Raw genomic sequence first — 143,621 nt, forward strand, 5'->3', positions numbered from 1 at the left:
TTCTAGACACTTGCATGAACTCAACAATACACACCAGCATCTCAAACAGAGGTGAGGGCCAAGGACTGAATGGTGCACACCTGCTAATCAGACCCTGCTCATCCACGTTTGATTACTTGCTCTGCAAATCTGAGACAAGGATATTGGTGAATCTGGGCAAAACATGGTGAATTTTGGAGGAGGTGATCACTTAGGCTCCGTGGCAAAACCCAAGCCAGGAAGTGTTTCTGCAGGACCATGACACATAAATCTGTCAGCTTTTGTTTTTGTGAGGTACAGGAGTTTCCCTGCAGCACACTGCTAATTAGTTCTATGTGGGCCTTTCATTGTTTGTTTGGGATTTTTTTCCTTAGCAGCTGTGGTGCTCAGGCTATGTTGATGTGATTGATGAAGATGATGGGTTGCATCCAGACCTCACCCAAGCAAGGATCAGCCCCTACTTAGGCCAGGAAGCTCTGGCAGAATAAACCCCATGTTAGGACTTTTTGTGGTCTGTGAAAATCTTTGCAGCCTGAAAGACCAAGTGGCTGTAAATTTTATGTATTTTTTCTTTAGAAAATGTCTTGACTTTGGAGATCCTCCTGAATCTTTGAACGCCATGACCTGTCTTGCTATCATTTAAGCCTGAAAGTTTTTATTTCTTTTGTTTGGAGGAAGATTTGAGACAAACTAGCAAAAGTAAGTGATGTTCTGCAGAGCTGTAGGGATGCAGTTTATCCCAGAGTGGTCCCATTCACCACTCTCTCTCTCTCTGATAGTATGGATGTTACTGGAGTCTTGCTCACAGCTCACCTTCAAAACCCTCTTGGAACTGTATCAGTGGTGAGGATGAAGGGATGGTGAGCTTGAAGGCCAAAAAGGAAAGTATTACTGCAGCTGAAAGTTTCTCCCATCTTGCTGTTAGGTCATGTAGCACAGAGAGCCCATTTCCTCATAGCAAATCCTAGACTAGGAGCAGCACAATCTAAGCCAGCTCTAACAAGCTTTACCAAGCTAGTTCAGCCAGAAGCAGTTGTGGTTGGGTTAGTCCTGGACCACAGCACACACTGCTGCTGCCTGAGATGCTGACCTGATTATAAACCTGGGTCTGGACAGCACTGAGCAAATGGAATTGGGTCTTATGGGGAGAGGACTATGTAATCTCTTCTTCTGAAGACATTTCAGTACTTTTGTAGAGAAATAAAGGCTTTTTAAAAAAAAAAAAAAAAATTAAAATCCCTGAGAGAAAAACAAAACAAAACAAAACCCCCCAAAACAAAACCCCCAAACCAAACCACTTTGCCGGCGGATCTGAAAGTTCGATGATTCTCTGTTCTTATGGGTACAGCAGGAAGAACAGCCAGGTACTGCAGAGAGGACATCTGGGGCAGAGCTTGAAACAGCAGCACCCTCCTTTGGCAGCAGAAAATAATGCAAGTAATTCCTTCTAGCCTTGTTTTTGGCATCCTAATTGGTGTGATGCTTTATACACTTTGCTTTAGAGCTAGATTGTACACAGGACTCATCTTTATCATTGCCTAGAACTGCATTTCATAAAAGTCATTCCTCCAGCGATCCTGCCATCTCTGGACAAGACATGAACCAAAATACTACACAGCAGCAGAGTATTTGTTAAACACAACTGACAAATTTATTAAAACTAGGCAAAAGGCACAATGAATTGCATTCTTCAAGTATTTGCATAGATGCACAGGGAGCATTATTGTAAACCATTAATATGTGGTTGTGAGATGTACTTTGGTGTGTGTTCTCCCAAGTAACATTATCTTTTAAAAAAAAGAAAAATAACATTTTACCATCTTTTTCTCCTCCTGCAGTTCCTCTATTCTTACTCACTTAACTTGCACACATATTAAAAAAACATTAAAAGGATTTGTTTAAAAACTACCTTTTGGAGACTTTATGATATTCCAGTAAGGACGTTTTCCAGTAGGATCTGGGCATATCCAGTTGTTCTCTGAGCTTAGTGTGTCTGGGGGAATCTTTTGAATTTTTTTTTTTTTTTAAAAGCTTGATCCCATATTCACATGAAGTGCTGTCAGAATATTCTTAGTGATGTTGGTCATTTGCTAAAGCTCAGGGGCTGTAGCAGAAGTGTGCTGCCGTCTTCGGTGAGGGCTCAGATACAAGATCAAGTTCTTGTGGTCCAATCTGTATTACTACAGTGTACATACAGCATGTGCCCAGCTTAATGCACCACCTGTGAGCAGTAAAACATGGCACCACACAGCCACATTACCTGCACACCCCAAGAGACACCAAACTTGGGGTTGTTTGAATATAGATTGCTTATATGTAATACAATCCAACTATAGGAAGAAAGCTGAAGTCTTTCACTTGCCATCTCTGATTTCAGAGAGAAGTATTTTAGGTTAGTTTGTTTCCCAGGCATACAGAAGGTTAAAAGAGGCCCCAAACAATCAAGGTAAGGAATAATCAGCTAGAAATTCAAGATACAGCCTGTGTACTGTTTTCTTGTGGAGAAAGAGGTAGTAAAGTTGTGAAAACTAGTGTGGTTTAAGTTATCCTACACTGCTACACAGAACTGCAAATGTAATGAGTGCTCAGGGTTTAATCAGGCATTTTTCAATCTCTTTAGGGAAAGAGAACTATCAGACAAGACTTCTTTATGCCAATAATAGTTTCTCACATGTGCAGCAGCAATCACATTGTGTGAGGATTTGTCTCCAATAAAATCAGACAACAGAGCTGTTGTAACCATAGCTCCAGCATTCCTTGTGTTCTCCTAGGAAATAATTTCAAGTTAAAAAACAAACAAACAAACAACAAAAAAATTGGCATAATAAAAGGCTGTCATTTAAAATCCTGAGGAAAAAAACCAAAGTACAAAAGCCCAAACCATTAGGAGAAAAGAAACGAATTCATAAGGGAGGATCCTTGGGGTCAGAACCATCAGCTGCTCAAAGTGCACACAGACAGCTTTCTCCATCCACATCGTGGAAAAAAAACCTTGGAGTAAATGAGCTGTCCTAGAAAAGCACCATGTGTTGCATCAAGATTTCTGCAGTTTTACCACCTGGGCAATTTTAAGGTAGGTTTTTCACCGGTATGAGGAACAGAGGGCCCATGCTGAGTTACTGCTCAGCACAGACCAAAGCCTGAGGAGATATGTGCAAAAGTGTCTACTGATTATCCATGGTACCGTATGCTGGAGAGGAGGTTTCAGCACTGGCTTTTGCTGAGCTTTCTCATGACCTTTTGCTCTCTATCTTGGCCAGAGTTTCCCTGTCGTACCTTGACTGTGTCCCAGTGACATGGATGAGAGTGCACAGGCCACTGTGCACAGGGGATGCTGTCAGGTCTTACAGCACTGAGGCAAGACGAGTGAGTGCTGGAGGACAGACAGCTTGCAATGCTCTTGCTGAAAATGGTTATATGGGGAAAATCACTCTGTTAAATCTACTCAAAATCCACAATGACCCACAAATTATATTAGCCAGGAATATTTCCATGTTTTGCTCCCCGTTGTGGCCCCACTTACCACCCACTGTAAACTGAGAATGAGCTGAAGAAAGTTATCAAGAGCTGCCTTCTGCTCTCCCAAGAGGCAGCAGTTTCTGTATAGCACCAACATATGCTCCTGCAGCTGCGCTGGATGGGTTGAGGAAGCCAAAAGGGTTGGGTCTTACATGAAAGCCCATCCGGGCCAGCACTTGTACTTAATGCTTGTTCTTCCTCATAACCCTTAAATAACTGATGAAAACCACGTGAAACCCCCCATTGTCCCATCCCTGCACTGGATATTGCACAACACTATTTCAATACCGTATAACCAAGTCATCCCTACATGGAGAAGGCCATCACAGAGCACGCTGAGGCCAGCTTGGCACGTACCACCATGATCCCTGGGCACACTCCTGCCAAGCCTGACCACAGCTTCTTGAGTCACATAGGAAACAGGTGAGGTTAAAGGAGAGGAACCAAAATGCTGTCTGTGGCAATGAATGTTTTTTTGGGGTGATGAAGGCAGTCCAGTCCCCTGTGAAGGACAGAGCAGGTCAGGAACAGGCTGCTTCATGAGTGCCCACGGGAGCCTGGATGTCCCACTTTGAAGATGTTTGCTGCTCCAGCTGTCCTGACACCAGTGTTCTGGGTGAGAAGGAAAACAGGGAAAAGAGAGAGGAGTGAGCACTGATGAAAGAGCAAAGCTGCCCTCTCACTGTCCTGGAGCTGACTTTAGAGCCAGCCAGAGGAAGCCTGTCCTTGTTCACATGCTTTCACACCCAAATCCATCACACAGGAAACTCTCCCACCAGGGGCACGGTGAAGCTCATGCAGTTCTCTCTCTTTCACAGCTAGCCTCAAGTATAGTTCAGGTTGGAAGCAGCACCTGGGGCATGTGGAGTAGGAGTGTTTTGTATCAAGGAGTCCAGTTTGCAGGGAGCTGAACTGAGCAACTGAAATTCCTGACCTAATCAAGGGCAATTTTGGGAAACACTCCCTGCAGAGAAAGCATCTCCTTAGCCATGGCTAGAGAGAATTTCTGTTTCTTACTAGTGTCTTCAACAACTACATGGACTTCCTTGGTTTTCTGCTAACCATTCTGAGTCACTCACACACACCTTGACTCCCCCACTGCTCAGCGTCACTCACACAAATGGCTTCTCTGAGGAAGTGCTCAGGGAGTAAAGGACTGGATTCACTGTTTTGCTTAATAAGGAACAGGTTAAAACAGAGATGTCTCTAACAAAGGTAACCAACCAAACAGCCTCTCCATTTCCACCCATCAGGGCTGTGCATGAAGGTGTCTGCAGTCTGAGTTACTCCCTTCTGAACATGGTTTCCCAAGGGAGTGGGACTGCACTCAGAGCCTACCTCTGCAGCAGGCTGGAGCTGTCCTGGAGTTCTGTGGTGTGCAGGAGGCAGTGAGGTGGCAGAGCTGTTCCCTGGCCAGGCTCTGGGTCTAGCTGGGATGGGATCAGCTGGCAGAGCTCTTTGGGGTGGCCGGGGCCTAGAAATATCCTACGCAGGAAGAAAACAGTTTTGAATTCTTAGCCTGAACAGACACTCAGCCTGAGAACAGAGATAAACTTTGCATTCACTTTACATGACCTGAACTCCTGGTTACAGCCACAGGCCCTTCAGACCTCTTGGCTGGTTTTCTTTTTTTTTAGGTCTGAGACATCAGCCTGGGTATGCAGCTGCACACCTCGAGGTCTCTGGTTTGGAGTTAGCCCCAGGAATACTACAATCTAATGGCTGATTTACAAAGAACAGAAGAAACATTACAGACTGGGCAGAAGTCCCCATCACAACTCAGTCCATAGCCTCCATGCCTGAGACAAAGGATTGAAGGGAGACAGCTAAAACCATGCTTGCAAAGACCTCTCCCTCTATGAATCAAGGAGGGAGCACAGGTGGCTGCCATGATGGCTAATTGTATTACACAGGTGATTAGTGGTTTTTGGCATCTATGAGTTTTTCACCCATCAAGGGTCATGAAAACCAGATGGCCTGAGGCTGCTGGGCAGCTGGCTTCAGGACAACCAAACAGGGCAAAAGGGTTACCTTGCTCTGCCTCCTAAATGGAGCTATGTGCTGAAAGCACATTGTGTGCTGGTTGCTAGAGGATCCAGAAGTTTTAAGCCTTGAATTTTGCAAGTAATTGGGAGGCTATTTTCCAGAGCCTTTCAGTGAGCCCCATTACTGATGCACCTGGAAGCAAGTTCCACATGCATACACTCACTGTGTGATTGCCCATACAAATGCCTGTAAGCCCTATAGACATCTACACATGAGCCTATACAAACACATACATGCAGCCCTGAAGCAGTGGCTTATGGCTTTGTTTGTGCACACAGCTGTCCCTTGTAGGATACTCAGAGCATTACATTTTCCACTTGTCTAACGAGTTTCAGTGCAAAGCATGCCCTTGGGGAGAAGTTACCCACACAAGAACTAACTGCCTGCTGTTGCTTAGTCCCTGTGCTAAGTCTCTGGCTTACAGGCGCTGCTCTAATAAACACAGCTGCACTCACAGCTTGGAGGGCACCCAAAAACCCTTCAGTGTCCTTAGACTATGCATAAATGTGACTCTCCACGACTGCATCAGCTGATGCTGGAGGATCTATTGCTCTCCAAGGACCTTGCCCTCTGACTGCAGGAAGGACAAGGCAGACTAAAATCCACCACTGACCGCTGGGTCCAAAGAGCTCCTACAGGGATTGCAGGAGACCACATCTGGCAGATACTGCAAGCATCTAGGAAGGACACTGACACTAGCAAGCAGTGACATTATTTCCCCTGTACATCTTGTAGCCCTCCTCCAAGCCAGAAGTGGTAAGGTTTCTGTTGAAAATCCTAGAAAAATTGTTCCATCTAGTAGGTCTGACTGAGATAAAGAGATTGGATGGTCAGGGAGGGAACACAATGGAGATTGTGGGGAACTTGTCAACAACCAGCTGGGAAGGATACCTATTCCTTATTGACTACAGTCAGCTTCCTCCTTTTGTTTTAGTTTTCTTTCCTGCTGAAATGCCAGCTGTTCACAGGAACAATGGACCTAGAAACAAATCCCATTCGCTAAAATATTTTGGGTTTGTTTTCAATTATATCCTTCAGAGAGAGGCTGCCTTGGAGCTAGCCTCCTGCTATCCTCTGTAATTCAACTCTTTGAGTCTTTGCTGGCCCTAACCTAATGGAGCTGGTAAAGAAATATTTTAAGTCAGTGTGAGTGATTTGCCACCTTTTCCATAAGAATATGGGGTCTGTACTAAACTCTGAACAAAATTACCAGCATAAGTAAACCAACACCCTTTCCTCATAACTCTCAGCCTCATGGCTAGGATTTTGGGTTAAGTTTTCTGTGCAATATGCTAAAGGTCCTACTTCTGTTCCACATCAACGTTTGTCTGAGGCTCCCAAGGCTTTAGCCCAGAAATAGCCAAATGTAAGGTAGCTGGGGGATCATCCCAAGGAATTAAGATCTTGCACTCAGTACTGAACATCAGACCTAGCACTGACTGGCAATGTCAGAAAGGGATAAAGTACATGCAAATAGCAGGAGGAGCTATGCTGGGCTTGCTTAGGGAAAAATTTGTACAGTCCTTTAGTTCCTGGGAATTATCTATTTGATTTGCAAATGAAAATGCTTAGGAGACCTTGGAAAAGTGAATGCTGCTTTGTGATCCAAGCTGACTTTAAGTCCAGGTCAGAGCAATCAGGGGACCTCAATTAAGAGTAATTGTGCATACTAGTGTCCAGCACTGTCATTGTCAGCTATGCTACAAAGCAAGGAGGACCACTGGTAATTGTCCTGTGGCAAGATGGAGCACACACTGCATGGTAATTCCTGCACTCCCACCAGTGTTAAGAGAGGCTTCACCAGCCTCATTCAGAACAAACCTCCCATCAAACCCCATCTGGGCAGCAGTGCAACTCCTTACCTGAGAGGCAGGGGGTTTGGGAGCAGGAGGGGCTGGCCTGCTCGGGGGTGGCCGCCGGGCAATGTCCTTCACGGGTGCTGGCAGTGCTGGTCCAGCAGGCTGCCCCACACCACTGCTGGAGCCAGTGGAGAAGGTGGATGGCTGCTTTCTGTTCATTTGGGGCCCTGGAGGTTGCTGAGGAGGAGGTTTTGATGGGATTTCAGGGAAGCCAATCACCTGTGCAGAAGACCCACAAGCCCCTGGAGTTATGCATTTCCACTTTAAACCACCTCTTTACTCTTAAGATACACTTTTGAGAACCTCCATGAGGTCTATGAGCCACATAGGAGAAATATTGCCTCCAACACCAGTATGTGCTGCATATGTCTAGTAGGTATTGATTAGATAGGCTGGGAAAATTTGGGATCATGAGGCAAAAATGGAAATCAAAAGAACAGAGTAGTTCTGGCATTAGAGTTGTAAGTGAAACTTGCAAATAAACCCAGGGTTCGCAAGTTCCACAGTTTTGAGAGTGGGATCACCAGGAGAGACAAGTGGCTACACAGGCTTAGTTGAATCCCAGATCCTGCCTTTAAGGAAACTGCTAAAAACAGATACTGCCTTCACCCTCCAATGACTTCTAGCCATGGATGATGTTTGTCTATTTTTCCAACCCCTACGTGAAACCATTCCCTTATTGCAGTATGAAAGGGAACCAGATCCCACATCTCAGGGCAGCTGCATCTCATCCCAGGCAGGTGGAAGGTGACCTTGCCCCTACCTTCCTCTGCTGCTGGGGAGTTTTCAACTTGAAGGCAGGGTTTGCATGCCCATTTCCAGATGTGTCACTGGCAACAAGAAAAAAGAAAAGAGTGTGTTATTTCCTTGATGTTTTCTTCTTTTGCTCCTCTGTATTTTCCACTGTATTTTGACTGAAGTAAAAAAATGAGAAGCAAATACTGACTATACCCACAAACCCATTTAGTCATATCCCTCACAGCCTTTGCAATTTCTCATCAGTCCTGATGCTGAAAGGGGTGGATGTAAGCAGACAAGGCACTGACAATTTACCTGAATTGTGGGGTCTTCTTTAGAGAACAGATGGCAAATTTATTCCAGCACTTGAAATAATAGAATAAAAACAGAATTCCAATGAGAAGGAGAATTGGAGCCAGGATTGCAAGAGTTATCACAACTGCTGAAGGACCTGAGGGTAAGAAATAAGAGTTAGTTAAATGGAAAACTCTCTGCTCCCAGACTAATTCAATTCCTTCTGAAGTGCCACCATAGTAGACTTGGTCCCACTCACCTTCAGGCACGGGAGGACCACTGTCCAAGCTTCCTCCCCTACCCCGCTTGTTGCAAAATGGGGGGGCCCACCCCTGGTTGCAGTGGCAGTTCTTGTTGTTATTGCAGACCTGGAGAAGGAAGACTCAGAGATTTTAGTGCCAGCTCCTAAAAAAACTGCAAGCTAAAAAAAAAAAAACATTAAGCCCTTGCTGGATAAAAAATAATGAAGAAGGCCAAGTGCAGTATGAACCTGGTATCAGGTAGCATGGTATCAGCACTGAGCTGAATGACCACCCACAGCTGAATGGAGGGCAGCCCCTCCTGCTTCAGCCTGAAATGGAGAGGAAAAGGAAGACACCTACTCCATTGCCATGGCACTTCTTGTTACAGCTTTCAGAATCAAAGATGCTGGATGTGTTCTGACAGCGTCCCTCAAAGCAAACCTGCAGAGAAAGGATCCAAAAAAAAAAAAATAGCATTAGCTCTTTGGGTTATGTACCGTATTACTGCCTTTTGTGACCTGCAGGGTCCTAGACAACTTGGCAGTACAAGTAATACCCTGGGCAAAACAACAGGCCATGAGGTTAACCTAGCTCCCAAGCAAACATGCAATTGCTGCCCTACATCCCAGCTGACAAGAATCAGAGCTCAGAAGCTGACAGCTTGGTCATGTCCATGTGGCAAGTCCCTGAAGGAGCTCTTGCACACATTGAATTTTAATTCCATGTCTCACCTCTAAGCAACACAACCACAACCAACTAACAAATCTCAAATACAGCACTGGCACTGAACTTCATCTGGCAAAGACTTAAGCTATAGCCTTCTTCCATTGCTTCTCAGTAGCCTTTAAGAATTTATTTTTATGACAAACATAAAAATCCCCTAGAAAGGCATTAGACAATAAGAAATTAATGGTTTGATAATCACAAAGCACTTTTCCAGCACTTTTCTGAACTTCCCCCAAACCATTACAGACTATACCTACATGATGGCTCCCACATTTTGTTCCAGTCAGCACCAGGCCAGGATCCAGCATCTCCTTTTCTTCACTCTCAGATCTGTACACATGGGTCCCCCGGCACCTCAGCTGCATCCTCTGTGTGCGGATGGTTGTGTCAATGGCCACCGCGTTGGACTGCAGGGGTTTGGAAGCAGAGCTCTGGCACTGGATCTTCCCACATTTAGCATCTCTGATTTCAAAGGAAAGGCTAAAGTGATTATTCTGCCTTGCTGAATGTTTTGCAGGCATCACCTCTACACATAAATAAAAGCAGCAGTGTTGAGTCATTGTTCAACAACAGAAGAGGCAAGCACCTGCCAAGAGCTAGCCCAAGCAACAGTGTCTGATGGGTACTGGTGGTACCATTTCACTGTCCCCAGAGGTAGGCAAAAATCACTGAGAAGAGTGAGATTTTTTTCTTTCATTAAAGAGCTATATTTAACTTATGGATTTGAAAATCCCCTCTTCTTTTGCTTTGAAAAAAATACCAGCTAGAAGTTTGAAAATGCAAAAGGCAAGGAAAATGGTAAACTTCAAGCTTCGGTCACAAGGCCTCTAAGTCTAGCAAGGATGCAGCTGGTTTCCCAGGAGGCAAAGGGAATGAAACCAAAGCATGGATCAGTTTTATCTACTGGCCCATATTTTTTAAATATAGAAAAACATCTTCTCCAAGGAGCAACTCTTGGCTGCTTTCTACCTCATCTCACATTTCTTGTAGTTGCCGTAGATGTCCTTCCCGCAGTTCCCATAGATGTCTCCAGCAGCATTAACCTTCTCAAAGCAGGCATCTGGTGCTGGCCTTGCTCCTGCATGGAAAAGACTCATATGGCTGATTCCTGTGGAGCCTGGCAGCCCATGTCACCCCACACCAAGCCCTCAGTTGTTGGTTTGTTTTATTTTTTCTGGGATGGTTTGAGCATGGGAAATTTTGGTGCCTCCTCCAAGTGAGCAAGGCAGACTTTGCCCCTGATAACTGGTCAGCCTGCCTTTCATAGGGTGAGTAAGAGTAGGATGCCACATAACATTGCCTGCTCAAAAGGCCAAGATGTTTCACTGCAAGTAGTGTCCTTACCAGGACCCCAGAGCTGCACACACTGCTCTTGGTAGGTGAGGCACATGCCACTGTAGCAATAGGCCCTTCCTCCATCACAGGAAGCCCCATCAATTAGGTAAGAGTTGAGAGGGCAAAACGGTGACTCGCCAGTGCAGTACTCTGGGAGGTCACAGAGTCCTGATCTTTCCCTGCAGAGAGTTCCTGGAGACATCAGCTAAAAAGACAGAAAGGGAAAAAAAAAAACTGAATTACTGCTTGGCTCCTCTGCGGTTTTATGTCTGTACAATGTCTCCCTGTAGATAAGATAAAAATATTGCATGTCTCGCTTCATCCTCCTTGTCTTAAGCTTTTTGAGGTCAGCAGTGATCCAAGTGACACTGTAACTTCATTAACAGGGTGACCTCTGTAGAAGCAACTTAGCGGCTGGATCCCTTCTCTGGGCAGCAATGAGATCATGCACAGAAAGGCTGCCAAATCTCAAGGGGACAACAATCCATCTCCCTCTACCCTAGGGTAGGATTTGATTTACCTAAACCATTTCTGACAGATGTTTGTCTAATCTGCTTTCAAAACCCTCCCTGTCTGGAAAGTTTGTTTCAGTGTTTCCCCATCACTTCTGCTGGAGACATTCTTCTGATTTGTGGCTTGTATTTCTCCTTTGCTTACAATTTTACCCAGTTCACTTCTGTTCTGTCCACCATGGACATGGAGAAGAGAAAGGCATACACAGTCACATCCAGGAGGTTTTCTAAGTCTCTTGTAAAATGAGTAAGGCTGGATTGATTCCTAGAAAATTGTTTTCCACATGCTCAGGGTAAGTCTGTAAGAGTGCATGGTCAATGGGCAAACACAAAAATGACTTTAAGAGAAACTTTTGCCTGTGTTCATTTTTGAGTAAATTTGTTGTCAGAGCTTGAGATCTTTGGCTCCAAAATCAGAAACACATTTTAACCAGCCTCTACAAGGAAAGCTGAGATTTAAAAGATGTCAGCACATGTATACAATCCTTTTTGCTAGTATTTCCTCATCAAGCACCTGGGTTAAAGGAATTCAACTGCATCCCAGAAAAGAGGGTTCAGAGCAGAGACAGCATCCAGCCTAATCCCCACAGGAAGTGTTTGCTTTAAGAGTTCTGTTTAGATTGCTTCTAGAACCAAAGAAGAGAAACATTCATGCTGATTCATCCCATCTCAGTGTTTGAGAGAGGCATGTGACTTCATTCCAGCAACATTCACATCTCATCTTGTTATCACAAAGTCAATTAAATTAGCCAGCTTAGTGGAAGGACCTCACTAGTCTGATGGCACCTGTAGCTTTTGCACCTAAAAATCAGACCATGCTCGCAGGTGAGGAGCTGAACTCCATGTCTGGCTGTGTTTGCTCCCTTTCCCCCTCCATTTCTCAGCCTCACACTCATATCACCATTATTCTCTCCCCTCCCTTAGGAAAACCCAAAGACCCCACCTTGCACTGATGGCAGCAGCTGCCATGGGCACACTCAGCACCCAGCTTCAGGGAGCAGGTGCTGGCATCACAGCAGGGGTTTTTGCACTCCTGGAAGACAGTGAGATGAAGCAGTTTAGCAGGCAGACACTCAAGACAAGAACATGCAAGAGCATTGAAGTGTGAGGCTAATGCTAATCTTGTACATGGTTAATTACATGCAAACCATGTGCCAGCCTTCCTTCCACTGTATACTTGTGATACTCAGTGTGTGCAGTGTGTACTGCATCACTGCATCCTTGCTGGACTGACTGGATGCTATAGGTTGTGTTCACTGCACCTGGTGAGTCTGGGCTGCTGGTGCCAGCTGCCTTTTGTTGAAGAATTGAGAAAAGTTCCATCCTTACCAAGAATGGAGCCATAGGTAAAGTGACTTTCTATATATGAACTGCAACATCTGTGATATTTTTTTCTTTTTCAACTGAAGATTTCATCACCTCTCTTCAGACATAGATTACACCATCCCTGGGATGCATGGTACTACACACTGTGAATTTAATTAGACATGATACTTTATAACCTCAATTTACATTGCATATACACTAATGTACAGGGAAGGTCTGCATCTGTCCTGCACAATCAATAGCTGTTTACAGATCACATCACTAAACCTGCAAAATACATAACAAAATCTCTCTGTCCCACTAAACCCCAAATGGTTGGATCTGAACAATTGTTACCTCCACCTCTCCACAGTCACACTCCTCTCCCTCTTCCAAGTAGCCATTTCCACATTTCTTCCCACCGTACATTTTTTTAGTATCCGGCATATTGGACAGACACATCCCTCCACCAGACTGCAGATACTTCTCCAGCTCTTTTCTATTGCACTGGTTGAACACCTTGGGGAATGGGTGCCTGGATATGGACAGCGTAGAAAAACATCAACACACACCTGGGCAATGGCTTAGAGAACCAGAAAGAGCACAAATCCTGACCAGTGCCAGAGGACACAGGTCTCTCTCTGAAGCCTATGAAATTGTGCTAAAGTAGATCACAATTTTCTATGCCTGTTCAAAATCAGATCCATCAGGATTACGTTTGAAGAGAAGGTGAGATTGCACTGCAAGACTGTCTAGCCTTAAAAAAAAACAAACCCAAATGCTACAGAAACAAAATGTGTTGAGTTAGTTTTGACTTTGACAGCTGATAAGTGTGTCCATCAATACTTAAGCTGTGCTGCTTGAACGAGCTGGAGAATACTGCACTTGGACTGTGAATAACTACTTGTGAGTCTAACTGCTAAAAATAATAGTTCCTTTTCCCCATCTACTGCCTCATTGCAAAGGATGTGAGTAGTTTCTATTACGTGAATTATTAGTTTCTGTTGCTACAGTGCCAGAACCTAGGCACTCTGCATGTGACTGTGCGTGTGTGCATTCATGTTGTGTGTTCTGCTTGCATGCCACAATGTTTTCACTTCTCACCTAAATGTTTTTCCTTATTTGGAGGAAATCACAAGCATAAAAGAAGATATCTATGGAGAAAATTTTGTTGAAACCTCCTAAATCCCAAGAATGAAGGTTTGAGGAAACAGGGAATGCAGATTTAAGTGAATAGGATTGTCTGACGTTTTTACGTGACTGAAATATAGAAGTTGTTGTGGTTCCTCATCCAAAATGAGCTCTGGAATCCCTGTGGGTTTCCACCCTTGATTCCCCTTTGTCTCAAAGGCAGCTATTTCTTCACTTTTAAACACAGGCTTCCTGTGGATCACTGAAACCAAGCAGTATTAAGACAATATGCAGTCTATCTGTTTTCATGTCTTCTAACTTAGAAACACAGCCCTCTTGCTGTGCTTTTTAATAAAGCCCAGCTCTTTCCTGAAGCAATTCTTTTCCCTCTCATTACCACATTATAACACACATCAGCTTTTACACAAGATGCTTTAAAAACCCTGTCAACCCCCTACACATCTCATATGTAACACAGAAATAAACCCCACGTAAAAAGCTCTACATGCCACAGTCATACATGTTCTGGTCATGCTTCATGCCTCTGTACTTGCTGGCAATAGGCAGTCCAGGTTTTGCAGCATTGAAAATGTAGCCAATTGCAACCAATAAACAAGCCAGGGTTTTCCCAGCAGTGTTTTCTCTATGAACACACTGGCTCCAGAAGGTGGCAACAGACCCACCTTCAGTCTGCATTTCTGGCACTTACTCCACCAAGACTCTTGTGAAAAAGAAGAATTTCTCTGTGAGACCCTGCAAGATGAACTCACCCAGTTGCAGAAGCCATGATGCAGCCTCCATCTGCTGCAGGGGTAGTACAGCAGCCAGCTGAATCATGATTCATGCCAAAATTGTGTCCCATCTCATGGGCAATGGTAGCAGCAACACCAATGGCATTATCAGAGTGATCCTGTGCAAGGTCAAAGATGTATGTCAGCATTTTACCTGTGCCTGCCTTGTGCAACTCTTAATGGAGTAAGCAGCACTTATCATTACTATACATAGACAACATCTGCTGAAGGTGTTCCTGCCCATTAGCAGGTGAGCTAAATGCCCTCACAGGAAATATTTCCTTCCTGGGCTTTAGGAGGCATCTACCCTCTGTATTCACTGCTGGCAAGAAATACCATATTAAGTACTAGCAATTACTTACCATGTTTACTCCTCCTGACTGGAAATCAGAGCACATGGCCATCACAGGAGCCAAGCCTACTGTGGTACCTTGGAAGGGCACACCCCTAAAGACAACCCAGAAAGACCATGAAATGCCATTGAGGAACTTGAGAAAGCAAGGCAAAGAAACAATTCTCGCAGCCCACAGCTTTATACATCTATGCAGTGTCAGGTGAATAAATTTTCTTTAGTAGTATCTTCAAGAACACTATAGCAGAGCTATGAAGCCTTAAGACATATTTTTCTTGGACTTAATACTTTGGTTTATGGACCAGCCAGCCAATCCTATTTTTCATAATGGTCTGGTGCCAAAAAGTGCTCCTGCTGAGCTTTGCAAAAAGCATAGAAATGACCATTTCTGGATCCTTAATTTGGTCCTGTCTGTGAATACTTATTTTACCTTAAGCCTGATATTTGCCAGTTTAGGATCAGGGACTTGACAGAGTATTAGGTAACACCTCTCAGGTGCAGCTATGCTTGGCTCCTGTCTGGCAAGCTGGAATTCTGCACCAGTCCTGCTGGCAAATCTGAAATGGGGGAGCCTTGGAAATTGTGCTCAGGACATGACCATGTGAACATGAAGTATAGTAATGTTAAAGAGGAAAAGCACCCTCAACCAAAGAAGGAAGAAGGCAAATATATGTCTGCATTTCAGCCCTAAAAGTTTCTCCCCTGACTCACTACTATTCACTTGTAGATTAATTACCATGGAAGAGGTAAGGAGGTCTGAGAAATGCTGCAAATTTTTCTTGCAGTGACACCTGCACTGCTGGCCATAGCTACTGGCCCTAAGGTGATGAGCAGGATGAGCCACAGACCATTAGGTAGTTCCCAGCACCGTGTCCCCTGTGTCTCAGTGGGATGAGTTAGGAGCAGATGCCTTCCACAAAGGGCTTAGTTCCCCTTTGCAGGTCTTCCTTAGGGTTCACATTTTCTTGCCATTGCACATGTAGCTGTGACAGATCATGTGCAGCTGCTTGTGATATGCAATTTGATGTGTGTGCATTCAGACTGCTGCAGAGCCTGGGACCTCCACTTTTCTTAATGTACTTGTGCTCTGGGTGCCAGACCTTAATGCTGGCTGAGTGGCCACTACATAAACCTGCCACTCTGAATCTTAGAATGATTTAGTCTTAACATGCTGATTTCCTACCCACCCTACCTACTTGTCAGGAACAACTTACTTCAGGAGAAATAAACTTACGTGATTAGCTGAGCATTATCGTGCTTCCTGTACGTCCGCTCCTTACTGCTCCAGGCCAGAAAGGACTTCAGGGTGGAGTAGGGATTCTCACTTACATCACATTTATTCCAGTTACTCCAGATCTCCAACCCCACCAAGGCAATCCTGATATTCAGAGATCTGTAAAACTAAGATACAGGAAGGAAAGGAGATGACAAAATGAGCACAACTGATTAATTTTACTGTGTTTTAAGTCCTGAATAGAAACCCTGCTAAATGCTACTGCATATACACATATCCAGAGAAGATGGAAATTCACTGCCACTTGGCACCACAGCTCTGCAGAGAGAGAAATGAGAACCACCCACAAACCTAAACTCAACTGAAACAGAGACATTGAATTTTCATTTTAAAATAAATGACAAAGAGATAATCTAGAGGAAAAAAGACTGGAGACTGACATCATCTCTAACTCTAGATATGTCAAAATTCCTGAAAAGAAGAAGGAAATAATCTGCTGCCCACATTAAATACAAACAGAACAAGTCTTCATGGGCAGCAGGGTAAAGTGAGTGGTGGAAGGATTTTAAAGGGAGGAGTATGAAGGGAGTAGATGTGAAAAGTAGTAATCTTTACTTCAGCAACACTGGGTACCACTGCAAGGATCACCTTTGAAGGCTCCTTCCAGCTCCACTTCCCAAGATTTCTAGCATGTGATGTGATTACCTTAGTCCCTTGTCAAAAAGCAGTACGTAGGTGCCATGGTTACTACAGGAAGTATTAAAACACAGATGTACAGCTTGGCTCCAAAGTAAGAACTTGGTATTTTTCCACCTCATCCCTGATATCCAACAACAGAATTGCTTGGCAGATGCCCTCCATTCCCCAAGCCCCTGAGAAGAACTGCCGAAACATTCTCTCTCCCAGGAAGGCAGTTTTCCTCTGTGACAATTAATTCCCATAATTCAGGATTTGCTCTTTGCTTTCCTCAGTTCACACACACTTGATCTCACCTTATCTACGTAATTAGCAGCCTCCACTAATTTGAGCCTTGTTGCTTCGATGTTGAAGTGATGCTTCTGAAACTGAACAAAATGAACATATCAGGCAGCACAAAGGTAACTAGAAAGAGGTGAAATGTGTTAAAACAAGTCACATTGCTCTGGGAACAGGGAGGTAACTATGAAGTGAAGCCCAAAAGCCTTCCTTCACTATACTTCTGATTATAAGCCCACCTGTACATATACATTCAACATTCATCCCTGGCATCCCACTGCAGCAATGTCACTCATGCAGTGGCAGTTACACAGTGGAGCAACCCAAACTTATCAGTCCCCAAAGTGAGGGGCTGACAAAGAACTGACAAATGTGCCAGGTTCAATATATATATATGGTAACATGACTTTGTGTCCAAGGTCAAGGCTGCTGCAGCACTCATCACATCTCACTCATCCAACAAAGTTGCCTACCAAAACCACTTGGCAATGAACAGGTTCATTTTAGCAAACTGATTCAAGGAATCAACGTTGCAAAATGTTTAGATTTTTGTTTAACAGATGGCAAAACCTGGGAGTATTCTTCTAGCAAGGGAGACAGTAAAGTAAGGGCAGTCAGCAGTGACCCTGCCAGGGTGCCTACCCCAGCTTGTCTAATTGAATGGTGAACAACATATGGCAGTTCCTGGCTGTAATATGTTCTCTCAGAGCTTCCCTCCTCTCCTGCTGCCTAATAGAGAAACCAAAATAGGTTCTGCTTCTTTAGTTTTGTTCGGAAGAAATTATAGCCCAGAGCACTACGTGGCTTTCACTATTGGAGTTTCAAGTTGTAAATTATGAATAAGAGCAGCTTGACTCCAGTTTGTGCTGGAGATTAAATGATCAGCAAAACACTATACAGTCTGCACTGCCAGTGAGTACATCTGCTGTGCTGTCCAAGCTGGGGAGGGGGGAGGGATTGCTGATTTCACTGGGTCTCTTCCAGCCCTATTCTGTGATGTGGAGCCTTAAAAATGTCTGTTTATGTATCTGCTACCAGCTCAGAGCAGAGGATAATTGCAGTTATCTTCTCCAGAGATTAGGTGTACTGCAGAGTTAGAAGCACATCATTCTTGGAAACCCACAAGTCACCCTAGGTCAAAGGCAGTTTCTCCTATCAATAACCAGGGCTGACCACTGGTAACTTGGGCAGCCAGAACTGACCTCCAACCCCAGACCTTCATCCAAATCATAGCCTGCATCTTTCCCCTGGCCAACAGTGTCTGACAGTGGTGGCAGAAGGATGATGGCTGTTAGGACTCTGTCTGCTGGTGAGGGTAGGACCTAAGGGTAGGCAAGGGAGAACCTGAGCACCAGCTGCTCTTCTCAGCCAGGAGGTGCTGCAGGTGGGATGCTTGCTCTGGGTCGAGCACTCAGTTGCTATAAACATGATTCCATTTCTTACCTCTGCATAATCAGCCACAAGCAGAAGCTCCACATACTTGGTAGCCTGCAGAGTCTCCCGTTTCACCTGCAGCAGCAGCAACACAGGTTATATCCTCAACATCCCCCAAGAAACTCTTGGCAAAATGTATGGTCAGGTACTTTTTCCCCTTTTTGATTTTCACAGGCCGTTCACCCCACTCCTTCACACACAGGGACCTCCAGATACTATTGACTTTCAGTCACCAAGTGTCACAAGTCAGCTCAGCTACAGCAAGTGCCCACGTGCTGCCTATCCTCAGCCAGCCCATTTGTTCACATATTGGATGCACAAATCTGTGCAGGAACAGCTACAGCCTGGATTCCTCACACCACACAGCAGTCCCAAACACTTATTTATTTCCCTGTTGAAGCCATTATTTGACAATCAGTTTGCTAAAACCCATCTTGATTATTTACTGCATTTCACTTTTTGAGGTATGCTCCCAGAGAACAGCAGTCCCCTGCCTCTTAGAAAAGGTAGGAAATTTGGGGCATGGTGCATGGGCCCAGTCTGGGCTCTGCTCACCCGCTGATGAGGTGGTTTCATCCCAGTTGTGAAGTCCCTGAGCCAGTCTTCAGCTGCATCCCCAGTGCCCTGGTAGCCACAGGCTCCTCCCTGCAACCTCAGGTTGTCCAGCCTATAGATTAAGTGCTGGTCTGGGCTGTCAGGAACTGGTTCTAAGATATAGCTGGAATTGCTGTTCAGCATGATAAGTCCTCTGTTGAAGCAGGAAGCAATAAGGGGGAAAGTTAATTACTATCACAGCAACCAGAGACAAATTCTTCTACTGCTACTGAGCTCCCATCTGATCCTGGCAAGGCAGTCACCAGGCCATTCAGTTCATTAAGAGAAAAGGAAGGGATTATTTTTAGTTGACAGAGGGGAATCCTGAGCTTGCTTATATCACAATCTATTCAGTGGGCCTCACACATTCAATGAAGGGGCTATTGGTGCCTGTGCTGCCACAGTGCTAATATGAGAAGTACTGCTTTATGGAAGTCTAGCTTTTTGTTTGGGAACTGTGGACACTTTTCAACCAATTAAAGAAATTTGTCTTTAACAGAACTGGCCTAAAAAATGCAATGATTTTGTTTGTCCACAGGAAAAAAACTCCACACAGTTCTCTCTGGGACACACACAGCATATGGTTCTGGGTTTCTCAATAAGCATGCTACAGGCAGGACATCTGTGTTTGATGTCCACTAGAAGATACATGGCTTGATGGGCAGCACGCCTCCTGGTGAGGCTCAGAGTAAAAGCAGCTATGTGCTCAGCTCCTGTGCCTTCCCAGCAAGTAGAAAACCATGCTGAGACATTACCAGCAGAAGCTGACAGCTCAAGGGTGCAGGAACCCTACTGCCTGCGCATACCCAGACTTCTCTATCTCCTCAGCAGCTGGAAGGCAGAGCCCAGGAAAACATAGGCATGCAGAAGCAAAGACCACCTGTGCCTACTTTTGCTTTTGGATTGTTTCTTGCAAGCCACAGGTGGCTGCACTCTCCTGTTTATCTTGCTGGGCTCTTTGGCCTGTGCTACATCCACTTTAGATGTCTCAGGTTTGCTTTGGCACAGGCTGTTTCCTGGCTGGAGCTGCTCCCATCAGCACAGCTTCCAATCATTGCTCACGAGCAGATGACCACTAATATCAGTAAAGCCCATGTGGTGTTTTGGAAACAAACTCTGAGCTGGTGCAAATGAATGAAGCTCCTTGGTCACAATGAGCTGCTTCATTTACTCCTCTTGAGGACACAAAACATCTTTTCCTGCCAAAGACTCCGTTACTACCCAAGTGAAGGTTTTAAATGCATAACACACACACCCCTGACACCACCCAGGAAGCGTGCAGAGAGTGAAGCTGATAGCTCAGGAGGAAGTTCAGACCTGAAGACATTGCTTTAAAAATGCACACAAAATCTTGCTAACTGAGAGGAGGAGAGTGCTGTGCTGGGGCATGGCAGGTCCTGTGCCCATCTCTGTAAGGGATGCAGCCTTTAGCCATCTATAAGTCTTTTTCTCAAGTGGACTTGAGCTAAACTCACTTATTGCATGAGTCCACCTTGCCAGCACAAAGGAGGAAGAAGTCTGGGAGCTGGCTGAGAGGCCACAGTTACTAATGATGCCCAAATGTCTGCACTGCCCCCAGCATCTTTCCTTTTATGCCCAGGACTCTTGGTGGGGTGACATTTGAGAAGAGTTCTGTCTGCCCAGAAAGAAGCACAGCAAGGGGGCTGCTGGGTAGCAGAGCTCAAGTGCCAGCAGGCTGAGGAGCCCAGCAGAAGCATTCCCACAGCTCTGGCACCACCAGGCACTTACCGCAGCCCTCGGCAGGCGCTGAGCATGACGCTGGAGTGCTCCTGGCCCCGCACGACCCCGTGGTAGAAGCAGTGCTCCTGGAAGGCAGAGGGGAACGGGGCTGGCAATGCAGTTTTGGGCTGGCCATGTGCTGTATTTAGGCATTGCTGAATCCCACATGAGCAGGGCTGATACTCCAGCAATTGTTCTCTTTCCACAGCGCTTGGCAGTTGACTCTCAGAGCTAAATCTCTGTGAGGCTGCATGGAAATTTGGCCTTTCAGCTGCCATGCACAGCCTGTGCAAGTGCATCAAACAGCTCCTTGTTGCTGGTAAAAATTAAGAGCTTTGAATCCCCAAGGAAGCAACTCAGATGGCTGCAGCACTAAGGCGAATCCAAAGCTCTCCTGCCTGTAATGGGAGCTGCCTATCGATGGCAGCAGGCCCTGGGTCAGGCCCCAAAGGATGTGCCTTCAGCCCCAGAGAGGATGATGCCACAGGCAGTGGGGAAGTCCCCTGTCTGGGGGCTCCTGGAAAGACAAAGGCAGCCTCTGGCAGGGACAAGGAGGCTTTGGGGCAAAAACACCAACATATTCATCACATCATTTCCCCTCACCCTGGGGCAGCATTAGGAAAGATGATCTCATGGGGTTTTTATATGTTATTTTTGCATCACAACCAATGCAGATCTTTGTGCCACTGCAGCAGAGTCAGTCATAGCCTGTGTGAGAGCAGGAATTTTACTGAACAGGAGCCAGCTTACATGGGCTGGGTTTCCCAAAGGGCAGGAATGTCCCCAGCATGGAGTACCAGTGGCAAAACTAAAAGCAAAAGGATGAATGGCAGGAGAAATAACTGTTTCCCCAGCACCCAGAGAGAGGGGAGTGACACTGACAGCTGATCATGGCTCTCACAACAGCACCTGGGTAAAACAGAAAGACAGTTTTGCCATTTTTGGGAGGTGGTGACACCACCTCACTGCATGACCCCAGGTCAGGAAGCCAGACTGCCCTCCCTTAGAGCTGTGAGGACCTGTGGCCTCAAAGACAGGCTCTGGAGAAAGAAACCCTCCTGCATCTCTAATCCCCCTGCCTGGTGTTCTCCCCTGCATGTGGTGGAAGGGAAAGCACCCTCTGCACTCACCGTGTGGGCCAGAGGGATGGTCTGGGTCTGTCCAGTCTGGCTGTAATGAGTCTCCGTGTAGCCTGGGGCAAAGAGGTTTCTGCAGACATGGTAGAAGGAAAGAAAGGGAAAAAAAAAAAAAGACAGTAAGACTTTTCTTTAGACCCAGATTTCTGCTGCTTAGGTGTGCTAGAAAATTGGCTAGATCCAGGTTTTTCTGAAGTCAGCATTCCTGTTGCAGTGAACCACTGTTGCAGACTCAGGATGGTCACTGTTTGCTACTGGTAGCGTGAAACTAACTGCAACAGAGAGAGGGAGGGCAGGAAACAAGTTATTTGTGGGACACCAGCTGTGCTGCATCTCTGCTCTGAACCAGCACTTTCCATCTGTGAAGCACTTGTTAACATGCTGTCCCCAGGGATGTGGCAGCTAGTGGCTGCCTGGTGGCACAGGAGCCATCAGAGCTGCTGCAGGACTGGTGCTGCCGGCTGTGCGTCCCTGTGCAGACAGTGTGCTGTGATGACAGAGAGTCACAAGGTGGAAGCACAGCTGACCTTGCCACATCCATCTATCTGCTCCTCATGGAGCACATTCACTTCTGAAAGGGTGGAGCAAACCATCTTCCTAAGTGCTGTTTCGAGCCATTTATAACATTAAAATAATAAAGGAGAGCCTGTCCCTGAGTTCAGTTAGATGCTGAGATCCAGCTCCAACAGCTGCAAGAGAATAACTCCATTTTTATGAGAGAACTTTAAAAAAACCAGACCAAAACAAGAAACAAAGCAACAACAACAAAAGCAACAAAACCCCCACATAAGCCAAACAAACAAACACCAACCAACAAAAAAAACCCCCAGAAACCGAGTATCAGCATTGTTTACTGGGTACAAGTCTCTGCAGTTTCCTTCACTCCTGCAAGTTATGCCCCAGATGTCCTGGCATTAGACAAAAAGCATCAGGTTCAGTGTAGCTAGCACAGGCCAGTTCAGGACACATCAAGGCACTGGTGTGAATAATCAGCTCCAATCCAGACTCTTTCCAGTGTGCAAACCTGACTACAATTAAACCTGCACTTCAACTTCAGCCCAGAAGCCAGTTCTCATATTTTTCCTAGGAAAATGCTGATTCCCCAATTTGAATTTTTTTATGCCATCCTCATACAGACAATATTCTCCCTGTCTTCAGCCCAGGATCAGACCAAGTCTATAAAAGGAGCTCCTGTGCACTGAATAGTAAGCATTTTGACTTTGTTCCAGAGGAAACAGCCTTCCCCTTCTTTTTAAACATCTGCATTTGCAAAACAGTGATGCAAAAAAGTACAGTAAGTCAAAAATCTGGGCCAAACCAAGAAGGTCACATCCTGTGTCTATCTGAGCAGCCATAAAATGTAGCTTTAAAACACTTTTTAAAAACAATGGCCTCATTTCAAAAACTTTGGAGAAGGATCACAGAACACATCCCATCTATGAAACACACTTCTGCAGCCACTCCACAGTGCTGTCAGGCCACCAAAGTGCCACACTTGCCATGCCGGGAGGATGCCACATGCATCCTGGGCAGTGGGATGCCAGCAACACTGCAGTTGTAGCTCATTCTTTCTGTATCCCTCTTTAATTAATTTCATGCAGCAGGTTTTTGAACTATTATCTGCAAGAAAGAAAAAGTTTTCTTCTTGATTTCTTTAGGCTAGATGAAGAAATCTGTATCAGAAGCAAAACTACGGATTTTTTAATCTGCCTTGGATTTTGCTATGTGACAGTCAGATCTAATCTAACCTGAAAGCCTCCCTGTTTAAATAAGGGATTGGGTGCTTGGGATGTCTAATTAAATTAGGCCAGAGCAACAGGAAACACAACCTTTTATCAGTGTTTGAAAGCACTTCCCTCATCTCGCATCCAAAGGCTCAGACACCTGAACAAGTACTGATGGCTTAGCGTCAGACAAACACCCATGCTGCTGTTGGATTTGATAGCATTTGATGTTGAGAATACAACAACTTTTATCTCCACCTTCAAAGTTCACTGCAGCCCATGAAAGCTCATTTTGTTTCTTTCTGATGTGTTAATTCTCTTCACTTGATCCTGTCAGTGATCAGAAGATGAGATTGCTACATTCTGTAAACTGAAGATAGGGACAGAAGCGCCATCCCACAGGAAAAAAAAAAAGAAAACAACAAACCAACCGAACAACTCCATCTCCCTGACTGCTACAGCCTGCTCAGCATGAGGCTGCATGAAGTTTATCAACAGATTGCATTAACTTGCAGGAAATTGCCTTTAGCAATGTGCCTTGGCAGGTATCTGGTCAGTGTAAGCCTGTCATCTTGAGAGTGTACAGTAGACCAGTGTGCATCTGCCTAGTGCTGCTAAAGCCAGACTTAGACACCAGCCCATGGATTTCCAGTAGCTGAGGCTTGCACAGCCTGCTTGTTCCATTCTCAAACAAGCATGCTTATGTTTTCTTCCTGCTCCTTTATTCTTGGAAAGCACTCACTATGAATAGCCATTTTATCTCTTCTCCAGCACTGGCCATAAAACTTCTCAGTGCTTTGATGCCTGCCCAGCCCCATGGTGCTGCTGCCCAGTCTCAGCACTAAGTTGGGCCATGCTGAGCACCAGAGCCCAGCACACCAGGTTTCAGGGCAGAGGATGATGCTACACATGTGCACATCTCTTCCTACCTGCAGACTGAGGCTCTAGCCCCTTCTAGAGTGGATTACAAAGATGAGAGGTCTGCCTGTATTTTGAGGGGCACTCAGCTGCTGAGCTGAAAGCATGAACCATCTGACTGAGCAGTGCCATGTGTGACTTTCAAGCCTCTCTCCATCAGTTGACTCCTATCTTACATTGCAGGTTCTCTATAAAATGTCCAGATTCTTATTCTGAGCTTGCACCAGTGCTGTTTTGAAGACTCTTCCCTGCCTTAAGAGGGGAGCCCTGAGGCTCTTGCAGCACTGCTGAGAAAGGCTATCACAGTGCATTGCTTGGTGTGTGGTGGGGAGAGCAGTGAGGAAAGAGGAAAAACAACAGCACATCTTGCAACACCCTTGGGGTGCTGTATCACTTTGAGCCTGTGAAAGTTCATTTCCAGCCCAACTGACTTCCTCACCCAGCATCAAGCTTTCCACCTAACCGTAAATAAATACAAAAGAATCCTTCTTTTCATCTCAGAGTGCACCATAGTTATCTGCCAGTCTTGTCTCTCCTCTCTATATGTACCAGTTGTTGGATAAACAAGAGAGATTTGAGACACATGTACCCCAAAACCTTATCTGCCACCATTTTTGGACAGTGTCACTGCCAGGCTGAACAGCTGATTCCAGGGAAGCTCAGCCCTGCAAAGTGCTGAAGGTCCTGCTTCACCATTTCCAGAAAAGCACAGAGCTCACCTCCTTGATGGAGAAGGAAAGCCTGGAAAAAACAGCACAATTCCATCCTTTCTTGACTGTTATATTATATGCCTCAGTGACTACCTCTCCAGCAGCTAGAGATGAAGCTGCTAAATTTTGGATGCAAAATAAGGTCATTTAAAGGCTTCTGAAATCCATTCAGGCAGCTGACAAGATTGCAAGCACACATCATCTTCCTAAAAGGCAGCATGGAGCCCTTCATTAGAGGAGCTATCAGCATAAAGAATTGATTATGTCAGAGAAAAGCCATTTTGGGGTGGGAGGACTCTCCCTTGCTAGATCTCAATCACAGCTGCAGCCATGAGGGGCTGCTTGAGGCCAGGGTAAGTTACACACCAGTGTAACTCCAGAGAAGCCCTCACACCTTTCCAACAGTGGCCAGCTTTCAGCAAGATCAGTTGTTCCCTAATATCCAGCTCAGCATCTAGCTCAGGGTGGGACAGCCTGCTCTTGGCAGGATTTGCTCCCCAGAAAGCCTTGGGAGCTGAGTTCAATACAAGTGAGGAAGCCAAATGAAGGAAGAGTGGCTCAGTGCCATAATGTACAGATGGCTTGAGACTGTTTCTGCTGATGACCAGTGTGGAGTGATCTTGGTCCTGCTCCAGCCTGTCAATGATATCATTGTTTGAACCCAAACCCTCCTCCCCACACTGCTGTGCTGCTCTCTGGAAGGCCTGGGCTGTGCAGAGCTGACATCACAGGGCAGCATGGTTCTGTTTGGCCACATTGAGCTGCTGTGCCAGGGAGGTTGCATGCTTCACACGAGCTGATGGCATTCAGTGGGAGAGGCAGGCTGAGGACATGAGGCAAAATCAAGCTGTCTTAGTGGGCAGCTGCCCCTGTGGCACTTGGGGACAGTGTAAGTGACCTCCAGCTCATCTGGGCACTGTAGAGGTGTGGAAAAGCAGCTGAGGGGACAGGGGCTGCACAGCACATCCAAACACTCCCCAAAACAGCAGAAGAAAAGCTGGGGCCTTTCTAACACAACCAGGTTCATCTGAGGGAGTGCACATTTGCCAGCTGCTCGGGAGAGCCTCACCTCTATTTTCCTGATAAATGGGAGCAGTTTTCTCTCACCTGTTAGCACAAATCAGAGGGCTCAGAGCCTTCCATCCCAGGTGACCACTGTGAACACGCTCAGCTCCACCAGCCAGACATCACTCATGGGCACTGGGAGGGCCCTGGTGGCATTCTAGCGCTGTTGTTAATTGCAGCAAGGATATTCTTTCATAATTTGGTCCCATGAGCTACTTTCTTTGGGTTCATTTTACAGAGGGGCTAGACTGCATGGACAGCTGCCAGTTTGAAAACACCCATAAGTATCTAAGAGACAGATATTTCTAATTTCCTCACGAAGCCCAAATGCTAAATGGTCCATGAAGTTCTTGTGAGAAACAGATTCTTAATTTTTCAGTCATGGGACCAAAAAAAATGAAGTCTGCAATCTCTTACATCTCTTTTATCTGTCTCTTTCCTCAAATCACAATAAATCTATCCAGACAGGCTGCCAGCATCTTGGGGTGGAGGGAATTGACTCTCCCAAGAAAGTTTAGACATCAGTTTTCCATCTACAATTTGTGGCCCCACTCCATTGTTTCTCAACAGGATCCAAGTAGGGTAAGAAGGAGAATGTGATCCCTTACCTCCCAGTCACTAAAGTCAGAAATGATTATCAAAACCTGATGTGACCCCCTCCCATCTTGAACACCACCAACACATGATCCATGGCAACACAAACAGGCAGGCTTGCTTTCCATATCCACCACTAGTGGGAAATCAGAAATTTCACCTCTCTGGAATCCTCCAGCCAAAACTTGTCACTTCATAAAATCAGTGAAATCCAAACTATTTTTTTTTCTTGATGAGTTTCATCCAGACAAAGTCTGGAGCTGTTAAGCTGCCTTCCTCAAGAGCTTTTGCTGATATGTCTGAGAACATGTTTATTGTGTGAACAGCAGCACTTTGGAAAGAAAAAGTAACTTCTCAGCTATTGAGGTGGCACTAAACTAGCTGTTGGTAACACCTGGGAAAATATCACAGGCTAAAGACTCTCCATCTCCTTTTGCCACCCACATCATCTGTCACAGTCACTGTGTAAATCATGTTACAGGACCCAAGCAACATTTGTCACACAGCCCCTTGGCTTACCAATGGGAGCCTGGAGAGGAAAAAGGAAATAAAATAAATGGGAAACTGGCTGATAATGAGTCAGGGACCAGAAGATTTAATGGATTCCATTTCCTCATCTCTTCCTCCCTGCCCCATACAAAGAAGCCACTTGAATATCCCAAAGGAATCAGGAGGCTGAGAAGCAGCTATGACTTTCCAATCTTGTTTTCCTGATGACTCTAAGAGACAGTAGAACAGGATAAACTCAATTTCCCTCCTTCACATAACCCTTACCCCTTCCCCATGCAGGAAGCCCATTAGACACTGATGATGTGTAGCCCATCAGCGCAATAATCTCATACATCCTTCCTGCTCGAGGGTGGGCAGCAACCTCCCCTCCTCCTCACTCAGTTGGTAGAAGAGGCCCTAGAAATGAGCAAAAGCAGGAAACAGTGAAATACAAGTGACACAGATCTCTTATCAGACTCTTATCAGAGTATCAAAAAGGGCTGGAGTGCCTACCCAGGTGGGACCAGAAGCCTGGAAATGATGCTGCTCCCTATCAGATTCAACTGCCTAAAAATAACTGTCTTGATTGCTCCCAAGGTCAGGCCAGATGAGCTTTGGATTTTCTTTGCAGTGTCCTCAGCCAGCTGCTGCACATCTCCACTGGTGTCCTGCCACCAAGTGTCCCACACCATCATGGCTGCTGCAGGCAGTGGCAGTCAAAACATGCAGCCAGTGCAAGCAGCCAAGTTCTGAACTGCCCATGGGATACCCCCACAGGCAGAGATGTCTCCTGGAGAAGGTGACTTCTCCTGGAGAAGCTTCCACTGCCCCTTGCAGCTGAGTGGACCTTCCCAAGTCCACTCTCCCCATGAGAGGCAGAAAGAGGAAGATGAGAAGAGGGAAGAAAACCTTGTTGACACTTTTCCTGCACTCAGGTGAGAAGACAAATTCCATGCAGGCTCCCGCTGTGCAAACATGAGCTCTCCTCTTCACTACAAAGAAAAGGCTCACCAGGCAATACTGCCACACACATTCAGAGTGTCTCAGCATCCCCTCCCTGCCTGGCTCAAAGCTGCTTTTTATTAACAAATGCAAATGCCTTTTTAAAAAGTCACTTTTCATCCAAGGTTTGCAACTCAGATTCTTCCGCTCCTAAGCCCCAGCCAAATCTAAAGCTGCTTTATAGGCATCTCTCCATATTATTTGTTGTTTGTGCAGCTTTGAGCTTTTCAATCCTGCAGCTGCAGGACATGGGTTTGAGTCATTTAAAACAAGCTTAAGTCATTTAGGAGATAGACTTTTATCATTACTCAGAAACGTTAACCAGTGTCACAGACTCTGCTTGGAACTACAGCGTGGTTCCGCCTTATCAAACTCCTGAGCAGGAAATAATGCAACACTATGCTAACTGCTAATGCAATAATTGTGTTCATAGATATGTGAAACCCCAACTCAGATGTGTGCTAAGCTTAGTACAAAACACAAAGCTGTGCACAGCTCTGAAGAAAGACATGCAATAACTTCCGTGCTGCACCTCTGCGGGGGAACGCAATGTCCTTTTTCTATGGAGCATGAAATCAGGCTTGGTGTGAACATTACTTCCACAGACTGAAAACAGCACATTTCTTGCAAGCTAGTGCATCCCTAACAAAGACATGCAGATGATGACTCTTCTTCTCCCCCTTTCAAAGCAAGCTCATTCTCATCAGCTTTGTGTCTCCATAGAGAGAGTGGTGGGTGTGTAACAAGGCTGCCTAATTCACTGAGAACATCATTTGCAACAGCTTCCCTAGCTTGGCATACCTCCTTTCTAGCTTTGGGAACCACTGGGTAGATCATATCCTGACCAGACTTGAATTATGCCAATCATTTCATGCTTATTTTGAGTGGTGGAAGTCGGAGATGTGACTGTGAGGGTACAATAGGAACCAGCACCTCTGCACTGAGCCCAGGACAGAGGGGAAGCAGAGAGCACCAATCTCAGTGGCAAAGCTGGTCTCCAGAGGATACTCTAAAGTGTATCAATTAAATGACCCAGAACACTGAGGCTTATTTTCATTTTAAAAGCCCCAAATATCTTCCTTAAAGTTGCAGTTCTATTATACCCCCTTTCATGTGAACTTGAAACCAGGAACAGCCAGGTTTCAGATGGCTTTGGATGGACACTTCCCACTTGGGAAATTTCACCTTCTCTCCCACTGAGTGCCCAACAAACCCTTCAGAGAAGTCATTGACGCTGCAACTACTCAGTAACCTAAACCTCATCTAGAATCTCAGTCTTCTCTATAAGATAAGCACCAGCAGTGGTGAGCTCCTGGATGCTAGGGAGCAGCCCCAGGCTGGGAACCTGAGCAAGCAGGCTGGACTCTTCCTCACTGCATGTTTTAACAAGGAGATCAGTTTGTCTTCATGTAGAAGTACCCTATGGATGTTAATAATTACAGCATGCACAGGGCTCCTAGGGACATCATAGTTTTGTTTGCTTCATGATCTCTCTTTTAATTTGTCTCTAAACTACTTCTGCACCTTCACAAGTCTCTGAAAAGGGGTGGCTCTCCAGAGCTTCTCATCTAATCAAGTTCAGATTTGCACTTGGGGATTGTACCACCACCTTTCTTGAACAAGGACTTGAGGGCAGGCAAGACTTCCATGTGAAGCACTGCTGTCTATGAATCTCTTGCATTTTCCACCAAAAAACTAAACTAAACTAAACTAAAATCAAAATCTCCAAACCACTTGCTGCATTGCATCAGTCCTGGTAAGGAGATCCTTCCCACAGTGGAAGTGTGAGAGCACACTTAAGCCTGTGTGTATACATCTCGATGCATGAAAACGTGTTTCAGGAAATAAACACAATGGAAGGCTTCTACTATTGTAATTCTGTTTACTAACACCAGCAATGAGCTTGTGCTGGAAATAGCACAGCTCCTGCAAGGCACCTGGAGGTTATGTCATCATGCTTGGAGCACAAATGGATTAATTCAGCAAGGATCCTTGATCCTGCCAGCTTCCACTGTGCCAGAAATAAATTCACTTTTGCATAGCAACTATGGAATAGGCAAGACCTGACAGTCCTTCCAACAGGAAGGAGACCCCCAACAGTATTAGCAGTTATGTAGCTTCCAGGTTCAGCTCAAAGTCTGGCTTTGCTAACCACTGCCATCAGCAATGCCTGTTTTTCCTGCATTAGGCAGGACTGAGATAGCAGTGCTTATGCTGTCTGGGCTCATCTACCACTCCCCATTTTTCCAGTTAACAAATGCCAAAACACACAGAATTTATAGCTGGTTCTGTTTAGCTCTACGCAGGTGCATGAACGCCTGGGAAATGTGTCCAGCTTTTGCACTCCCCATAGCTTACGTAGCCTGTGACAGAAAACACCTCCCTAGGATATACTCATCTTTCATCAGATTTCAGTCTTCAATGCAGACTGTGCCAAGAAAAATCTGTTTTCCCCTCAAAATGGCCCTGAATGTCACTTAGTTGCATGCACTGACATCTAAATATTAAGATCTTCTGACACTTTACTCTTTCGGGAGGAAAAGTGAGGCCCCAAACTCTGCTGTTGGGATGTCTGATTCCAGCAGACAAACATCTGGTTGTGTTTCCATAGACTTATCTTCAGATCCATTTAAAAACGAATAAAACAGCAGAGGTGCATGGGGACTGCCCAAAGAGAAGCTTCATGCAGCTAAGCTTCCAGCTGCTGTTCCCCCCACTGGAAACTAATGTACTCAAAGGGCAGGGAGCCTCTGGAGCAGTCTGCAGACCGAGTCCTTCTACCTGCCTTTATCTCCTGCAGCTTCAGCTAAATTCAGTGCACATCATGCCCTGTTATACCACACAGCATTGCTGTATCATGGCTGAGAGGAGGCTACATTTCAGTTAATGCAAAAGCTTCTTTTTTTTTCAAGTCTACTTTAGCACAAAGGACACTAATGGAATTGAAACTGTCAGACCATTTCTCCTAGGAAACAGAGCAGGACCTCTTTGCATCACAGCAAATGAAGTTCTCATTAGAGTCACACTGACTCTAAAGCATCGAGCCATTTGGGAAATAAAGCACTTCATATCAGCAACATTTTCTAGTTAGGAGTAAGAATTATGATGCAAAAATAAGTATACAGACCGAGGGGCAGGTCACCATCTGCTTTTTGCTGACAAAGCTGTTACAGTCAGTGCTACTTGGCTGATTAACATCAGTGGGAACTCAGACCTGGAATAACCTTGAAATCCAGAAAAGGACTTCCTCATCCTGTCATTATTAAAACCCTGTTGAAGTCAGAGGAGGTTTTCCTGTTGACTTCACTGTAATCCTAATTCATTATTTTAGTGTGACCACAATTAAGACAGAAGCACACTTACCCATTTTTCTCCAGTTCTAAGATGAGCTCCTGGCCTTCTGCCTCTACTGTAACTTCAGCTCTGAATGGATGCTGCGTGCAAAAGAGACAGTGCCTGTTACTAATACATCATCATAATTATGAACACATCCAGAAACACAAACCATTCCCCTGGAAACTGCAGTTGACCTTAAACCACTCCTCACTTTCCTCCTACCTTCAGACCTGGAGTGCTGGCAAAGGGAAGAAACGGGCCACAGTGGCTCCCAGCTCCAGGCAGGCTGCCGCATGTCTTTGGCACAGTCGTGCATCTCGGTGGACACCGATCAGGGTCTGTGCCCAGATGTCACAAATCAGAGCCAGGAAGCAGTACAACAGGCATGCTGGAGGGATGCTGTAACTGAGCTAATGGTCCTGGTGTCTCAGGAGGGATAAATGGGCTCAGACAAAGCAACAAGTCCTGCTGCTGGACAGGTGCTTAGAGGTGCAGCTGGGTGGGAGGGATGCACTGCGCTCCCTTCTCTACGCTGTGCTCAAGATCACATCACAGCACATCTCAACTTGCCCCAGAGGTTTACATGTCAAATATATGAGCTAGTTAATCCACCTTTTCTTTGTTATTGTAACAGCAAAATACATTTTCAGAAGCCTATTTCAGGGCACAAGGAATCATGCCTCTTCCAAAGATTTTCACATAGTTCCATTACTCACAGAAAATGACAATAAAAGGCATGCAATGGAGTCCCTTAAACACCTTAGGCTGTAGCTGTTGTTCAGATAGTGTTTCACAGCTGCTCTTGTATTAGTCCCAGCCTGCCAAGGCACTGGGAACCATGACAGCAGCTTTCTAATGTGTTTCAGCACAAGGACACAGCCCTGCTTTGCAGTCTGCCTACAGCCAGTTCCCCAAGGCCTACTTGTGTTAACAGAAGGGACTCCCATTTCTTAGTGCAATGGCAAATGCATACATTAAACTCAACATTTAAGGAAAAAAAATTAAAAACAATGAAAACAAACAAAACCCCACTGGAGACCAAAAGTGTAGAACACGCTTCCTAGAGGACCAGTTAAAAGGTCTCCAGTTTTACCTCCCTCAAAGCAAGACCACTAGCTAAGACCAGCTGGGGATTTCTGAGTCTGAGTGCTTTCATATATAGGAAATGGATGAATAAACTTCCCAGAAGAGAAATTATCCATCTGATAAGAACAGACTTCTCTATTCAGCTGAAAGAAAAAAAACAAAACAGCAAGCCATAAAAACTGGTGAGATGATTAACTCAAACCATTTCCTAATTCAGTGCTGGAAGAGATTTTGCAGAAGAGATCAACTGAAAGCACAATAAAGCAAAGTTGGCTGAGTAGGATGTTCTGGTGAAAGATGTCAGCCCAGTGATACACTTGCTTGCCACTTCAATTCCAAGCTCAGCGACAGACTTCTCATTTCACCAGCTCCCTGCTCATATTCTGGGGTTTGTTCACCTTTCTTTTCCATTTCTAGGACATTGCACTAGGCCCACACCAATGATGCAAAAGAAGTTAACACACTTCGTACGGTGGCTAATTCCACAGGGCTGAGTTTGGTTTACTGAAGCACAGGTGCTCAGTGCATTTCAGAGTGGGTCTGTTGCTCTGCTAACTAACATTTAAGCAGTGGTGGTTACCTCACCTGTATCTTGGGGAGATCCAAGGATCTCCACCATCATAAAGTCTCTTCACAAAGCTTGTGCAAGCATCATTAGTATCAGTAACACTTTCCCTCTCCTTCAATAATGCCACAACTTCAGAGTCCATCAATTGCTGTGTAAGTGAAATATTCCAGCTGTACATTAGCTTTGCTAGCACTGGTTTTAAAGCAAACAGGAATTTGCCTGAAACGAACCTAGTACAACCCCCAAGACCCAGCAAATCTGTATAAAGGGAAAGGCTGTCCAGATGAATTTGTAGCACTACCAATAAGATAAAGAATCAAAACTTCCATGCAGTATTCCAAAGATATTTTAAAATAGAATTAAGACCATGGGAGAGTCATTGTAGTGCCTTTATTTTTAATATGACAGAATAAAAACTTTATAAAGTCCCATCATATAGAGAAGAGCTAAACCCCAAACTAACACTGTTTTTGGGGAGATGCCATGATTTGCCTTTAGTATAACACTGCAGCTTCCCTTTTTCTGGTTCACAATGTAAATAACAGCATCTGGATTTTCCTCTTTCATTTGATTATGAAACTGATAACTTCTTGATTGTGGTAATGCAAATCCTGGGAAGCTGAGCTGCGGTTTGTAGTTGATGTTCCAGCCTGACACCCCAGCACTTCTCAGAATGGCTGCAGATTACTTCATCTGTCCACAGAAAAAGTGGGGGTAAGACCTGTATTGATACGTATGGTGTGCAAGACACAGTCAGACCTGAGCTGAGGGTGACTTTTCTTAGTGAAGCACCCTCGCAGCTCGGAACCATCCATCCTCCAAAAGCTGATGCCTCTACTCTGCTCCTCCCTACGTGCTACTGATTGCATCGCAGCGCTCCTCTTTCAGCCATCGGGATCAGGCAGACCCGATCCAGGTTTGAAGGCACGGCAGAGAGCGAACGATCACAAGCCTCTGCACAGAGTGACCGCAAGCCACCCGACGCGGTCTCAGGCTCAGTGCCCGAGATGCGCCAGGCAGTTTTCCCAGCCCTTCTCGGCACCCGGCGGCGTCGCAGCAGCTGCCCGTGCTGCACATGGGCTTTCCGCGGCTTGTCACAGATCTCAGCTTAAAAAAACGCCCCAAAAGGCGCACGGCGAGGTGCTGCCCTGACCGTGACATCGTTCCTCCCCTGGAAACGACACGGAGCTTTGAAAGCAAAACACGAGCCGGGCGTGACCTACCTTCTCGTTGCTGGGGCTCCCCGGGGCTGCCCAGCGCGGCACCAGCACCTCGGGCTGCGGCTCCGAGCCGGCGACGACCCCTCCCGCTAGGGAAACACGAGAGGACCGCTCATTACCCACCCCCAGGAGCTCCACAACACGGGGCTGGGGCGGGTGGAGAGAGCCCTGCGCTGGCTGTAGGAGAAGCAGGCGGATTCCCCCCCACCAAACCATCCACCCGTTCTGCCTCCCTCCCTCCCCGGGGGCTCATGCAGCCAGCTATGTGCAGGGTGGAGGGCGGCCGGCGCAGCCCTCCCCGAGCCGGGCACCCGGCACTCACGGGGCGGCCGCAGCAGCAGCGAGAGGGCGATGCCGCACAGCAGCCCCCGGCCCCGCATGGCTCCGGGCAGCACACGGCGCTCCGCCGCCGCCCCGCCGTATATAAAACCGACCGGCGCGACTTTCTCCTCCCACCGCCGGCCCGAGATCCGCTCCTGCAGCCCCCTGCCTGGGGGAGGGGGTGGATGGGGGTGTCTCCTCCTCTTCTTCCTCCACCCCACGCTGGGCAGCACCTCACAAATGCCCCTCGCGTCTGTCCTAGGCGTGGGGATGTGGGGCTGGGCTGTCCTCCCAGGCCCCTAAGCATCTCCATGGGGAACCCTGTGAATAAACCTCTTCCCCTCTCCCCACGCCCTAGCTCTTTTGCACGGAAATCTACTGTACCTTAAAAGCTAGTGAAGAGGAGGGGACCTGGTGGAAGGCAGCAGCAAAATCGTTGTGAAGAGGCTCCTGTAGCATCTGTGCTGTAGCTTTAGTTGTTTATTATATTTGCATGTAATCCCATCAAACCTTTCATGGTTCCAGAGGCATCCTGAATCCCTGTGCTCCTGGAAAATGCATTGCCCCTGCACAACTGTGGGGATATAGGGTGAGTTTATTGTGTCTATATAAATAGGCAGAAGCAAGAATCTGTCCACTGCCTCTTTAAGGCTTGGGAAGGGCATGGGAGCACCCACATCTCGTATTTCCTGTGCTGCCCTTCAGTGATGTTCACTCACTCTGTGGCCATAAAGCTCCCAGAGAAGCATCCCTGTCTTCTCCTGCATCCTTCAGCACTAACACAAGGCTGTGGTCCACACACCACCTCTTTGCTAATCCTCTGCTCTTCACAGATACGAGCACCCAAAGGACTGCCAGATGCAGTCCCTCACTGCAGGGTTAGCCACTGTGGCTCAAGGTTGCATCAGGAGAGTCCAAGTTACTAGGGCCATGCTCACCAGTTGCAAACATCGGAGCTCTGTGGTGCCGTAGATGCTTCCTGCACATGCTAAGCCCATGAAAACCAACTGCCTTCCCCTCTGTCAGATTATTTCTGCTGTGACTCTCGGTTAGCTCAGCTGTAACCACACCAGCATTTTTATGACAAGCATTTTTATGGGGTCAACTCAGAGTGGCAGGAAAAAGCATTGCCTCTTAAGCATACTCTTTAGACAGCCATTGATCCACATTATCAACACAACCCTTTCCATTCATCTCTGTACTTAAAGTGGCTGCGTAGGTGAACCACCAGGAAATCAGCTTAAGAAATGTGGAGGATTTTCACCTGGCTGTGTTTCAGAGTGTATCAGTAAATTAGGCTGACAGGAAATTAATGCTTCATTCAGGATAAAGGTTTGATAGATAATAATAATAATGATATTGTCTCTTGCCCCGAGGTTTGTTTATGCTATTGAAACCACTGAGCTCTTGCTTACTGAAAGTCTTTGCTAACCCAAGCCAGTGTGCCCAAAGGAAAAATGGCTGTTTTGGTTTATGATTTTCATATATGTCTCCTCTCTCCCTCAGCACTTCACAGACTGAACCTTTGTGATCTTGTGAAAGTCAGTTAATTCCTGATATCACCGTAGCAGAAGAAAGCTAGGACATCCTGGGAACAGCAAGAGAGAATCATCAGGGTGAGCAGACGATGAGCGACATTTTAGCTGACCCACAGACAGGTCACAACTTTTTGTCACACAACTAAATCGTGGTATTTCCCAGAATAAAAATCCAGAAACCAGATTCCAGCCCTCTCCTAATCATGTGGAGTATCTTGAAGAGAAACCTTGAAATTTTTGTGAACTCTCCCATTTATTTGTAGCTGCCTGTAATATAGAAGAAAACAATGGCACAATTGTTGATGCCTTTATTATAAATAAGTAAAAATGCAAGCCAAATTTAGACACAGATTTAGCTATTTGCTTTCATCCCTGCATAAAATTTCCTTCTACACAAAGGGAAAAAAAATACTTTGATGAGGAACATGTATATTTGCATGGAAAGATTGCCACAAACTTTCACAGCACAACAAATCTTTCCAGGGACTGCTCCATATATTTCTCTAAAAGAATATCAGCTCAAAAAGAAAAAAAAAAAAAAGGCATTAGATGGACTAAAGGAGCCTTATTTAAAGATTGCTAAAACGCTTAGGCCAATAACTATCTGCTTCTGATTTCTGTCACCACCCAAATACCATAAAAATGAAATACGTGCAATATTTGCATTTCTTAAGTAGTGGTATTTTTATCTTTGGAATTTGGTAATATGAGAATTGATATCTTAATTTATAATCACCAGAAACTCCCTCTATAAAAATATAGCCACGGACTGTGCAGTGGTTATATATAGTTTAATCTATATTTGTATGATATATCACTTACAGTACTCAGACATGGCTGCATGGAAAGATTCAGGGTATTCTGCCCTTATTAACAGTGCTCAGATGCTGTAACGCTACCTGCCTCTGGCACAGGATGAGTCAGATCCTGCCCTTACCCATCCCTTCAAAAAGCTCTCACTGGAGTCAGCGGGACGTTTGCCTGATTCACAAAGAAAGGTCAAGCTTTCGGTTATCTGGGAATTACACAGACTCAGACTCATTTCCTCCAGGATCCCAACTGCTCGAGTAAAAGTATCAATTGGGAATTTGGGAGTCTGTGCTCTGTTCCCTTATCAGTTACATCCGCTGTGATGAAGGGATGGACACACCTGCAGCCTCCATGCAGCACCAGAGCATGGTCAGTATATGAGATCGATCAGTAGGCTTGAAAATTAGGTGCTTCAGTTTCCCAAGGGCAAAGCTGATGAGAATGCTTTTGCAGGGGGGTTTCAGCACTTACTCAACAGTTGGCAAGATGAATTAACACTGTTGTTGTTAGGTGGAAAGTAAAAGATGGAGAGATGGGAGAAATCCTATCATATTCATAGTAAATTAGGAGTTAGACACCTAGAAGGAAATAGCTAGATCCACAGAGGACAATGCCTGCTCAGGAAACAGATTTATGCAGAGAATGACTTGGACATATATCAGACTAAAAGCTCAGTAATAGTTCATTGGAACTCTTGCTTCAGAAATAGGAGCTGTTGTTGAACGAACTCCTCTGAAAAGACTCCTGATGACACTAGAGAAAATGCTACTGAGAATCCAAGTCTTAACAGGAGAAGGTAGAAGACTTTTTGTCCTGCCTAGCCTCTGCTTTACAGACACTCGTACTGATAAAAGAAATTTTCCATCTTTGGCTGACTTGAGTGGGATGTGAAAACTTCCATTTTTCAGAATATTTTTCTCTCTCAGGTGATCAAAGGAGGAAGGCTGTGAACGAGCAAAGGGTACTGGCAATTTAACCTCTTTATTCTGAGTCTTAACAGTTGAGAACAGTTTTGCCTGGCCCAGAATATTCTGTTTAGCTTTGGTTTTCCACCACCCATGCAGGACAGCAGGAATACTTAGAAGAGCTCTAGAGCAGCTGTCCAGCCAAAGAGGGAGAAGTGCTGTAAGATGATCAGGTACAAGACAAGGGCTTGTCCTGATGTGCCATTACTGAAATCATATCAAAGCACTCTCTATGATTTTTTTGAAGGGTGGGTCACTGCTGCTGCTTTTGCTTCATTCCTACAGGCAAGTGAACTTAACAACAGGAGACTCTATATGCAAAATACTGCATCTTTTTAACTGTATTTGTACACATAAAACACTGTTGTGCTCCCCTCCACACTTGCCTGCAAGCTTCTCCAACACAACAGCGAGAGAAGGGGAACAGGTATAATGGTGTAAGGGCTTTTAATAACATTCAGTCCATAAAAACATGCGTAATTTGGAAGAAAAAAAGCAGTTTCTGCAAATGGATAGCCTCAGGCAGTGATGCACTGGGTAGCACTACTGTCTTTAGACTTCTACAGCAGCAGGAGAAAAATAAACTTTGTTTGGAAAAATCTGCATCCAATTTGTTTTTCAGGCTAAGGAGCATGCAAGGCAAATTTTAGTTTAGATTAAGGTAAACATCAGAGAAAGAAGAAAATAATTGTAAGAGAGTAGAATATGTCTCTCATGTTTCCAGCACTCTGCCCTGCCATGAAGCAGGGCACCAAGGGACTGGCCCTGCCTATGACCCACTTCACACATTGCAAGAAGAGAAATAACAGCACAGCTAGTTGGCACGTCAGGAATCTGCATTTAGGAGATAAGTTTGAAGGTGGCTTGACAATGACCTAGAAATGGGAGCTAAAGCCCCCCCGCCCCCCATCACAAGATAATTCCCCTGTGTGGGCTGCCAGTGCATGCTGGAGTGATTCAGAGGAAGCTGGGTTTGAATGAGTTGCTTATATAATTTTCACTTTTGATGTAGACAGGACATAATAGTCTCAAAATGAGCTCGGCTGAGGGCTGGGTCCAGTGCTGTAGACCTGCAGACACAGATCCCATATGACCGATTCAGGATTTCAGCTCTAGCTGGAAGGGAAGAAGGGATCAGCCCTATATTTTGTTTGCTCATTAATACATTTAGGATGTGTTAAAGCTGTCTTCTCTTCTCCTGGCCTTACTGGTACTAAACAGAATAAGTATCTACTGAGGATATCATACTGTGTTTTCTTACATGAACAGCATAGGTCCCATTAGCTGCACAGCAAGTGCTGAATCCCACTGAAGCTCATACTGAGCTGTCAGCACTGAGTTCACAAGAACAAAGTAAAACCAAGAAGCCCTGAGGCATCTCCCTTCAAATGATACTGGACACCCCCATATAGGAAGAAGGCAAGCAATAATTCTAGGTTCTGGTGCATTAAAAAATGTTTTACATCCTACTCCATAGTGTATAAAAAAGAAAAATAGAAGAAGAGGAAAGTTAGGTCTAGAGAATAATCCCACAAACAGCTGTTTTATACCTCGAAACACACTTGTGTAGGAATTAGTACATTTGCCCACATACATTCCTGCAGGCCAGATCAGCTTTCAGTGAGAAGATAATTTAGAAATGAACAGGCTTTTTCTACTATTTATAAGACTTTCCTCTTCATGATTCCTCTGTATTGCAGATGCAAGGGGCTGTTTATAACAGTTGCAACATGCAGGGTGGACAGGATTTATTCATGCTTTTGTGTTCTTTAAAACAAGAGGTTTCAATCTTGGACTTGGAAAATGTTATGAGCCTACAGAAGCAGAAAAGCATAAAAATGTTGGTATGAGAGTGAAAAGTTAACGTGCAATGAACCCAGAGGCTGTCTACTCTACACTGATTTAGGACTATCTTTTGAGGCATATGGAAGTTTCATTTCTACCTGTCTTTGTCAGTAACACTTGTCTTGACGGATATAGGGGGCCTAGGGCTCAAGTTTGACAGGATGCTCAGGGCCCAACAGTTCCAGTGTGACAACCCATAAAATACAAGATGTCCTACATGAGACGGGCAGCCTAGCATCCTCTGAACCATTCCTCAGCATCCTCTCACAGCCTAGGATGGATGGACTTCTCCATCCACGGCTTTCAGCTTTTCCCACATTCCTGTGGTAGCTGAATTCACATAATTATACATATACACATATATATGCCAGTAGCCTAAATTGTCTGAAAAACTGACTTCAGCTCATCATTCCAGCCATGATGCAGCTCAGCTGCACAGTTAGCCTGTGAGTTAGATGAATTAGGATCTACCTGTCCCCACTCAGTTCAACATCCACAGCTTAAAATGAAGCACTGGAGGTATATTGTTCAGGTGAGTTTATTCAAATACAACAACAGCAACATAACAAGATTCACAGAAGAAAATGACTCTCTGTTCCACAAAACAGGGGAGAAGGGGGGAAAGAAAGTAACATAAACCACACATTTTGGCCAAAAGATTTTGAATTTCATTACTCTCTGAGTTCAGCACAGAGACTCCCTGTTAAAAACCTTTGCTACATCTCAGAGAATTTGGTATTGTCTGAAGAATTCTTTGCAGCACTAACTACACTCAGGGATGAAGTCATAGACCACTAGTGTAAGTCACAGGGCCAGAGCTCATATGGTTTCCTCTCTTTGGGTGCTACTATGCCTCACCACACCTTCTGGACAATCCCGTTTTGATTAATGGCACGGGCTTCAGACCAATTTATTACTAAAACTGATGTAAATTGTCAATCTGTTATATAGCAGTTATGCCACACCCAAAAGACTACAGTTAAAAATTAACCAAATTAAACTTAAACCTACCCCATGAAAGGAAAAATATAAAGCACTGCAGAATAACTGACTTCACTCTCCAGGCCTTAAGAGTATTTCACTGCAGTAAGAATTACATGACAGTCATAAACAAGAACTATTTTACTCACTAAAGCTCCTAAAGTAATACTTACAAAATTATGGCAAATGCTATCAAAGGGCCTGTTTTGGCATTAAAAAGATGTTCTTAAACACACCTCTCCTCAGGAAAGCACATTATCACATACTTAAATCTGAATTCCTGTGTAAATGGTCTCCTGAGACAGAGCCCAAACAATGCCCTGAGGAAGCTGGTGAAACTCCTGAGGCAGCTGGTGAAACTCCTGAGGCTTTTGACCTCCCCAGATCTATATGTGATCTCCCAAAATGCAAACAGATCATCAGACTTCCAAATGACCTCTCTAGATCTCTCAAGCTACAAGGATCTTCCACTGAACACAGTGAAGTCAGTGTAGAAGAAAGCATTAATAGCATTCTACAATATTTTCCTGGGTTTTAAATTGGTTCTAAAACTACAATTCTTGCAACAACTTTACTTCTTCCTCATCACTGTCAGTTACATTGACTAGGTGGATGCTGGAGGGAGATGAAGTGATTGACAAAACCTCTTCCAATACTTCAACATCCAGCTGCGGTAGGGGGCTGGAATACTGATCTGCGTTGCAGCTGCTGTGACATGGAACTGGTTCAAGGTTCTCATGTATATTTTCTTTTGGGTACTCCTTGAAAGGATAGTCTCTGCCTAAAGGTGAAAACATCGCCTCCTGTCTTTGGTATCTGTCTTCATAAAAGCCAAGGCATTCAGGCACTGGGCTGGAGAAGTTCCCAAAGCCAAATGGAGGCCGGCTGAATGGACATGTGCTGCAATGAAAGAGATTGAAAGTTGGCTTTCAGAAATGCAGATTGCCTGGACTTCCATTCAGCTAAGAAAAACAGAAAGACACTAATGGTCTATGCTAGTCAGCTCACCCTGTCAAAACACCCAAAACATGCAGACTTTAAAACCATGCCTAAATTAAATTGGGACCATAACCAGAGATATGGAATCTGTGCACATGTACCTCTCCATGACAGATACAGGCACGGCAAACACAAAAGTATTTACCAATGAAATAATACCATGGATAAACCAGCATCTATCAGCCTGCAGGATGATGACCAACATAGTCAGAATAATAAAACAAATTATCAAAAATCAGTTTGTGTTATTTCTGTGACAGAGCTGGTGTAAAATGCTCTTATTTCTTCTCTGAGTGAACTCTTGCATCTGTTACTCTGCTACTGAATAGGAGGAGGGAATCCTTGTGCCCCATATGTGGCTGTCAATGTTACTGTTTAAAGAATATGCAGGAATGAATTTTAAAAAAGCAACTACATAGTAGGTTGCAGGAAGCTGCCGTGTCAGATGTAACTGGTGTCAGAAATTGGAATTTTTATTCTGATGCAGAATGTCAGGTATTGTACTTTACAGTGGTATAGCAATTGATTACATTGTTAAGAAAACAAAGTATGGTAAGAAGTAACAGAACTTTACAGTGCAGACACTATAAAGACATTGATACAATGTCCATTGAGGTTTCCAGGAGATTGTTTAAAATTTTAGTGCATAAATCTGCATACATTCATTTGCATTGTCAGTGCCACTCAGAACATATTCTGAGTTTTGCATATATTCTGAGATTCTGGTATGCAAGAAACAAGTTTGTAAGATTACGGACTTATAAATCACTGGATTAGAAAGGTCCTGGCATTAGCAGAGCTGGCAGCCTTCAGTCCATTGACATGTGTGGACTCAGAACAGTCTTTTATGGTACAAAACACTCCTTTTCCTCAGGGGCTTCAAAAACTATCTCATTTCAGAGATCAAGGGCTAAGCAAAGTTGATGTTTAGCAGTGTGGGGAATATGTGTCCTGTGACCTCAAAATTCGAAATATCTTGTATTGCACTTAGCAGCTCATAAAGTTCTTCTGAGTGTGATGGGTCATCATCAGCCTAATTTATGACCACGTAGTATTATTGCCACAGGAACATATTTGTTGTTGCTATTGGTAGGAATGAGCAGTGTATAAAAGGGCAGACTTTAAGTCTTAATAGCCATAACAATTTGCTATGTTTGATACTGCACAGCCATGAATGAAAAGATGATGCCTTACAATGAATAAGCATCAGCAGGCTATCAGATGACTTGTTTTTGAGCAGCACATCTGCTGCTGGGAGGGCACTGATGCTTTCTGTGCATGCATAGCTTAGGAAATACCCAAGGGACAGTATGCGTAGCTTGTAAATTCTTTGATTAGGTGATCTCTGATTGACTGCCCAGAGACTGCAGAGGAACTTATGTAAGAATTCTGAAGACATTTCTCACCAGGCTGAGAAATACTGGTAGTTATGACAGCTGCAATCATAGTAGCCAGGAGACATTTCCCACACCTACTTTAATTCTGTCCAATAGTTTTCAAAATATATTTACACCATCTCTACCCAAGGCTTTTCTGCAGAGATCGACTGCACTTAGATGCATAAAGTGGAGAGAAAATACTTCTGTGGGCTTGGGAGTGCCAATTACTGCAACAGTACTATGCAGCCCTCAGTAACTGGGCATATATTACGAGCAGCCTCAGGTCAGCAGGTCCCACCACACAGCAGCTATAGGAAGGTTAGAGCACCTCTCCTGAATGCTTCATCTGCTTTCTGTAAGTCAAAAGACTCTCTGCCTTTTATAATTTGTTCTTACTGGTATTGAAATGAAGGGTTTCATTACCTTGAAGGGAAATAGTGAGGTCCAGGCACAATGTAAGGGTGGTAGAATGGAAACCGAGGAGGTACTCCAAACAGGCTGGCTGGCTGACCAATGGGAGGAGACTCATAGATATGTGAGGGAAGAAAAGGGGTAGGTTGGGGAAGAGGTACAGCTCTAGGAAACATAGCAAGCCCTGGGTACTCCTTTGGGGGCTCAATATTACAGACAGAAAATCTGCCATTAGTGGTGGTTATGTTACTTGGGTTTCTGCTAAAGCTCTCAGTGAAAACTGGTGTAAGTCTCTTCAGAGAGCAATTGAGCCCTGATGCTGCATTAAGAGCTTCTCTCTGAGCAGGTTCAGCAATGTGCTGTGGTGAAATTACAGGGTACAGGGGCAGGGTTGGAGCTGGAACAACCACTGATGTGGTGCTTGTACTAGTAGTCTGGAAAAAAGTAATTGGACCAGCACGTTGAAGGGAAGAAGCCGGCAGACGGATGGCAGGAGGAGCCCCACCTTTAGGAAACAGAACAGTTATTTATTAGACATGAACAAAGGAAGAGATTTCATGAACAGTAGCCCAGCAAACCACAGCCAGAGACAGAACCATTTCCCCCAAAACACCTTCTGGCATTACTACCCTGCAACTCAGTCATACATCACTTGGCCTATGTGTATTCTGACAGATGGGTTTGGACCCACATTCAAGCTTCCTTCTACAGAAACCCAAGGGAGAAGAAGGAATTCACTAGTGAGTGTTGAGGCTATGAGGGTGGTGTGGGCTGTGTCTTCTGATCTAGTCACAGAATGAGGTTGGCATTTAGTGCCTGAAGCTCAGAAGACCTCCCTGGAGTGAGCCAAATTCTTAATCAATACATGTGGTGCCAAAGCAGCAGTGAAGAACAGAAGCCACAGTTAAAACATCCTACTCTCCAGTGTGTTTTCTTATGTTTCACCAAGCTAACCTCTGAAACATTTTGCTGACCATACATTTGAACATACATTTTCAAATCACACATCATCTCAACAGGAAGATTTCAAAACACATTGCATAAGTATTTTTCAAACCCAACTGCTTAGTCTAAGAGTCTAAATTCTAAGTCAACAGAATGTAAATTAATCTAGATTTTTGCAGTTTATATTTAAAAATAATTTCAACCAGAACAGGGTAGTAAACTCTGTAATGAAACACAGTAGCATCTGAGGACAACATAATATTATAAAATGAAAACCAAGAATACATTATTCAGTCAAATTTACTGATGGATTTGAGAAAGGATCACATTACTAACTCAGAACTCCACCAGAACAAAGATGAGTGTTCATTCTACCTCTGAATATCACCAAGCAGCATGAACAGGAATTAATTTTCTTCTTCAGGTTTAGCAAGGCAGTGCTGAATAGTCAGAGCTGGTGAAGGAAGATAGATGTGAGGTGGAGACAGAACAAGAAACAGCTGTAGCTTAACAGGAAGCAAGTGTTGAGTAATAGAGATACAAAAAGTCCAAGAGGGAGCAGGAGGTAACCAGGAGCCACAAAGAAAATAGCAGAGACTTGTGGGCAACAAAGATGCCAGAAGAATTTAAAAGGCAGGGGAAATAGTAGGTAGAGACTAGGAGGCAGAGGTGCAGTGCAGAGGAGAACCAATAGAAACAGGAGTGTCAAGAAAGACTGAGAAATTGTTTTAACTACATCTACACTACCATGTGTATAACTTTTACTACAATAGGTAAATCCTGAATTTTTAAAATAATCTACTGCTGAAAACTCACAGACTGCATGTCCAATGCTGTTCTGAACATTGGGGATGACGACTGAACAAGCAGGTGACTGGAAGGGACAAATGGCAGCTGGATTTGTAGCAATGATGCTCTGAGAAGCACTGGAAAATACAGCAGAGACAGGCAGAGGAAAACGCTTCCTTTTGCCTTGTCGTGGTTGATAAACCCAACCTGTCAGAGATGAAAAAAAAAGATGCAGACATCCAGTTTTGGGGATGGTCTCATTCTTCATGCTAAGCTATGATACCTGTAATTCTGTAATATCTAAAACAAATTAGTCCAAAACCTGTTTCTATAGTCAATGGTAATACTCCTCTTGTTTCAGAAGCTAGCAAATGGGGCATTTTATCAGAGGTGGAAATAAAATGGACATATTTGGGCAATGCTGTTGTGTTACTAAATTGTTAACTGTGAGATGAAGAAATAGACAACAGTGGGAAGTGATGTGGCACAGCTGAGGGAAGCATGTTAAGGAGAACATGACACTGTACAATGGGCTTTCAGTGCAGAAGAAAGCCATGACTGTATTCAAAACAGAGACCTTTCCTGTTTCCTTAACCCATTCAGTCTCACATATACCTGTAAATTACAAGATACAATGGAAAACAAAATCCACTAGGAATCCTATATAGATTTGGGAGGAGTTACATCTGCCTTTGACTTGTAACACTAACCAAAGACTAACAGATGTATTATGAATTGACACTGAGTAGCTCAGTCTCTTACACAGACTACCTCTTAATGCCACTTTAAAGAAGCCTTTCTTTTTCTTTCTTGTAGGGTGTAAGAAGAGAGGGAGCGTGCTACTCTTTTCTTTCACTTGTTTATAACAGATCAGTCAGATCTTGTCTAGCAGGACTGGACATAACCATGAACTAGCAGGAGTATGGTGACAGAGAAAGGATCACAACACCTGGTATCTCAACAGCTTTTGAAAGCATTCAGAGTACTTATGTTCTGGTTTACTGAACTGCACTGTTAGGGGTTAATTTGTTAGGGGTCCAAATTTTTAACTCTTTTGACAAAAGGCTGAGAAACATCTTCCACACTGTTATTTGGGAATCCCACATCTAAACATTGAAGAATCACACAGAATACAATACTTGTTATACTTCCTGGGGCATTTCCCTTTCCTGCTTTTAAGGCATGGATGCATGTGTCACCACAAGGCACCTGGGCAGCTCTTTCTGGGGCATGTAAAATGAAGCAACAAGCCATGTTCACACTACACTCACTATCTGGCTGTTAAACTACTAAAGCATTCAGAAGAGCTGCTGTAGCTCTGGTGGTCTAAAACACTAAGAAACATTAGAGGCTCTGAAAGATGAAACATTGTTTTGATGCTTAAAAAAATTAATGTGCATGCAAGCCTTGGACAGGAGGAGGGCTGTGTGCTTGACAGTTTTGTATTTTTTTTGGAACTCTATTACTTGCTGTAATGAAAGAGATCCCTTTCTCAATAAATCTTGCACTTCTAAAGCATTCATGTAAATAAACACGTGTTTACCAGGAAACTCCTCTCTGTGCTTTTGTTTAATTTTATGAGCTTCATCATAATAGGGCTGCTTCTGCTCTTCAGTCAGTTTGCTCCACTCCAGTCCAAGCTGAACACTGATTTCTGCATTGTTTGCATTAGGGTTAGCTCTCGCTAGAGCAGGCCGATGAATCCTGGCCCACACCATAAATGCGTTCATCGGACGCTTTACGTGGCCACTTTTGTCCTTGCCAAATGGAGTATCTGGCATTCCTAGGCAACAAAACCAGGAAAGACCATCATCTTCCAGGCAATAGAGGCGACACAAGTACAGTCAATAGTACATCAAGAGGATATTTGGCAACAGTCAAAAGAAATCACTACAGCTTTGGAACACACAAAACTCAGTGCCCATTTGGAAAGCAGTTCCTAGAAAAATATCTAAGGGCAAGAGAGTACTGGAGAATCATAGAGTGTTAGGGGTTGGAAAAGACCTCAAAAGATCATCTAGTCCAACCCCCCTGCCAAAGCAGAATCAGCTAGAACAGATCACACAGGAACACATCCAGAGAAGGAGACTCCACAACCCCCCTGGGCAGCCTGTTCCAGTGTTCCATCACCCTCACAGTGAAAAAAATTTTCCTCATGTTACATGGAACTTCCTATGCACCACTGACCTTCAGTGAACTAAGGCCTAACAAATCATTTACCTGCCCTGTTACATACTATTAGAAAAAAAAATCCCAAACACAAAACATATGGGACTGCTAAAACACTAGTTTGGGTTTCATTTGGCTAAATTGCTTTCTTATGAATTTAGAAACTTCTACATTTTTCAGCTAAACATTGTACAGCATAGTTTATGTCACTGCAAATTTGTCATCACGACCAGAGCTATGGATCCAAAGTCCCAAGGATTCAGGGACCAGATCTAACAACTGTGTGGCAGTTTACTCCCACACCTGTGCAGCTGCTGGCTTTTCAGCTAAGCTTATGGTCCCACACCTGTGGGCTTTTCAGCTAAGGTTGTGGCTGTGCTGAGTTTCTAGGGGTTTTGTGTTTGCTTTTTTCCCCTCTCACTCTTCTCTCAGATTTGGACACATTTTCCTGGAGTTTGTAAATGACTGTTACATGACACCCAGCTTTGGCTCTTTGCAAACACAGACTTCATTTTAACTGAGCTAGTGGCATGGTGAACCCACAACCCCTTACAAGAAATTTCCTGAGAAAGATTTAGAAATTGACTCTTTGACAATAATGGGCAAAAGCCTTATAGTCTTTAAGACCTCATTTTAAGACCTTAAACGACTCAGTGCGTCTCTGAACACTAAGGAGTTTAATCTAGTCAGGGAGCAAATGGACAAAACTGCATCGATTTTAACAAACCACTAAAAAAACCCTGTGCTCCCAACATGTTTATGTGTTAGGCTGAAGAGGAAAGCTGTCTAGCAAAGAGGGTCTCTAACGCAACCTTTCCATTTGTGTTCTCCTATCTGGTAACCTGTCAACTGAGTGCCTCTTCCTGAACCCTAGCAAGCTCTCATAACAGAATACCTGAATCAGAGGGCAGTACGGTGAGGGGCACATTTCTAGTTTCAATCTTTACTGGAGGTGCCAGTAAAGGCTGTAATTTAAGCGGCACTTGTTTCTCTGGCACTTGAGTCACACGCATGAGCTCTGGTTGCACAGGGCCATGGATCTGTATGCGGGTGCCAGGAGGCAAGGGCTGAACCACAACTGGAATCTTCCGATTTTCAGGGAGGAACCCAAACCCCTCACGCTGCTGCGCTTTGATGGCATCAGTGCTGGCATGCGCAGGTCTACACACGGAGCCAGCCAGGGCATCCTCCTTTTCCGGGCCATCCCCCTTTTCCATCTTCACCCTCCAGGTCTCAGAAGCCACCTCAGGAGTTTCCACTTTGATAGCGCTCCAGGGCTTCTTCCCATTTTCCCACTCCTCCAGCACCTTCACCTCGTTCTGGCTTTCTACACCGCCCCATTTGTGGTCTCCTTCCCTCTTGATGGTGCCATGGGTCTCCTCTTTAACCGTCTCCGGAGCTGGGAAGCACCTGAACTGGGCGCCTGACTCTCTCCCGTCCGGGGCATCTCCCGCCTCCGGGTCGGGCTTCTCGATTTTGATTAACGGGACCTTAGCCTCCTCCTTCGGGGTGGACTGCGGAGGGCAGCGGGGTCGCGGGGGCGGTTTTGGGGGAGCCCTGGAGCGCAGCGGTCGCTCCCTCACCACCCCCTCCATCCCGCCGCGGCCGGTTGCCGCTTGCGGACGTTGGGCCAACGCCCGCCGTGCCCTCGCGCAGTCGCCCGCCAACGGCCGCGCACCGATCCCGCCTCGTGCCCCGGGGGGCACAACACAACCGCCATGGAGACCGCTGGCAGAGCCGGCGCGCGCCAGCCACTGGGCCCGCTGAAACCATAGAGAGGTCCGCCAAGGCGCCCCGAAGGGCCTACCGTTTCCGCTTCCGCCTTGGCCATGCTGTGCTGGCGGGCGGCATCGGCCATCTCTGCGGGGAGTGGGTGGTGGGCGCCCTGTGTGTGCGGCCGCCGTCGCTTCCTCTCCATGGCGAAAAGTAAGTTCGAGTATGTGCGGGACTTCGAGGCGGATGACACCTGTCTGCCCAACTGCTGGATCGTGGTCCGTCTGGACGGCCGCAACTTCCACAGGTGAAGGCCGGGCGGGCAGCCAATGGCTGGGGCCCTTATAGCGGTGTGGTTGCTATAGCGACGCCTCAGCGGGCGGGAGGACGGGCTGGGTACGGTGAGGCCCGGGAGGAAGGACCAGGGGCTAGGGTATTGCGAGCCCGGTCGCGGTGCGGCTGGTCCTGTGTAGGAGTTTCAGTGGCCTCATGGCTGTGAGGATGCGAGGTCCGAGTGCTGTCGTGAAAAGAGGGATCCCGGCTGGTGCCGTGCAGTTGGTTTTGGCTGTTCCCTGCCGGTCTTGTGTGAATTCAGCAGGTGCAGTGGTTACAAATCTTCATTCCCCCACATGATCCCTTCACTCGGCCTCTCCAAGGCGCGGAGTTCCTGCGGACGTTTATTCTCAAGAGCCACGGGATGCTTCAGAACCGTGCCTTCGGCAGGGTAGTAGAGAAGTGGTATACCAGTGCCTTGGGTGTGCTGGGGGAGGGACAGCAGCTGGTATACAAGGATATTTGCGTTTGGAATCAGTGTCTATGTGGCATTTGCCTTTCTTTAGAATAAATAAGAACACAGTTCTCTCGAGTGGTCAGTGACACGTTCTTGCTGGAGATTTGATTTCTTGTTCTGGTAAGGCTCTCAAGTTCTGACAAATTCATTGATAACGTTGCCCTTACTGGACTGAGAATACAGTACACCCCTGGAGAAAGTGATTTTACAAAAAGCAGTATTCGTCACACTTTTCCAAGTAAAATGTGGAAACTGGTTAGTGTGAGATACTGATGGGAAGGAGAATGAGTTATCCAGAGTGTATACAAAGAGTTTTTTTTTATTACTGCCTTTCGTACCTGGAGGGATGTCTGTATCAGCATTGTGTCTGTGCCAGCATGCTGGAAATCAATATGTGAGGAAAATGAATGGATTTGCATTTTTAGTAGCTTTTAAAGGGATTCTTATTCAACCATTTTTGTCTTAAAAGGTTTTCTGAGCAGCATGAGTTCAAAAAACCAAATGATGACCGTGCTCTTCAGCTGATGACGCGGTGTGCCCAGACAGTGATGCAAGAATTGGAGGATATTGCTATTGCTTATGGGCAGAGTGATGAATATAGCTTTGTTTTCAAAAAGAAGAGTAGATGGTTTAAAAGAAGAGCAAGGTAACAGCTGCTTTGATATGGAAGTGAACTTGTTTTTAACATCTCTTTCAAAACCTGTAATTCTTCTTTAGATTTGCCTTTATTTTGTACGCAGTAGTTAGAAGTAGGGCTGTAATTGGGTGCACACACCAACAGTTAGTTCAGGTTCCTCATATGAACTCTTTGCATGTGATCTTTCAGGAAAATATGTTCAGTGGTGCAGAGGGTTTTTTAATGTTTTGATAAAACAAACATTGTTGTAACAAAATGTTACCGTACCCAAACTCTTACTTGATTCTCAGTGCTTGCTATTCTTCAAAGACTATGCTGTTGCTGATCTGTTAGTCCATTATTAAAGAAATGCTGCTCTCCACCAGACTTACTGATAACTCAGATAATCACAGATATATAATAATACATACTTCTTTCTTTTTCCTTTTGCTTTGTGTTTGCAAGTAAGTTCATGACCCATGTGGTCTCCCAGTTTGCCTCAAGTTACGTTTTTTATTGGAAGGATTACTTCAAGGACCAGCAGCTTCTGTACCCACCAGGATTTGATGGACGAATTGTGTTGTATCCCAGCAACCAAAATTTAAAGGACTACCTGAGCTGGAGACAAGCAGATTGTAAGCATTTTTTAAAAATGGAGATTTGTGCACTTGAGTTTTCTTCCTCTCCAAGTGGAAATGCATTTAGTGCTAGTGTATTTGTATACAGGTGAAAGAACAGCAGACAGGGTGGTGGTTTTAAATACATAACATTTCAATTATATTGGGCTTTGTATGAACACAGAAATACTGACTGAAATGATGAGTCTTTGGGCTGCAGTTATATTTGTTACATTCTGGGAGTGAGTTCAATACAGAAAATATTAGAATTATAAATAAATTGAATTTATTATTTTCTGTGTTCCATGTTTGTTTAGCCAAGGTAATAATCTTTAGTGAAGAGATGTGAGTGTTCAAATTCACACCATGTAGCAATCAAAAGCTAGAATAGACCATTGGATTTTCTTTCCAGGCTTTGGTTAGTACCTAGTCCCTGTTGCTCAAATAAAGATAATTTATTTTACATGTAAATGCCCTTCACACTCTGCACTGCCTTTTTAGAATGATAATGAAATGTTTCTTGTAGTCATTCTTCCATAAGCAGTACCTTAAAAATTGATCAGAAAGATTGTATCTTCTCTAGCAACTGATACTATTAACTCTTTATTCCTGGCTGTTTCTCGGATACAGTTCTGGAAACAAAGCTGGGTTTTTTTCTTAGTAATCATTCTACTAAATACTTTTTCTCACTCATTTTTTTTCTGTAGGCCATATTAATAACCTTTATAATACAGTATTTTGGATGCTTGTACAGCGAAGTGGTTTGACACCAGTGCAAGCACAGGATAGACTCCAGGTAAGAGTCTCTTGAGGTAATGTTTTTTTCTAGCTACAAAGAAAATAGTTAAGAGTTGCTTGCCCTGTTTGGCTTGTCTGTTCTTACTGTAATAATTCTGTAGCTGTAGAGTCAACAACTTCTTGAATTTTATGTGTTTCAATATGATTAGCAAATAGTATATTTCTTGTCCAATATTGGCAGAATTTTAATTTCTTAGTTAGCAAGTTCAGAAATCTTAGAAACATCATGTAAATGTCCAGTGTCCATATGCACTAAGTACAGTAGCAGGATTCAGCTGCTATTTATTTCTTGTCCCTTCTGTAGTATTTTGTCTCATTGTGCAGACTTCAGCAGATTATTTCTGTTTTCTCCGGGAGTCTGATGAATTTATTCTGTTTGTCTTAAAAATGTAATAAAAAGCCTCTCTGCATTTAGTATCCTTATTTGGAAGTAGTTCCTCTGTTGGGAGAGGTAATTAAATGTTTAATTTAAAGGTGAAAAAACTATTAATGTCAGTATTCAGCCATATCTACCCTAGTGATTCAGTTTGTTTGTTTGTTTGTTTTCTGTACTTTTAATTTTCTCTCAGGGCACTTTGGCTGGAGATAAGAACGAAATCTTATTTTCTGAATTCAACATCAATTACAACAATGAACCTTTGATGTATAGAAAAGGAACTGTCTTAATATGGCAGAAGGTAAAAAAACTGTATTACCACTTTGCATCATGCTTATGTTTTAAGTAGGTACACTGTGATCTTACAAGCTACACAAGTCTATGTATAAATGTATTTCAAAACTATCCATGGTTACCATATAATGATGTGTAAGATGACTAATTGTTTTGGAGGTGTTTTTGAGATGTTTGTATCTATGAGCACAGTATAAAGACTAGTCAGTGATGTCGGGCTTAGATATAAACTAGGAATGTTGAGACAAAATATTTATCAACTAATGCCAATGTATATGTAGAATTTCGTAAGACTGATGCATTTGCTAGATAACTCTACCATGTATAATGAATCATACAGTTGGCTTCTTAGTGTTACCAGCTTTGAAAATTAAGGAAGTATTCTGCTTCCTGAAAAATTACATTTTAATGACTGTTGTCAGTTTGATATATCAGGGTCTGTGCCAGGCACTTCACAGGACTAGATTCCAAGTATTTCCACTGTGAAGGAATTACTTCTGTTCAGCAAAGTAGCTCACCTCATAGTATGCTTTCACTCCTTTTCTACTTCTGTAAAGGAGCATGGTAAGGATTGCAGCTGTTAGTGGGGATTTCCTTTTAATGGTAACTTGGAAATGTTCATCATGCTAGGATTACATCGATACAGAATTAGTGAGAGAAATTCCTATCCTGTATTTTGTATGAGATGAGACCCCAGAAAATCGTAAATGTTTATGGCCTTAATGTCCTTCTGTACTCTAAGTTCTTAACTAGAAATATCATAGAATGGCTTAGGTTGGAAGGGACTTCGGAGATCATCTATTCCAATGCCCATGACATGGGCAGGGATGCCTCTCAACTAGACTTGGTTGCACAAGGCCTCATCCAGTCTGGCCTTAAACACCTCCACAACCATTCTGGGCAACCTATTCCAGAGTCTCACCACCCTCATACTGGTACTGAATATGTGTGTTTTATATTATCACGATCCCTGAAAACATATTCCACTTGTTCCTTACGCTTCTTGGTTGGTTGGTTTTTGTTAATTGCAGACATTTCTGAGGTGTCCCATTTGCTTTAGCTCCAGATTAGATATTGTACTTTATTCAAGAACACTTGCAAGCAGTTATGTGAATTTGCAGATAACTTCTTCAAGCCATGCGATGATGCCACACAGTTTCAACTGCTCATGTGTTAGTCTTTGATTTGAGAATGGACTCTCCTTCAAGAGGTGCAGTGTTCAAATTCTGTAGTATGCTATAGGATTGGTAGTTGCTTTTGTTGTAGCTTTGCTTCTTGTTCATTTGTGAATCCCCTCTGGAGTCTTGCAAGTCTAATAATGTGTTAACTGTATTTTCAGATTAATGAAGTCGTGACTAAGAAAATAAAACTGCCAAAGGAAGCAGAAGAGAAGGAAGTCGAAGTGACCCGGGCTAAGACTAAAGTTGTTCCCCTGCACTGTGACATTATTGGGGATCAGTTCTGGGAGGAATATCCTGAGATTCTGGCTGAGGATAGCTGATACCTCTAATGAGCATTAACTGGTAGTTCACATTTTGTTCTGCTTGGGTTGTTGACAAGTGAGGAGTGGCTGATGGGGTTAACTTGTACCTCTCTGCAACAGCTAAGTTGGTTTTAGCACTGTTGTTGCCTGAAAAAAAAGACACTGGTATGTTGTCTCACACACAAGGATATTCTCATATGGAAAATCTACAATCATATAATCTTTTGAATGTTAAGAACTCCTTATAAATTAATACTGCTCCTTCCTTGTACTTGCATATTTGTAGAAAAAGCATCCATAAATCTGTGCATTTCTATAGCATTTAAACCATGAGGTATTCTGCTGAACTGCCCAACTATAAACAAGTTTGCATCATTGAACAGTTAAAAGCAGAGGAAAAATAATTCTTGACTTTTGTTTCAAGTGAGATGGACCAGAATACTGCAATTGACATTTAGTGTTAAATCTCAAGGCCAGTGTGTTTAGTGACAAACCATTCAACTGCCTGATATCTCTGATTCTCACAGAAATGAAATGGGGCAGCCCAACAGTTTCCTGTGATTGATTTTCAAAGCTTTCGTCAAATGTACAGGGGTTTTATACTTTTTAAAAATAATAAAACAACAATAATTTATTCCCTGCTCTGTTTATTAATTGGCTTTTCTAATTCCTGGGACTTTTACTAGGAATTGGTTGAAGTTCCAAGCAGTGAAGTTAATCATAAAGCTGCAGTACAGACATGAATTTTGTTAGGACATGGGTAGACACTATGGTGTCATCATCTGTAACCTGGGAAGTTCTTTCTCTCCTACTGTGCAGTTAAGTGGAAGGTATCAATGCTGGGAAAATAACCTGTTTCAGTATAGAAATACAACTATCATGGCATAAGGGGTATTTATAAGGATATTATTACTCTTTTTAACCATAGTGGTTTCAAAACCATGGTGCTAGAACAGTAATCTGGCAAGCTGTTGCTAAGGGAGAGATAGCAGTTGGGATTGGCCATAAAAATGGAAAGAAAGGATCAAATATTTCTGAGGAAGTGTACTGCTTTAGTTTCCCATGAATTTGTGTAGCAACCTACTCTCTGTTTCCCCTTTTCTTCCCACAAGAATTTACATGTTAAGAAAAGGTACATTTGGAAGGTTTGTTTTGTTTTGTTTTAAACCACTAAAGGGGTAGTTACATAATTGACTACTTAGTAATTTCTTTCTGAGATAAAACAGTGAGTCTGTATTCAAAATAGCACAGGGCTTCCCCTCTACTGCTTGTGCTAGTATCTGCAGTTAAGTACATGCAATGAGGGCATGCATAGAATGGACTGTGTAATTCCCAGGAAGAGGAGATGTGGGTGAGAGCATGATTCTGTGTAACTCATTGCACCACCAAGAACTTCCTATCTGTCTATCTGGGGATTTTACCTTGTAATACAAATGTCATTTAGGTGACTTTGAAGTGTCATATGTGACTGTCTGGTGTTGGACTTTGGACATTATATATTAAAGCAGCTGTTCCAGAAGTGAAAATTTTGGATTTTGCACCCTGAGCAAAGATTAAAAAAAAAACTATTTGGCAAATACGATTCATGCTTGGAAGTTAGTATGTAGGGTTATGATCATATATATTGTAACTACTTGATACATAAATATGTTGTAGAATGTATGTACATTGTGTGTGTATAAAAAATGGGTCTGTATTAGGTCTTATCCTCAGTGTTTTCTAATTCACTCATCCTTAAAATAGTATGTAATAAGTAAATATACCTGTTCATATATGGATGCAGACCTTTAAACCAAGAGAGAGATTGTCTGCACAGCCATGGCTTTTAATTTATATTAATGTAAATGACAGAGAAAGTAACTCCTTCTGGTACCCTCATGCATAAAAAGTAATATATGACTTTGTAGCTGTAGGGGAAAATAAATCTTCCCAAGGTTCAAGAAGCAAACTGGTGGCATACAGCACCTGTGTCCTGTTTCTGTAGCTGCAGAAGGCTCATACTATGACCCACAGAACAAATAGATGTTTCCTCTAAAGCTGGTCCGCAGCCTCTTGTGTTGCTGTAAGAGGAAGCATTAAATGTATAGGATCCAGTTATGAAAAATTAGTGGTGGGTGGTAGAATCTGCTACAGTAAAACCACTCTGCAGCATTAAAACAGTTGCCTTACATTCTTCTGCACTGTGTAGCCTTTTACTGGTTAAAACGGAAATTATATAGCGACCATCTTTAAAAAGGCAAATTACATCGCAACCACCTTTTGCCCAGAAGCCGTGTCATTGCTTGGGGCCCAGGCAAGGTGGCCTTTGGGCCCTCACTCCCAGAAGAGCCGGAGGGCTTCGCGGTGGGCTGCAGAGGGAGGCCTCAGTACACCGACCAGCGGTGGAGCTGCAGCATACCCTAAGATGTAGCCAAGAGGGACACCGCAGCAACACCGGAGGACCTGATTCCCCGGCGAGTCGTCCGTCACGCTGTGGGCGGAGTAGCTCCGCCTCTCGGAGCCCGTCCCGGGCGGTGCCCCGCGCTCTCCCCTCCCCGTGCCGTGCCGCCCGGACCTTGCTTAGCTGGCGGGCCCGCCGGGACTCGCCGGGTGGTGCGGTAGCGGCCCCTGGCGGCGGTGGGCTGGGCCGCTGCCCGCAGCCCGCCATGGAGGAGGACGAGGGGGCTGCGGGAGGCGCAGAGCAGCGGCGCCGCCGGCCGGGGGCCGAGCGCTCCCCCAGCCCCAGCCGCCTGGATGTGAGCTCCAGCCGCTTCGACCCACTGCTGGCTCTCTACTCTGCCAACACGCCGCTCCCCTTCCCCGCCGCGCCCTGCTTCAACAACCTCGCCGAGTACGAGAGCTTCCAGCGCGGCCTGCTCCGCCCGCGCGGTCGTCGTGCCGCTCCCTCCCGCCGCGGTCCCTCCGCCTCTCGCGCCGCCCGCCGCGGCCCGCCCGCCGCTGATCCCGAGCGCATCCAGCGCCTCCGCAGCCTCATGGTCAACGCTGGCCCCGAGCAGGAGGCAGCCGAGGGCGGCGCAGCGGCCAGGCGCCGGCGAGCGCCGCGCAACGTCCTCACCAGGATGCCCCGTAAGGGCCCGGGCGGGAGAGCGGCGCGGCTGGAGGGGAGGTGGGGAGAGGCGTCAGGTTGAGGGGTGCTGGGGTGTGTAAGGGGAGTGAGGTGGGGACGGGAGTATGGGTTGAGGAAGCAGCCTGAGGGGAGAGGAATGGCAGAGGGTGTGAGGGCGTGGGCGGGGCCCGCACTGGGTGCGGGGGTTGAAGGGAGGGAATTGGATGCGGGCTGGGCCCGGATGTGGAGTTGGGATGCAGTTTGGGGGAGTTTGGAGGAAGTGGTCGGATGACGGCTGGGTGTGCGTGGCTTAGAGGAAGGACTGATGGACTTCGGGTGGAAGATGATACTTGCGTGGGAGGTGTAAGACTGTGCATATCGTGTGTAGAAAAGAGGAATGGTGTGTTTCACAGAACCTGCTTACCCGGAGATTACGCTGTTTTTTTTATGGTGACTTGGTTAGTTACTTGGTTAGTCCTCTTGATTTTAAGGAAAAAGGATGAGAAACTGCTCTGCTTTCAAAAGCACTGTTCTCGAACCAGGAATGGGATTGGGGCTTGACCAGCATGAGTCTGTAACATGCTGCTGTATCTTGTCTACTAACTGTGCATCCTAGGGGCATAGAGTGCTGTCGTTTCTAGTAACATGATGGTAAACAGTGGATTGAAGTGGGTGACAGGTGTATGTTGCTGAGTTCATCAGCTGTTGATGATGGTACAAGTTGCTTGCATGCATTTATGTGTGCAATCAGGGTGATAGCCTCTATATGTAAAGGGATGCAGCTCGTGCATCTACGTGAAGACTCAGATAACATTTAGGTGTAACTTTAGTGCACTTAGTTAAAAATACTGGTGTCAGGAGTCCAAATATCTCTTCTAGTCACTGGTATCACCTTAATATTCATGTCATAAAATGTCAAAGCCCAAAATGTTCAATTCTGAATGCCCAATGGAGAACTTTTGGACACCAAACCAAAAGGTATTCATTGCCATAGGTGCTGCATGATCCTAAATATCATGTCAACTTAGCAGCCTACACACGTTCTGTTGGTGTGGACTTCCAAAAGTTAACCTTAAATATTGATGTAGGATCTTAATGTAAAATATCTCTGGATTACTGTGATGGAAATGAAAAAAAAAAAACAAAACATCTCTGTAAAAGTTAACTCTAATGGTGGCCTGGCAAATAAATAACAGGCTTCCACTGAGAGCATGTATTGAATATCCAGAAGTGTAGGGCTGGGCAGCATAGACTTTGAAGACAGACAATTGACTTAGGAAGTGCTATTCAGCAGTCTGAAGAGTTTTAAGAATGATTTATAGCCATAATTATGTGCTTAGCCGGTAAACAGGAGGCCTGTCTGCACTGCAGGTGGACCAGCATTTGAAACTTGGATTTTAAGATGATAGCTGCCTCTGGAAGTAACTGTGATATGTGGTTTGCTGTGACCTGCAGTTGTGATGCTGTGCTGCCAGGCAGCTGTGACAAGGCATGATGTGCTCCATAAACACGGTGGATCAGCAACGTAAAACGGAGCTAAAAATTTCCCTGTAATGAGGGGTGATTTCACATGTAGCCATGGAAGTAGGAGGGAAGCTGCTTTAGTGGTGCCTCTTTTGGATAGGTTCAGGAGAAACTGTTCACAATAACTTTGCATTTACCAAGGGGCAGAGAACTTCTGTGCAAGTGGTTATTGCAGAGCTGTTAGAAAGGCCTTTGATAGCATTTTGAGTTGCTTTGACTGTTCTAACTTGCTTTGCTTGTTATGTTGTTTAAATCTCACCTCTTAATAAAGTCTACCCTGATGACAGGGACTTGAACTTAACCAGAGTTTGGATCTTTGTTTTCTCCCTCCTGGGGTATTTGCCCACTGGCTTACAGTAGTTTTCTAGTCGTTCATCAGAATCCGTGTGCTTATTTTATACAACTAAGGATTGGATTTGAGTGCAAAACAAGAGGTAGCTCTTTTGTCCATGGATTGAAAAATTATTACTGGTACTTCACATCATCCAAAGCCATGGGCAAACCTAGCTGCATGCAGAGCTAGCTCATTGCAGGCTTTGATGCTTGCAGAGGAGACACGTCGTGAGAACAAACTCCTTGTGTTGCTGGGTTTATTTTTTCTGAGAGATGGATGTTAAATTGTTGAAAAGTTTTTGAATGATATATCCTGACCTTTTGTTCAAGTGAAGTTGGAGGCTTGCCCTGGTGAAGCCAAAACCTTACACAACACGGAAAAGTGAGAAGATTTGGTAGAGCTGTGAAGTGGTGTTTTCTACCAGGCCTAATGCAAAGGCATAGTTGGAAAGAGACTGTACTTAGATTTTTATAAAAAGTATAAAAAGTTCCTTGTGTGAAGGGAACATTGGAATCTAAAATCTGAAAAAGGATCTAGATGTAAAATGATGCTGCAAATTCTTAGGGTTGGTTAGGAGGAATAGTGTTCCCTAATTAAAAGCATCAGTCTGGTGTAGTGATGGTGTTATCTGGGTTCCCATGATGGACCTGTGAATTCAGAACATAAGTTTGTCATAAGTTTGAAGGAAGCACAGAGACCCATGAAAATACCTCCCTCATAAGCAAAGCTGGAGGTTACTGAGACAGCTAATGCTTCATATGACTGCAATTTTCTCCAGGTAACTACCTGGAGAGGGCTGACAAGAAGACAGTGGATCTCAAAAAATAAATGTGATTAGGTTAATTCGAAGGAAACTGCTTTAGATTTCTCTGCTGTGGCTAAGAATTGTCATGCAGCCCAATACTGCAGATCTGCTGCCATGTGGTGATATTTTACACTCACAGGATTCATATTCTAGTGTGCAAATCAAACCTTGGCAACTAAAGTCCCTAAAGCACAAGGTGAGAGATCATCTCTGACTCAGGTACTCAATGAGTGTGAAGAACCGTGTGAGATTTTAGACTCTTAGTAGGAATTGTGCAGCAGCCCCAGGGCTGCGTTTGCAGAAGCAAATGAGGAGCTGTAATTTTATCACTGTAACAGCTTTGCTGTGGTGAGGGTGGATGTTGTGAAGTAAATAATAGCTACCCCTCTAAGTAATTTACCCTTGCAGAGATTTCTAGTGTGCAGATTAGGCTTGTGTGTGCCAGGTAAGCTTTATATTTTACTGAATTCCTTTGAGTTTGTGTTGGCTAAAAGCATTATTTTTCTGTGCTTTGGTGTTGGTTTCATTGACGGCTGCCACTTAACAGTAATTTCATTTCTTTGCCAAAGACTTGTACATCTTTGAAGGGTGTTCAGATGGCTGCTGAAAGTTTTAATTAAAACAATCCATTTTCATCAATTTAAACAGATCCAATTGAGTTAGTTGAAGAGCTTTGAGTCATTGTTTCAGAAATCTCCTTGGAAAGAAATGGACCACATTTGATACGATACTGTGTTAACAGGGGGTAACTAAACTGAGGTAGCCTTCACTAGGCATTTGTCTTTGCAAAACTCCCCCTGCCTTTGTGAGCTCTCTGTTCCCTCTGAACCACTTTTATTTGATACTTGGTATGGTGTTTTCTTCTTAGATGTAGCAAAATGACTTTTCAGTTAAGGCTGATTTGTCTGTTGGTTATGAAAGCAAAGCCGTCATATTTTCTGAAGTCTTTGCTGCTCCTACTCTTGAGAAGAGTTTTGGTGGTGTGGTGATTACAACTGCAGCCCTTTACATTTCTCCAGGGCTTCTCATTTCTGTTGCTGTGAAGACATTTTACCAAGATCTGCCATACTTCTACAGAGAGTAGATTTCTCCATATTATTCATATATATATATATATGCATGTATGTATATATATTTATTTAATTTTTTAAACTATGTAAATAAGTATTCTGTTGAAGCCCAGTGATACTCTCTTTCTGTTTTAGTCCATGAAGGCAGCCCTCTGGGAGAACTTCATCGCTGTGTCCGAGATGGTGTAAAAATCAACGTCCATATCCGCACTTTCAAAGGGCTTCGTGGGGTCTGCACAGGGTTCTTGGTTGCATTTGACAAATTCTGGAATATGGTAATTATTTTTTCCAGCCTTTATTTCTAACTGCTGTATTGAAAATGTGAAATTTGCAGCAGGTTGAAGCAAACTACATTTTGAGAAGATTAATCATGTTTCATAAAGCTAATGTGCTCTGGCAGTTAGTGCTGGCTTTCAGACGTAAGTGGTGCTTGGTGTGGGGTTGGTACATCTAAGAGGTACCTAGCCATCTTAGATTGGTTTTAGGTGAGAGAGGAGCTTTGAAGAATTCCCAACATCTTCAAAAGTTTGTACAAGAACACAGAAAGGTGTAATACAAGGACTAGCAAAAAATTCCAAAGTTTTCTCTGTAAAATCCAATCTTACAGTGGTAGCTACTACTCTGTGCTTTTGTTGTGGTTTTTTGTTTTTTAATAGGATGTCAGTGGCAAAAGCTTCTCCCTGTGTTCTACCTCAGAAGATCTTAAAGACAGTAGATAGAAAATCAGCTATTAAATATTTGTGAGCCTGGAGCTGCGGAAAGTTTGGAAATGGTGTGTGGGGAAAGGATTTTGCAGGCAAGGCTCACAAGGATTTTGCAAGTTGTACAGGATGGATGCTAGGCTTTTCAGTTGCTTTTATACCTCAGTACAACTCAGATGATTAAGAAGCCAGCCCCAAAGCACAGCTTGTCCTAGTTTGAGTTTTCTCTCAGAACATAATTTCATAGTGCTGTGACACAGAGCTGGTCCAAAACTTCCTTATGTTTTCTTTTAATTTTGATCTTTCCATTTCTTTTATCTTCTAGGCCCTGACAGATGTGGATGAGACATACAGGAAACCAGTAGTGGGCAAAGCTTTCTATGCAGAGCCTCAGCTCACACTAACCAGGGTAGGTACCCATCTCCATTTTTTCTTTTTTTTCAGTATTTCCTTTTTCAAAGCAGTAAAAGAAGAGCATTGATTGGAAAATAATATTTACATTTGAAATGTTTAACCTCAAAAATAACTGGGGAAAAAAAAAGATTTTTTTGATCTTTTTAAAGTACTTTGGCCATAGCTCAGTGTTACAGAAGTTCTACTTTAGAGTTTCTACTATCAGATCACAGTTGCTGCCACTGCTTAGTACAGTATACTGACCTTCTATAAGCTCAGTCTGTGATTTTTGATGTGCTTGTTCTGTGTATTTTTTTCACCCATGACTGGTGGAGTCCATACTTGTCCTGCCAGGCTGCTTAGCAGTGCATAATTGTGGTACTAACGCTGGTGGACCAACAGTCTGTCTGCAGCCAATGAAACAATGTGTTGCCTAGGTCACTTGAACTTCTACTCTAGGTGCTATGAAGCCCAAGATTGTTCATCTTGCCCCAAAGCAAGACACTGTAAGATCCAGCTGCTGCAAAAAAAGATGTTTATGAAGTTAAGAACTGAAGAGATGATAGATGAACTTCTGAACAATGAAGGAAAAAAACTGCGGTAGGGCTGTTCCTGTTGAATGGCATAGCTCTGGGCCTTTTGAATATCAGAGAAGCATCACAAAAACTTCTAAACAGTTTCATTGTGAGGAATTTACTTTCAGATTCCTGCCATTTAAATCTCTTCTGATAGACCCCACCCTTCCTTTTTAAAAGATTAGTAAAAAGTAATCAACTTGTCATTGTTCCTTTAGGTCACTCTCACAGGGTTTGGCTTTCCATCCTGTTGTTGGGAAGAGACAGGCTGAGAATGTTTTTCATTTGTCAGTATTTTGTAAAAGTTTGTCCTGTGCCAGAGTGAAAAGCAGCACCCTGTGTTCTTAGATCAGTGAGTTCATATGGTGCTTTGGATCTGCTGCTATGGCCTTTATTATTTGTCTCTTGTTTGTGGTCTGCTCACTTCCCAAAATGCCCACATGGCATCTTTCAGTCTGGGGGAACAAAAAAGGTCCATGCTTTTTTCCAGCATATGCTCTTTGCTGATTGAGGCCTCTTACAGAGACTCATGTCCTGTCTTGTGGCCCCTTGTCATAGGGGGTTCATGTCCTGTCTGAGGGCACAAGGATGGGAAAAGCAAGCTAACGAAACAGCTTGGTACCTTTCTGTTACTGACCAAAGCTGAATGCTACTGTACATCAGTATTCCTCCCCAGCTGAAATTTCTTGGTGCTCACCTAAAGACGGGCATGCACATGCAGGAGATCTGTTCACTTGTGTCACTGTTTGGCAAGAAAGCAAAGTCTTCATTGCTGGGAAAGGTTCTTCACTACTTGTGCATTGTGAGCTCTGATTTGGGATCATAAACGCAAACACTACATAGGAATGCTGAGCAAGCAGCCTCTCTGTTTTCCTGAACGTGGTGATAAACACTAATGTTCCTTTACAGCTCTTTGATAGACTCAAACTGCAGGAGTCCTCAGCAAAGAAAGGAGCTGATTCAAAGACTGCTTCAGAGGAGCTAACCCTAACAAAGGACTCTCAGGCGCTGGGATTGAAAGCTGGATCAGGACGAGGGAGAGCAGAAGATGAGCGCGAGAAGCAGAAGCGCCTAGGCAGAGCTGGAGAAAGGAAGATGCCAGGTGACACTTTGCATCTGGCTGCCAGAGGTGAAGCTGATGTGGGCAGCGGGACTGCCCACACAGAGGGTGCCAGTGCTGGTGGCACCCGTGCAAGAAGCCAGTCACGGAAAAAAAGGCGTCCCAAAGTGGATTATCAACAGGTGTTCACACGTCACATAAACCAGATTTTTATTCGAGGAGAGAATGTCTTGCTTGTCCATTTAGCACATTGAATTGGCTGAGCCTTCATCAGTGTATTTATTTGATAGCATGAATTGCTGCTGCAGCTCTCGTTGCTATTTAGTGTTCTTGTTATGTGTGATGGTACTGTGACTGGTTTCCCATTGCCATAAGAAGGTAGGGGAAATAATTGTAACTGGAGCATCCTGAGCCAAAGGGAGTCTCCTCCTTGGATCTCTCTTGGGGGTCTCAGGACAAGGTCAGCAGCAGAGCTGTTTCTGAGAGATGAGAGAGGTAAGCACAGGTCGTACTGCTCCTTCAAAAGAAGCTGAATGGAGGGGGTTGGAAGAGAATTTTGGTGTACTCAGTTACAGGAGCTATTTGTGGCACAAGTTTAAGGAGCTTAAGATGAGATCTCCACCTGAAATGAATCACAAATGCTATTTTGCATGTTCTGAGTAAACTCAAGAGAAGATTGCTAATGAAACTAAGAGTTTACCTGCTGTTGGTACACAGATACCTTCTTTTCCAGGCGTAATTCTGATAGTCACTTACTCTGGAAAGGTGGAGTGACATCGTACTGATGGCTGTTAGCCTCTTTTTTATAGTTAGCTCTCTAGTGCCCTGTGTGATAGAAAAGCTCCTCACTGAGAACTGCTCTTTTTCCATGAATGATGGCAGGATGCTGGTTTTCAGTATTAAAGTTTAGGCTTCTGTTTGTACTGCTGTGCTTCAGCCCTCTGTCACCAGCGAGCAGATCATGTAGCTGATCTGGGAACCTCCAAGTTTGGAGGTTGTCTGTGAATGTTGTGGATGGAGATGGAAAGTTGTACTTCTATGTTTCACCCATTTGCTACTTAGTTGTAATAGTGAGGTTTGCAGAGGTGTAGATTTTCTGCTCAGATCTAAGTGTTTGTGCTGAGCACAACTGTACTGTATCTAAGCGCCTTTCAAGGTCTCTCTATTGAAACTAGAGGTGCTGTGACTCCAGCAGTTCTCATGGAGCAGAAATCTTCATGGGTCTCTCCTATCCATGTGAATAATGCATCATCTAACTCCAGTTGAACTGAGCTTTGAAGGTGTGCCTGAACAGATTCTGCAGTATAAAAGTCAAATTCAGCTCATCAGTGGTGTTAGTTTAGCAAGGTTGTTAAGCTACTGAAGATCAGGCCAGGCTTCTGTAGATACAAACAGCTTTCCAAGAAAGCTGCATGCCAGAAGTTTGAGGTGAAATGAAGCTATTATATTATCCAGTCTGTTCCCTTAGTTGTCAAATGACACTAGATTTTACACTGCTGTTCCTGAATTCATCTCGAGTACCTTATGCTTTGCAGCAGCTCCGTGTGTTTAAGATGAAGTTGAGAAATTGCTTTATAGTAGGTCTTGTATTGCATATAGAGGTCATAAGTCTTCAAAGTGAGCAGCTGCACTCTCAGTGACATGTATTTCTGTTGCTGCAAATGCAGCATGCTGCTTGCTTGTCGTTAGGGGTATACCTGGTGTTTGGGTGAATTGCAGAAATCATTTAGCAGGAGTTCCTGGACACACAAAGCAGCTGTATGCCTCTGGGGGAGCCTGAAACTTTTATGTCAACATTTCAGATGGCATAGGGCTTGGATGACTGATCAACACAGAGCTACAAACTCAAGTTCACCCTGGGACAGAAGTGCCTCAGAATAAAAAGAACTATTGAGGCAAAACAGTTTCATCAAGAGTGGAGAAAAGAAAAAGAGAAGAGAGTATCTACAGTTTCTTTATTGTACATAGCTTTATTGCTGTAATCCCTTCCTGCTATGAACTGAGACTAGATACTGAAAGGATTCTTCTCTTGGGGGTTCTTGTTTCCTCTCCCTTTGTGCTGTTCTTGCTGTTCACGTGGTCTCTAGTTCTTCCCCCTTGGTTTATTATTGGGTTGTTTGTTTTTTTTTCCCTTCTCCTGTAAGTACTTTGTCTCCTCAGGGCATTCTAAACTGTTTTAGGAAGATTGTTCTTACATTCACCCTGGCTCACTGAACCTTTCCTGGTTGGCTCTGTGTGGTTGCCAACTAATCAGAACCTCCAAAAATTATGAGAAATGTGTGAGGCTAGAAGGAAGGGGCTTATTCCTGCTCCTGTCTTCTCAGAACCATTTATTGCCAGTGAATATTTTTTTCCCCCTCTGCATTCTGACTGTTCTGTTTTTATTTCAGTTACTTGGGATAACTTATCTCTGCCTTTTCCATTCATGCCAAAGGCTACTGGTTTTGAGCTCTCCTCTTTGCTTCAGACTTGACCAAAGGTTGTTAGATTTCCACTCAGGCCTGTGTGCTATGGCATCTCATTGAATTCTTGCTTTTCTTTACCTCATATTCTTAATTCTCTCTGTCTGCCTCATTTATACTGCCTTGTGCATTACGTAAGATACAACTACCATTTGTTTTCTTGTGGTGGCTGTACTGCCCTCTTTCCTTGTCAGTTGTCGCTTCAAGTTCTCAGTTGCTACTAGAGGTCTCTGTTTGCTTTCACCAAGAGTTTTTTTCTTTGAAATCTTGCAGGTGCTTGTTGCTTCACATCAACAAGTTTCTTTTTTTATATGTTAAGAAAAATGCTGGTGCTCAGACTTGCGTTGGTGCCTTGATTTTTTTATATCGTCACTGACCTGTTCTTCCAAAATCACCACCTCAGTCAACAAACCTGGTTGAGAACTACACAATTTGTTTACTTTTTTGGCTCTACCTCATTATTAAACTGTTCCTCCTCTATTCTCATTGTTGTCCCATCTGTGGAGTTGGTTAAAATTCTTTCTTCCAGTTTAGATTTATTTTCTTATTTGGTTGTTCTTCATTTGTTTCGTGTTTCCCTATCCACTGTCAGTATTTCCAAGCTGCTTCCTAAATACAGCCTCTTTTACAAACTTGGATCTTCCAGAATGTCTTCCTTTTCCCTTCTTTTTCTGATGTTTTTGAAGCCCATTATCAAAAATCCTATTTCATGAATTTTGTCTCTTTTGGGCATCATGATTGTCACTAAGCAAGTGATCCTGTAGGTGCGTTGTCACTTGCATGTTGAACATTTCAGATAAGCTGCTCTTTAAATAAAACTGAATGTGAGATTCTGCAATTCTTCTACCTCATTAAGTATTTGTTTAAATCTGTTATTAGGAAAAAAAAATATCAAACAAACCCTAACCAACCCTTGGAAGCAAATGAGATTTGTTTTGTTTTGTTCTTTTTTTTTTTTTTTTTTTTAATTGCTTCTTTCCACGTTTTTCCTTTTTCCAAACTCAGCATACAATCTGGGTTCATTGCTCCAAAAGCTGTGTGCTCCTCACCATTCCTCTGTTGCTGTGGTGTCCAAAGATGGCGTGAGCATGGACACCTGAAGTCATGATGCTAAGGAATGAAGAACAGGAGCAGGAGGCAATCTTCAGAGAGCAATGTGAGATTGAGCAAGCTTTGGGCCAAATAGAACTCAGTGAAGGATCCTGGTTGCATGGTGTCCAGTGTTTCTAGGTCATTGTTCAGCCTGCTGCTCAGCAGTGATTCCTAAGCATGCTTATGGCAAGGGTCTGAATTCCTGCAAGGAGCAGTTTTCTGAACTGCCTTTGAAGAGCTGCTGTGAGAATCTGTTAGAGTCATTTCTAAATGGCAGACAAATAGGAAACTTGTGAAACAGTGCAGAAGCAATGTGATGCAGTGGTCTTGGACTGTCACGTCACAGATCTCGTGGTGTTATTAGGTTATCCCTTCATTAAGGAGCCAAGTCTCATAGTCATTTTATTGGAACATTGATAGAATTCTAGGGACCTTTGCAGACAGTCTCAGTGGGGTTTTCCTGGAACCACAGCATAAAACCTTGCCACGCTGTGGGGAAGGAGAGAAAGCGGTAGGGAGAATCAGGCTGAGCACCGCAGCATTACCCTGCAGTTATGGGTACCGTGGCTGGGATTATTTCTTGGGGAAACTTTTTTGCATGGGTGCTTCATTTTTACCCAACACTTCTTAAAACAGGGCTGTGGTAGTAGGATACATGAGGCCACAGAAAATAAAGGAGCTTGTCTAAAGTAGGGTTTTAATTCCTTCTGACTTGTCCAGCTTGCTAGTTGTCTGGAAGCTGCTTGTTTTTCTGATCTAGAGACAGGTACTTAGCATGTCCTCACCAGGTGATTAGTGAAGTGGTCAGTGAGTGCTGTTTCCCATCTGCTTCTTGTCCTTCAGTTTCTGGATTCATTGTTTCTTATTCAGCTTTCCCTTCTGTGTCATTTGGAACCAGGGCAAGGTCTCTCAGCAGGAGCAGGCTTGACTGCTCACTGTTTTGTTTTTTTTTTTTTTTTTTTCCCCCTCTTCTCTAAGGAATGTTACCCTCTAGTATTGCATCCTAATAGCCTTTGGCTATCCTTGATTTTCACACTGTTCTCCACAGAATTCTGGAATTACTTGGTCAGAAGAATTAGTTATCTTGGATCAGTTGGAGTAAGCTGATTTTTCTTTCCCTGGTTTCTTATTTTTTAGCTTATTTTCTTGACCACAGTGCTAGGGTTTCCTAGTTTGCTGTAGCAGTCACCTATTTGCACCTGTGAATCCCTGTGGGTAAAGAAGTATCCAGGTGAAAAGAAGCAAAGGGAAAAAGATGCCTGATTTGTTGAATTTGACATTCTGTCCAACAAGCTGCCCACACTTACCCTTTCTGTTGCTTACTGGCATGACCTAAATGGGACAGGTGGAAATAATTATTTCATTCAGAATCTTGAAGAAAAGTGGAAAGGCAGCAGGATCAGCAAACTGAAAACACTCTGAGCTTCTGAAGATCTCCAGATAACCACCATCTTAACCTGCAAGCTCTGCACCTGGATAAAGCTGGGAGACACAGTCCTGTACCTTTTCAGAGGCAATGCAGCAGTAGTAGCAGTGATGCAGACATTCCTTCAGCCAGGCAAGCTCTTGATATGTTAGTGTCTGCCTCAAAGCATAACTGCACAATAATGTGAATTAATATGAAGATGTTTTCTCTCCTGCCTGCACTGCAAAGTGTACAACAAGAATTACTAAAGTATGCATCTTTTGCAGCCTAGAACTATTTCAGGTCATGCTTCTGCTTCTTGCCATCGGCTTAAAAATGTGAAGTTTGTACTATAGCAATCCTCAGATAGTCTTTGCTAAGACATTATGAAAGGCTAATACTAGAAATTATATTGAAAAATGGAGGTGTTAAGGAATTTGTGGAATTAGGGTATTGCAAACCCAAAATATCTATTCCTAAGGATATTATCAAGATGCACTAAATGGAAATGTGTGGAGCCACAGCTGGGAGAGGAGATGATAAAGAAACACTTCCTTTCTTCTAGTGAAGGAAGATGATCTTCCTAGAGCAAGGGAGTAATTTCAAAGCTAATTCTTCCAGCTTGTAGACTTGGTGGTAGGTGGGCCTGAACAGGCTGAAACTTGAAATAAGCACACAAAAACCAGAGCTGAAAGAGGCATGGCCCATTTTGCAGACTTGAGTACCAACAGTCTTAACTTCACCATGAGAGCTTCTAGAGAAGCAATTTCAGTTTGCAGTCCTGATGTTTACAGCATTAGCTCTGTGCAGAGTTTTCCTGGCATTGTTACTGTGGCCCATAAGAAGGTAATACAGAAAATGGTTTGTGATGTGCTGCTCTGTATCCTCTTTTTCAAGACACTGCAGTGTACCCAGTAGTGAAACCTGACAAGGTGGACAAAGGAAAACAGGAGGGGCCAGCTGCAATAGGAACTCAAGGTGAGAGACCTAAAATCTTAGTAATATCCTTCTCCATAACAATCTAAAAGTCTAGCAAAGGACTATAGAGTCCAAGCTGAACTTCATTTTTTAATTTACCCCAACAAAAATTAATACTCTGGTAGGGTATACGTGGACCAAAAGAGAAGAATTCACTTGAGTTTTCATTTAGAAACTTTAACCTGGTCAGACTTTTTTTCCCAGCAGTGCCTATATCTCACCTTCAGATAAATATCATTACAACTGTTTTTAAGTACTGCACTGTACACTTAGTCAGTAGTGTTCATTTAATATTTAAAAGATGCTTTAAGAGCCACTGTTTTTAGAAAGAAACACCCAGTTTCTGGAGGTTACATGTCTTGTCTTCTATTCTGATTTATAACCTAAGATGAAATTGGCAACAGCTGGATATAACAGGTTAAAACTTGCTTGGAAAGAAAAAAAAACCCAAAACCAACAACGTTTTTAAATCAAAGCTTTTACTGTCAGGTGTTGCCAGTGTATCATCAGGAAAAAGCATCAATTGTTACCTGGTGGAAATGCAGTGGAGAGAACCTTTACTATTTAAGAGCACCCTTATCAGTCTGATCAGACTGCAAGATCAGTGCACTTGATGAACTCTCTTCTTGATGGAAAAAAATGTGCATAATCCACTGTAAGGCATTTTTCCAGCTATAGGCTGTCATGGCAGAGGCACAATGTGGGAAAGCAGGCAAAGAAAAAAGAAGAGAGGAGTTACTGCACTCAGTGGTAACTCCTTGAACTGGGAGCTTGCTTTCTGATCTGTACACTCTGGCATAATTTGGCCAGCATTTGGCAGTTTGCTCTACAGGTAAAGGAAGAGTTTGCAGAGGCAGATCCTAGGGTGGCCTCTGTTATGTTGTGAGCATTTCACAGCACAGGAACTGTGCCCCAGAAATCTGCCAGACTCCTTCCCTGAGAACCAACATGTTTGATCCTGACTCTTGAAATTTTGCAGAGGAAACCCAGTGGGAGAAAAAACAAGTAAGCAAATTGCCCCTTCTGAGGCAGGGATGGTAGGAGGCTTGGTTATCCTTATTAGCTTCCTGGGGATGCAGGAAAAAGGACTACTTTGGTGGAGGAATATCAGATGGCTTGTCTCATGATGTTTGCAAGTCCTTTTAGATGTCACTGTAAGTGCTCTTGCTCTTAGCTGGTAGAAGTGAAGGCCTGTCAGAGAAGGAAAATGCCTTCTGATGTTCCTGGATAACTATTTTATTAGCTGTTAGCTTCACAGTGTACACTTGGATGACTTAGCTGAAGAAAATTGGTACACCTGAGACTTCCAGTCAGTCTTGTATTCGTTTAGAATGAAAAGTAGTTTGATCAGTTTGTGCAAAAACATATCCATCCTTTTTTCCTCTCAAAAGATCAGTGCTCTCCCTCAGGAAAGAAATGAAAGCTGCTCCTGCTCCTATAGCACTCGCTTCTGATTTCCACTGCTTCAGAGCAAAGTGCAGCTGTGTCATTGTATCTTCAGTGTGACAGATCATTCTGGGATGAGAAAATGAGAGAAATGTTTGTTTTCTTTAAGACTAAATAGACATTAGGAGGGGAGCAGTTGTGTTGACCTCTTTTCAGGCAGTGCATGCATCCCCTGTAGCTGCATGGATTGGGACTTGTTAACCAATTAGTTGTCCTTAGTGAAGCACAGAGAGCAGTGTGACTCTACTAGCCTGGGGTGGGACTGGAAGTCAGGTGCTGACAAATTCTGCTCTCTCTACTGCCACTTGCTCACTTAATGGCCTTGGCAAGTCACTTCCCTCCCTTTCCCTTTGCTCCACAGCTGTAAGGCATCTGAGAGCAACCCTTGCCCATGGCAGGGAGCTGGGGAAGCTGTGAGTGCTCTACAAGTGCTAAGTATTGTTACTAACACTACATCAGGTCAGGTAGCGCAGATCCCTCGATCTTCTGCCCTCTTCAGGCACTTGACTGTTAGCCTTGTGTCTCGGCACACCACGGATGTGCAGGATATCAGGTACAATGATGCACTTCACTCTTGGAATTACTTCTGTCTTCAAGGTCAGATTTGGTAAGTTCAATATCTGTCTCACAGCTGCAATACTCTGTTTTGGTCAAATGGTGATGAATGAGAGTGTAACTTCTTTGTAATTCCTTCTCTGTCTTCCTAAATACTTTATTTCTTAGGAAGCTGATGCTGCTATGAACATACTGAACAATACTGAATTTGCAATATTCTGCTTTCCAGATAGAAATGTTTCTATTTCAAATTGCTAAGAATGCAATGCAATAAATATAACCCTGCAACAGTTTGCTTCAAAGTCTTTGGTGGGTTCTTTGTTGCGCTGTCAGTATGCTTCTGGGAGTGATGAAGCTGCCACTGCAGCAGTTAGGACAGATGCCTGGATGTGGAGACCACCAGGCTTGAATGCTAGTACTGTTGCCTGATTACTTGATTTGGGGACAAACCTGTCATCTGTGTATTCAAAAATATATTGATCTACAGAGTGTCACTACAGCTGTCTTTTAGAGGTGCAGAAGAGAAGTGAACTTCATGTTGGAGAATGTAAGAACTCAAAAATTTGTTACCTTAGTGTGTGGTCTTCCACCATGGCATCAGGAGATGGTTTTCCAGAAGTTGGAGAGGTCCAGAGATAGAATCCAAGCATCTGGTCCAATGTGGAGAACCTGACTTCCAGGAACCTTTTTACCCCCAAGGTAACTGATGCTGATGTACTGGGATCGGAGATGCTGGCTATACAGATGCTGCTTCCTACAGAAGGTAACGTACCTCAGTGCTGGAATCCAGGTGTTTGTGAAAGGAGTAATTCCCATTATGCCCTAGGCACTGTTCAGAGAACAAAATATGCAGTTTAAAGCCAGGAGTGGCAATATGGGGAAGCTTGTAATGAGAAAGAGCAGATAGGGAATTCACAGAAGGTCTGCAACCCACTGACCTTCATTTGCATTTTAAAGTGGTGTTTTACATGGGGAGTCTGCTCTGCTTTTCCAGTGTCTGATGTTTCCCTCATGTCTTACAAGGTGATTTGCAGCCAGAGTGGCAGTAGACTCCCTGCTCTTTCCCAGCTGTGTCTGTTTAATTTGCAAGGGCAAAGGACATGAGTTTTCCTTTGAAAAGGTGCTTAAGGGTAGGTGAGTGCTCAGATACCTTCGTGAACTGGAGTCAAAGCTGTTGACTGAGCAGTTCTGCTCTGAAGCTTTTGGGAGACAATGTTCTATACTGCACAAACCCCATTACCTGGGCTTTTCTCGTGGTGTTTTACTGAACAAAGAACAGTAAAGATTATTCAGTAACTATTTTTTAGCATGGAAAGGGCTGTTAAAACACAGTGCACCTGAACTAAAGACTTCATCTCCTGTGCTGAGGTAGCAGATTGGACCATTTGGGCCCTTCCTGTGCTGCTCTGAGTGAAGTCAGATGGCCAGGTTAGCTCCTGAGGTAGGTGTGAAGAGCCCATCCAACCCTCTCCACCTGCTCCACCATGAGTGCAGTCATGTCTTACCTTGCTCCAGCTGCTCATCAAGCAAATACCTCTGCCTACTCTGTTAGCTTTGGGAGATTTGTGCTGTGGGGTTTTTTTGCATGCAGGTGACACGTGAGAGAATGTAAGCTGACATTCTTCTCTATCCAGCTGGAGTATTGCTCCAATTAAGGGAAAATGAGAGCTGGAGTGGTCAGAAGGAGTCACAAATTCAAGTTCTGATTTTAGCTGCTTTCCTGGAATTGTAAAATGGTTTAAATTTTCCTATTTCTGGTGTTGGTTTGCCCCTCTTTGAGAAGAGAGCTGACATTTTTAAAAAGATGAATAGAGAAGACCTCTCTCCTTGCTAGAAAGGCACAGTCACTTCTTGTAGCCATGCTGAGGCAATTTTTTTTCTTATCAGAGGCTACCTCTACTCTGAACAGTTCTCAGCTTCTCCTTGCTGTGAATGATTTTATTATCCCACACAACTAACTTGTGCCCCGCAGCTCGCCTCTTTCCCTGTCCTTACTGGGAAGAACTCGAAACGCGGCGGCCGCCCCGCTCCGGCGTCCCCCGCGCTCCTGCTCCCTCTGCCCACCAGGTGGCAGCAGGCGGAAGGGAAACCCCGGGGCTGGCGGCGGGGTGGGCAGCGCTCCGGCTGTCGGGGCTAGCGACGGGGAGGGCAGCGCTCCGGCTCTCGGGGCTGGCGACGGGGAGGGCAGCGCTCCGGCTCTCGGGAACGGCGAATTTCCCTGAAACGCCGTCCTGGCGACCTGTTGGAGTGCAGGAGTCCGTGCGAGTGGTGGGGGCTCACGACCAGCTTCTGCCCGGTGGCAGGGCGCATAGGGGATGGTTGTGCTGCTCGCTGTGTGTCTCCAGGTGCCACCTGTGACTGTGGAAGTGAGACACCTCCCGCTGGTGGGAGGTGAGACCGGGGCAGCAAAAAATCCCGAGTGGATCCGTGGGGTGTGTTCAGGCTGTTACCTAGCTCAGGCCCAGGAGTCTGGATGCTCATCAGATGCTGCATCTGGTGTTCTGTGGTGCTTGCAGCAGGCCCTGAATGCTGCACCCCTCATGTGAATGGCTGTGTGTTGGAGCTCTGCAGAACTTCACTTCCCACCTTATGGGGCAAAGCAAGCAAATGCTCAGAAACATCTTAAAGATATCAAAGTGGTGGAAGGAGCCAACTGGAGGAAAACTTGTTTTAGTTGCTTGGAGGCTCTGAAATGGGAGGAGTGGGAAGCTGGAAAAGGTGGGGGGGAATGGACACTTTTTTACAGGACCTCCTTGTATCCAGAGCTTTGCTGAGAGGCATTTCCAAACCCAGGGATTAACAGGTTCAAAACAATGCTCAGGGGAATACATTTATGCCTCTCTTACCACCTCGTGAATGTGGCTAGGAGTAGGAATGTGCCTGTCCTGGTGTTTTATGGAAGTTAAGGTTTTGGTGCAGATGCTGTAACAGGCCATGTGATGGGAAGGTACTCCAACAGCAAGTCTTCAGCATTGTTTGACAGGTTTGAAAATCTGTTTGTATGTGAGATAACAGTGCTTACAGTTAGTTCTTGGTCAGGGGGTTGAGCTTCATGGCTAAAAAATGCCAGCCAAGTTTGCTCAGGCACATCTGAAAGCCAGAGGGGCAGTGCTCACAGCCCAGCTGCTCTCAAAGGTTTTCAGCCAAGTGGGCTGCTTCCTGCAGCCCAGCCATGAGCTGCAGAAGTAGGTGTGTGAGACAAGTCCTCAGCTTGCCCTCTTGCAACTTCTGTAAAAACTGAAGTGTTTAAACCTGAGAGCAAGGAGTCCTTTGGAGGACTGTCTCACAGGAGAGGGGTCCCTTATGGAACAGGTTTTTCATAGCAAGCTGTTAGGGTTGCACACATTGTATGAGACCATTACCCACTGTGGGTCAGCAGAGGGTTGATTGGTGAGGAGCAGCAGCTCTGCTTCTCAAATGTGTTTTGCAGTGTTTGTGTAAACCAGATGCTTTAGAATTAACTCTAATTGTGCAGAATACACTGGTCTGAGGGTGTACCTGCAGGCACCCCCAAGCAGGCATCACCTGGCCTGGGCTCTGGGCTCCTTTCTCATGTTGAGATAAACTTTGGCAGGTGATGTGAAAGTGGGTGGTGGAGGCAAGGTGCACTGGAACAGGTCATGGATGATGTAACTTTTGTTCTAAATATACCCTGAGGGTGTGAACTGATGTCAAGTCTGGTCTCCTCCAGCTGGCCTTTGCCACTTGGTGTGCTGCTTGTGCTGCAGTGGTGTTTGCATGCACACAGCCTGGTTTACAAAGCTGCTTTGTACATGGGTTTGCCTGCCCTCCTCATGTGCTGGCCACTCCATACGAGTAAGATAGTGAGGGGGGTATTCATTAATTTGTTTTAAAAGCAGCCGTGTGCTTGTCATTCCTTGGTGGGTCAAAATGCTCTGAAGTCACCCAGTCCTCAGCTTGCTGTTTTAATTAAAAACACAGCCCCTGAGAAGAGGCTTGTACTGTCTCCAACTCTCCCAGGCAGGGCAAGTGTTAGTGCAGCAGAGTGTGAATCGCTCGCCGAGAGCCATCCTCTGCCCTGGCCTCACATCTATTACCAAGTGTAAACTAAAGAGCTGGCCTTTGTCACAATATCCAGGGTAAGGGCTTTCAAAAAGTGCTGCAGGCTGACATGGAAAGATTGCAAAAGGCTGCAGCCCTTGACCTCAATAAAGGCTTCAAAGGAAGATCCTGAAAAGTTTTTTTTTTTTTCAGCACAAAAAAGATATTCTCCTGGTAATGTAGCAGCCAGCATGCTTTAACAGCTAAAACTACATCAAGACTTCTGCTGACTGGGTGAAATGGTATCTTTGGTTTGCATGTAAATGCTTTTTTTGCTCCATTAAAAAAAAAGAATGTCTTACAGGATGAAGGTCCCAGCCTATGCAAGCAGCCCATCTCCACAACTGAGCTGGGCAGTGTGTGTGTGGAGGAGGAGCTGGGAAAGCAGAGCCACACAGGTGCCAGTCCCTGTGTTCCTGTAAAGGGCTGGCATGCTGCAGTCCCACTTCCAGGGAGAGAGAAGACCATGGTCTTCTCAGCAAAAAGGGCGGGGAAATCTGCAACTGCTCAGGCACCCTCCTTTGCTGTGGGGCTCTCTCTGTCCCTGGAGTGGCACAAGTCTGGGGGGCAGCAGGAGCACAGGGGCTGAGCAGCACAGGGAGGAGGCAGCACTGCAGGGCACAGTGCAGCTCTGTGGGAAGAGCCTGCTGAGCTCACACAGTGCTGGTGCTGCTGCTCACTTGGCCGTGGCCATGGCTTTGGCCAGGCTCCCTCCCAACAGCTTTGGGCTGCGCCAGCTGTTCAGCTGCCTGGTGTCAGGGCTGTGCTTCAGCACAGGCCAGGTCCTTCACTTTGCCTGCAGCATGGGCACCCCTCGCCTGCCTGTAAGTCCTGAGGCCAGGGACAGCTCCGCTCTGCCTGTGCGCTGCAGTGCCCAGCTGGGTGGCGTTCCTGAGTCTGGGAACCAGGCGCTGGCTGCTGGCAAGAGGGAGACCAGGGCAGCTCATCTGGCCAAAGCAGTTTGTCTGTAATCAAGCTGAAAACTGTCATCCTGTCTCACCTCCTGCCTGCAGCCTGCTCAAGGCCTCGAACACAGGCCGTGGGCAGCTGACCCTCGCTGTACCCAGTGCTGCAGGCAGAGCACGGAGCTCCCATCAGTGACAGTTTTCCAAACCTTTGTTGATTGCAAATGCTTAAGGTCTCCCAGGAGCTGCAAGCCCCTGTGTAGGGAGTGGAGGGTGATAAGGACCTGGTTTGGCTGTTCCCCACAGCCCAAAGATAATGTCCATGGGACAAAGGTCAGGTACGACTGCCTACTGTCAGTGGCTCTCTCCTTGCTCAGTCATCCCAGTGCTGTTGTGGACCTGGAATCCAAGTGACCCCATAATAGTTGTACCTATAAGGCAAAAATGAAGAATGTTCCAGCACCAGGTAGGGAGGTTCTGTGGGCATCAAACTGTGCTAGAAAAGCACCTGGAGGCCAGTTTAGGAAGATCAAGTTGGAGGCAGATGCTTTGTCTTCTACTTCTTATACTCAGTGGGACCTGAGATGATGTGGTCTGCTGGCCAGCAGGGCAAGGGCCAAGGGGCAAACAGAGACAGGGAAAGAACTGGATTGCTTGGCTTTTAAGAATTTAACCCATAGTGTTCTTTCATTCTGGATTTTGTTTTCAAATAAAAAATGGGGAAGGATTTTGGTAACCTCATAGTATCACCAACAGTTTGTTAAAAGACTAATTGCCAAGTAGCTTATGCATGTGGGACCATTAGTAATTCTGTAGCTATGCAAATTAAAACAGTGATGTATGATTTATAGCTTTAATAATGTTCTGAAGGCTCTTAAATTTTAATCACTTGCAACATCCTTTTTAATATTCAATTACTTTATTAACTAATTAGGTCACTTGCTGAAAAAGCACATAAGGCTGGTGCTATTTTAATATCAGCTGAACATCACAAAATACCTTTGAAATGGTGTAAATGGTTTATTTATTTTAAATAGATCATTAAGATGCTATAATTAATAAATCAATTACAGAAAAAAAAAAGACGACAAGAAATTGATAGATGCCAAACCACAGCAGCAGTGGCTTCTCTGCTTGCTTTATAAATGTTCACAGGGATGCTGAACTCTGTGAACATGGCCCACTGAAGCACCTTCCTGGATAATTCATATTCAGCTGAAGGGATAAGGTTCAAGATACGCTCAGTTCATTAGAGATGCTTTTTTGTATGAATTTAGCTTTCTGATTGATAAAAGCTCCACAAATGACCTTGAAAAGTTAAAGTGTTTAAAAGGACAGCCCTCCTTTACAGCTTCTTCTTTTGTCTGTCTCCCAAAAAAAGAACCAAAGAAAGATAAAACCATAACATCTTAGTCCTGCTGATCTGTAAGGCAGAGCTGCTGTGGAAGGGAAGCTGAGCTGCCCAGCAGTGACCTACCTGCTCTACTCCAAACGGACCAGGATTGCTCCTGCCCAGAGACACAGGAGGTGTGGGAGTGCAGCAGCACTCCCACTGGCAGCAAGAACAGAGGATTGTACGCCTGCAAAACCCAAGAACAGAAAATTGTACCCCTGCAAAACCCACAGAGATGCTGCAAAACCCACAGAGAGAGCTGCTGCTCTGGAGTGCAGAGGTTTTTACACCTTCAGTTCACATCTATCTTTGATGTAAAACCTGAAGTGTGAGAAGTTAAATTTGTCACCAGTGTGGCTGCAACTCAGAACTTTAAGTGATCTTCAGTTTCAAAACTTAGTAATTAAGAGTAAGACAAATACTCATCTAGGAATGAAGTCAATCTTTTTAACAGGTTTTTTTGTGATACAAAGTGCAATAGCTGGAAAAGATCTGCAGTAATTACAGAGCAGTCATCTTCTTGTTTTAACTTCTCTTGCTTCCATTTTCTCACCACTAAAACTTGCAACCCAGGGAGCACAAAGCTTTATGCTTACAGTGATCTTTCTGCTAAACTCAAGACTGCCCCTTACAACTGAGTGGCAAAAAAATTCCATATCTCAGAGTTTCCTGGGAACTAAAACGTGTGTGGGCTAAGTCCGACTCTAAAGCAGTGTCCAGGTGAGGTACAAGACTGTTAACCAGAACCAAAAAAAAATCAAAGCTGTGTCCTAGAGGAGCCAACAGTTGACAGAAACTTGTACCATTGCTGTGGCTTTAGGTAAGATCGGAGTTTTTAGCTCAGGAGAATTCTACCTAGTTAGGATTTCTCATCAAAATGATCATCAGGGCTTCATGAGGCTCCTGCTGAGCATGACTATCCATTGAAAGGAAGAACACACCAGGCTAACCTGGGCTGGAGCAGACAGCTGTGCAGAAGGGATAAGGATCCTAAAAAAATGCTAAACCCACTTCACATGTTCTGGGAGCTGCCACAGGAAACAAAGGTGCAGAACACTGCAAATAAAAGATACCAAATGTTGCTACAGGTTGGGACAACAGAGGATGTTCCACACCTTGGAACAAGCGCAGATACAGCTCTTAAGGGGTCAGAGATAGTTACATAGTCAAATGATGCCATCATCCTGTTGTACAACATGGCTCAGGGGCTGTTCCTAGTCCCCATACAAAGCCCCAGGTCTCAGTCAAGTGGATTTTTATCAGGTTCCTGTAACTTCTTCCCAGTCATTTATTCACATCGATTCCCATGTCGCTCAGATTATTTGTGTAGGAAGACCCACATCCTCTGTCAAATCAACAAAATTTAGACTGGCTGCAGTTGCAAATAAAAGGGCACCTCAAACACAACCGGTACCAAGAGAAATGGGGAGCTAAAACACAACAGAACCCACCCAGGCTTTGTGAGTCCAGCCCTCTCCCTCCACCCTTTGCCGTGAGGCTGCAGCCACCACAGAGCCACTGGCAGTGAGGAGCAACTGTTAACCTCCCCAGCTCGATTCAATGTGACAGTGACACTTCACAGCACATTGCATCCAATCTCATTTGAAGCTGACAAAGATTGTTTCTGGTTTATATCTATTGGTTTATTAATGGCCTACAGCCTCTTAAGCAGATGCATATTCATTAGATAGCCAGCTGTTAGGAGGTTCCCAGATGTCGAAAGTAGCTCAGTCTTGGAATGCATTCTCTTTTTCCCTTATCATGAAACAAAGTAATTGTAGCTCTATTAAAGAACCAGTTAATTACTGAACCAGCACCTTATGGCATGATTAAAAAAAATATCTGCAAATTCGTGAGGAGTAAAGACATTTTTGAAAACAGATGAGTTGAGCCTTTGCTGTGATCTGCACATGCAGAGCATACACAGAGGCTTGGACTACTCCATGTAAAGAACCCTCAGCTGCAGACACACAAAGTTTTGCCAGGGCACCTTCTTCATTTTCTGCATTCTGCAGAGTGTTTCTCTTACCTCTTTTTTCCTTCCCAATCTGCGCAGTGGATGCAGAAGCACCTGAGAGACATCTCAATTTTTAAAGGTCATTTTAGATGAAGGAACAAACTTCCAGCTAGATAAAACTGTAACCAGATCATTGAACAAGCTGTACAGATTGACTTACCAATTCCACAGGCCATGCCTTTCAGTCTCACAACATTAACCAGGCTCACCTACTTGTCTTTGCAACTTACTATTTTTTCCTGCCTTTCCCCACACCACTACAGGCAGCTGCCAAAAACAGGTCTTTGCAGCATGGCTATAACAACCAACACCTTCCTGCCACCACTTCCTGGAAGCTCTTCTCCCACTGAAGTGTTTAGAAGGTTAAAGCCAGCTCCAAAACAGAGTGGTTGGGGCAGAAAGGTTCCCACTGATTCTGTGTTCCTGGCTGATGGGAACAAATTGTGCAGCCATTTGGTCTATCTCATACCAAAGCAGGAGCCTCAAGGAGCAGGCACCATGGTGCTGCTTCGTCCCCAGGCCCACTGCTGAATGAGGTGGGTGCCCTGGTGACATCAAGGACAAAAAGGCAGAGCTACTGAATGCCGCCTTTGTCTATACTGCTGGAGACTATCCTCAGAGGGCTCAAAGCAAGTCAGGATAAAGGAGGAGTTTGCCTTGGTTGATGAGGACTGGGTTAGGGATCAGTTAAGCAATCTGGACACCCATAAATTTATGGGTCCTGACGGGATGCATCCATGGGTGCTGAGGGAGCTGGTAGAAGTCATTGCTAGGCCACTCTCTATCATCTTTGGTAATTCATAGGAAACAGGAGAGATGCCTGAGGAATGGAGGAAAGAAAATGTCACTAGTCTTCATAAAGGACAAGGAGGACCCAGGTAACTATAGACTGGTCAACCTCACCTCCATCCCTGGAAAGGTGCTGTCTCCAGGCATATCAAGGATAAGAGAATCACTGGGAGCAGCCAACATGGTTCTACCAAGGGGAATTCATGCTCGACCAACCTGACAGCCTTCCATGAGGACATACCCAGCTGGATAGATGATGGTAGCACAGTGGATGTGCTTTATCTTGATCTCAGGGAAGCATTCGACACCATCTCCCACAGCATCCTCACAGCTAAACTGAGAAAGTGTGGTCTGGATGACTGAGTAGTGAGGCAGGTCGAGAACTGGTTGAAGGACTCCTCCTCCTTTGCTCTGCCCTGGTAAGGTTGCATCTTGAATATTGTGTCCGGTTCTGAGCTCCTCAGTTCAGGAAGGACCTCATGGAACTGCTTGAAAGGGTCCAGTGCAGAGCCACAAAGATACTGAAGTGGAACATCTCCCTTCTGAGGAAAGGCTGAGGGAGCTGGGGGTCCCTTGGAGGTGACTGAGGGCTGACCTCATTCATGTTTATAGATGTGAAGGGTGAGTGTCAGGAGGACAGAGCCAGGCTCTTCTCAGTGATGTCCAATGATAGGACAAGGGGCAATGGGAGCAAGATGGAGCAGAGGAGGGTCCACATGAAGATAAGGAAAAACTTTTTCACTGTGAGGGTGACAGAACACTGGAAAAGGCTGCCTAGAGAGGTTGTGGAGTCTCCTTCTCTGGAGACATTCAAAACTCACCTGAATACATTCCTGTGTGACCTACTCTAGGTGATCCTGCTCTGGTGGGGGGTTTGGACCGTTCAAGGTCCTTTCCAACCCCTAACGTTCTGTGATGCTGTGAAGAAGCAGCCATGATCCAATCACCAACAGAGGAAGAAGAGGGCAGCTTCTGTTCCCATGCTGCAGGCAGAGCTCCTTGGGGGAATAATTGGAAGTGTGCAGGTATTAACAACAACTAAAAAAGTTTCAAGTGAAACACTTAATTTGACTGCAGAGTTTTAACTTGTGTTCAGTGCCATTAGGCTTGCCTGAAACAGCTTTCAATTTCAGTCAGTGATGGCTTGGGATAAAACCTGAGGGGGGAGAAAAAATAAAATTAAACCCCCAAACCACATCTCCATGAAGAGCTTTAATCACAAGCAAGCCATGGCACTATAAAATGTCATGTGCTATAAAAGTGTTTACAGTCATGCACACAGGAACGTGGAGGCTATTTTGTAGAGCGACTGCTGGAGCAAAGGCCTCTGAGAATAAAAGTGTCTTTAGATATTTGTTATCCTGTTATAGTTGGTATCACCTTGAGTATACAATGCCTGCCTGCATTATGTAAACACTTCATTGATAAATCCCTCCCCCACCTCCCTGAAGCTGTGTCAGACTCTTCTTAGCTGACAAATAAGGGTGAAACAGATGCTGCTATAAATACCCTTGTTTAGCTGCTTTGAAGAGAATTCCTTTTGTAGAACATGGTGGATGCTCTACTTACCACTGAACTTGCACCTGTCCTGCAATTTATTAGTCCTCTGTACACATCCAGATGCACTTTTGGAATGATTCTGTAAGACACACACAGCTTGTTGGATTCTGATGCCCCTTTCTCAACTAGAGAGACATTCTTTAGAGAGGATTTCACCCATTTTAACACAACTCTTTAAAAGATTAGAAGCTACAGATTCTAGAGGTGGCAAAACTTTACCTCTTATGACTACACAGTTAATCCCCTCTCCCTATAACTATATATATATATCTTCTCCCTCTCTATATATACATACACTCTCTGTAGGCTCCCAACTCCCATGACAGTTGCTGCTTTTAAGCTTGGTGTGAAAGGACCAAGCAGCTACACTGGCAACAGTCACAGGCCTTACAGTCTGGGGTTTTAAACACTACCATGAGAAAAATAAATACTTTTTAATTATTATTTTAAAATATGCAGAGCACAACTTGTGAATAGTCTGGGGGAAGACCAAGGAAGGCAGATTTTGGCCAGGGGGCAGTAGTGGAAAGCTAAAGGCCTGCCAGTATGAGAGCACACACCCAAACGTAGGCTTCTGGGCAGTTGGCAGTTACAGCTGCACCTGGCATTAAAAAATGAAGACAGGAGCTGTACTAACACAGCAGTGTGACTGAGGTTCTGTCCAAGTTAGATTAGGCAGCAGCAAACACAACCCAGTTGATGTTCAGTCTTTTTTTTCAAAAGATGGAACCCACATTCTGCCAAGCACTGCTACCAGTGATCCACCTCCTTTTTACTGGGGGAGAGAAAAGGATAAAACTTCCATGCAGCAGGGTTGCTCACTGCAGGCTGAAGATATGTGGGAAGTTCTGAAGGAATCTTTACGGATTTTCTCTTCTGATGTTGATTTTGGTTCAGAGGCTTAGTTCTCATCTACCTGCTGACAGCCCAGCTTGCTGAAAACCTTCTTTTCACACTCCATACAGCCATCTTCATCATTAAGACACTGATCCATAAGATGAACAATGCATGGTAGAAGCAGTGACTCCGTTCAGTAGAACTGCTCCATAAGCCTATAGACCCTTCATTAAGGTACAAAGGACACAACCACAGAGGTCCAGTCTAACTGACCAAATCCACTGGAGTTATTCTCACCCCTGACAGATATGCTTCACTATAATTATCTCTTGAACAGAAGCCAAATCACTGCCTCCTCTGAAGCAATGTGAGCAACCCAAACAAGGCCATTTTTGAATTCAAACCTATTGAGCCAGCTAAACCTCCCTTAAAAGGAAGCCTTATGAACAGACTCACCCTGCTCAGAAAACCTTCCAAAGCCTGGCGAGAAACGCTGCACCCCTTCAGCACGACTGAAGGCAGCAACACTGACTGCAGCTTTGGTTTGCCTTGCCACCCATCTACCACCCCAGGAACAAGCTTTCTTCTTACCATAGTTTTGCTTATATTGAACCGGTTGGAGTCTTCCCATCTGTTAGAAGCGGAGGTTTTGAAGATGATTATTCCACAGGAGTGTAAAGGTTTCAGCAGAGGAAGCAGAGCGCTCTCTCCTACTCAGCCGCTAGAGCCTGCCTTGATTACTTTGATGTAACAACACTTGAAAGCTCCTATTCTTTGAAACTAATTTAAACACATTGAATTGTTGAAAGATTAAAAACCGCAGTCAGCTAATTACACTCACTCTCATCTCTTATTCAGCAAATGAATCACTTTTCATTACCACTTAGCTGAAGTACATGAATTTCTGCCTAATTAGAAATGTTGTAGATGGAGCATTAGCAAGGCTGGAGCGGGTCAGGATATCTTGCCTGCTTCATTTTTAATTCCTAACAGTAGAGCCAGATAGGAAAGGCTTCAGATAAGAAGTCATTAAAGAATTTTAAATTATTTATAAAAATTACTTTGCCCAAATTATAATTATTTTTTTTCCCCCAAATGCTCTCATAAATGTCAAATGGAATGAAAGGAAAAGCAACCCAACATTGATTTTAATGAACATTTTAATGTTATGTATAACAGAACATTATGAATACAATGGAAACAAAGTTTTATCAATTTAATAATAAAAAAGAAATCCAACATAAGAAAAAAAAAGGGAGGCAATAAATTTCATACCTATAGTATAGTGCTTATTCTTAACAATATTCCCAGCTTGTGAATATAAGGTCTTTGTATTCCAGATCCTAGAATCATGATTCGTGTGAACATAAATGCAGAATTACCGAAGAAAAAAACCCCAAAGACCCCCAATTCATTCTTTTGTTTTCAGTAAATCAGTAAAATCTTTTGACTGCTACAGGCTTCCTTTATTAATATATATATATATTTTTTAACTCTTCTATTGGATTCCACAGCTGATAATGCCATATTTACACAAAAGAATCATTGAATGTTGTATAAAAGCTACGACCCAATGCTGCTGGATTAGGCAGGGTTATAGAGTTACATAACTGAAGTGTAATTCCCCTTGTTGGAGGTGGTGGTTTTTGTCATGATGCAAACCTATTTTTGCTCTTTGACTGCTGCTGATGGCCTAAACCAGTGGCTCCACAGGGATACTGGTGGTACAAAGGATGCCAAGTGCCACTGTGAAAAGAACTGCAAGAAAGTGCATACTCTGGAGTTCTCTGAAAGGAAACCTTCCAGCAGTCTTGGATAAAGCATCTCCCAGACTCGCACTGGATCTCAGATATAACAACAGACCCCAAAAATCTGTTATCACCAAATTGCTGAGAGGATTTTCACAATAAAAATTTGGGTAATATAGCAGTGTGGTTGGAACATTAGCAAAAGTATATATACATTCCAGGTCCCTTTGAATTAGCCATAATCACATATGTAAGCCATTTTTTGGACAAAAATATATATTCTTATAAAAAACTGATCATATTACTTGAGTGACTTCAATTGTGGACTCAGTGGTAGTAAAAGGAATGATCCAACTATGACAAAGTGATCAGGGAGAGGGGGAAAAGAAAGTCAAGCTCTTCAAGAGAAAAAGAAAAGTATAAAATTAGATTCAAACATTTTTACCCAAACCCCAATTCCAGTCTTCCATCAAGTCTCAAAGTTAAAATTTGTTCTTCTACCTAGGAAAAGTTTTTTGGTGGTCTCGATACAAATTATTGTTGCAAAATCATCTAACACATTCCTCAGAAGAACCTTTCACCTCTCCAGAATTTGAACACTAGTTATTTCAACACTTACAAAATAGCTTTTGGTTATTTTATGTAGACACTTTAACTGGTAAAGAAAAAAAAAAAAAAAAAAAGAAAGTATTGATCAGTGTTTCCCACCCTTTTCCCAGCTATATTTGTGCAGCTAAAAATCCTTCATTCAGTCTGCCCAATTCCTTTAATTTTATTTAATTTTATTTCATTTATTTTACAATCTTTATTTGCTAAAATTGGCAAAATTTGCAAAGGCATCTTGCTTGGGTTGTACAGTCCCAGGAGTCAGAGAGGTCATAGCGATATTGGGTACCCCCATTCCTATTGTGCCTGTCAAACCCATTCCTGTAGCTGGCACTCCCATGTTCATGTTCATTCCCATCATTCCTTGGTTCATCATAGGTGTAGGTCCCATGGAGGTCATTCCCATCGTACCTGACATCACAGTGGGCATTCCCATCCCCACAGGCATGGGGCCTCCCATCAATGGGCCTGTCTGGGGTCGAACAGGCATCATATTAGGCTGAGGACTGAGGTTCACGGCTGCAAAGTTTTGAGTCATGACATTCATGGGTTGTTGCATATCTGCCAGAAGAAGAGGACACAAAAGTTAGTAATCAGAAGCTGATGCTGAAGGTGCTCATGTATTTTAAGAAACTTATATAGCAACTGCTGTGAACAGAGGCACAATGGCCTAAACTGTAGCTGTTTTGGTCCTTTCTTCATTTTCTGTGTGAAGACACAGAAAGCTTTTGTATAAATTTTATTTTAAGCAGCATTTTATAACAATAGATGCTGCTACGCGCCTTCTGCAGAGGTTCTGGAGATCAGGAATCCTGAAATCAAGACAAAATAATGGTGCAAACCCCACAATATAAAGCATGCACTAATACCAACCTCCTAGCATGACAGGCTCCATTTAGAAACTAACACTTGTGCCAGAGCCATCACAGTAGTTTGAGAACCAGTTAATTAGGAAAACAGCAACTGACAAAATACTCCACCTCCAGGACAAGCTGCTGAACACATGCAGGGCTCAGCATGCATGCAAACAGGGAAATAATCACTCACTTTGTTGCTGCATCATGGTATTAAGCGTTGGTTGCTGGGGTTTGGAAGGCTGCATCCCAGGTACTAAATTGTCCAAACTGATATTTACACTGGGATCTGACCAAGTTGTGGGTAGAGTCTTGCCTGCATTCTTCTGGACCATCTCTGTGCTTGCATTATAAAGAGGGTTAGGCTTCGGCATCATGGTGTTCACACTTTGCAGAGGCTAAAAAAAGAGAAGCTTTGTTGGGATTCATTTGCAACAATTTACTAAAGGAGTCAAAACTAAAACAGAGATTTTTAGCCATGAACTTCAGCTCTTTTGCACCAGTGTTGCCACATGCTGTTGCACCACTAAAATGGGTTAAAAGACTATTTTTGTAAGCTAGCATCAGGCTCCCAAATCAGTATATGGAATGACAGTGATAATCTGCAGTCAAGTTTTGACTGCACATTCTGTGGAGGAAGGTTTTAAGCTTTAACATATGATCAACCTCTTCCTCCCCAACAAAGCAGCAACCTTTCATAGAACAATGAAGTCCATCTCAAGAAAAGACTGGCTTAAAAAGTGTTCAATGTTCTTGAAAAGCCTCCTTTTCTCTTTTTAGGAGGCTACTCAAACATTTCTGGACAAAACTTTCTTAAGAAATGTTGGTCACCTCATCTGAGTGATCAGGTATAGATTCCAGGAGTGGAATGGATTCATTTTCAGTGTTGTGATTGAGAAGAAAGCAAAAGATTCATTGAGAAAGGTCATTAGCAAACTGTAAAAATAGCAGCATACCTGTGACCTTGACATGGGTAAACTGACACCCATAGCATTGGAGTTCATCATAGAGAAATTCATACTTAGTGAGGTGGTCATGGTTGTCTGAGAGGGGCCCATCAAATCAAAAAGATCAGTAGAATTTAAAGCAGCTGGAGGCTGGCTAGAAGCTGGCTGTGAGCTACCAAAGAGCTCTAGAGCTTGCTGCTGTGTCGTGCCGCTGAAGAGTTCTCCAGATGAAGCACTGGGACAAGGAGAAGCTTGGTTGAAGGCACTCCAGTCACCAAAGTCTCCATTTCCACTTGTTGCTGTCCCTGAAAGACAACAGTGAGGAAGGAAGGAAGATGAAGAGAAGAAAGGCAGAAGATTTAGAGAAAGGCACTGAGCAAATGCCATATTCCATGAACCGAAACAAATGAGAGCTGATCTGTGTCCGTCCGGATTAACATCTGCAGGTAGAACCTCCATCTGGACATCATTCCCTCTCATGAATATTCCAACAATTTTAACAAGGTAGCAAAGGAAATATGAAACACCCATGCACATAAAGTAGAAGAACGTTTGATAACATGTCACCTGTGGAGGCAAGACAAGTAGGGACAGGTTTTCTTTAGCTGAAATACAACAGGAAGGTAACAGGCACAGATTGGAGGCTGTAGTCAAAACAACACCTAAAACTTTGGTAATATTTAACAACTTTTTACCTCAGCACTCTGGTGTTTGCAGAGAGAACAGTGCCCAGGAAGGAGACACTTGATAAAACAAATTCCATCACAATACATCAAAGACAATGACTTCAAAATTTGGTTATATACAATTAGTAGCTCTTTGTATAAAACAATGCTGATGGAAATAAAACCCCAGAACTCTGAAAGCAGGTTGCAGAGAGTTTATTTGAGGAAGGAATAATTTCTTCCCACCATATGAAGTGCTCATGTAAAACATTAAGTTTTCTAAATTTGATTCCTGAACTAAATGCCTTGGCTTGCTGAAGCAGAAACTCAGTCTTGGATCTAGCAATTCTCAGCAGAAGTTTTGCTGAATTCTTAGTTTATTATCACTTAGAAGCTGTTTCACTTCACTATAGCAGGGGTTTTGTTGACAAACATTTAAAACAGCAACTGACAGCCCTCCCTGTATCTTACTATGAGGAGTCTAACGGTAGAAATTGTCTGTGGAAAATTGCAAGGGAGCCCATTTCAGGATCCCAGATGTCCAGAGACAAACCACTGAACAGAAACTGTGTCGTAACCTTTGAATCAAACAGGAGCTGTTATCTCCCTCAAAAGCATGCTTTCCTATTAATGAGAAAAGGGTTACTTCACAAGAGTGATTACAAAAGCAGCTACAGGAGACACTAAAAATAAAGCAACACCATTTAAACAGCTTTCATTGCTACAAGAGTGAACCTTGTTCCAAGTCTGGAGCGTTGTATGGGTCAGTTATTTGATTACAGCACTGACAGACTTTTGGTACTTCATCTGGAAGTCTCAAGCAATGTCACTGCCATATGAAATGAACTCTCAGTTCTAACAAACAGTTCAACCATCCCTTGGGTTTCTTTTGATGAGCGAATGCAGACTCAAAGACGTCAAAGCTGAGGTGGAAGGATCCAGTGCCAGTTTCCACTTCCTAACCTACACAATGGCTAGTTCTATACTGACCAAGCATAGCAATCATTCTACCCACTCAAAAGGTATCTGCAGTCTTTTATACTCCATGTAAGTAATTATCAACATGCACCTTTGACCTTTCGTCATCTTTACCTTTACCTACACATTTGAATTTAAAGAATAGTAGGAGAGTAAATCTGTTCATAAAATCCAAGTATTGCCAACAACTTCAGTGCACGAAGCAGACTAATATTCATTAGCTTGGGGCCTTACTAGAACATTTGCTTTGATCTCCCTCAAAAAGAGGGCCTATATTAGAATGTTTCAATTAGTATTACATATTAAAAATTAAAACCTACTTTAAATATTCCTGATAGATAAGTAAATGCTGAGTGTGCTGCTTCTATGTTCAGACCTGTGCACTGAGTACCAATAATGGAAGTGGGGGTAAAAAAGGATAAGGTTTTGCCCCTTCAGTGGAACTTCAAAGATGATTAATCAAGAAGGAAAAGTTTCCTAGAGGGGCTTACGCTGTTCAGGAATGATTAATCATTTCACAGGACTCCTTGTCCCTTGCATAATGGTGATTGGAACAGATTAATCATGTTAATGCAGATAAAGGATTGTATCAGTTTAGACTATATTAACACACAAATTATTTGCATAGTAGGCGGCTTTGTGTTTGCAAAACAACTTCATTTTGACTAAGAAAGTCTATATAAAAAACTAGAGTAGCTCTTTCCTACCAAACAAATTAAAGGTGATTTAACTAAGCCATGCCCAGTACAGTCTTCCTAACACAGCAGAAAATAAAGGCAGAGATATAAACACGCTGACTAAAAGCTGGCTCGCAGGTAGGTTTGCTGGTCAACCTCTTTTCTGTTCTGTTCTTATTCTGGACTTAATCCTAGAGCCCTGCTGAGAGCCCCCAGTCAAACACCACTACTGCCTGAATTAACTTCAGCAAAGACAGAGAGCCAGCTCCCTCCACTCCATGTTTGTTTGAAGCGCTGTCCTGTCTGAGTGGCACCATAGGGTCCTAAAAACATTCCACCAGAAGGAAGCTGATTGCTTTAAGTAGCTTCCCAGTATGTTTTTCTTTTTCAGTTCAGTTTTAAAGGGAGACTGTGGCCATGGCTACGGAACAGCTTGTATGCTGGCATGCAAAGTGACTGCACATGCAGTGAGCCAACTCTATGGTTACATGACAGCTCTAAACTGCATGCCATGCAACCAGGACACAACTGACTGTGGGCCCAACAAGCATGACTTAAATCTTGCTCTTGTGATTAGCAGGCACTTGTTCATGCCTGACTTAAGTGAGATCTGGATATCTTTTATTTAACAGGCTTCTCTAGAAGGGAGAGACTGCAACAAACTGTTATTTAGCCAAGCTAAAGTAAACTGTTGGTCAGCCTCATCCCACAAATGGACATAAGCAACTGCAAAAGCCATTGGCAAGGTGTATGGAGGACATAACTTGACTGAATTCCTTTCCAAAACAGAAGGCCTTCAGTAAACCAGGCATTATTGGAAGCTTTCGGAAGAGCTTATCTCAGGCTCTCCTCGTTATGCCACCCAACAATGCCAATATAATGATGTCTAAATAATTACAGATTTTGGGGAGATGGGTGGAAGCCCAGATCAGCTGTAGGTACTCTTTATTTTCCTATCACAGGTAGGCTGCTATTTTCCATTGAACATGATCTCACCTTCTCACTTTGTTCAACTTACCCATTTAATTTACTGCCCTGCCCATATCATTAAAGCTCCTAAGTCCAATCTGAATCCTCTGCACATATCTGGAAGCTATAAAAAGCAGCACAAACCCCTTTTAGCAAATTTGCAGTTCAGAGCAGTATCATAAGGAAGAAAACCAGACTATCAAGCCCTTCATGCAAGTCTTTTCATCCCACCAGGGTAGTTAACTTTTTTAAAATAATTAATACCTACCTGTATCTGAAAAGCTTGCAAACTGTTACTTGAAGCATCAGAAAAATGACTTTATTGCAAATAAAATAGTTGAATAACCTTGCATAAAACATGAAGAAGACTATAATGGTTAATTATCTGAGTGGTCCTATCTCTAGAGCCAATTTTCCTATCATTTTGGACACACAAATACTGCCATCTTGCAGCATTGACTGCTGTAGAACTCTAATTAAAATAGCACCTTACCCAGAACTGCAAAGCTGGGATGTGATGCGTTCTTTTTTCAATTGTTTGGTGACCAGCCAACATTTAGACCCATGTGTTTATTTCAGGTTGCCCTCTTCCACTCTAGGAGTCACATCTTATCTAAGTGCATTTCAAAATTAGACTTGGAGCTATGCTTTATTATACCCTTTATTATATCCTGTTCATTAGATGAACAGGGATATTTGCAAGTCCTACTAACATTTGTCTGGAACACAGTTCATTTAAAGTTTCAGGTCCACTAAGCCATGTGCTGTACCAGACAGCAGCTAACTTCCTTATTATAGCACTTGTGGCCCAGTTACATAAAAATAGTTTGCCCTGGAAAGGGAAGTGGCTTCCCCTCTCTGTGCCCAAAAACAGCATTTCAATATGTAAATTAATCCTACCTTGTGATGCTGGGAAACTTGCTGAAGCAGCAGCTGAACTAAAATCAGCAAATCCTCCAAATGGGTCAGCTGGTCCACCTAGAAACAGAAGCAAGACAAATACTGTTGCAGGACTCTGCAAAGATCCAATGCAACAACTGCACGTGGGATTTATTAAGACAAGATCCTGTATTGTTGATTATCTTGGATTTACTGATTCTTCTAAGTTGGCATTGCTCTCCCTGTTCATCACCATAGTACATTTTACAAGCCTGAGCAACAATAAACTGGCTTCTTTCCAACTGCCTTGCAGACTTTGCTGTTTTCTTTTCCTAGTAGAAAGGCAGGGTTTTGCTATCTCTAAAAATAAATTCAGAAAGATTTAAAAGGTTATCAAGTTTTTCGTAGTGAGGGATGTGACTAGTTTGGCAAGTCTGAAAAGTTAAAACTTTGGAAGTGTAATATATAAGCACCAAACATTCTTGCTGTATAACAAGTTAATTTATTATGCTTACTATGAAAAATTACACGTCGCCTTATATTTACTTTTTGTGTTACTTAAAGCATGAATGATTCTGCAACGATCTTGAATTGGGGATTCAAGGACAGAGCTTGCATTTGTGTTCATTTTTTTATAAGTTTGCTTCCTTTCTACAGCAGGAACATTAAGTTTTCCAGTCAGACATTTGTATGCAGCATATAAATTATTAACTCCTGAATACAGCACAGTAACAATTTTCCACTAAAAAACAGAGCCAAGGTATAAAAACAGAAGAAAGATTTAAGAATCATATTGGAAAGCCTTTTTTTTTTTTTAATAAACAAAATGAACAGTTTACAAAAACTAAAGATATAAAGCACCCTGTTGTCATTGTGGAGTATTCCACTGACCTGAGAAAGCCAAGAAGCTGACCTTATTTGTTTGTCCTCAAAGATTTCACCTCCAAGCAGCCCTATCCTTAGAAGAAGCTGCAGCAGTTCAATTATTTTGCTTTTAGTGTTATGCGTACATTATATAGGTTACATCACAGCTGCTTAGCCTGCAGTGCTTAGAAACTAGCCAGGTGGGACTGGAACATCTGTGCTGCACTCAAACACCACCAGGGACAGCTTCCAACATCTGGTGCCATTTCTGAATTGTCTTATCGCTGCAAGACATTCTGCCCCATCTGCTGCTCTCAACTGGGTTAATTAAACTAGAACCATCTCCTTTTTAATAAATGGCTAGCAGTAATAAAAGGAACCATTCACTTTCTAATACATGTGTACTTGTATTTCTTTTTAATGTTATTTTACTGTAGACATTGCCAGGAAGGCAACTGCTCTTCCAAGGGGAAAATGTCTTTTCTTGCCGAGTGCGTAGCACACGATATAAAACATGAGAAGATGGCTGCTGATTTTTCAGAAATACAGCACTGCTGAAATCCTTTTAGCACCTTTTTAAGAGGGAAAAGATGGCACACAAAGATCAGTTTCTTCAGTTCAAACTCTGAAGTGATCAAATAAGCAACTTCTACATGTTTATATACAAGTTTTAGACTGCAAGTTGAAAATGAAAAAGCGTAGGGCAAAGCAGTGAGCTGAGAAACTGTTCTGATCATGTTTACTCTGCCTGCTGCAATGGACATTTTCAAATCATTTTGTCATCACATGTCCTTACAGAGTTCAGAAGAGGTCAGTGATTTGAGGTTTTAGATCAGAAGGAGCAAGAGAGATGACACTCTGGACTACATCCTACAAAAAAAACATATATATAAAAATCAATGCTCTCATGCTATGTCTATGAGCCCTGGGCTGTTGGAGAAAGTACCTGGGGATTAATTTAATTTAAAAACCAGAGGTAAGTTCAAACTCAATAACCCCTTAACATTTTCAGTCAAGTCAACTTTTTCTCCAACTCTACTGCCTGTTTTCAAATGAAACAGAGTTCCAGAGAGAGCTGACAGAGCTTAAGCTGAATGCAGGAACTCTCTAAAGAAAGGTATCACAGCTAAGATTAAAGAACCTCATCTCTAGTAACACCAGCAAGTCTAAGCACAGATTCTACATCTCAGCTTGCTCCTTTATGGCAACCAGCTGTCCCACTCACATAATGAATTGTGTTGCTTTAGTAATTTCTAACCCCTCAAGCCTCACCAACCTTCTTCCACATCTCTGCACCTGAAAATACATAGGTAAGCAAATCTGGAGTTCCTTGAATTCACGCCACTTCCCTGCCAGTTCACTCACAGGACAGATCAAAGGCTGCATTTGACCCTTTCCCTGTGTCTTGCCTGACACTGGGAATGTTCCCACACCCTGTGCTGCAAGGAACAGTGGTCATAACAAGTGACCTGCACGTGAAGGACAGTGCTAATCTTCTCAACATGAGCTATCCTCAAAGATTCCCATGCGAGATCTGTAACTACAAATGAACCCTTTCCATCTGCCTTCCCAGGTCAGCAAAGAGGTTATTTAGCAGGACCAGATGCTAATAAGCCTCTTCTCAACACCATTTCTAAATGCTGCTTTGGAAAAAAGAAAAAAAAAAAGTAGAAGGAAAAAAAAACGCAAAAAAGAGAAAAAGGCTCACTACAGCAAAGAATCAAACTGATGAAAGGTTCAAATACACTGGAATGTGGAAGCTGCCATAGATCTGCTTGAAATACAGGAAGGCTCCATTTGAAGTAAAAACAACTATTCTCAATGTGATTATTTTTGTACACAGCAATAAAAACACATGTACATAAATAACCCCCAAAAAAGACCCTAAATTTCTTTTCCCCTAAGAACTGGATAGAAATGATATTTATTGGGGTAGTGATTCTGATCCAGGATCTTATAGTTCTACAGATGTACAATGAACACCTTTGTGTATGAACTTCATAAAGCAGGAAATAATGCAAAGTAACTTGTTCCTTAAATATGAGTGCATTTGTGCATAAAAGAACAGATGCATGAAATAAAATTCATTTCTTAACCTTTAAGACTTAACACATTTCAGAACAGATATATAAAGTTTATCTACTTCCCCCAAAATGAAAGTGCACAAAGTTTTAAAGAGAAGTCAGAAATAAAGACACAGACAGATCTCTCATACTAAATTACCATGACAATTTCCCTCCCCTCCAACAGAGTTTTGATGGATTTTATATTCTATTAAATACTTACAGAATTATCATTTTGGTAGCCTAGTGATGAAAGAAACTGTGTCATACAGAGAGTTCATAATACTGACTTTACTCACAGACTGTAATAAAAATATCTAGGGTGATGTATTACAGGAGTTCTCTCAACGAGGCACCAAGACATGCCATAGCTTCAGGCAGCAGTGAGAGCAGCCTTTACACATGCACAAATGCAGCCACCTTGCAACATGAGAGGGACTTCAACCACTGGACTGCCAGTTTTGGTATGGTCTCTGTGGTTTCACATTGTCTTTCCAACAAAGACTGGAGCAGAGTACCTGTCCCCAGAATACATTTCTACAAATCAGGAGAACTCTTCTCACATAGAAGAGAAGTTGCTTACTTATAATGGAGAGAAGTTACATGGAAGGATTCTATGAATTCTATGAAAACACACAGGCTTTTATCAGAACAGTATTTTATTTACTGTTCAAAGTGATCTTTAAACAAAATTCTGCCCACTCCCAACTGTGCTATTATACCACAACTCCTTTTTCTATTCCATGCTAGCCACAATCAGAACTGTTCATAGTAGGAATCCATAAGCACAGTAACAAATCTTCAAAGTTTCGGATTTTAAAATGCAAACCACCAAACCCCTGAACTCCTCTATCAATCCTGAGTGCAATGCATTGAATATTAACATACTCCTAAAAAGGAGCTGCAGTTTGAGTGTAAGTCCATATGAAGGTTAATGGACATAAAATGAACAGCACATTTAGAGAGCAAAGGGCTATGTTTTATGATGACTAATTTGACTTTTAGGCAGCAATTTCTTTTTGGTAGTAGGATTGGGATCAGCCAAGTGCCAAGATAAAATTAGATTAAGAAACAAGTTTTCCATATGCTTTATATGAAAGCCTATATGAAGATGATCTAGCTGCCTAGCCTGTGAGAAATGTTGGAATGTGAATGTATTGCACTTGCTTTTAGAGTTAATTATAAATAACTGTGTTACAAACACAGCTTCTGACAGACTGATCTGGCAGCTAATCTTTGTGCCGCTAACACTCATTGGTCCCATGCAATAGCACAAACAGTATCTTGCTACAAGAGGTTCTAGAACACTTAAAAAAATACAGCTGTCAGTTCTCACTTTGTCTACTGCTTTTTAACTATGTAACAACACACAGGTTTATCCTTAGAATTGGTTCCAAATAGGCATTAAGAAAATAAAACTAAAGCATGCCTACCTGTTGAGGCTGGCTGGCTAGTTCCATCAAACAACAGATCAACCAGGTCATTAGATGACTTGCTGCCAGAGGGTACAGAAGCCTGAAGAAGAAATTACACAGCAGATCTCACCTCATGATGTCATCACTTATCTCAAATGACTTTGAGAAGGTTTCTGGGTTTTTTATTTTGCTTTGGAGAGATGGCAGACTTGTCTTTGAAGCCAACAATCACTGGTACATGGCTGAATTTAAAATCAAATACTGGAGAGCTAGTGGCTCAGCAGGATTATAACAACTGAAGAATTTGTTAACTTTTCATTATGTGTGCAGGTTTTTATATTTTATCTTTGCTTTCCTGAAGAGAGTAAAACACAGCACTGACTATATTAAAGAAATTCTACACCTTAAAGCAATCACACAATCAGTTATAATGAAACTGTTCCACAGCCTTTGAAAATCCCAACTAAACATTTCTGATAAAACAGTTCTCATGGTGGCTGCGTAACAAAAATCCTGATCTAGAAATTGTCACACAGAGAGATCAGAAGAAAAGAGTTTTCAAAATCATGTTCTATTGTGCTCTTCTGCTGTCTCACCTTTGCTGTAGACTGTGCAGTGTGAGCAGCAGCATTCTGTTCTGGACTTGCTTTGTCCCCTGTATAATGTGCTGCTGCTCCCAAGTCAATGGTTTTTGAAGGATTTGCTGTGCGTTTGTGTCTGGTGGTTGTAGTTTCTGTAGCCTGTGTAATATGAATGTGTTTTGTTGTCACAGTCTCCTCTTCATCTTTAAATTCAGCTTTGGGAGATTTACCTCTTCTTGATTTTTCCTCATCGCTGTCACTAGAGAAACAAAAGCAATAGAACACCATTTGTGATGGTTGAGTTACTTAAGTGGACACTGGGCTTAAGCCACAAGTTTTGTTCACTCTAGGTCCTCGTAGTAATGGTTCAAGACAAAACCACTGCTTCTTCCTACATTTGAGAAAGGAAATGTTTTACTCTTACATAATGCTTCCACATAACACAGTGCTGCGCAAAAGCGACGAGGAAAAGTAAGTTTTGTTAAACACTAACTGCAAGGCCATGGCAGAGGGTAACAGCAAATCAGTGTTCCAACACAGTACCTTTAATTACCTTCTGACAGAACTCCCCCACACATTACATAACACTTGAGCAACAAGTGAAGTTGGCAGGTCTGCTCAGTATTTACACCAGGAGACAGAACGCAGTGAACCACGTACAGGTACTAGCTTTCAGGTTTCAAGGATTCCATTCCCATTTCACCTCCTTCCCCTTCCCAGAGAAAACAGGCTTTTATATTCTTTAAGATGTTTGTGGAAAAATAACGTTTACAGAATTAGGCAATGAAATTATACTGTTCATTTTCTACCAGAGAACACACATTTATTCTGGAAATGGAAAAGAACAAAAGTGTCACCATTTTACGTGAAAACTTTTTAGATGTCACTGTGTAATATTGTTTCATCTGGTACATTCTCTACTTCTGTATTTAAAGTCTTTCACAAACAAACCAATTGCCCCCCACCAACAGTCATGTTGCCAGTTACTATCAAGATAAGATTTATACATAACAGTGAAAATTGCTGTAGAGAAAGCTTAAATATATTGAAATGTATTTTGAAATAGTAATTCCCTTAGCAACACAGCTGAAAGTGGAAGGGTTTTATATTTTAATAATGCATTAGAATACTAAAACTGCAAAATTTAAGAAAGGCTGTCCCTTTGTCAGTGGGAATATGACAGTAACTGCAATATACTCTGGAGGGTAGCCTTTGTTCTCTCTTAACAATAGTGGGCTTTTTGGAATATATTGCATGTGTCATTTCCTCTACACATTACCTCCTTACCACCGGGGATGGCTCAATTCGTTAACGTCAGGAACAGAAAAGCTCACTCCCTCTTTCAATGTTTTACTTTTTAGAAGGAAAATGTCATAGCTGCTGGCCAGCCCAGTGTCTACTGGCATTTGCTTGAGCCAGCCTTACACAGACAAGTGAGCTCAAATGGCACCACCTAACCTTACCCTTCCAAAGCACTTCAACCAACTGACTGACACTGCTGCAGTACTGGATTTCTGCTGAGAGCCCACTGTGTGCACAAGTACAGCAAAGGGTATGCTTGGCCACATTGTCATTTGCAACATCAGGATTTTAACACAAACCCCCAGAGAAGATGATCTGCAGGCTAGCAGGGTACATCCTAAAAGCCTCAGAAGACTGTGGATGATGTTACCTTTTAGATGCACTTTGAAAGTATCTAAGGTAAGAACAACTTCAGTTAAGGCTCAGCCTCTTAAAACCTGCTGTAATGTGTTTCTTGTCATCACCAGAGAGCCTGCCTAGTCCATACAAATATTCTGTGGATTAAGGAAGTGACTGGCAGTCTGATCATGCAGCTGTTCCTACAAACCTGGTGGAGATCAATCTCAATAATGTAAGAATAAAAAATAGTGAGTCTTTGGCCATCTACAGCAAAAGAAGTGTCTAAAAGCTTTTGAGAAAAGAAATTAAAGACTTATGCAAGAAAGCAAGACAAATACTGCAATACTCAATTTTCTATGACAACCTGTACTGCTTCCAAACTATCTCAGGAGATCTGCTTTATATTTTCCTTTAATGGCCACATTAACAAGAATAACAACAAAAAAGTAATTACAGATTAATGTTCCCTTGAAGTCTCTGTGCTCAGAATAGTAAAATTGCAGTACTTCATCTGAGAATTGCAGATTGAATTTAAAAATAAAAATTATAGCTAGCATTGTACCAAATAATTTTTACAACTTCTCAAAGGAAGTACATGGCTGCAACTTCCAGATATCAAAGTATGGATACATGCTCTTCTACTATGCCTCAAGGGTTTTGTGGTGTGGAGACTTTTTGAACATTCTTTAAAGGCAATGAAATTAGTTTACTGATACTTTAAGACTAACTGAATGATACCCTGATACAGAAGTAATCCTTCAGGTGGAAGTCGTTGCATCTTTTTATAGACATACTAGAAGTTTTGCTTTCTTTCTATTCTGTTACCCACAGCAACCTTTCTGAACACCAGAGAGAGACAGATTGACAATTTTAGGAATTCTTATGAAAAAAGTGTAATTTCAGAAGAATCTCTGTGTATCTGCAGGTAGTTTAAAAAACAGAACTTCAGCACACAAGGCTGGATTCAGGGAAGCAATGGGTTTATTTACCCAAGACCTAAGAACTAACAAGCACCATAAAAGAAAAACAAGATGTTTTCCCACCCCAGGAGGGTATTGTTGCTGGTCTTCTCTGTTACCAGGGGATAATCCAATTTGCCCACAGCAGTACTAACACTTTATTCTAAAGACCCAAAAGCAGACTAGGCTCCTCCAGCTAGTTGTGTGAACTGTAGTTTCACTCAAATCTACTGTAAACTCAAGCCAGCTATATCACAGGTCAAGCTCTTAGCTACTTCAAGCACTCTTTCTTTCTCTGCAGACTACTAGCTTTGTTAGTAGGGTCAGAATCCAGAAGTTTGGCCAAGTTCTTCTGGTCTGTATAGTGGAGGTAAAGATTGCATCAGCCAAATTCCATTAACCACTGTAAGGATATGTAGGTCATGTTTATTCTTTGTGTTCCTAGACCTTTATTAGCTTTACAGTACATAAAGTAATAATGATTTATAAAGCTGTTAAGATAAACAATAGAACATACAATAGTCAATTTGCCAGCTGAGAAGTATCACCATTTAGTCACTTTTTCAAGAGAAATAGCAACTTAATTCAATGTTATTATAGAGCAGGAGGCTAGAAATAAAGTAGTCCATTTTGGAGGCTTCTTTCATGTTAAAAAAAAGGCATAACCATAGACCTGCATAGATTTCATAAAGCATTTACAAGAGAATGTTATATCGTTGTCAGCCTAAGTCACATTATTAAAATGTCATGTTTCTTTCAATTTCAATACTTATACTTCGTATAAAGTATATTATTCTATTAATACAACATGAATTGTGAGGTTTGTATTTACAGTTAAGTAAAAGTAGACAGGTCCTGTAACCTGGAGATCAAAATTCTTGGATCCTTGGATGCCTTCCTTAGAAAGAAACTCCTTCATTTCAACGCTGACTAAATACCTTCCATGTTATCTAATAACCATGTCAAGAGAAGTCAAAAGGAAATTTCAGGCTGGCAGCCAAAGCAACGTTATTGATGCAACCTGGATTCCTTCTTTTGACAGAGTAACTTGCAGCTACCAAATCAGTTTTGCTCATGTATGTCCTGCCCCAAAAAATTCTTTTAGTCCAAGCCTTGAGTTTATTACTTTCATAAATTTTGAGGCAAATACCACACCTGAGATTTGCCCAAAAGAGGGGAAAAAACCCCAAAACAAAACAGCAATGACAAAGCTTACAAGAGAAAAAAAAAACAAACCCAAAAAAGTTTTATTTGCCAGAGAAAAAGATCAGTGTCACTTGGGGTAGAGATATAGTGGAGAAGCCCTCAAAAAAAAGCTGCTTTTTATCAAGATTAGACTGCAGAGAAGACTGTCTACAATACTGGAAGGTGCAAGACTTGAAACCAGCATAAGTAAGAGACCAGAAGCCACTCAGAAATAAAGCAATTAAGATAAAAAAAATGTTTACTGTACATCCTCTCCATGAAATGTGGACAGTGAGCTTCACAGATGCCATGTGCCAAGTCACTTTTGAAAGGCAAGTACAGAAAAGCACACAGCAATATACCATTGTTAAATCTGAAATTGTTTGCTTTTCTTCTGATCCCTTCTTTGTAGTCTCTTGATAGTAAGTTCTAAGAGGGAACCCTGATGTGTGCAAATACCACCAGTTTTATGATTTATTAATGCCCCAGCAAGAAGACTGTATTACCTTTTTCCTCAGAAATGCTACTATTATAATTATTTTTGTTTCTGCGCAAAACAGCTTGAATTTTGTTATATATACATGTGTATTTTTATAGACACACATAAAAAAGTGTGTGTGACTCTATCTGAAGACATTCCTGCAAAAAATATTAATCAAATCTCAGTGCAAATCTGAATTTTAAGTTGTTACCCAAAAGGGAATTATTTCAATATACTCGAGCACTTTCTCTACAGCAATTTCAGATTCTGTTAAGTGTGAATTTGATCTCTGGATAATAAAATTCAGTGCACCTGTTGAAGTGTGATGTATGTAAAGTTCTTTCTGCAGGCAAAGCAGGGTAGGTTATAGTTCTTACTGAAAAAAAAAAAAAAAAGCGCCCAACTTAATGTGATGGCCAGATGTAAAATACAGGCTTCTTGAGAAGGTTCAAATGAAATGGACTTTGTTGTTTTGTTTTTTTTTAATAAGTCACCTTCAGTCTGCTCTTTGTGAGATCAGCTCAGGGAAGAAGCAGTGTGTCAAGGTAGGTCTAAGCAATTTTACATCTCCCTCCTCTTCGGCGTTTCAGCAGAGTAACTGCAGTGTTATATGGCATCATCCAGTATCCTGGCACAAGGAAGACCACTGAATTGCTGAGACAAAGAAAAGCTTAGGAAATTTCAGCCAAATTCCCTGCTTTGCCAACAGCTATCTAAGTTAGGGGCAGTAATGGAAGGCAGCCAAGAGCAGTTAACTACTGACAGAGCTACATTACTCCCCCAAGGCCAGTAAGAGCTGCACAAGAAATCCAGGAAGCAGGTAGTGAACCCAAACACACTTCCATAGAGACAAAAGAAATGGCAGAGTATTGTAACTGATCATCAGCAACATCAAACAGCTTTGCAATAGCAATTTCAAAGGATGAATTCATGCTAAAATAACTCTAGTACCTGCATCTTTCTGGAGAGTCTTCTCTATCTTTCCTTCGGAACTTGCTGATGGTATCATCGATCGTGCTTCCAATTTTGTCACTTAGCTCACCTAACTTATCACTGAATGGAAAAGCTGGTTTTTTATCCCATTCTTCATCCCATTTTGACTTGGGCTCAGGATCATATCTTTCACCTGCGTAAGACATTAAGATAAGAAATACTAAAGATGACAGAGAAAAAAAAAATATGCCTGTGGTCTTTCTGGAATCACTCTCAAGCCTCCCTGTCCTACATATAATAACCTTCCAAATTTTCAAAGTAAACTGAAAGCTCCCACAGTGCTGAATCGACACTATTATAGCAAGGCACAGTATGTAATGCCAGTCATTAAGTGGCAGGAATGCAGATTCAAAGACTTTTGTTTCTGACAACACAATCTTAATGCACTACATAGGACACTGTCAGACTCTGCTGGAGAAGCACAGGAGGCACAATCAACCCTGGCTGCATAAAGCAGCTTATCAGAAATGGGATATGCTGGCTTTGCAACAGTCAATTCATGGTATTCCATTCTTGGCCAAGCCATGTGCTCAGAGGTAAACCAAAGAATTTTTTTTTTTAATACACTGACATCTATAAATAGGTAGAAGTGTAGTACCAAAATACTGAAAGGCCTAAGTGTGTAATGCATGGTAACTTCCTGTTACTTCTTTTCTACACTGATTAAAAACTTTTAATGAGATGAAAAAAAGAAGAGGCACTTAAGAAAGAGGCACCTTTTTAGCAGACACTAAGAACCCTGGACATCTCTACTAAGTACTAGTATCAAGAAATAGAAGCCATTTTTTTCACCTCATCAAGTATTTAAGATGTCCATACCAAGATCTTAGCTTACAAACAACTGGCAGTTTTACTTGCAATAAGTATATTTGCTGTACAATCTCATTGCAGTTTAGAAAAAGACTTAAGCCTGGGTTTATTTATATGCACCCAGTCAACCTGAGATTAATTTTAAAAAGCAAAAAAAAAAAAAACCCAACACAAAACAAACCCAAACCCCGAAACACTTACATTTTAACAAAGATTTAACTATCAGAAGTGTGCACAGAGCACATTTTACTAACTTAGACTGTGATTTTCGATCAGACCTTCTGCTGAAAACAAGAGACATAAAACCACTCAACACAGCTTAGGTTCTAAACAACACTTGGACAAAAAGCATGTTCTCGAGCCATCACACCCAGGAAACAAGGCATTTTTTTGTAGCACTGAAAAAAGTGAGATGCTACTTATAGGGTTTTTTTTTAACATAAGCCAAAACTGAGTAGTTGAAAGGAAGAATGGTGAAAAATTCATTACTTCAAGTTACATACAAACAATATTATAGCTCAGGAAATGTTCAAGATGTATTAAATTCAGCTATTTTTTATAAAAAGAAAATGATGGATTCCAGCACTGCAGGGTGCAACTTTTCAGTTATATCTGGCCAAAGATATTGACCAGAGGATGTATTTTCTTACTAAATCAGTACAAGTCTCCAATTACATTTATTTAGATCTGTAAAGGATAGATAACCTTTTTCAAACAGTCCACAATTGGCAAGACACCCAGCAAGATCTTTATCATTGAAAAAGGAGAAATTGCTAAGAAATGTACTACTGTTAAATTTTGCAAGAGAATAAAATGGCCTTATTTCAGTTTACGTCAGGCTTTCAAGCATTTTAATGCAGACTCCATTAGAAGGCTTCTTTGAATGATAGGAATTTTAAGATTAAAAAAGAACTCAGCATTTTCAAGGAAAAAAAAAAGTAAAACTCTGAAAATACAAGCATTTTGTATTTAAATAACTAAAATATTTTAGATTTGAAGTCTGACCTTGGGAAAAGATTGTAGTGTGCTGCTAGAAAGATTTTTCTTCTTTTGCTTTACTTAACAAGTGAAGGGATAATTAAAAATCCTTCACCATAAAAATGAAATACAAGACAAAGGAGATAGTCCTTTAAATTAAGAAAACTTGAATGATAACTAAAGAGCATATAGAAAAAGACTTCTACCTAGCATAGAAGGATAGATCACGACTCTGTATAAAGCAAGTCAAAAGATAAGCTCAATGAAAGAACAGAGGAACGTCTTCTTAAAAGTACAAATGAAGTGACTCATAAGTATTTCCTAAAAGGAGAACCACCACATTCCAAGCAGGTAGCAAAAGCCTCGAAGAATATAATAAAACAAGACATGGAGATGGAGATATTCAACTGTTCTGCACGTGAGGAAAAAAGGAAGAACAGAGGAGCACACAAGTAACCCGCCCACAACACGAGAGAGCAAATCTAAGTTTAAGGTTCACACTGAAGAGTAAAAGGAATGCATAGCACCAGAGGTGGACAGGTGAAGTTTAGGTCCTGCACAGTTGCTACTCAGATCTTACACCAAAGCCTTCTCTGAGACATCACTGACTCTAGCAAACCAGAGCCTTATGCCACTGTGGCTTTGGAACTCATCCCGTATTGAAAGTGGCCAAGGATTTATTCAAGCTAATGAAAACACAGATAACATCTCAAGACTGACAGCTCAATCATGGACATGTTTGGATACATCAGACATAAAAGCCAGTTCAAGCTCAGATGCCTATAGCAGGGACTGAGGAGCAAGGAGGGAGCTGGACACTTGGACTCGATAGGCAAAACATAGTACTGGTTGTGTGCCCTTATCAATTGTAGCTGTCAGAGAAAACTCTGTCCTCCCTAAATAAAGACAAACTGAAGACATTACATCCTTTAAGGCCAAGATCCAAATAGTCTGATAGAACTTGCCATACATGAAGAACATCAGTTGCCTCAGCAAAATCGGTGAATTTGTTTCCAAAAGCAAGGGTATATCAGTTTACTGTCAGCAGCATTCAGATGTGGCTTTGGTTTATATGTTTTTGAAGTACCTCAGTAATGAGGGTCCTATTGCATGTACCAGATCCCAGCAAGATACAGGACTGACACCTTGTGCAATGCTGGCTGATTCTTTTATTTTCAGAATCTTGATTTTTGGCAAATCTGATAGCAAATTTTCTCATTTTCTATGATAGAGCCTCTTCACTGGCAGCTGTGATTCCCTGCCATTTAGGGATGAGCACTGGTGGACCAAATTTCCAGCCCACATACGGGTCTGCTGCGCAGCCAACATCTAGTTGCAAGCTTAGTCTACACTAAATAATTCTGTATTACCTCTGGGAGCTTTCCTTCAGAAAAGCACATGGGACCCACAGTACTAACCAAACAAGATTTTAAAAAGCACACAAACTGAGACAGTAACAACTGTATTGCTAAAGTCCTGAAATATAAGCTCCATCACTTCCAAGCTACTTAATACATATATTTAAGGTCAGAGCTGGCATAGATCAGAATCCACACAGATAATCCATCATTACCTTTCAAGTGTCCAAACTTGGGAAACCAAGAAGTCTAATGCCACATGGTATGTACATTGTTTAACCCAAACAATATTAACTGCCCTAAAAGTCCTAACCTAGATTAACCTATAGTTCTAACAGAGGTTAGCAGAAGCAGGTGAAGCAATTCTTGTGCTGTGGTAGATGGAAAGTACAATCACTGTTTTTTTCTTTTTCTTTTTTTTTTTTTAAAGACTAGAAAACCCCTAGAAACATGGGCACGTATCTACTTCTGATGCCGCAGCATTCATTTCAGAATGAGGCTGCCTATGGATAAAAAAACCCAAGACAGCTAAATTTTGGCAAAGCCAGTGCATTAATGTCATTTGTATAAGTCTATAGACAGTTGCTATCTAAAAAAAAGATTAACTTAAAGATTAAAAAAGCAATTAATTTGAATTTTTACGTGGGGGAAAAACGTGCAAGATTTCTTTTATAATAGTAACACTGATGCTTAAAGAAAAAGCATCTAAAGGAGCATCTAAGAAATTTTTTATCTGTATTACCTAAGCCAAGTTAAGAGTTGAGATTGCCAATCCTTGACCAAGAAAGTACTCACTGTATCTGAACCCTCCAACACTGTCTGAAGAGACCCCAATGTATTTGTCTTTGTTCTTCTTTGCTTTCTTCCTCTCCTCCCGAAGACGATCATCATCTTGAGCAAATTCAACCATTTCTTTTACCTTCTGGCGTATGTTTATACCTTGGTCTTTGCCATTTTCATCTGTGCAGGTTATGTAGGAAGAGGGGGGAAAAGGAAAAAAATAAATCAGAGACAGCAATACTGAAAATCACATTGAGAAGAAAACCTGAATTATGAACACAGCAGTCAGAGAGAGATCTTAGTGCTACTAGGGTTCTGCAACATTTGTTTAAAAGGGACCAAATATTTTGTCTCAACACAAATTTTCATCCATAGATAAATGGTAGTTGCTAAATACACCATTCAGTGAAAACATCTGACTGCTGCCGAAACACTGAAAATGTTAACAAAGACTGAAACAAAAATTGTGGGTTTCACTTGAACAATTTTAACCCTTTAAAAACACAGCCCCCTTTCCTCAGTCCTTTTAGTAAATTTTTTGCAAGTTTAATTGCAATAACTCTGACTTATTGCAAAACTGATTTTTTTGGGTTTTTTTTTTTTTTTGCTTTCAGTGGGAGGTACTACAAGCTAAATGTGCTCCTTTCCCAGCCTTTTTTCACATTCAAAACACACATTGGCTTTGCTGTCTTTGCACTGTAAATATTATTTGGTGGGAGGGAAAAAAAAAAAAAAAAAAAACCAGCTTCAAACAGATGTGTGTGTTTTGGAGCTCTAACCTTTTCTTCCCATATGATTAAAGCTATTCCTTTACGGACACCACAGGGGACCAGTCTCTAGTGCATATTTTAATATAAACCCGAACACTCATGTTGTGTTGGTTCTGTTGTTATTAGCCAGTCTTTTCTGCAAGTTCTTGTCTTCACTAATTAATACTCTAGGGTCCCACGTCTTGGATTCTGCACTCTTCACACAACTGGCAACAGTCACATTCTAATTAGACTGGGGAAGCTTCTAAGCTGGTTCAGGTGACTGACAACTCCAACTACTGTTTTAATTTGCTTATAAGATTTTTCTATTGCTCACCTACAAAGTGGTAATTTTCCAGGGATCGCAAATCATAAATGTGTTCTCTGGCACTTGTAACAACACGCTCTGATCCATTCCTTATGAGGTAAGCTAGGAGCAGCAAAGACTATAAAAATACAAAGCACCTTATGATTGCATGAACAAAAGCTCTATCTTTTTTTTTTAAAGGGAAAAAAAAAAATCATCAATGCAAGACCAAACCTCCTCTCTCCCCAAATTAGTAATAAGTAATAAAAATAGTAACACTTTCCCCTTTAGAGAAATACTTATGAGTTCACACCAAAAAAATCCCCAAATGTTTTCCCTACATGCAACTTTGGCTCTTGAGAATATCAAAACTCTATTTCTCAAACTCTAATTTCTTATTACTAAATCACAAATAGTTGCCTTCATCAACTACAGCTTATTTTGAGACAGCGATAGTAAATCGAGAGACAAAGTTAACCTTGCTGAATAAAGCATTTTCTTTTGCCTCTTTTTTTCCCCCCACAACTTTCCAATGGTTTTCACTGAAAAGCAACTCCTACAGACATTTAAGAAGCCTTCTGCAGAATGCACTGGATATACAGAACAGCATTTCAGGACAATTTTAAGCAAGCAACAAAACAAATGAAGATGAAATAGTACTTCAGTTGCAATGATTTTTATGTTGAGATTTCTATCAAGAAAAAAAGAAAGAATAAGGAAAGGAAAAAAAAAAAGAGAAGGAAAAAGAAGAATGCACTTTCTCCAAAGTAGTGTCTTTATTAGCTAAAACTATCATATTTCAACCTACTCAAACCTGATAAACAATTCTAAGCAGTCTTTATAACATTAAGTAGCTATGTGTGATAGCATTAAATATTAACTTATATTGTACTTCAGGGAAAACAATTACTATGAATACAAAACATCAAGCACCTGTGAAAAGCATAAACCATGCCTTTGGATTCCTTCTGTCTTGTTACAATTCTGGCATGAAGAAAAACAAAATACAAGCTAGTCTAATACATCCATTCTAAAAAATGAGGTTATATTTGCATAATTCAGTGACCACTGAACACCAAAAAGTGCAGCATGATAAATCTTAAGCAAAAAGTTTCTGTATCATACTAATTAGCCAAAGACAAGAAAAATGCAAATGATTCAGGTCTGTTTTCAAAACAAGGAGGACAAAAGCCTCATATAAGGTCTGAAAGAAAATTTGGTACATTCAAACCTAAACTGTAATTTTTTCGATAATTGAGAATTGGCAGAAAATTAGTTTTTTTTATTTCAGGTATACCTGAATTTGTTCAAAAACATTTTCCTGATACCACAATAACTCATCCTCTGCTTCTCATGAAGCACCATAACAACTCCTTTGGGTAGATTCAAAATGTGCATGCTACTCCAGTTCTTGAATATCAGCAAAATGTAATTGCTCCATTATGTTCGTTAAGTAGCATCTCAGACATGCTTCTACACCCAAAAATTTCTCTCTTTTCTTTTTTTTCTTCCACATAAAGCATCTGAAAGACATCTTTGAATTATCAACAGAATTATAAAGCACATAGTTAGAAAAATTCTTACAGGTTACTAGTGGAGTAAGTGATACAGTAGTATCTAAAAGAAGACACTACATCAAACAAGCATTATGTCCTTCATAGACCAATACAAAATCTTGAACACTTCCAGCTTGTAGACAGACACACCTTATAAACTCTCCTCCAGTTCTTTTTATTGTCTTTCAGCATTCGAGTCCAAAGCATGTTCATAAGTTCTGGAAACTGTTCATACATAAACGTAGCCCTAAAGAATGAAACAAAAGGAATAAAGATATTTAATCCTCCCCGGTTTGCCACAATAGCTTGCTAAGACTCAGGGCTGACGGTAGATGGCAGCCTTGATCTAAGCCCATTCGTATTGGATGACATTCCAAAGGGAAAAGCTATCCCTATTTCTTACTCATACTCTTACTTGTACCGGTACTACAAAAGAAAAAAAGCAATTCTAAAAAATCTGAAGCAGTAAGCGACTAATTTATAATGAAAATAATATTTAACATGAATAACCACTGTAACTAGTCACACATGAAACTTCCAAACTCATTTTAACTGAAAATAAAAAGTTCAAGGAAGAATTTGACACGTTTTGCTTTATTTAAAAAAGTCACAAGGAAGCAGGTTGAAAACAAACACTCCAAGAAAGTGAGATATATTTAAAGAACTGTGAGGCTACATGAATAAAAATCAAGAATTAAAAAAAAATACTTTCACTTCATTTTGTTTGGCAGTTTTCACCATATTACAAGATCACTCATTAAAAGAATAAGACTTTATTTACAGCAGCTTTACAGCACTATCAGTCAGCATGCTGTAGAGTTGATTTAGCAGCAAATTTCACATTGCTGTATAAAATGCACCTTTCTTTTCTTCATCACTGAGCCAAATTATCACTTACTTGGCAATCTCTCCCATGAGTTGCCCCGAAGGTCCCCATGGATCATCATTGGTTGCTTCTCGAACCTTAGACTCTATTTCTGAATAATTCATAACCACATTGGTGCTGCAAAGGAAAAAAATTAACACACATGAAGATTAGCATCAAAACTAAGAAATGCATGAAAACTTAATAATGACACCAGTGCGTATCTCCCTTAATGAGATACCTCTACAGGGTGGGAAAGAAAACATCTTTAGTGTAGAAGTTACCCTGAGGACACTACACAACACATTTAAGTTATCCTTAAGAAGGTTTTACTATTCTATTAGTCTTCAAGAACATAGACGAGAAACTAGGGATTACATTACAGCTGGATTCAGTCCAGTAAAAATGGCTTTGGGTCAAATTAAAATCCAACCCGAACCCCCCGAGTTGAAGCTGATAGCTTCCCCAACTAGATATGGTTTGCTTACACGTTTGTATGATCTACAGTTATTTGCAAGAGGCTTTATAACTCAATCAGAAGCAGATTTTTGATTTTTTTTTTTGAATGGTGAAAGCTACAAAACAAACCCAGGAATATCAGCCCCAGGTGTTACTTGAAAAAAAAAATTGGGAGGAAAAAAAAAAATCATACAGAAGACTGAAAGAAGGGAAATGAGATTTACTAGAAGGTGTTCCCTAGTTTGAATTTATTTAATTAAGGGAAAACAGTAAAAGAAGAAAAGCTGCAGAGCACTCAATTATGATTAAAGCAATGCAAACACTGGAAGGAGCTCAGGCTGTCTCTACCAGAGTTCACAGAAAAACCTAACTTGGAAAAAGGAAGCAATTTTCCTGTATCAGTTATATTAAAAATAGCCAATATGGGATTTATTTAATTTATTTTTTATTGAATCTCTCCAGCTGGTGACCTTCAACTATAAGCCCAGCAACCTCCTTTGTGCCCTAAAAGCATCCAGATATAATGAAAATAATTGTGTTATCAAATGTATTTTCAGGTAAGTAAGTATACTCAAAACATTCATTGGAAGAATGTTTGAAAACAGCTCTCTAGTTTTGGAGCAATATAGCACACAACATAATGAAAACATCAGTAACAGGAGTAGTGGCCTCTGCTTTCCCTACAGAATTTGCAGGGTATCAAAATAACATGTTTACACCTATTGGATCAAAAGTTTGAATGCTTACTTAACTGTTAAAAGTACACTATACAACTGGTTTCAGAAGCTAAAAACCCTGTAAGCTGACTGTTCAACACAAACCATCACATAAAGTCTGATTCAACTGTAGGAAGACCTAAATGATCTTACAATACAATGTGGCAAGGGCATTTGCTGCTTAAAAACCTCATCTGGACCTGAAAGGACTAGGAAAAAAAAAAAAAAAGAAAAAAGTATCAAGATGCTTAATAGTCATCCCTCTGTCCATGTAGGAGTTGGCACAAAACAGCATTCAAGCAATACTCAATCAATTTTATTTGGCATAAGGATAGCAAAAATCTTGAAATGGGGAGTTATGAGCAGCAGAAACAAGAATGAGATCCCCTTAAGTCTGAAAGTGGACACAGAAGGTAATTGTTAAAACAGAATAAAACTCCTGGACTTAATCTTGAATTCTCAGCATGAGAATTCCTGCTGTCAGATTCTGATGTATGATTTTATTCAACTTTGTGTCTAAAGAGAGTGCAAGCTACACGACTGAATAAATAATCAGCAAGCTATCAGAACCTATCTAGATATATATATATTAAAAGAAAGTAGGAACACAGCAGTAGTTAGGAACAACAGCAATTAAGGTTTTACAAATTCATTTATGCTAAACACACCTCAAGCTTCTGTTCCTGACATTTTTCTTTACCACACAGACAAACGTAAGCTCATACCATCTTTATTTCCCATACGCATGGAACGCTTTAAAATAACACAAGCCCAACGCGACAGGCTCCAGCGCTCCGCAGCTCTCGGCACACTGCTTCCCTTGTCCCAAGCAAGGAAAGGAGGGAGTTGAATGGAAAGGTTCTGTTTGTTTTTACAACCCCTCCTTAAGCGCTTGGTTGAGAGACTTGATGGAGAGTTGGGGAGGAAGCATAAAATGAAGCATTTCCTTCATTTCTTAGAGCAAAGTATTTCAGAATGAAAAACGCATGAAAAGATGCAAACTTACCGTACCAAAACAAACAAACAAAAGAGCCAGCAATAGGTATGGAAGAGCTTGAAGTGCATGGCTTAAAGCAGCATCAGGGTTAAAAGGGGGAAAAGAGGAGAACAAGGCAAATTAAGTAATGCCAAAAGAAAGAAGGTGCAGTTAAAGCCCTCTAAGCACAGAAACATGCTCTATTTCTGAAACCCTGCTGAAGTAAAGTTATTGTCCACAGTAAGCAGGAGAAAGTTCTTTTACAAATGCCTAGATGAGATCTAGGGCACAAAGAGTTTCAAAACAAAGTATCTTTAAGCCACATTTAATTCAGCAACAAATGTAAAGTTGAAGAAAAAAAAAAAAGCCCTTGTATAGTTTGGCATCATTCCAGGTCACTTAAAAATAACCATTTCTAAAAAGGTGGAAATACAGTTTTATTCTTCCTTTCCCATGTTTTCTATGGCCCTCATTCCATGCCCTACCCATGATTCCTGTGACCTCTGCAACAAAAAAAATAATTTACGTCCAGATGTGAAGGGAAAAAGTGACTAGCTTGATTGCCAAGACTTCCTGTGATTGATATAAATTTAATATCCGAGGACACTTTCAGACACCAGAGGGGGCACTCTGATTAGTTTACACTGGGCAGCTTCCAGGGGAATCGTGCTGGATCGCATGGACACAGTCTGCTTTGCCAACAAACAGACACACAACACTCAAGACGGACAGAAAGTACCTTCACAGTCAGTGTTTAATACACCCTGTTATTGGTGAGACCACGTTTGGATTTATCCCAAACTCTTCACTGCAACCCTGAACAAGAGAAATCTTGTAACAAGCACGTTTACAGAAACTTTTGACATGCACAAAGATATTAAATAAGTGTATTTTGAAAGTTACATCCAAAATAGAGGCATGGCAAATAAACGAGTTAACGTTATCACCACACTGTTGACTCAAGTCAGCAGATGATTTTTACTCTTTATTGTACACACTTAAACTTATTTCAGTATTGTTTCTTTTATAAAAAAAGAGAACTGTTCAGAAAAGCCAAGAGAGGGCACTGTCACATCTCTGTAAAACAGGGAGCATGGTGACAGTGAGCAAAATGTTAGCTTTTCATTTCTTGCAAGAGAGGACTCGACTTTAAATCTGTGTATCTACAGTTTATGGCAACACTGAATGGGCAGCTCAAGTTTGAGACCGGCATTCCTCCACATGAATAGATGGACATTGCTAGTGAAAAGCCAGTGGGTAGCAATATCCAATCACTTCCAACTGTGTCAGACAAGAAGACAAACTTTCTCTTTCATAAAAAAAAGTTGCAACAATTTACATGCATTCTATAAACTGTATTTTAACATATTTTGAAACTGAACAGCAGTACCACAGGTGAAATACTCCTAGTATTTTAGGGGTAATTTTGCCTGCATTTTTCAGAGAAAAATACCTCAAAGAATGCAACCAATTTTGAACAAATGTTGTTCTAAGTTACATTTTGAGATAACGCTGTCATCTGGATCCAAGTGCCACATCTTATAACGTGCTAAAACCCCAGAAATAAGCAAGAGGCAGAAAGGAAAGGAATGTGAGGGGTGAAGGGAAGTAATGCACATATGTCAAATCTGAGGTAAAAGTAACTTTTAGGTGGTGCTAGGGAGAGCAAGCAGACAAGCAAAGGGGACAAGAAATTCTGCACCTTCCCACATGAAACTAAGGGAATGAGAGAAGCCACCAAGATCCACCCAATGAAAGTTTAACAAGTATCTACCACTTCAGCCTTTTCAGTTTTAAGTGTGAAAGGCATTTTAGCTTGCAGGCATAAAGGTCTCAGACTGTCCTCTGAGCACTATTGTTTGAAACATGGAAATGAATGATAGCTTGTAGACAGCCTGCTTGAAAATAAAACCTTACAGACTGAAGAAACACTGCACAGGATGACATACCCAAAAAAAGGCATATTTTAAGAGGGGTCCTGTCTTTCCACTCTCTTATCAGTAGATACTAAATGTAACCCACAAACACCAATGAGTAATAAATACATCTGTGGAAAACATCTATGTGTGTTTGATTTCAGCATACTCCAGTACAAGGCTCTAATAGATGTATTTTGGCTTGGGCTTCTGCCCTTACACAGCTACTAAATCTCAGAAGGACAGTGAGGATGAGGTGCACCCTGCTCCCAGCAACACATCAGTGCTTCTTCAGTTTATTTTCCATAAAACAGACACAAAATAAATACTGACAAAGGCAGTTTTCCTCTTCCAGACTACAAAAAAATATTAAAAAAAATACTTTGATGCCAGGAAAATAAAATCCTTGTATTTCCACCCAGAAGTCTATGAACAAAACTAAACAATCACAACATCATATTTGCTTCAGAGTGAAAATTTTTCATTGTTCAGGACCACAAGGCATTCTCTATAGATTGATATGCTGTAAATGAATCAGCTCAATAATCTGGTAAGAAATTATCATCACCTATGAAATACTACACGACTGTAGCTATACTGCTTCTAGTAACAGCTTTGAACTGGTAACATTACAACCAGCTTTGTTGTGCCTGAACTAATTATTGCACATCAATCACTGCGAGTTCAACACTGGGAAAAAATCCCCATACCTAAATCTCTCTATATCATACCCCTTGAATGCTTTGGAAACATGGATGTAGAAAAATGAACATAATCAGCAACAGAAATAAGTCTACTTCTTCAGCTAATCTCTAAAATTAACCACCAAACTCTAAGGCTAACCCTCAAACAACATTTGATAACATTGATTTACATACCCTACCAGTAAACCTGCTAAAGAAGGTGGTGCAATTTTTGACTCTGTTCATTTGATTCAACACTTTGGTTAGACCCTTGCATGCAGCAGATATCCCTAGTAAGAGTAAACAGTTCAATGTCCACGATATTCCCAAAAGCATGTCACAGGTATTCTACTTGACACTCCCCAGGCATCTTCTGTATCTTCCAGGCTTTTTCCATGGTCAGTGGTGTTCTGTTCCCTCATCACTGACAACACACTCAAGTGTATCCAAACACAACTCATAAAGGAAGCTTAAAAGTTCACTGCTAGATTTTGGGAGCAATGTTCTTTTGAAAGCAGCATTCCTAAGATAAGCATTCATCAGGAAAGGTACTACCCACAAAGTTTCAGATCTTCAGATGACACAAGCTTAGCATTTCATATTAATGTTCCAATAGCAGCAGAGTCTTAAATATGCAGAAACATTTAAATAGCACGTGCATAGGAAACTGCAATAAAGAAAAGCAGGTATTTATACATCAAAGACTAATAAATATCCATCCATCCATTCAGAATGGAACAACTTCAAAAAATATCCATCCATCCATTCAGGATGGAACCTACTTTAAAAATATATTAAGGAATTGGGAAGCCTAACAGACCTTAGTCGATGTATCTGCACAAACTTGAAAGCCTTGAATATGCCCTGGGGCAAGAGTCAGACCACTCCATTAAAACCACCGTTAGGATTAGAGTTGCTATTGATGTGGGTGGTGTCACTGAGGACACCAGTACAATTCTGGACATTAGATCTACAGAAGATTTGTGAAACGCCATGTCTAATCTTGTGAAAACTAAAATAAACAGAAGTCACAGAGAGGGTACATTACAACAGTTTCTTTATAGTGATTATAAAGATATTGGTTTGGACAGGGTAAGCCTAATTAGAAACACTTCTCAAATCTCTGGGAAGCTGCCCACTGTGCCAAGGGACTAAGCAGCAGGAACAAGGAACCTGGTTACACAGTTAAAATTTTTTTTCAATGTACATTTCAAACCAATTACAATATCATGTATATGTGGGACTCCTATGTGCATAATATTATACCTTTAACTATTACTCCAAGGACATCACCGGATTATGCACCTTCTGTTTTCCTTTTTTTTTAATTTTACAACTGGGAACACTAAAATACTAAAAGCTGAGATAGGAAACTTCCTACATTTTACCACCATTAACAGTTTCAATGAGACACCATTCTGTAAGTATTGTTTAAAGACTAAGTACAGAAGGAAAAACCCCCAAAAGTCAAGCATTGCATATGTGGATGTCTATTACATGCAAAGCCTGAACAGTAGCGCTACTCAAACAGCAACACTAAAGAAATTACATCTTATAAAGAAAAAAAAATTGGTCCCTGAGGGAGAGGGATCTGGGTGAACCGAGGACAACAGAAACTCTGTTACTGTATAGCACAACATAGTACCAAAGTCTGTCAAGAAACAAATATTTTAACCTTTTGTTATTTAAGGTGCCAAAACAAACACAATCACTCTATCTTTTAAATAGCTATGTGCTTAGCACTAACATTTCAACAGGCAGTCTCCCATAATAATACTTGAATCTCATTCTCTCAGTGATTTTGTTGGTGACTTAACTTTTAGAAAGCCTTCTCCATATTTCCTATGACTTTCACAGTGAATAAAGGCAAAGCAAACTTTAAATGTGTTCCATGACAGAACAGATGTTACTGACTCAGAATAAAATCTCGTCACCTTACTTGGTGACATAGCAGATGAGATTTTTGCACTGTTTCTAAAGTGCACATGGAAAAAAACCCACAAAACAGTAAGAATACACTTGTGCAGATCTGTGTTGTGCTTCTTACATTTAAAAATGAACAGACTGCATTGTCCAACCAGAAAGGACCATAAATGGCATCTGAAAAATAAATAGTGAAGAAACCATCAAACAAAGTCTGCTTTAAGCCTGAGTAAGGAAGAACATATGCCTCTGGTTCACAGATTTGTCTTTCACATCTCCATCTAAACATTGCTGTGATTTCCATGGAATAGCAGACAGATAAGAGCAGCAGTGCTTTCTCATAAAGATGGCTTGTTATCAGCATGGCAGTAGCTTCAAGTAAACCTCTGAACAAAGGCAGCAGTAAGCTACATCTGGAGGCTGAGCTAATGCTCAGCTCCTACAGCTGAAGTGCTGGCTTTGTCTTCTAGCAGCTTATTTTCTGCTAACAGTTGGGCTGTCTGCTTCCTTTCAGCTGAGAAGCTAGCAGTCTTCCACTACAAGATGAGACAGGGACCCACCAGCTATTGTTCATCTCATCCATGGTGCATGTTTTATGAATGCTACCCAAACAACAGCAGCAATTTATTTTCAGATTTACCAAAAATCAGTACAAGGTCTGAAAACTTAAAGCAGAACAAAAAAAATTGTATGAAGTAGCTTTGCTTTTAGACATTTGAGACTGCATCCATATTTGGTTTTTAAAAATGAATGAATGCACTATAAAATAAACATCAGGAGAAGAGATAAGGCTGATCCTAGAAACATTTTCACAATACAATGTTATCTGTAAGACCCCTACCCCAAGACACACATGCATTTAAGATGGATGCCTTTGGAGGGAACAACATCCCCTATCTTCACCATGAATTCATGCATCTAATCTGTTTTTAGAATCTAGATTAAAAGGTTCCTGTAAAGTAAGACTGGAAAAAGATGGTAAGGTTTCTGAGAATGCCAAGAAGTTATTGTAATGTTAAATGATCATTTTTTAAGCTGTGTGCAGAAGTTAGTTTCAACTACTGAGAGTACATAGTAAATAAAAAACCTTGCCTGGGTACAGGCCACATCTTCCGTGCTCCCAGGTGTGGGAATCTCAACTTAAATTGTTAATTAGTTTCCAGAAACATTTTTTCCAATTAAAAAAAATCATTTAATACTTATTCATCTGGGCATGAAATACTTTCAACAAGCATTTGAATTGGTGAGCTAAAAAAGAAATGATCCCAATGCACACAGCACCACCTCCCAAACCAGCAGGGGCCAGCACACCATGCAAGAAGCACCTCCTAAAAAGGGGCATCCTGCATTAACTCCATTTATTTCCATGAGCATCACTTCCTTCAGGCTCTGAGGAATTAAACCTGATCACTGGTCCAAAGTTGTGCCTCAAAAAACTGAAAGGATCTGAGACAAAGACAAACTGAAAGATACATTTCAGCACCATACTTCACTGCCCTGTGACAGCCTGTCACTCCCCTTAGAAAGCCTAACATGCAGTTTGGTTCTCAGAGGGCAGAAAGATATCATTTCCTCACCTGTTTTCCCAAACAATATAACTAACATTCAAGAATTTATGTACCTATGGTTACTAACTTCAGAGAAAAATATATTAATCCTCTTCAAAATAAAGATGGTGCTGCTCTTGCCCTCAGTAAATTCATACATTCAGCATCAGCCAGCATCCCTCTCCTTGCCTGGTGAAGACATACTAACTAAAAAATACGTAACAAACTTAATGCATTTTCATTTTGCTCCTGTCAGTAATGTCACTTTTGTTATAAAACATGCAGCTTAGATTTAGAGCCTTACAGATGAAACATATGGATACCAAATATGAAGCCAGCAGTCCACATTCAACGAAGAAACAGATGGGTACCCATCTGCCAAAATGCCTGGTGAAATACCTCAGCTTACCCAGAGGTAACAGTGCAACATTAGCTGAAACTTGACTGTTTGAAATTATTTTTAAGACACTCCTCAGAAGCATTACAAATATGACACCAGTCAGTTTAGTACATGAATACCAGGTATTATTACAGAGCTTCTATGCAAGTTGCAATTATGCTCTAACCAATGATACCATCTTCATTAGGGTACAGTAGGATCTGAAACATATTTTCAGCCTTTCAAGTTAAGTTTCATAATTTATGTGGCAGATGTGCAAGGTAAACTGCACAGAAAGAGATAAGCCAAGAAAAACATCCTGATGGCCACAAATGAATTACGACTTGTGGGAGGAAGGAACTATAAAGCTATTTCCTGTGCCTTACAACTTCTAATCACAAAAGACTACCAAGTAAACAAGATAACCCAAAACCCACCACACACACACACACTTTCAAAAAGAACAGTGACTTTAAGAACTGAAGCCTGTTACTCAGAGGATCTCCCACTTAAACCGTGACTGCACACTGCTGAAGCCTTCCCTTTCAACGTTTCCTCCCTCTCAAAAGTCACCCAATTGCAGCTTGTTATATTCTTAACGTTTTTGTAATTGCTATGCTACAGCTGAAGTAGTTTTTACAGATGTTTGGAACATGAGGCAACTAATTACATGGTAGTTTTAAAGCATATTTATGCAACGAATGAACACTTTAACCCCAAAGTTGATTTAAGACTCATTTCATCTCTCCTACTGCAGACTCCCTGCAGCATGTAAATGTTGATGCTTTTGTATTCTTATATAAAACCATTCCTCGTGGTTTACACCAACAGATACATGGTTGCTCCAAATATCTTTTTGTCAACAACTGTAGTATAGCAATATGGGGTAGCAAAAGACTTCTAAACTCACTGGATTTTGACTTGTCAACGCTATTGACTTTGGGTTTGTAGCACCTCTATGAAAAGCATTTCTTCATTTAAAGCCCAGGCCCATTTCCTTATTTTTCCATTCTTTATGGGATGTTTTGGTTCCAAACACCCCTTTTAATTCTTCAGTTAGCACCCTCTAAATGATCAGATGATCTTCACTTCAAATATACATTTCTACAGTTCCATTTTTAACGCCTTAGTAAGTGTTAGTAAGTGTGGTAATTTTGCTTGTTATGCTTTATTCAACCTTCTTTAAAAGGTGACTCATCAAAATAAAACTTGTACTCGAGCAAGTAGAATGAATCAAAATGCTTCCTTTCAACTTACACTGTAAGAACACCACAACAATAGTTTCATTGGTTATCAGTATTAGTTTTTATGTCAAATTTTTAAGTTCAAATTTTAGTTGAAATTAGAGCACAACTATACCCACACAAATCTGATTAATCTTATGCATGAAAACAAATTTCACAAACAAGCAACATTTGACACTTTAGTGGGATAGTTGTATGCTAAAACAGCAGCCCTGGTTGTGATCCAGACAGAAAGATGATGCTGTTACTGCCCATTGCAATTTTCCAGTCTCCTTGCACTCATGTGAGCATACATCTGGCAGATCAGATTGAAGTCACTGCTCCTATTGCTGTGGATTTAATTTCTTTCAAAGTTCAACACACAATGTTTAAACATAAGCAGCCATAGAGTGAAAAGACAATTGGAATTACAAAACTTGGATAACCTTTTGTAATGGCAGAACTATAAGAGATTTCCCTATGCATGTTGTAACCCCATGGCAGTTCTCAGACTCACTTTGCTACTCTGCTCCTTACACTTTTTCTTGTGTAACAAACAAGCTGCAGCAATTTAAAAAATGTTACTTGGAGTTAACTACATTTCTTTACAGAATTCACTAAGATTGTTCTTCCTTCTTCAAGACTCAAAGGCCACTATGCATCCTCTGTTATGTACTGCATGTTTAATTTTTCCCTACTTGTGACCCAATCAGGTAACACGACTTACACTGAAAACAAATGCATAACCAAGTAGGAAAAAGAAAAGAGAAATATAATTAAAACCACATTTCTGTAGAGAGCTTTACATATGAATAAAATAGCAGCACAAAAAAGGTCAATCTCAATAAGCAGTGCTAGATAAATAGAACATAAACCTAAAAATTAAATACATTACTGTGGAAGAAAGAGATCAAAACACTCTTCACAATAGCTTACATTCTCCTACCAACATTCCTCTCTACTTGGTTGCATTCATATAATTTCAGGAGTAACTTTCCCTGAAAAGAGAAATCCTGTTTCAAGTGTTTATAATGCTGCATAAGCCACCTTCTGAATAAGGTCTCTACTTCTCTTTTTGTATGCACAAAGTACAAAAATACCATATTCAAGACCACAGCTCAAGTATTTTAACTGTACAGAAACTCACATGTACTTACACAAGCCAGTTAGTGAGCTTTCAGGATTAGGGGACAATATTTCAATGTTTGAGAAGCATTCAAAGATGTAATAAAAGGGGTAAGTTTTCAGAGGACATGCAACGTCATTCAACATAGGGCAAAAGTAAACTTGTAAGCTGTGTTAACTTCAACCCACTTGTGTACCTCAGACTTCATATTTTTCTATCATAAAAAATCAATTCTTAATAATAACACCTTTCAAATATGTCAATTGACAGTATTTAGTGTGGGCAGAAGAATGCACATGCAATAATATGGGGTTTAATATTGACAAAAAACACACATCCCCAACATTAATAGGCCATGCTTAATGATCCTTGTAGTTTCAGCTATCCCTTCATTGCAACCTGAGTACTACTAAAACATTGCCCTAATTCCAAATTTATTATGAATTAAGGATTACTCTAAAACACATGGTAGCTGTTCCACTAGGGAGGGGTGATTAAAGTTTAAACAATGCAGGCACTGAAGCCTTTAACACACAAACTGATTATTCTTTGCTGCTATATCATCAGTTTGGCATTGTGACGTCCCATGCACCCCTGTGCTTCACAGTATCAATCTGTTCTGTAAGCAGTTTGAGAGGAATAAACTTGAGTGCAGATAACTCCTCTAAGGCAACAGTAAGCACCTGTTTTACAGGTTCTTCTCTCAGGAGATCCCCAGGAAAGGTACAGGTAACATTACCAGACCTGCCTGGAGTCTTGCTATGAAAGCAGTAGCCTTGTTCCCTCCAGCCTGTCCAATGACTCTAATCCATCAGCTCCTCTCCTTGTCCCTTCAGGGTCAAGGCAACCAGAGTCAGACAACAGCACCCCAACTGCACATAAACTGTATGTGCCAAACAACTTTTATAACACAATCTGCACGCTAGCCGTACCACCCAGACTAGCTTTGAAGGGCTTGCAGATGCCTTCTGCCTTCCAACTACAGCTTCACATTTCACCTGTGATGGAGCCAAGTATTCATGTCATAGGACCTAAGGAAGCATGAGAGGTGTATTTCATCAACAACAGAATCTAGAAGTATGGTCCAGGTAGCAGATAAAGGAAATAACAAGAAAACCTTCAACTGCTGTTAAAGCCTTGTGTCCTGGAAAATGCCTTAAGACTGAGGCAGGAACTGCACTGCATTTTTCAGAGCACGAGAAAGGAAGAGGAAGCAACAGTTTACATGAAGTTATCAAATTGCAGGCTCATAACCAGTTGTTCTCCTTCATTTATTCAAATGTCTTTCCGTGGAATGGCTAGGCAGGAGGTATTCAGTAGGTGAGAGAGACACTTGAGACTATTACCTTCAACTTTGTTTTTCTAAAGTGAAGTGCATTATCAATTACTGATCTTATTTCTAAACGCACTGCAATTAATTTTATAGTTGCTGTTGTTTACAAAAACCCCAAACTCAACATCAGATTTCAGGCCTCTTATTTCCTGGAGACAATTATAATAAAATCAGAATCTGAATGTTGATTTCACTATGGAGAAGCTGATCAGCTTCTCTTCTCAAAACTGGCTTTTTACAGTCTGCTTGTTTACTATTTGAAGCTGAAAGCCAGAAATACTCCATACTGCATCTGCAGTGTTTCGTTTCATATCCAATCCAGAAACACTGTCACATCTGTTGGACCACCTAAGGAAGACTCTGCCTTTAAGACTACATGGAGTATGTCTTGATGCAAGAACCTTATTTCTTGACTCCACTACAAACAGCCGTAAAGAGAAACACAATCAGGCCCTTCAAATTTGTTTTTCACTGTCTCCAAAAGCTCCTTTTTCTTAGGAAGTTAGTAAAAAACTAAGCCAGTCACTGCACCTCACCTTGTTAACAAGAAATACATCTTATAAATTAAAGTGCAATCAAGAGTCTGCAGTCTCACAGTGAGCCTTTTGTCGTTCTTTAGCATAAGCAGGGCTGTGCAAGTAGAAACCTATTCAGTATTGTAATCTCTGATGGTGTCAAAAGATGCCCATTGTATCATGTTAAAAAGCAAAGGCAAGCATGCAGTAATAGTTCTGCAGAATAAGCTGAGAGCATCCAACAGTTTACAGCTAAGGCCAAAGAAGTCAAGGGGATTCCCTGCTGTGCCTTCACCTTTTGCCTCCAGTATCCAGTGGCCCTAACAGCACTCTGACTTCTTGCTTCCAATGTGTTTTGAACTATGTTTTATGCCTTTCACAAGTTGTTCTTTATACTTGTTGATTTTTTTTTTAACATAAGAAAGCTCTAAACTTTGCATTTCCTTTAACTGGATATTCCAATTTTCTGAAACACATGGTTTTGCTTTATTCCCTTAACCCTCCTCTTCACCAACAATCTTTTTCATCATCATCTGAGAAGTGGTAATAGTTTTGTTATGAACCACCAATATAGCATTTTCAATATTTGCATATCACCTGTCAGGATTACATTCTTCAGCATGCCCTTGGAAGCTTTTTGTAAAAAGAAACCCCAAACTTACTAATTTTTATGTAAACAGCACCCCAATTTTTTTTTTTTTAATGTTTCTGTTGCTTACAAAAAGACCTTGAGTCAACGTGCTTGACACTGAGTATTAGAGCAGCTCTGGAAGTAATCTCCTGAACCAGACTCAACACAGGGGGCTCAGGATGAAGTCAACGTTCACCACTTGTCTTTTTCACTAGCTCTTTGGTGAACCAAGTCCTGACCATCTAGATGTATAGTGTTCTCAATAGGACATGCTGATGCAACATGTATCTAACCTACATAGGATACATTAAGTCACCCTTTGCTATCACATTTCCTGCCCACATTGCCTCTCTGTCATCCATGTGGGGACGGAGGGTATCAAGCAGTGCAGTCCTCTTCCGGCTCTTGCTGTGTCCTCATGCCTCTAGTCCTGAATTTTCAGGTCTTTGGGACTGACTGGTTGACACAGTTTGGTTGCTACTATGGTTTGAAAAGGTTCCATTCAGCATGTTGCTAATACGTTGCTGGTGTTATTTTGTGCTTGGTCTGTAACAGAGTCCTGCTAACCACACCATTTTAGCACGGGACACAGAGATCAGATTTACCCCAAATTTTCTGAAAGAATAATATTCCACATTTCACCTTTACTCTTCAGTCTAAAATTCTGCCTGGTATCAAGACAAATACCCTTTATAACACCTCATACAATGGACCTGTGTCTACTTTTATTACTAGTCTTTTAGGACTATTACTGGATATGTTTTAGTTCTGTTTGCCATAAACAAATATTTGATTTCAGCTGCTTCTTTAGAAGGACAAATCTTAAGTTGCTCACTAAACCATCCCAGAATAAATGCTATAAGGAAAAAGGAAAGTGTAAAAGGAAAGCAAAACATCACTGTTCCCAGAACACATGGGGGTTAAAAAAAAACACTCACACAGAATTTAAATCCATTCAAATGCCACTCTCAGGAATGACAGAGTTACTTCATTTTCAACTTACTATACTGCAGCTGGCAGATTAACTGACAGAACTGCTTAAAAAAAGTTCTGATATTTTCCTACTTCAGACTGTTTATCTTTTAATAAACCTGAATTACACTGTTTCTTCCCTGCTACAAGCCTATCTAAGAATAAAAAGCAGTCACCATAATCCTAAATAGACTACATTAACTTAAGACCCATTTTCTTTTGTCATTCAATTTTCCATGAAGGCAGGTCACAACCTAGAAATCTTCTACTATTGTATTAAGCAGTTAGACAAAGTAACTTTGCCTAATGGTTAATGGCAGAGTGTTCTTTTACAGCTATTCACAGCAGAGTATCCCAAACCAGGTGCAAGCAGTAAGAACACGTCAGAGTAACTATTATGGTATCAATGACATTAGCATTCATTATTTCACTAAAATTTTCAGACTAGGATCTCACATTAAATAAAAAAGGGTAGCTTGGCAAACTAAAACCCCACCAGTTCACAAACGTGTTTTTACTCAAAGCAAGGCTCTTTTTGGAATGAGTCTGGCAAATTACACTCAAATTAACTTTCAAAATGCCAAGCCATGTTTATTTGTGAAGGATAATGATGTTTCCTCTCCTTTCATAGGTATCATTTGTTAAACTGGTTCCTCCAGGAGATCAAGTAACTCTCAGGTCCTAAAAAGGTAACTAGAGCTGTTTCATTTGCCTTGGAGCCCCACTTTCTAGTTCCTGTCCACAAACGACAATTTCAAATTACAATGGGTATTTACAACAAACCAATTTCACTATGATTCAGTACAGGAACTATTTCCTTATTTACTCACTAATGATAATATTAATGGATTTTTATCATCTGGTGTCTGCAGCTACAGAAATAAATTACAGTTACTGTGTAACTAACGAAAACCTGACACTGGAAGTCTAAAGGCTGAGACACTCCACTTTCCAATTAGAAGTCTGTTAGCACTATTTTCAAGCTGCCTCAAGTAATGCAATCATCTGTTCTGTAGCAAGGAGAAATAAACCACTGTGATAGAAGTTAACTCATTTAGACAATAAACACCTTTGAACAGCAGGGGTTTTTCCCATCTCTTTGCATGATCAAATGGAGGAATAGTTAAAATGAATTTTAAAAATCAACAAAACAATGAATAATTAAAAGTGACAGCAATCATTAATGTATCAGCTCTAATTGCAGATATAAGTTACCAAGAATATAATTTATTTTTCAGAAGATGCATCCACCCACTGCAACTCCAATCAAATTATCTAAGGTTATCAAAAGCCTTTTTCTTCTCTTGACATGCAAAATGGACTTGGAGAAACCTTCGACTAAGTAATCTCATGGAACACAAAACACATCTCCCAAGAATCACCTAGGGATGTATTTGTTTACTAAGTATAAAGTTATGCCTTGAGAGGAAACTCTGAACAGTTTGTAATGTACATTAGGATGCTTCTAAACAGCTTGACAGGATGGGGAGAGCAGCCAACAAGAAAAACATTTATTGTTATGACTCAGAATGGAGTTGAGAAAAAACTACTCCCTAACTCCCAATAGGTCTCATTACTATTGTAACAGATTAAAAAAAATGCAGGTCAGTCTCATTAAGCAAGTTGAATATACACTAATATTTCTAATTGTATCCCAAATGAACCAGTTAATATCTATTAAACATGTAGTCAATATTTAACTGGTTAGGATGGGCTACTATTCAGATGAGGGAATCAAAACAGCACAAGAAAATACTGAACTACGGATGCAGCTCCGGCATAAGGAGGGTAAAAACAGCGAGTGGCCAGGTATAAAGCGAAACATTTTCTCTTATTGGAAGAATGACCTTATAGCTCCTCAACCCACTTGCAAAATCACATGCTAAGGGTGTACTTTAAACACTAAAGCTGTACTTTGCCCTCTTTTGCCTCCAGTCACTTATTCTTACCCAAATACCTGTTCCTTCCTTGATGCCAGTACAAATATTTTTCTGACTATGGAGTTAACTATACTAGGCAACTGATCCAGTAGAGAAATAAATTGGCAAAAACAACTGGTTTCTCATCGAGCAGAAATGCCAGTGCCAGCAAAAGCAAGAGAGAAGTGTGCAGTCTGTGGCAGACAGAAGGCTGTGAAACCTCTTCTACCATCAGCCTACGCTTACACTGACTGTGAAACTACAGCCTCAGATTTCATGGCTTAGGCTGTGTTTTCATGGTTTCAGTCATGCTAATGGCATTTGAGACTTCACAACAACTATCTCAAACTTAACCATAAACCAATGAGAGAAATCCCAAAAGTTCCAAAATGAAACAATTCTTAAGGTGACCACATTTTTGTGTTCTAAGCCTATCATCCTATGAGACGATGCTTCACTCCAAGGTTTTCTTTCCATTTTTACAAAAGCTTATCATTTTCACTCAACTACAGAGAGTAATTTAAAACTTGAAATGCATGGAGGCAGATGAGAGAAACAAGAATCAGATTAGAATTTCAAGACTGCATTTCAGGATTATTGCAGTGCTTACAGTTGCACCTAGAGGCAAGCCTGAGGGCAGAAAGCAGTAGTGCGCTCACATTTGCACAATGCTTTGGAAGTAATTATATCTTGTATATGAAAGAATTATGTAAATCAGCTAATATTTTATAATTGACTAGCTGGCAACACAACCAAGAGGAATTAGCATAGAACTGAGTTAAGCATCTTGATCCCTTTGACCACAGTTGCACACAGTGATGTAGGTAAGGCTCTTATCTTTGACCAGCTTCATTTATTTCCCAAGCAGGAGCCTAGTCTTGCGTCAGGCAACAGGCAAGGCGACGTAAAGCTAAGCTTTAAAAATACTTCAAGTATGTAGAAGCTGTCAGTCATGCATACATCATTTAGATTCCCTGAAAAAACACAAGGCCAACACCTTAGCTAGCCTTACGCAACACAATACAAACTATTGTTAGCTTCTACAGGGTGTAAAAAGGGTAATAACGCATTTGGAAAAGCACTGACAAAAGCACCACTTGGAGTGTGTTGATGAAACCTGTGTTTGGTGACAACTACACTATGTTCTTAGTATATACATCAGCTTGTAATACTTGCCTACTTTGGATTGCTCCACCAGTTAAATATTCAAACAGGAGACTGACACAGCTATGTAGGTGATATAACAGAGAGTGATGCCTTCAAAGACGTTTAGCACCAATATGAAATTACACGACCCAAAGACTAGAATCATTTTTATTTCTTTAAAAACTTTTCCAAAACTTTCTGCTTTTAATGAGGAAGGATAAAAGCCCTAAGAAATAAATGCTGTGTCAAGTGGTAGCAGGCACAGCCACACACTGCTGTAGAGCCAAATGATATATTCAAATAGTCTTTCTTCACACTCCAAGACTATTTCTTCTCTAGTAACCAGGCAGAGGACAAGACCTCATAGGGCAGGAGACAATAATCATCACTTTGCTTGTAATAATGATACAAAATGCTGTTGTTAAAGCAGTTATCAGCAGGACATCTCTTAAGCAGCAATAGAAGGATAACTCATGCAGTGAGGGTTAACTGTCCTTACATAAAACGATGGAAGCATTCACTGCTCTGAAGATCTTGCTTATGCAAAGCAAAATAAATCTTAAATATAAAGAAAACTAAATGATCCTGGAACTGGAGCAAGGGAGTTTGTGGGAAGGTCAGGTAGCAAAGGACTAGTGCAAGACTGTTATTTACCCTTTTGCTGGATATATCATATGATGGATCATTTACCATAATTTCTGCTATTACTAAATCAGCAAACATCACTTCATTACAAAAAAGCTCAATAGTCTGGGTGGAGAAATCCATGAACCATAAGAAAACTGCTTGTAAACAAGAATAATTACAGCCATATTAAAAAAAAAAAAAGAAAGAATATAGGCAAAACTCCAAGCAGAGCACACATAGGATCCTGCTTATATGTTGGTTAAACATGAGCATACTACAGGCAATAAGAATCTGGAAGTTAACTGCAAGCCATGTAATTGTAGGGTGAGCTACTAGTGTGCATTTACCATATTAATAAGTATAATGCAGACACAGCATGAACTAGCAGACAACAACATGAGACTGGAAATCAGGAAATCCAGAGTTTTAACTGTTACCAAGTCACTTGACACAATTTTCTTTTTAGCCTTCTTCAGTTGTAAACCAGAGGTAGTCAGAAACCTCTCCTCAGATGAAGCGCAAGGTCTAATTTACATGCCATGCTTTAGGCTACAACAGCTAAAAACTGCAATGACAACTGAAGCAATAATTCACCCTATTTTACCAATAATTTACCCTTCTCTTTACAGCCTGTAAATTTGAAGTACTAAAGAAAACATGCTGTTGATTAACTAAAATAACTTCTCCCCTGCCTAGCTGTATTGGACAACAACAGCAGATCCTCTAATCCTGCCTTTTCTACTAACACTAAAAAACCTTCCTCTTTGTATAGATGTAACATCAAAGCAAGTAATAGAGGACACTAGTGGCTAACCACAAATAAATTCTCAAGTGTCATAAATGCTTCCAGCACTCAGTATCCATACAAGCATTACAATCAGTTCTAAACAAGTTCTAAACGAGACCATTTGCTCTCCATTTAGAAACAGCTTAAAATATTACAGAGTTGGGCAATTCATCAAGCTTCCCAAATGTATGAAAACAGCTCTCTAACACTTCGACTCCCACTCTACAATGAGGGATTGCAAAGACATTCCTGCTGGGTCACTGGAAAGGTGTGGCTAAGAGCAGTACTAGCCAAGCAGTTAGGACTCAGCTAGGTGGACAAAACTGAATGGGAAAGGGCATGGAAAAAAAACAGGAGGGCTGCTGTCCTACTCCTAATGCTGGCAAGAAAATCACAGGCTCTCTCTTCTTTTCATTACACATCCAAGAAGCTCAAAAATTCAGCCACAACTGTCTTGTCCACCTTAACTAATTCAAATGAACATCTGGATCACACCATCCTTACTGCATACAGATCTATCACTGTCACCAAATTTTCTCACCCTTTGATGTGTGGAAGGGGCTTAAAATGAGCTCTCCCACTTACAGGTCATGCATGCAAGAGATCACAAAAGCCAAAAACGGCAATGAAATTTTAACAAAAGTGACTCCAAAGTCTCATCACATTGTGACACAGGCAGCAACCCAATCTCAACTGGTCCAACGGTCTTCCATCCTGCTTAGTGCATGCCCTACATGTCTGTGACAAAATAGTTAGCAAAATGTCATGAGGAGTCCAAGCAGCCTTGCTAACTATATATGCACAAATGCTGTCTTCTGCTTTAAGCATAAGAAGCTTGTGCTAGGTTAACATACAGTAACATTTCAGGGAAAGTAAGGATCTGCAGATTCTGCTTCAAGAAAAAGGAATTAAAACTAGAGTGAGAGAGGATGGCCTGGCTTTTGAACTTGGCCACAAGAACAAACTAATACCTTCCCACTTCTGCCAAGCTAAAAATTGTTTCAGCTAAAAATGATTTCCCCAATATTCCTTGGTTTGTTTTGAAAAAGCCATGGGGTTTTCTTTGCACAACTCCCCTTTCACAGGGAACTCAAAGCACAACAATGTATACTTGTCTAAGGAGATTAAAATGAAGTTACTGGATTGCATAATACTCTAGAACAACGTCTCAGGGACTGCAACACATTTTGGCAGCTCTGTTCTCAGGCAGTGGGGAGATACTTGGATGGTGCCTTTGCTAGTTTGATTATCGAAGTTCAGATGCATCTATATGAATAAATATATGACATTTTTCATACAAGCTGCTTCTACACAGTACTGCTCAGCCTACAGATCCTTGGTTTCATGCAGCTCAGAAGCAGTTCAAATGCAACCCTTATCCTCAAGTTTCATCATAACTATAGGGCTGTTTCACAGGAGTAACCTGAACCCCCCCTGCTATGGCAGGCTCAGAACATCCAGAGCTACCGGCACCAGGTCATCCAGAGACAAAGCTGCAAACCCCATCATGCAGCACAGCAGTGTGATAGCTGGTGACCAGCACACTTCCCACCTGTCAAATGCTCTTAGAGCTCACACTCACATCAGCTATCTAAAGCTTGTGTTGATTGCTTCTGCAGTCCGTCACAATAAGATGTCACTATGCAGCTTTTTAGGTAGGAAAGATTGGTCACTTCTTGCATGTCAGGCTTAGGCTACAGATTTCTACTGCAGATCCCACCTAAGTCTATGACAAAACAGAACCTAACAAAAAGTCTGCTACATTACTTCAGCAGTGACTCACAGCTGCCACCTGACTCACTAACTTTACATCAAGCACCATCCTGGATGTTAGCCATTAGAAACCTCTGCCATTTAAAGAGAGTTTACTGTTATAGAGCAAACAGGTTGAGCACAGAGGGTGGCATTTATTTTCCAGTTCTTTTGTTTACTTTCCAATTCAGTTTTGACCTACAGGGGGTAAAGAACTCATACAGGTGAACATCTAGGAAGAAGCTCGAAGCTGCCTCAAGTTAATTTATTCACATAATAAAACAATGTGAAATGGAAATTATTCCATTAGACAAAAGAAAAATGTAGATCTACATCTTTTAAACTACAAGCTAACAAAAAAACAGAAATCCAGTAATTTACACACATATGAAGGACTCACACACATTGCAGTATCTGGGAAGCAACCAGAATGTGGAAGAAGTTTGACATTTATTTAGAAACTGCAAGAATAAGCAAATCCTACTAGGTATAGACAGGCTTTATTAGTTATTTGGTTTAGGCTCCAAATTTATTCACAGTGCTGTTACAAAAAAAAGTATTAGTGTTCAATTGTAACTAATACAGGCACTTAAAATATATGGAGGGGGAGTTTTGTTAGCAACAAAAAACAATGAGGTTAACAAAAGGGAGACACAAAGTATCTTTTCAAATCTTAGAACAGTCCAAATCTAATACTCCGGTGTTATCTTTCTAAATTTCATATATAATGGGATCACCATTCAGTACCAAAAATAACTGTCCTATGCACAAAAGAATGCAGATCCATACTTTTGAGTTATTAGAAAATGCTACTACACAAACGGAGGTGATTCTAGTGTGAAGAGAACCACAGAGCAAACTGACCTAATGAACTTGGTTTCCTCAGTGTGATAGAAACTGAGCAAATTTCAAATACTTCAATAATACTAAATACAAACTACTTTTTCCTATTTGGCATTTGTTAACTCTTTAGGTTCTAAAACTTTGAATAATTAAAATAGGTCACCAATTTTGGCTTAGTTTTTTTGCTGTTAAAGTACCCTACAGACATTAAAAACAGTAACACGCTCACTTACTAAGAAAAAAAGCCTGAGAATTGTTTAACAAAAGGCCTGTACCTTAAAATATCTGACCTAACCAAGCTCTCAACCACCTGAAGTCCAAATAAGGATAAAAACAACCCAGAGATGCATGAGTGGAAATTCTAAGATAAGTATCAGCTGAATATGGAACCAAGATGCAGAGCAAGCAACCACTACATTAAAAAAATCAAGGCTGGAAAATTTCAAGCCATTTGCACATTTTCAAAAAGCCCATATAATCATATTCCTTTTTAAAGGGAAGAGAGTTTCTTGCTAAAGTTCAGTATGTTCCTGCTACAGTATCAGCTGTTATTTATGAGGCATATAATATCATTTAGCTTCTTCTACAGAGAATTTTCTAAGTCATGGCCTTAAGACAGAAGACATTATGACAAATTTGCACCACACATAATGGGACTATTGATTGTGATGTCTCTAAAAACTATTTACTCTGTGGGCTCCATTTCCCCCTTGTTCCATTATGTTTGTTTTAAATACACAATCTGCTTTATTTGGAAAATATTATTCCCAGAAAGTGAAATTTACTCAAACAAACATTTTTTATTATTTGAAAATGTCCACTTCGTCCACCTGTTTTGGAAATGTCTTTTAGACACCAAATTTTGGTGAACTGTTTTGGTTTAATAGCTTATAAAATATCCTTAGAAGTAAACATTTTAAGAACAGTGACAGTGTTCCAATGCTATAATGATTGTCAATGTACACAAGCAAAAGTCAGAAAAAATTTGCTTCCCCTGAAAGTGTCCCTTTAGGTCTGGAACTTGAGACAGGGTTGTTCTGCTACATCCTTCATTTGTCACGTTATTGAAACTACTTCAGCAAGGCAGGAATTTGCATGCAAGAGGCTGTAAAAAGTAAACAATCTCCTCAAGAGAAGTCTTATTCACAGTGGCTTTTAAATGCCATTAGATTATTTTTTTAGAACACTGCCTGTCTGTTATACAGCACCATAAGATAAATACTTGCTTATAATGAAAAAGCTCTAATTTCTCTTCAGTTTGGTGTCTTTAAGCAGGCCAGTTTAAGAACTGTTTGGAGAAACAAATTATTTCCAAACTGGAACTTCAATTTTGAAAGACCTGCCCTTTGACTTCTAAGGCTGGATAAAACTATTAGTTCACAATCTCATCTGGTATACACCATCCACAGACCTTCATCCAGTTATACCTCTAAGTAGTCCACGATTCACAGAAAAGTTCTCCAAGTTTGTTCCTAAAAAATTCATTATTTAAGAAGGCAAAACATAAAGTTCTTGACCCTATCAAATTGTTCTCATGACAAAAATAAAGGAGTGGCTGAGAAACGAAAAAAACACCACATCCTCAAGCTCCAACACACTGAACACGATAACCAAGGCCATAGCCAAGTTTGCAGTGGGAGGAGGTTCCAGCGAAGGAAATAAGCCTCCAAGTATCGGAGCTACTTAAATGTTTAAAGGGTGGGACAGAGCATTTCACTCCTTTACCACGCTCTACCTTTGAAAGGCCTAGGGGTGGTAAGTCAATGGCAATCGAAGTAGGGACCTGTCCTTAGGGAGGGGGAAAACACTTAGCATGTGGCAACTTTGAAAGCACTCTAAAAATTTACTGCTGTACAGGTGGTTTTTTTCCACTCCCCTCCTTCTTTGACTGACTCGTCTGTTTCTTCTCAAGGGGCCTAGGGGCCATGGTAGGAGTCCACACGACAGGTTTTAAGGTATCATATACCCAAATGGGCACACCCGCCTGGGGCTCTGGCAGAGAAGGGACTACTCAAAGAAGAAAAGCAGGTCGCTAAGAGCTGGAAGGGCCCATATAAGCCCAGGAGGGGCGGGAAAGCAGCTGGCCATAATGGAAAGGCCACAGACTACCTGGAAAGCAGCCCCTGCCTGTTGGAGAGGCTAAAGCTATACCAGGAGGACGAGGACGGGGCCACACCGGACAGTCAGTAGGAAAGCAGGGATAGAGGCGTGGAGGGGGAGAGGGGAAGGGGATCAGCTGGGCACGGAGTGGGTGTGAGACAGCCACCTCAGCAGGGGGAGGGGCAGCGGCCATGTTGTGACTGGGGCGGGTGGAACACGGGCCTGCTGGAGGGGCCACGACCGAGCCGCCCCCGGTCCCCCCCACAACGCCCGCCCGCGCCGCACCGTACTTACGCCTTGTCCACCAGCTCCCGCACTTTCCACATATTCAGCATGGCGCCGACTGCCTGGAGACCTCCCCAGCCTCGCTGCCCTCCACTGCCGGCCCCAGGAGGCCCCTCTTGCCGCGCCCCGGGCAGCCGCCGCCGTGCCGCCTAGCCAGGCCCGCTCCGGCTCGCCACCGCCTCTGCCAAGCGAGGGACGCGGCGCCGCTCCCGGAAATGGAGGGTCTCGTGGCCGCGCGGCCTGCCGGGAGCTGTAGTCTTCCCGCCGGCGGGCCGGGGAGGCCGAGCCGCCCAGCAAAGCTTGCTGGGAGCCGAGCGCCAGCCGGCCGGCCGCGGAGCCTGCCGGGAGCTTTACTCTCAGATGGGGATCGCTGCCGCTCCCTGCAGGGGCTGTCGGGAGTTGGAGTGCTGCGGGTCCCCCTCAGAGGAGAGCGGTGGACAGCGGACCGAGGCTGGGCTGCCCTGCCCTGCCCTGCCCTACCCTGCCCTGCCCTGCTCACATCGGGAGGGCATCACAGACACTGTCATACAGCAATGGAACCGAGACTTTATGCCCTTCTCAGCTTGGGGTACAGATACAGCCAAGCTCTGGTGCACCCTCACACTGCTGCAGCATCTGGCCTGTAATGAACTTCGTGACCCACAGCTATATGAGGCACAGAGAAAGAAAGGTCTATGCAAATATCTGGTTAAAGCACAAAACACAGGTGTACACCTCATGTCTGTATGGAATATGGTTTTATACCTGGCTTTTACAGCAAGGAACTCAAGCAGCATTGCATCTTTGTGACTGCATGTTTGCTGATCCATGGTGTACGGCCTGCAGTGAATTTTGGGTGGACTTTTGAACTCCTCTTGCAGGCCAAGACCAGTATTTCTGCAAGAGATTTCAGGTATGAAAACAGATGAAAGGGTGCAGCATATGCACTAAGGTAGCAGAGTCCATCAGTGCACAGCACTTGTCTCTACACTTTGAGAAAGACCACATCAATTGACAAAAAGCCAAGGAACAATCACATACATTAAAGCTGTCTCAGGGGAATGTGAACTGTTTTAACATACTTGTCAAAAGCATACCAAGACCATCTTCAAATATTGCCTACACAGGGTATTGAATCACAGCTCCCTGGGCATAATGAAAACACTGAACTTAGTGAAGTGATTTTATAATCAGGATTGTCAGACAGTTTCATTACATACATTTACTTTTCTTCTCTAGCAACTTGTTTTTAATGTGAGTATTGAATGATGGAGGATTTTTTTTCTTAGGAGAAGTAGAACTCCATTGGCTTTCCCTTTGCCAGTCACAGGAAATTGAGCGTATGGGTGGTATAGTTAGTCCATAATATATTGTTGATGTATATTTCTTGTTTGCATACATGTGTTGCAAATGAGCATATTTTGCCTAAAGACAATATACATCTGCAAACTTTTTGCCCAAATGCACTATGTATTTGTAAACTTCTTGTCTCTTAATTGTTTAGTTAGAACAAGGTGGGGGGGAAAGCCTTGAGAAAGATGGGTTGCAACTGCACTTGCTATTGCTCAAATAAGTCACCTTTTTTAAAAGCTGGGGGTTCTCTGAACTATTAAGGCAAGCCAAAGAGCTGATCATCTGCCCATTTTCTGACATCCCAGTTTATTTTTTTATAGAGATATTTTCATAGCTTCTGTCTTCTGAACATCTCAGTGAAATTTATTTAAGAACCTCCTCAATGGATCAAGTCCAGCATCTTCTCACTAACACTAATAAATATTAGATGTTCATGTAAAGAATGTAAGAACTGGTGAATGTGGATAGATCAGTCTCCAGATACATCTTTCCCAGTTTCAGTTTTCTGTGGGTAAGGGGCTTAGTTCTGGAGTACTGGTGCTAAAGCTTTCTGGTTGGAAGCACTGGATGGACTTTTTTTTTTTTTTTAAATGAATTTAACTGATTGCTTTTTGAATCCTTTTAGGTAGCTTACACAGCACTTTGTGGCAATGATGTTTTAACTGTTGTGTGAAAAAAAGTTCCTTTTGTTTGCTTTAAATATTCTATGTAATACCCTCACTAGTTCAGGTATTACAGGAATTGGTATATAACAATTCCCTATTGCTCCTTTCCTTGTCAGCTGTGAATTTAGAATCTGTAGATTTCTGGTTACAGTGTTTTCTTCACTGTGCCTAAGACTTGCAGTATATTTAGTTTCTCCTTGTCCAAAAGTTGTGTCATTGTTCCAATTCTACTCTGTCATTTTGAAACTGAAGGGGAAGAACCAGCACAGCATGCAGTAGTGAAGATACTGAACAGTCTAGTGATTTTTTTTCCCTCCATTATGTTCATAAGATTTCTTAATCACAGTTAAGAAATTAACCACAGTTAAGAACTTAACCACAGTTAAGAACTTGACCGCAGTTAAGAACTTGCTCTTTGATATTTTTTTTTTCTGTGAGTAAACTGAGGACACTGGTCTTCAAGAGCAGAAGACATTTATAATCCCTATTTCAAGAAGAAATAAAATACCATAATTGGAGCTTGCAGAAATAGAACTTTTCTAATTTGATAGAAATGTTATTTTTAAATTTGGCTTCAGTCCATTTGGATCTAAATCAAATTTCTGATGAGCTGCAAGTTCCCCAGATTCTGCTGTGGTGCAATGAAAGTGATGTTATTGTTAGTGCTGGTTTTCCTCGAGCAGCTGCAAGCAGCTCCCAGAGTTCTGAGTGCTGGAACAGACGTGACAACAACATGATGGGCTGGAAGAGGCAGTTTCCAGGACCCAAACTCTAGCCACGCCTCAAGATGCACATATGCCCAAAGTAAAATCCACCCATTCTTCCCTGTTTTCTCATCAGGGATGACATTTGAACCCAAACAGTTAGGGGTCAATAAGCCAACAGGATCGGGGTGTTTGTTTTTCACAAATCTTTGTTACCACATGGGAAAAAAAAATTAGACTCACTATAACCATACACTTCAGCAAAAGAGAATAGTATCAATAGAGTATTTTAGATACAGGACCAGGAGAATAGCAGTGCATGCAGAAGGCAGAATGAAGCTGGAATTTAAAAGCAGTTAAGATGAGGGTTTGTATCTTTCAAGCATTACTAGCTGTGTCTGGATGCAGTAATGGGGCAAGGAGAGACGACTGGCATTTATTGTCAATTTTAAGGTATAGTAAAAAGCAGGTCTTTATGTGAGATTGAATGCAACATGACTGACAGTAATTTTGCCATCCCCATTCTGTCAGCTACTGATAAAGTGCATGAGCATATGTATAATTTCCAAATGATGTGAAGACACTTTCTGGTTCATAAGTAGTTCCTTTAAAAGAAGGATCTGATCGGTGTAGGTAGAGGGTAATGCAGTTTCAAAGCAATGCAATATTCAGCATAACAGGTAGTAGTTGTACCATATATCATGTAGAGGAACTGTACTTTATTATAATTTGAGCCATCAATTACAGGAGAAGCAGTTAGAGAAATTGAACTAATTTGAACACTGCAATAGAGTTTGCACCTGGCTCTTCCAGAAGTTAATATGGGCCATTTGGTGCACAAAACGTCTTCCACATTCCAGATGCCTGGAGAGCAATATTGTTGTTCATATTAACCATATTAATGAACAATAGAGAGATGTCCAAGTCAGTGCTTAATTTACAATTAAAATATAGGGGGGGAAAAGAAGAATGTCAAGGAAAATCACATTGCAGCAGAGGAGGGAGGCAGTGGCACAGACTGAGACAAACTTTTCATTTAAAGCAGTATTTATTTCCATGATTTCTTAAAGCTCTACTTCTTACCCATTTACACAGCTGAAGCCTGCATTTCGCAAAGCCTGTTTGTTCTAAGAATTAGTCAATAGGGCAGAAATAACATTGAAATAATGTTCTCTGCTTCCAGGCTGGTTAGCATCCCAAGCTTTCCTGAACAATTGCAGCTTCTCCAAACCCAAATCTATCTTTCTGTAACACATCCCATATACACAAACGTATCGTGTTACAAACAGAAGGTTGCTAGGTGCTTTATTTCAGAAATTCTCTTCCTGCTGTGCCGCAGAGTGATTCTGCTTCTGTTAGTAATGGCAAAATCCTCCAGTCACTTCTATGGTTGTAAAACTGCTTCCACCTCTCAGAACCTGAGCCCGTATCAGAAGGAGACAACCTTAGGGTGCAGGCAGTAAGAGGGAATATTGGCAGTGAATCCGTGCTCTGGAAAGTGTGTGGAGAGTGAAAAGGAGACTGGCAGTGATGTATGCTGTTCCAATTTTACCCCTCCTAACACTGCTGTCTTTCCTCCTGCTCTGAGGTGTTACACCCGTTTCCTGACAGCATTTGCACGTCCATGACCTGTCTGATTCACTAATTCACTACACCTATGATGTGGGTAGCAAACTTCTTCAAGGTTTTTAAAATGAAAATGATCCTATTTTAAGCTTTAGAGCCAAGACTACAACTGCCCATGTTACGTTTGTGGAAGACTGGGTGTACCAGGCAGAGGTGATGAATTAGGAGCTGGGAGGACAAGTCTGTCGCTCAGACAGCTTCTTCTGCCAAGATAACACAAGCAGTTTTTTGCAGGGAGGCTGTATTGAATGTTAACATCAGTCTGCATGCAATCCTAGTGCTGTTTTATTTCCTAGCCTGAGGAAATGGAGGTTGCTTCCATACTGTGGGCATACTGTGGATTTTACTCTGTCTCCTCACAATCTTTTCAGTTGAACCCTTTCACTTAGAGGAGGCAGAAGTGGTTAGTTCTCAAAGTGAAATACAAATATATGCAAAATTCTTACAAGTTTCTTGAAAATAAAAGACAGAATAGGAAAAACCTTACTGTTATTGCTCATGAAAAAGTAGTGTAAGCTGAGCTTATCCCTTAATGGAAAGCATTTAAGGTCAAAGTTCTCTTCTTAAGGTTCTCTATTGTCCAGTAAGCAGTAAATTCTGGCTCTTCCTGTGCTTAGGGCATTCACAATATTGTTCTTTGTTGTGGATTCCCTGATGTTAGAACGGGATGAATTCCTGCTGCCAAAATATTGCCATTTAATTATCAAGCCAATCAACTGTGAGACATATGTCCCCAGGGAAGCAGTATTCATTAATTCTGCTTTTTACAGAGCTACTTGGGTTTGTTTTTTTTTTTTGTTTCTTATTTTCTTCCACATTAGCAATTAATGTTGGGGGGAATTTTCAACCCACCACAGCAGTGCATGTATGGCTCCAAATTAGGATGAAAATGTGGGCTTTGGGGATTGCTAGATTGTGGAAGGTACTAGGTTCTGAGCTTTCCTTCAGGCTGATGGTGTGGCATTATCTAGCACTTTCTTTATGGGGGTTTTGAAGCCATAGGTTTTAAAATGTTCTTGCTGTTAGAAGTGTAAAATATGGGGAAACCTTCTCTGAATTATGTCCTGATGTCACACCTATCTGTCATATCCTGAGACACTTCTGTTAAGTGGCAGTGGTACTTTCCAAGGGAAATTTAAGAGTTTGTAGTTGAGAACACCTCCTTAGAGTAGCATTCTCTCAGGCATATCACACATGATCTATATGCTCACAGAATCTCATCTCCAAATTCCTCAGACTTTTATTTTAGCTCCAATATATTCTAAGAATCTAGAGCCTGGATTCTTGCTGTTATTTGCCATTATGCAGCTGTTCAGCAAATTCTTTTGTCCACTGACAACGATCCATCTCTCTCTAGCATTTAAACTATACAGGAGGAGAAGAAAAGGACATGCCACTGTCTGCTTCTTGTAACAGTCAGCCCTTTACAGGTTTCTCTTGGTTAGCAGTCTGGGTTTCAAGTTCCAGAATTCCTGTGAGTTAGAAAACTGGTAGCAGAACAGGGCTGAACCAGAAGCACATGCCAGACTAGTGAGGTCAGAATTCTTGGGTATGGTTGCAGGCTGTGAGTGTTCCCATTTGTTACGTTTTCAGTTTGACTGTAGTCCAAGTCACTCAGCTTTATGCCAGATCCCAAGCCAGAAAGGTCTTATTTGCCTGATTTCCTCAGGATACAAACCTTCTGAGGTCTTTTTGGCTCTGTATTTGTGCCTCTGGTCCCCTTGCAATTACTACTGGGCTGATTTCAAATTAGATAGAGGGGTGGCATGCTTAAGGATGTGAAGTTATGTTTTGTGAAAATGCACAGCTGCATAGAGATACCATATGCATGGCTCTGTAAGCAAATAGTAGGAGTATAAAGGCTATAATATGAGTTCAGCTGGATAGCTAGTAATCCCCTTGGAGAGCACTGAAAGCAGTGTTCCTGCTTCTGAGGATGCTTGTTCACTCTTGCACACAGGAAAATCCAATAGCAGGATACAAAACTATAGGAAAACAGATCTCCTTTACTGCTCAACAAAGAGTGTGTTTCTCTTTGGTCTGGCTATTCTCATGTGTATTAATTAGTATCACAAATGTCTTACATGTCTCATCAGATACAGTGCTACTATGGCTTTCCATCAGTTGGCAACAATGAGAGGACAGAGTTGAAGTTCTGCTTCCTGCCTGACACTACTAAATCTCCCTAAACAGGTGAAAGAAATGGCAAATCAAAATCCTTTTCAAGCTATGATACAGGGCAATTGCTGTTTGGTAAGCCAGTTAAACATTCCCAGTGAAATCACTGCAACTTTTTCTTTTAAAACCAGCCAAAAATTAGTCTCATTTTCATTTGGCTGGAAATTAAAACTGCCATGGCAACACTTCACAAGATGGTCTTCCAATTCTTTTTTCAGAATGCTTAGCTGGACTTGGATTCAGATACAGTAGATGGAGACATTTTCACAGACTGGCAGGGACTCACCAGCCTGGAATTACCCAGCCAGTTTTAGTCAGAGAAACTGGCTTTCTGTCTCAAAGTGGGAGACAATGCTTTAAAATGCCACGCTTTCTTTTCTTTTTTCCTTTTTTTTCTTTTTTTATTCCCCTCCACAATTTTTAATTAGATCATGTTCCAAATAAAAGAATGATAGAAAGTGCTGGGTTTTTTTTCTACATTCAAATAATCTTGATAAAAGCTATTTAATGAGTTTCTTTTCTTTCTATCAGTTCACATAATAATTTGTGTGCAACAACAGGAAAACTGTGTTAGTGCAAGTCCTGTAATGAAGGGTTCCTACCTGAGTAAATTCTGTTAGGGGGAGGACTTTAGTGACTTCCCTCATTTTTATTTTCTAGTTTGCTTGCTTGCATAGAATGTAGTTGTTTTGGTTTCTGTTGTTTTACAAAAATAAGGCTTTAAATTGTTGACTATTAGTATTTTACAAAAGCAAACTGAAAGCACCCTCACCAGCATAAAATCTACTGAGGTTTTAATGAATTTAAAGGAAAGTTGAAAGAGCAAAATCAGTCTCAAAGGTGAAACTGATGACGTTTATTGTCCAGTTGAGAGGAATGTCAGATGGAAAAAGCCCCCATAGATTAACTATGTCTATTTCTTGTGCTGTCTGCAAGAACCAGACTCGATCCACTGGGATTTGAGTGGACACTTTCTTGCAGCATTGAGTAGCGTTATCCACCTTCATTTACTACAGCTTCTTCCTCAGGATTATTTGGTGCTGGCCACCATCAGGTAGCAGACACTGAATTAAGGAGATTGATCATCTCAAGTTCCAGACTTCTTCTGTGAGGGTCTTGACAGTTCATTCAATATTGAATTTATTGTGTCAGGGACCTTAAATTCTTAGATCCTGACAAAGAGTGTGAGAGCTACCATCTACTCTGTCTCTGATCTTGAGGATTGTTTTGGGAACAAAGGGATGCTCATTTCCAGCTTTCTGCCTCCTTCTTCCAGAATAATTGCCAGACAGATGTAAAACCTTGTTTTGCACACAGTACCATGCAGCAAAACAAGTAAGTTGCACAAGATCATAATGCAGTGGCCTGGTTAATTTTGTACCAGTCATTCTACTGCTTTCTTCATTTGCAATACTTTCAGTTCCTCTCTTGCTCTCATTGGCTTGGCTTTTGTTTACTGTCTTCCCCTGTGTCATGAACTTATTGCATACATTTGGATGAAGGCTGAGGGTTGGGTTGAGAGAGGAGATATTAGCAACCCTTAAGCTTTGAGGTGCTTGTTCACTAGAGATCCTCAGTCTAGGAACTGCTTGCTGATTTGGAAGCCAGGAACAGGAAAAGAGAGTATAAATGCTGCTAGTCTGAATAAAAGGTTCTGTTATTGGGAGGAGAAAAATTATAAAACCAAAACCAAACAAACCCAAAGAGGTAAGAGCTCTGGAGAGGCAGTGGTTGTCAAAAAGCCTTCCCCATCAAACAGATTTCAGAGAACCATAGCAGACGGATTTTCAGTCCCAGTCAAATGTAAGAGTGTAGGAAGTTGACATGCTGTCCCTTGGAGAGCTGAGGTATTGACAAAAGACATGCAAACTTGAAAAATGTACATTTGTGGAAAAATCCATCATGACAAGTGACTGCACTTAAGTCGCCAAATGGACTTCACCCATGGGATGAAACTCAATTATTGTTGCACATCCAATGAATCCATCCATGGAGAAAGCACATGGCCAATAAAAGGGAACCCTTCAGTAATCAGATCTTTCAAAAACTATTTAGCTCTTTGCCAGTGAGTACCTGCTCTAAGTGACGTGTGCTTCCCTGCAAACCTGCTGGGCTTCTCGACTCGCTGGTTAGAAGTGCTGAGCCATTCTGAGCTGCTCTGGTGCACAAACACATCCTACACAAAGCCACCGAGAAGAGTTCCTCAAATCCTGTTGAGGAGACATCCAGCATAGCTTTTTCAATTGCAGCTTGTATTTAATACATATGAAGGATTCTTTTGTGTTTGGAGATACTCTTAGGATGCTGGCAGTAGAAGCTATTTAACACTAAAAGGATTGTGTTAAATGGTTTAGCCCAGAGAGTCTCAGTCAAGGCTCCATTAAGTAAGAAACCTGCAAGCTTTAAGTCGTTAAGACAGTCTTCCATTTTGAGTGAGGAAGTGTCTAGTGTGCAGCTGCTGCTTGGAGTTTATCTTTCCACACCAATATTTACTAGGTGCCATCTCTCTTCTTTCGGGATTACATTATCCTTTGCACAATCTGTGTACTTTTTATTTGCCATCTTCTTGGTTTCAGCATGGCCACAGTTTTGATCATGAATAAATCCATCTTAGTGAAAGATCTATTTTGGGTCATTTTTATTTTCTGCCTCATAAAAGAAAGCCAGTCCCACTAATGGCATCTAAGCCATTTGTTTTAGGATGCACCTGCACACTTATTTGTTCTGTAACAAAAACATCTTTGTGAAACTGAAACACTGCAACTGTTGTTTGCAAAGAGCAGGCAACAGTGGCTGGCAATGTGCTTTTAAAAACATGGATATTAGGTGCAAGTATTTCATCAGTCCATTTAGTGGATATGTCCAAATTTGAAACCTTTATTTCTTTAGCAGCCATCTCGTGCTCTGCTGTGTCTGTTTTCATAGATCTGTCACGATGGTTTTTAGAAGATGTCATTCTCTAGAATAAATTTAATATCCAGTTTTTCAGGACAATTCAGAATGTAGTTTTCCTCAGATATGTGAAATTCCAGATTCAGCATTGCATGCACACCCATATGTGGACACGCACACAGACAGCTGCCCTCCACCCATCAATAAAAGGAAAAAATGCCTTGGGGACTAAGCTGAACTTTATTTATTTATTTATTACTCCCATTGTTTCAGCTGAGTTTTTTTTCATAATCTGTCTGCCTCTCTCTTTCTCTTTACAAGCTGGCAATTTCGTCTTGGAACGTTCTCTGAGCTGCCAAGCAACAGGCTTCTCCTTATTCTGATTTTCAGGGAAAAATGTAGCATATCCATTTACACTGTCACCCTGACATAAGTTTGAGCCCACTCTCAAGATGAAAGTTATCAGGCACCATCAAATCAAGCAGCGATGATGAAGGACCAGGCATCAACCATGAAGTCTGCACCATCCCAGCCTCAGGGCTGAAAGCTGGAGAAAACTGTTTAACATAGTTTTATTCATGAGATGTGAGTGGATATGAACAGCATACTGGATTTAACTCTTGTTTCAGCAGTAAGTGTCCAGAATTTGACCATCCTGAAGCATTACATTGAGTACTTTGATCTCAGTCCATAGCCAGCAATGCAAATGGCAATGCAGGGGGCACTTGGGCCAGCAAGCTTAAGTCCACATTCAAACCTGCTCTTCATTATTGATATAATCCAAGCCAAAGACTAGTTAACATTTCTAGTGATTACATTAGCAATTATATCTCGATAAAATAAAAATGCCACATTCTCTGGAGAATCTCCTTAGGGAACTGGAATATCTGCCTTTGAACCTAGTAACACATTTTCATAAAAACCCTCTAGATTTGCTTCATATTTATGACAAGTCT

At 42.0% G+C, this 143,621-nt stretch overlaps 5 protein-coding genes across 6 annotated transcripts; 2 read left to right on the forward strand and 3 right to left on the reverse strand.

The window, feature by feature from the left end:
- Positions 1–4,035: 4,035 nt before the first annotated feature.
- Positions 4,036–35,034, reverse strand: ADAM19 (ADAM metallopeptidase domain 19). Its single transcript, XM_054388936.1, has 23 exons — positions 34,977–35,034; positions 34,658–34,737; positions 31,808–31,878; positions 21,937–22,015; positions 20,816–20,892; positions 19,028–19,220; positions 18,482–18,547; positions 17,056–17,127; positions 16,064–16,230; positions 14,840–14,924; positions 14,457–14,596; positions 12,913–13,090; positions 12,194–12,283; positions 10,748–10,943; positions 10,373–10,481; positions 9,661–9,865; positions 9,038–9,118; positions 8,671–8,803; positions 8,457–8,592; positions 8,167–8,233; positions 7,407–7,622; positions 4,837–4,983; positions 4,036–4,110 (listed from the first exon to the last, which is right to left on the reverse strand). The coding sequence occupies exons 1-23, from the start codon at positions 35,032–35,034 to the stop codon at positions 4,036–4,038; spliced, it is 2,721 nt and encodes a 906-aa protein (XP_054244911.1).
- Positions 35,035–41,665: 6,631 nt separating this feature from the next.
- SOX30 (SRY-box transcription factor 30) lies at positions 41,666–49,637 on the reverse strand. Its single transcript, XM_054389371.1, has 6 exons — positions 49,614–49,637; positions 48,702–49,569; positions 47,181–47,420; positions 45,665–45,844; positions 43,916–44,408; positions 41,666–42,014 (listed from the first exon to the last, which is right to left on the reverse strand). The coding sequence occupies exons 1-6, from the start codon at positions 49,635–49,637 to the stop codon at positions 41,666–41,668; spliced, it is 2,154 nt and encodes a 717-aa protein (XP_054245346.1).
- On the forward strand, positions 49,636–54,511 carry THG1L (tRNA-histidine guanylyltransferase 1 like). 2 transcript variants are annotated; one of them, XM_054389287.1, is made up of 6 exons: positions 49,636–49,826; positions 50,779–50,955; positions 51,391–51,560; positions 52,250–52,338; positions 52,910–53,017; positions 54,350–54,511. In XM_054389287.1, exons 1-6 carry the CDS (start codon positions 49,636–49,638, stop codon positions 54,509–54,511), a joined length of 897 nt encoding a protein of 298 aa, XP_054245262.1. The 2 variants fall into 2 exon arrangements, with proteins under 2 accessions (XP_054245262.1, XP_054245263.1); XM_054389288.1 differs by lacking the exon at positions 49,636–49,826 and having other exon boundaries at positions 50,889–50,955; positions 51,486–51,560.
- A 2,627-nt stretch (positions 54,512–57,138) lies between these two features.
- Positions 57,139–64,255, forward strand: LSM11 (LSM11, U7 small nuclear RNA associated). Its single transcript, XM_054389328.1, has 4 exons — positions 57,139–57,559; positions 61,408–61,547; positions 62,299–62,382; positions 63,851–64,255. Exons 1-4 carry the CDS (start codon positions 57,139–57,141, stop codon positions 64,253–64,255), a joined length of 1,050 nt encoding a protein of 349 aa, XP_054245303.1.
- A 20,488-nt stretch (positions 64,256–84,743) lies between these two features.
- CLINT1 (clathrin interactor 1) lies at positions 84,744–109,554 on the reverse strand. Its single transcript, XM_054388942.1, has 11 exons — positions 109,444–109,554; positions 108,696–108,792; positions 107,020–107,128; positions 105,949–106,113; positions 101,966–102,140; positions 96,764–97,007; positions 96,186–96,267; positions 91,847–91,924; positions 87,667–87,962; positions 86,904–87,108; positions 84,744–86,417 (listed from the first exon to the last, which is right to left on the reverse strand). Exons 1-11 carry the CDS (start codon positions 109,533–109,535, stop codon positions 86,056–86,058), a joined length of 1,905 nt encoding a protein of 634 aa, XP_054244917.1. The 5' UTR covers positions 109,536–109,554; the 3' UTR covers positions 84,744–86,055.
- Between the last annotated feature and the right edge of the window lie 34,067 nt (positions 109,555–143,621).

This window comes from Indicator indicator, chromosome 18 (genome assembly GCF_027791375.1).
Source record: "Indicator indicator isolate 239-I01 chromosome 18, UM_Iind_1.1, whole genome shotgun sequence".
NCBI classification, from domain to species: domain Eukaryota; kingdom Metazoa; phylum Chordata; class Aves; order Piciformes; family Indicatoridae; genus Indicator; species Indicator indicator.

Coding starts and splice junctions, on each gene's coding strand:
- CLINT1 (XM_054388942.1), bottom strand. CDS start 109,535: ATGAATTATTCAGAAATAGAGTCTAAGGTTCGAGAAGCAACCAATGAT. Junction 96,268..96,763: donor CTGCACAGTCTACAGCAAAG/GTGAGACAGCAG, acceptor TTTCTTCTTCAG/GCTTCTGTACCCTCTGGCAG. Junction 86,418..86,903: donor TACCATGATGCAGCAACAAA/GTGAGTGATTAT, acceptor TTCTTCTGGCAG/ATATGCAACAACCCATGAAT.
- ADAM19 (XM_054388936.1), bottom strand. CDS start 35,034: ATGCGGGGCCGGGGGCTGCTGTGCGGCATCGCCCTCTCGCTGCTGCTG. Junction 31,879..34,657: donor GGAGCCCCAGCAACGAGAAG/GTAGGTCACGCC, acceptor TTTTGCACGCAG/CATCCATTCAGAGCTGAAGT. Junction 14,597..14,839: donor AGTCAGGAGGAGTAAACATG/GTAAGTAATTGC, acceptor GACCTTGCACAG/GATCACTCTGATAATGCCAT.
- THG1L (XM_054389287.1), top strand. CDS start 49,636: ATGCTGTGCTGGCGGGCGGCATCGGCCATCTCTGCGGGGAGTGGGTGG. Junction 49,827..50,778: donor GACGGCCGCAACTTCCACAG/GTGAAGGCCGGG, acceptor TTGTCTTAAAAG/GTTTTCTGAGCAGCATGAGT. Junction 52,339..52,909: donor AAGCACAGGATAGACTCCAG/GTAAGAGTCTCT, acceptor ATTTTCTCTCAG/GGCACTTTGGCTGGAGATAA.
- SOX30 (XM_054389371.1), bottom strand. CDS start 49,637: ATGGCCAAGGCGGAAGCGGAAACG. Junction 47,421..48,701: donor CGTACTGCCCTCTGATTCAG/GTATTCTGTTAT, acceptor TTTGTTGCCTAG/GAATGCCAGATACTCCATTT. Junction 45,845..47,180: donor GCACAGAGAGGAGTTTCCTG/GTAAACACGTGT, acceptor CATCTCTGACAG/GTTGGGTTTATCAACCACGA.
- LSM11 (XM_054389328.1), top strand. CDS start 57,139: ATGGAGGAGGACGAGGGGGCTGCGGGAGGCGCAGAGCAGCGGCGCCGC. Junction 61,548..62,298: donor TTGACAAATTCTGGAATATG/GTAATTATTTTT, acceptor TTTATCTTCTAG/GCCCTGACAGATGTGGATGA. Junction 62,383..63,850: donor CTCAGCTCACACTAACCAGG/GTAGGTACCCAT, acceptor GTTCCTTTACAG/CTCTTTGATAGACTCAAACT.